Source organism: Myotis nattereri (assembly GCF_964212035.1).
Source record: "Myotis nattereri genome assembly, chromosome: 21".
NCBI lineage: Eukaryota > Metazoa > Chordata > Mammalia > Chiroptera > Vespertilionidae > Myotis > Myotis nattereri.
In genome coordinates, this window is record NC_138097.1 from 687,306 (window position 1) to 825,000 (window position 137,695).

General features: G+C 59.3%; 4 protein-coding genes across 7 annotated transcripts in view; 2 read left to right on the forward strand and 2 right to left on the reverse strand.

The window, feature by feature from the left end:
- The first annotated feature begins 1,035 nt into the window (after positions 1 to 1,035).
- On the forward strand, positions 1,036 to 30,173 carry TBC1D2B (TBC1 domain family member 2B). Of its 2 annotated transcripts, none has more exons than XM_081114658.1 (13): positions 1,036 to 1,294; positions 12,510 to 12,663; positions 15,994 to 16,159; positions 16,941 to 17,101; positions 18,964 to 19,211; positions 21,467 to 21,865; positions 22,568 to 22,678; positions 24,155 to 24,348; positions 25,282 to 25,776; positions 27,036 to 27,153; positions 28,033 to 28,218; positions 29,350 to 29,471; positions 29,873 to 30,173. In XM_081114658.1, exons 2-13 carry the CDS (start codon positions 12,528 to 12,530, stop codon positions 30,063 to 30,065), a joined length of 2,529 nt encoding a protein of 842 aa, XP_080970784.1. In that variant the 5' UTR covers positions 1,036 to 1,294; positions 12,510 to 12,527; the 3' UTR covers positions 30,066 to 30,173. The 2 variants fall into 2 exon arrangements, with proteins under 2 accessions (XP_080970784.1, XP_080970785.1); XM_081114659.1 differs by having other exon boundaries at positions 18,967 to 19,211.
- Positions 30,174 to 39,485: 9,312 nt separating this feature from the next.
- Positions 39,486 to 79,428, reverse strand: ADAMTS7 (ADAM metallopeptidase with thrombospondin type 1 motif 7; the record flags this gene model as incomplete). Its single annotated transcript, XM_081114784.1, has 24 exons — positions 39,486 to 39,842; positions 41,736 to 41,904; positions 43,055 to 43,201; positions 43,312 to 43,485; positions 44,467 to 44,619; positions 45,284 to 46,354; positions 47,182 to 47,479; positions 47,785 to 47,911; positions 48,614 to 48,749; positions 49,025 to 49,269; positions 50,473 to 50,593; positions 51,763 to 51,899; positions 52,147 to 52,316; positions 53,369 to 53,514; positions 55,205 to 55,297; positions 56,744 to 56,888; positions 63,834 to 63,977; positions 65,250 to 65,399; positions 67,694 to 67,818; positions 67,988 to 68,071; positions 68,884 to 69,065; positions 70,042 to 70,189; positions 71,656 to 71,996; positions 79,326 to 79,428. 24 exons carry the CDS (start codon positions 79,426 to 79,428, stop codon positions 39,733 to 39,735), a joined length of 4,719 nt encoding a protein of 1,572 aa, XP_080970910.1. The 3' UTR covers positions 39,486 to 39,732.
- A 15,656-nt stretch (positions 79,429 to 95,084) lies between these two features.
- On the forward strand, positions 95,085 to 117,915 carry MORF4L1 (mortality factor 4 like 1). Of its 2 annotated transcripts, XM_081114911.1 has the most exons (13): positions 95,085 to 95,350; positions 101,175 to 101,221; positions 103,821 to 103,888; positions 106,943 to 107,059; positions 108,632 to 108,718; positions 109,712 to 109,792; positions 110,172 to 110,197; positions 110,983 to 111,071; positions 113,126 to 113,227; positions 114,191 to 114,279; positions 114,693 to 114,865; positions 115,371 to 115,455; positions 117,227 to 117,915. In XM_081114911.1, exons 1-13 carry the CDS (start codon positions 95,311 to 95,313, stop codon positions 117,309 to 117,311), a joined length of 1,089 nt encoding a protein of 362 aa, XP_080971037.1. In that variant the 5' UTR covers positions 95,085 to 95,310; the 3' UTR covers positions 117,312 to 117,915. The 2 variants fall into 2 exon arrangements, with proteins under 2 accessions (XP_080971037.1, XP_080971038.1); XM_081114912.1 differs by lacking the exon at positions 106,943 to 107,059.
- A 6,343-nt stretch (positions 117,916 to 124,258) lies between these two features.
- CTSH (cathepsin H) overlaps positions 124,259 to 137,695 on the reverse strand; it is a 14,393-nt gene continuing 956 nt past the window's right edge. For both annotated transcript variants that reach the window (XM_081114913.1, XM_081114914.1), the window contains exons 2-12: positions 134,185 to 134,216; positions 133,239 to 133,344; positions 132,548 to 132,618; positions 131,808 to 131,912; positions 130,596 to 130,682; positions 130,081 to 130,136; positions 129,814 to 129,895; positions 128,826 to 128,894; positions 126,582 to 126,688; positions 125,402 to 125,527; positions 124,259 to 124,666 (exon numbers count right to left, since the gene is read on the reverse strand). In XM_081114913.1, coding sequence (XP_080971039.1) covers positions 124,591 to 124,666; positions 125,402 to 125,527; positions 126,582 to 126,688; positions 128,826 to 128,894; positions 129,814 to 129,895; positions 130,081 to 130,136; positions 130,596 to 130,682; positions 131,808 to 131,912; positions 132,548 to 132,618; positions 133,239 to 133,344; positions 134,185 to 134,216 — 917 coding nt within the window. In that variant the 3' untranslated portion in view covers positions 124,259 to 124,590. The remainder of the gene's footprint in view (positions 124,667 to 125,401; positions 125,528 to 126,581; positions 126,689 to 128,825; positions 128,895 to 129,813; positions 129,896 to 130,080; positions 130,137 to 130,595; positions 130,683 to 131,807; positions 131,913 to 132,547; positions 132,619 to 133,238; positions 133,345 to 134,184; positions 134,217 to 137,695) is intronic.

A 137,695-nucleotide genomic window follows, 5' to 3' on the forward strand; every position in this document is an offset into this window, starting at 1 on the left:
CCCTGACCGGTGTGGCTCAGTGGATAGCGCGTCGGCCTGCGGACTGGAGGGTCCCGGGTCCGATTCCGGCCAAGGGCATGTACCTGGGTTGCGGGCACATCCCCAATAGGGGGCGTGCAGGAGGCAGCTGATGGATGTTTCTCTCTCATTGATGTTTCTAACTCTCTATCCCTCTCCCTTCCTCTCTGAAAAAAATCAATAAAATAAATATAAAAAGATAAAATAAAAAGCAAACACCTTGAGCCCAGCTGAGGTGGCTCAGTGGTTGAGCATCGACCTAGGAACCAGGAGGTCACGGTTGGATTCGAGGTCAAGGGCACCTGCCCGGGTTGCGGGCTGGATCCCCAGTGTGGGGCGTGCAGGAGGCAGCCGATCCATGATGCTCTCTCATCATGGATGTTTCTATCTCTCTCCCTCTCCCTCCCTGAAGCCAATACAAAATAAGTAAATATACTTTTAACAGTTTTGTGCCCACGGCATCGAGGGGACACCCTGGTGGGTTTCGTGCCCTGCGCACCCCCATATACCCACGCTCCTAGGTAGAGGTGCAACAGTGCGCACGCGAGGGCGGCGAGCACGGAGTGGCCTACCGGGACCTCACCTGGTGCGCTTGACCCCCCCCACCCCCACCGCCTCCGGAGTCCACGTGGACGGACTACAAGTCCCGGGCGACTTTGCGCGCAGGCCGTAGGCGGGACTACAACCCCCAGGCTGCCTTGCGCGGGAGGGAGTGGGCGGCGGTGCGGGCCGGCAGTTGCGGGCGTGGTGGTTGCGGGACTACAAATCCCAGGCTGCCTTGCGCGGGAGGGCGTGGGCGGGCAAGCGTGAGGCCGGTGGGCGTGGGCGTGGCGGGGGCGGGACTACAACCCCCAGGCTGCCTTGCGCTAGGGCGGGGCGTCCCGGTGGGTGCGGCGGGCGGGCAGGCGCGGGGCCGGGGGCAGTGGGCGCGCGGCGGGCGATGCCGGGGCCCGGGCCCCGCGCGGACGAGGGCGGCGGGGGCGGCGGGGGCGAGGGCGCGGGGCCGGGGCGGGAGCCGGCGCGCCTGTGCGGCTACCTGCAGAAGCTGTCGGGCAAGGGCCCGCTGCGCGGCTACCGCAGCCGCTGGTTCGTGTTCGACGCGCGGCGCTGCTGCCTCTACTACTTCAAGAGCCCGCAGGACGCGCTGCCGCTCGGCCGCCTGGACATCGCCGGCGCCTGCTTCAGCTACCCGGGCCCCGACGAGGCGGCCGAGCCCGGCGCCGAGCCGCCCGCGCACTTCCAGGTGCACAGCGCGGACGCCGTCACGGTGCTCAAGGTGGGAGCCGCGTCGCTCTGCCCTGGGGGGCGCTCCTTCCGCCCGGGGCGGGGGGGGGGCGCCTGCCTCTCCCTGCCGCGCCCTCGCCCCCGCGCCCCAACCCGTGCCCCGTGCTGGGGCCCTCCCCGGACCCCTTTGCGCGCCCGCGTCCCGGGGTGTCCGTGCGCCCCTCCCCGGGCCCCCTCTGCCCTCCCGCATCCCGGGGTGTCCGTGCGCCTCTCCCCGGGCCCCCTCTGCCCTCCCGCATCCCGGGGGTGTCCCCTGTGTCCCTCCTCGGACCCCGCTCTGCCCGCCCGCATCCCGGGTGTCCCCTGCGCCCCTCCCGGGCCCCCCTCTGCCCTCCCTCATCCCGGGGGTGTCCGGGCCCCCCTCTGCCCTCCCGCGTCCCGGGGTGTCCCGTGCGCCCCTCCACGGGCCCCCTCTGCCCTCCCGCGTCTCGGGGTGTCCCGTGCGCCCCTCCCGGGCCCCCCTCTGCCCTCCCGCGTCCCGGGGTGTCCCGTGCGCCCCTCCCGGGCCCCCCTCTGCCCTCCCGCGTCCCGGGGTGTCCCGTGCGCCCCTCCCGGGCCCCCCTCCGTCCTCCCGCATCCCGGGGTGTCCCCTGCGCCCCTCCCCGGGCCCCCCTCCGTCCTCCCGCGTCCCGGGGTGTCCCGTGCGCCCCTCCCCGGGCCCCCTCTGCCCTCCCGCGTCCCGGGGTGTCCCGTGCGACCCCCTGGCGCTCAGGACGGCATGTTGACCTTGGCCGAGTGCGCTCACCTCCTGCGCCTCGGCTGCCCCGTCTGCGGAGCGTGTGTTGGGGGCCCCGGGGTGCAGGGCGCGGCTAGTGAATGCGGCCCCGTGGTCAGTGCTCGGGTCCAAGCGGCAGGGCCCCCCCCCCCCCCCCCCCCCGCTGAGGCCCCGCAGCCCGTGGGGGGCAGAGCCCGAGTCTCGCTCCTGGTTTTGGCTGGGAACATGTGACTGGGTTGCTCCCCGCACCAGCTCGGCCTGCGCGGGAGATGGAGCGCAGAAGCGGGGGGCTGGCGCTCGCGTCCCCGGGGCCAGAGGTCCCCTGGTTCTGGGGGGGCCGTCATCTCCGAGGGGCCCCCCTGCTCTGAGTGTGGGGTCCCGTGCTGGCTTCTGCCGCCCCTGCTGCCTGCCCGGTGCCCGGAGGTCCCCTCCCTCCCTCCCTTCTTCTTTTCTTTTCTTTTTTTCTTTTATTCTTTTTTTCCTTTTCTTTCTTTCTTCTCTCTCTCCTTCTCTCTCTCTCTCTCTCTCTCTCTCTCTCTCTCTCTCTCTCTTCCTCTCTCTTGCTCTTCTCTCTCTTTCTCTCTCTTCTCTCTCTCTCTCTCCCTCCCTCTCTCTTTCTCTCCCCCCCCCCCCCCCCATCCTCCATCCGGTGTTGTCAGCTGGGCTGTCTCCAGAGCAGCGGGCCGGCCTGGACGCTGGGCAGGGGGACATTGTGCGAAGCCAAGTGCAGCACAGAGGGGGGGTGTGCCTGCAGCTCCCCGGGCCCCCTGTGCACAGGACTGAGCCCCAGCCGGGGGGCTGCTCCCCCAGGTGTCCTTACAGCCCCCCAGCCCCCCAGCCCCCCACCCGTGTCCGAGGGGGCGCAGGCAGCCTGTGTCTGCAAAGGAAGCAGGCAGGGTCCCGGTCGGCCTGGCTCGCCCGTGTGCTTGGACAGAATGTGTGTGAACTTGGGCGTCTGACCCCGTGTGCGCGGGGACTTCTGCCAGGAAAGGCTCGTCCTGGCAGCCCTGGCCGTGTGTCCGCGGACGGTCCCGTCGAAGCATTTCCTGGGGAATTGTGTGTTAAAAAGGACAACCATATCCTGTTTCGGATTTTCTCCGATGGCTTTGGAGCCCTCTACCCGTTTGTCTCATTGAAAAACTTTCTGGCCTGGCCGGCGTGGCTCGGTGGTTGAGCGTCGACCTGGGAACCAGGAGGTCACGGGTTCGAGTCCCCGTCAAGGGCACGTGCCCGGGTTGCCGGCTCGATCCCCAGTGTGGGGCGTGCAGGAGGCGGCCAATCCGTGATGCTCTCTCCTCATGGATGTTTCTCTCTCTCTCCCTCCCTCTCCCTTCCTCTCTGAGATCAATACAAATATTTTTTTAAAAATAGAAAAGATGCCCTAGCTGGTTTGGCTCAATGGATAGCGCCTTGGCTCAAACATATCGGGGAGGAGGGAGTGGACATGAGCCATTTATCTTCCTTTTCCCCTTTCCGATCCAAGCGGGGCTTGGCCTAAGCGTAAGGCTTCCCGTCGGGGTTCCTCGGCCACGGGGGAATCCCGATCCCCGAGGGGTGTTGTAGGCGAGAGGGGACGAGGCCCTCTCATGCTTCGGCCGGCTGTGTATCATGGTTACAGATCCCCTTTCTCTTGGCACATGGGTCAGAAAGAGAAGGGAAGAAAACTCGGCAATGCGCTGAGGGCGTTAGCATGTGGTTCTGGTTTGTAAAGTGTGTGCCGCCCCCCCCGCCCCCCCCCCCCCCCCCCCCCGCCTTCCCCCGAGCAGCTGTGGTTTTGTGGGGCTGTTCGGGCTGGAGGCTGCATGTAAGCTGATCCCGGAATTTCTGGGTAAGAGCTCAGGGTCTGGCCCAGCGCCTTCTGTTACAGACGGAGAGGGGGCCCTGATTTCCCTGCGACCGCGAACCCAGACCCGGGCCCGCTGCGGATGGACAGAGTCTGGGGAGAGCGAGTGTCCGAAACGTAGAGGATGTGATTGTGTTATCTCTCCGGACACATCTGTTTTTTTAAAAAAAAAAAAAAAAAAAATATATATATATATATATATATATATATATATATATATATACACACATTTTGATTGATTTCAGAGAGGAAGGGAAAAGGAGAGAGAGAAACATCCGTGATGAGAGAGAATCACGAATCGGCTGCCTCCTGCACGCCCCCCACTGGGGATGGAGCCCGCCACCCGGGCCTGTGCCCTGACCGGGAATGGAACTGTGACCTCCTGGTTCCTAGGTCCACGCTCAACCCCTGAGCCCCGCCGGCCGGGCCTGAGCCCCCGCTTGAAGGCACCGGGTGCCCCAATGGACATGCGTGTTGGTTTCCGAGTCACACGTAACTGGAGTCATGCGTTCCCCTCCCTAAGCCTCGGCGGTGGGGGGGGCGGGGGGGGGGAGCGCATTCTCTGGTGTTGACACTGCTCTGGGCTTCATGACAAACATGCGTCAGCCTGGGCGGGCGATCCAGCATGTTCCGTCCGAGACAGATGGTGGGCCGGCCTCTTGCCTGGGCTGTCCTGCCGGGGACGTCCGCTCAGGGGTCTGGAAATACTGTCCTTTTTTTTTTTTTTTTTTTTTTTTTTTAACGTGGAAGTTTGCTTTTATTACTATTATTCCTAGAGGCCCGGTGCCCGAAATTTGTGCAAGGGGCTCGGCCCTCGCAGCCCGGCTTCATCTGGAAGGTCGTCCAGCTTTTCAGTCTAATTAGCATATTAGCTCTTTATTATGTAGGATTCTTTTTAGAAAGAATGGAAAGAAGAGCGAGAGTCAGAGAGAAACATCGATGTGAGAGAGAGACACATCGATGGGTTGCCTCCCACATGCGCTCCAGGGCCGGGGATCTAGCCTGCAATCCAGGAACGTGCCCTTGACCAGAATCGAACCCGTGACCCTTCAGTCCACAGGCCAATGCTCGATCCACTGAGCCAAACCGGCTAGGGCCTTTTTATTATTTTTAATTTTTTATTTTTTGGTTAATCCTCAACTGAGGATATTTTTCCATCGCCTTTTAGAGAGAGTGGAAGGGAGAGGGAGAGACAGAGAGAGAAACGTTGATGTGAGAGAGACACATCGACTGGTTGCCTCCTGCGTGCGCCCCGACCAGGGCTGGGAATCGAGCTGCAACTGGAATCGAACCCAGGACCCTCTCATCCTCAAGCTGCAAACACCAGGCCCGTGGACGCACGAGGCCCTCTGAGGGGCACGAGGCTGAGATGGCCTCTTCGGGGAGGTTTCAGGGTCACCCCGTACATAGCAGCTTAGCAAGTACCCTGGGAACCCAGAAGCTGCCAGGGGCTCAGCCCGGGGGGTTGCTCCCAGAACTGGGTCTGGTCGCGTCCTGGGGTCTGAGCATCCGACGCTGTGGCCCCCCTCGAGCACAGGCTCCCTGGGGGCAGAGATGTGTCGGGGTTCACCACGGCATCGCTGCTTCTCGGGGCAGCGCCTGGCACGTGGTAGACGAATGCTTCCGGCCCGGGGCCTGGTGGGAGGGCGTGCGTGCTGTGCGGGCTGGGGCGGGGGGGGGGGGGTGCTGTGTGGCCTGTGTTCATGCAGCTGCTATCTTGAGCATCTGCTATGGTATGAGAGTTATGCTTTTGCTGCAGGTCCAGCAGGGGGAACGTTCCCATCCATTTAAGAGACGACAGTTGCCCGGCCAGCGTGGCTCCGTGATTGGTCGGCAAACTCATTCGTCAGCAGAGCCAGAGGTCAACAGTACGACGACTGAAATTTCTTTCGAGAGCCAATTTTTTAAAAAAAATATATTTTATTGATTTTAGAGAAGAAGAGAGAGGGAAAGAAAGATAGACACATCAGTGATGAGAGAGAATCATTGATCGGCTGCCTCCTGCACGCCCCCTCCTGGGGATCAAGCCCACAACCCAGGCACGTGCCCTTGGCCGGAATCGAACCCGGGACCCTTCAGTCCGCAGGCCGACGCTCTATCCACTGAGCCACACCAGCTAGGGCCAAATTTTTTAAACTTAAACTCTATAGGTAGGTGCATTGTTATTCACTTACTGAGGGTGCTCCTAAGCTGGCCTTTGCTAAAAACGTCCTCAATCTGATGGAGGTACGTTCGCTGAGGTCGACCCCTTCCACCTCTCCCATCCACACTCGTCTTGTAGACCTGTTTCGTCTATCTTTTGTCACCCGCGCGCGAATTGCGGACGCGACTAGCACTAACCACTGCACAGGAGACTGCTGCCTGACTGGCTCACTCAACTCCTGCACGAATCGTGCGCACCTCCCCCGCGCTGCGTATCACGCGGCCCGACCGACCGACCGACCGACCGACCGACACCCCCACTGCTTCTAACGCCACTTCTCCAAAATAGACTCGCCCAGGCCAGAAACCGACTTCTGCACACGGGCCACGAAGTTTCAATCGCACTGTATGTGCGCGCCCGTGCGTGGTATTTTGTGGAAGAGCCACACTCAAGGGGCCGAAGAGCCGCATGTGGCTCGCGAGCCGAGGTTTGCCGACCACTGAACTAGGAGGTCAGGGTTCGATTCCCAGTCAAGGGCACATGGCCGGGTTGCGGGCTCGATCCCGTGTGGGGCGTGCAGGAGGCAGCTGGTCGATGATTCTTTCTCATTTTTTAAAACATATATTGCTATTGATTTCAGAGAGGAAGGGAGAGAGGGAGAGAGGGAGAAACATCAATGATGAGAGAGAATCATGGATCAGCTGCATTCTGCACGCCCCCTACACTGGGGATGGAGCCCGCAACCCAGGCATGTGCCCTGACCAGGAATCAAACGAACCGTGATCTCCTGGTTGATAGGTTGACGCTCAACCACTGAGCCACACCAGCTGGACTCTGATCATTGATGTTGCGCTCTCTCTCTCTCTCCCCCCTTTTATCTCTGAAATCAATAAATATATATATTTTTTTAAAACATTTTATTGATTTTTTACAGAGAGGAAGGGAGAGGGATAGAAAGTTAGAAACATCATTGAGAAAGAAACATCGATCAGCCGCTTCCTGCACACCCCCCACTGGGGATCTGCCCGCAACCCAGGTACACGCCCTTGCCCGGAATCGAACCCGGGACCCTCCAGTCCGTAGGCCGATGCTCTATCCACTGAGCCACACCGGTCAGGGCTAAAAGTATATTTCTTTAAAAGAAGAAACTACAGTGTTAAGACCTTTAAAAAGACGAGGTGATCACTTGATATGATCAAAGAATTGCAAGAGCTTTGGAAAAAGAAAAAAAACCATGGAGCGAAGCCAGCTTTGTCTGTCGTTCCGGCCGCGGGGTCCGTGGGTCCGTATCGCATGTCTGCCAGGCTGTGGCCCTGTGGGAGGCCTGGCCTCTCTCCATCGCAGATGAGGGGGAGGGGGGACCCTGACGGGGATGCGGCCCAGGGCCAGGGAGCTGAGCTTTCGGGTAAGAATTTCTGCGTCTGTGTGTGCCGAGCTTCCGGAGGGAGGGGCTCCCGGGAGAAGGCACTCCCGCACCCTGGTATCCCCCGTGGCCCAGGGGTGGGGAACGTCCGCCCGCCCGGGGCCGCAGAAGGCCCTGGGAATCGTTTGGTCTGGCCCTGCCACGGCAAGAGGGGTGAGTGAATGCAATGCTTGACCCAGTAGAGCAGGCTTGTTTTTTAAAAATATATTTTGTTATTGACTTCAGAGAGGAAGGGAGAGGGAGAGAGAGAGAAACATCGATGAGGAGAGAGAACCATAGATCGGCTGCCTCCTGCACGCCCCACACTGGGGATGGAGCCCGCCACCCAGGCATGTGCCCTTGACTGGAATTGAACCCAGGACCCTTCAGTCCACAGGCTGACGCCCTATCCACTGAACCACACCGGCCAGGGCAAGATGTTTGCTTTTTAAAGGAAAATGCTGACGTCCAGCCGGCGTGGCTCAGTGGTTGAGTGTCTGGTTGACCTATGAACCCAGGAGGTCACGGTTCGGTTCCCAGGGGGGACTCGATCCCCAGGGTGGGGCGTGCAGGAGGCAGCCGGTCCATGATTCTCTCTCGTCATGGATGCTTCTCTCTCTCTCTCCCTCTCCCGTCCTCTCTGACTCAGATTGTTCCGGGAGATGATGGTGGGGTGCAGTAGGGTCTTGCTTAGCCTTTCAAAGGATTTATTTTATTTTTAATCCATTTTTATTGATTTCAGAGAGGAAGGGAGAGAGAGAGAGAGAGAGAGAGAGAGAGAGAAACATCCATGATGAGAGAGAATCACGGATCGGCTGCCTCCTGCACGCCCCCCACTGGGGATCAAGCCCCCCCCCGTACCCCCCCGCGGGAATCGAACCCTGACCTCCTGGCTCATAGGTAGAAGTTCAGCCACTAAAGCGACGCTGGCCGGGCGGATTTCGACTGGAATTCATGTGATTGTTTTAACGAGGTCTGTTTGTGTGCTGATGTTCGGACTGCGGTTTGAAAAGACAGAACGGTCCCGTCCACTGGAGGGACGGAGGCATGTGCGGCCGCGTCCCAGGCGATCGACCCCGTGTTCTTCCCTCTTTCCCGTCTCGGCCTCGGGCTCTGGGCTGACACGGGATTTCAGAACTGTCCGGGGAAAGTCACTTTTTTCTTTTTTCCCCCGTTGGTTCTGGGCCGGATCCCTGGAGGGTGTCTCCAGGCTCCTGACGATGTGGAAACCCTCCAGAGAGAGTTCGGAGCCCAGGGCTGCTTGTCAGTGTGGGGTGGGTCTGCTTTTGTGTTTTGTTTCATCTGAGTCTCGTTCTGGATCATCCGGCGGCTGACGGGAGAATTGCCTTGGACCCGGCTCGGGCATCCGGGGAGCTTTCCCCAGACGCAAGACCCGGGCCTCCCGCCATCCGGGTGGGGGCCGCCTGCTTCCCCCGGGGTCAGGCTCCCCCCCCCCCCCCGTCGGGACGTGGACTCCTTCCTGGCCATCGGGCGTCGGGCTTGTAAACACGGGTGCCCTGACCGGTCCCCTGACCCCCCGGGGAGGAGCCGGAGTTCACACGCCAAGTGGTGGCTGAGCTGCTGTGTCAGCACCGGGAGGATTTGCGGGGATGACAGGCGGCTCCGTGAGGGACGCCCGGCGGCCTCTTGAACTCTCAGATGGGATTTTTTTTCTTTTTTTTAAATGAAGGTGATTTGTTTTATTTTTTAAATATATATTTTTTATTGATTGCAGAGATGGAAGGGAGAGAGAGAGAGAGAGAGAGGGAAGCATCCATGATGAGAGAGAATCTTTAATCGGCTGCCTTCTGCACACTCCCTACTGGGGATCAGGCCCACAATCCAGGCATGTGCCCTGGACTGGGAATTGAACCCGGGACCCTTCAGTCTGCAGGCTGATGCTCTATCCACTGAGCCACACCGGCCAGGGCTCAGATGGGATTTTTGAACTGGGTCTTGAGGATCGAATAGGAGTTTGCAATTGGGTGTTAGTGCTGTAGGAGCCGGGGTTAAGGGGCCGGTTCTGTGTGCCTGCTGTGTGAGGGCGAGGCTCTGGTCCCACGGGGTGTGGGGCAGGGTGGGCCAGAGCTCCACGCACGATGGCTTGGCCCCGTGAGCCATCTGAGGGTTCTAAGCACGGGACACATAGGACTTGGTGGCCAGGGGTAAGAAGAGGGTTTATTGCCCGGCTGGCGTGGCTCAGTGCTTGAGCATCATCCCAGGAACCAGGAGGTCAGGGTTCGATTCTCGGTCGGGGCACATGCCCAGGTTGTGGGCTCGATCCCCAGTGTGGGGCGTGCAGGAGGCAGCGGTCCATGATTCTCTCTCATCATGGATGTTTCTATTCCTGCCGACATGCTGAGCGGGTGGGTTTCGTCCCCGCTGGGAGCTTTGGATCTCCACTGCGCCCGGGAGGCTTGGCTGCCGTGAGCACGAGGAGGGCGGGTGGGCGGTGCTGCCAGCCTCACACAGAATAACTCAGTCTCGTCACAGCACCTTCCAGTAGGTTCCTGTATTATTCACTTTCTAAAAAAATAAGTTTTTATTGATTTTTAGAGAGAGAGGAAGTGGGAGAGAGAGAGAAACATCCATGATGAGAGAGAATCACGGATCGGCTGCCTCCTGCACGCCCCGCACTAGGGATCGAGCCCGCCACCTGGGCCTGTGCCCTGACCGGGAATTGAACCTAGACCTCCTAGGTCATAGGTTGGTGCTCCATCCACTGGGCCACACGGGCCGGGCTCAGAGGACTTGACGGTGGGACTTTTCCAAGGAGAGAGCTGGGCGCCGAGGGAAGGAAGTGCCTGCGGTCCACGGGCGGAGACAGGTGGCCGGGCCTGTCTGCCCGAGGGGGGCTCCTGGGTGTGGGACAAAGGCCTGTGGGAGCAGCTGCCCCCCCGCCCATGGGTCTCAGCAGCTGTCAGGGCAGATTCCGGCCGGGCCCCTCGTGGGGCGGCCCCTGTGCGCACAGATGTCTGATACCGCAGCCGTGCCCGCCCAGCCTCGTGGACCCTCCCCCCGGGACACGCATTTTCTTTAAAGGAAAATGTAAGCCCTTTAAATATGTATACATATATATAAAGGTATTTTATTTTAATTCTGTGTTGATCCTCACCCAAGAATATTTTTCCATTGATTTTGAGAGAGAGTGGAAGGGGGAGGGAGAGACAGAGAGAAACATCAATGTGAGAGAGACACATGGATGGGCTGCCTCCTGCACGCGCCCCCGACCGGGCCTGGGGATCAAGCCTGTAACCGAGGTACATGCCCTTGACCGGAATCGAACCCGGGACCCTTCAGTCCAAGGGCTGACGCTCTAGCCACTGAGCCGCACTGGCCAGGGCTAAAATATCTTTTTATTGATTTCAGAGAGGAAGGGAGAAGGAGAGAGAGAGAGAGAGAGAGAAACATCAATGATGAGAGAGAGCCCTAGCCAGTTTTGCTCAGTGGCTAGAGCGTCGGCCTGCGGACTGAAGGGTCCCGGGTTCCGTTCCGGTCAAGGGCACATGCCCGGGTTACAGGCTCCATCCCCAGTAGGGAGCGTGCAGGACGCAGCCAGTCCATGTTTCTCTCTCATCATTGATGTTTCTCTCTCTCCCTTTCCCTTCCTCTCAGGAATCAATAAAAAGATAATTTTTTAAAAAAATTAAAAATGCAGCGGAAAACTCAGGCCTCTGGGTTTCTGCGGGTTTTGCTGCCTGCTGCTCTCGGTCCTGCCCTCACTGCCACCCCCGCACCCCCTGCCGCCGGTCTGTGTTTGGGGTTCAGGTTCCTGATAACAGGGCTTCCCGCCTCCCCGTGGCCAGCACATGCCCCGGCCACATGCAGGCCGCCCGGCTGCCCCCAGCGGCTGGGGTGGGAGTCAGATGCTTGCGGCGGTTTCTAGATTGTTTTATAGGAAAGGAACTCTCTGGTCGCGGCCTCGAGGGGCGGGCTGGCGCCTGTGGGCCCGGTTTCTGTCTCGGGAACAATGGGTCGGACCTGGGAGGCCTGAGGTCCGAAAGGGGGTCTTGCCCCAGGCAGGGAGCGGGAGCTGACAGACGGACAGGGGGCTGGGCGTTCCCTGTTGAGACGGGCTGCGTGGAGAGGAGGAGGGAGGCGGTTTTCTTGTAAAAGCAGATTTTTTTCATGGGGGCCTGTGTCACAGGAGACAGCGGGCGAGGCCAGTGAGGGATGGGACCCCACGAGGGGGGGCGCCCGTTTTTCTGAGCACAGTGGGGGTGGGGGTGGGGAGGCAGGTGCCTGCAGTCGCTGGTGGTCTTCTCCCTGGGGCGGGGGTGGGAGCGGGCAAGGGAGCTGGTGGAGGACCAGACACACGCATGTGCACGCACGCGCTCACATGCAGGTGTGTGCACATGTAGCAACACACGCATGTGGAGACACATGCATGTGTGTGCATACATGCACACACGTGTGCATACATGCATCTACATGTGAACTTACAGTTACATGCCCGTGTGTGACCGCACGTGTGCACACAGACATGCACTGTGTGCACACACTCACATACATGTGTGCGTACACATCCATGCATGTACACACATGCACTCACATGCACACATCCCTTCCTCTGTGAAATCAATAAAAACATTTTTTAAAATATATATTTTTTAATGTCACATCCATGGAATCATACAATATGTAGCGTGTGGGATCCGGCTTATCTCACACATGCACTTAATATTCATCTGTGCTGGGTGGGTCATGGTGGGGTTTTGTTGTTTTAATATAAATATACTTTTTATGGATTTCAGAGAGGAAGGGAGAGAGAGAGAGAGAGAAACATCCATGGTGAGAGAGAATCATCGATTGGCTGCCTCCTGCACGCCCCCCACTGGGGATGGAGCCCACAACCCGGGCCTGTGCCCTGACCGGGAATCGAACCCTGACCTCCTGGTTCCTAGGTCGACGCCCAGCCCCTGAGCCCCGCCGGCCGGGCTGTTGTTTTAATTGCTAAAGCGTATTCCCCGGTGTCGGTCTTGAAATGGACATGTCTTTGAGCTGTTCTCAGCCCTGAAAGGGCCAGATGTGCGTCTGTCCCCACGAAGCACCGTGGCTCTGAGCTTCACCCCGGGCGGCCGTAACCCTGCCCCTCTCTCCCCAGGCCCCCAACCGCCAGCTCATGACCTACTGGCTGCAGGAGCTGCAGCAGAAGCGCTGGGAGTACTGCAACGGCCTGGACATGGTCAAGTGGGACAGCAGGACCTCCCCCACCCCCGGGGACTGCTCCCAGGGCCTGGTGGCCAGAGGCGCCCCAGGTGAGTCACTGCCTGGTGTGGCCGCCGTCTGGCCGCCCGCCAGCCTCGCGGGGAAAGTGGGCGCAGCGGTCCCGGGCCCCGAGGAGGCCTGGTGCACGGCGGCTCCCCACACTCCCCGGGCTGCCGCGCCCAGAGCCGTATGCAGGCCTGGAATGACCTTGGGGGTCGGGCAAGGTCAGGGCCTGGCCCTCCGCCCACCTGGAGGCACAGAGCCCACGCCATGTGGGTTGGACAGAGGGGCCGAGCTCACAGGGTGTGTATACATGGGGGGGGGGGGGGTTCCTCAAAGACCCGCCTGTGACCCGGCATGTTTCCTAAGAAGACTTGTGGTTTTTTTAAAATGTATTTCTTTATTGATGTCAGTGAGGAAGGGAGAGCGAGAGAGAGAGAGAAACATCCATAATGAGAGAGAATCAGGTATTGGCTGCCTCCTGCACGCCCCACCCTGGGGATCGAGCCCACATCCTCTGACCAGGAATCAAACTGTGACCTCCTGGTTCAGAGGTCGACACTCAGCCACGGAGCCACGCCGGCCGGGCCAGTCCCTCTTTTAAGCCGAAACGCTGTGGCCTGGGAGCCCCAGGAGACTTCTGAGCCCACGTGTGGTTCCCTTCGCTTGGCCTGGGGCCTGTCACGTGGGAGTTTAGAGTTTGTGCCACTGACCTTTGCTCGTCCGCTGAGCAGCGCAGGCCCCTGTGAGCGGCTTTCTCCCTCCCTCACAGCGTCTCCAGTGGGCGGAGTGAGGTGGTGTGAGGGCCCTGCGGGGTGCAGAGGCGGGGGGGGGGGGGTGAGCCCGTCCGCGGGTGGTCGGGGCCTCTCTGAGGGCAGCCACGCTGAGCCCTGAAGGGGGAGCAGGAGTCAGGCGGGTGCAGGGGAGGAGAGGCAGGGGTGGGAGCAGTGGGGTGAGCCGGGCTGTGGTTGGGGGAGAGCCTTGACCTCCGGGTTTGGGACTTTATCCTCAGAGCAGTGGCGTGTCTGACGGTGCATGTGTACAAATGACCAGACGTCCGCCACCGTTTAGATCAAGAACAAATAACGAAACTGCGCCTGGCCGGTGTGGCTCAGTGGCTGAGCGTCGACCTCTGAACCAGGAGGTCAGGGTTTGATGCCCCGGTCAGGGCACAGGCCCGGGTTGCAGGCTCCATCCCCAGTGGGGGGCTTGCAGGAGGCAGCCGATCCACGATTCTCTCTCATCATCGATGTTTCTCTCTCCCTCTCTCCCTCTCCCTTCCTCTCTGACATCAATACAAATATTTATGAAAAAAAAAAAAGGAACAGAGCAGGTGTAACAGCAAACTCCTCAGGCACAGCTCTGTGCGGGCGCTGGGAGATGGAGACTCGGGATTCTGGGACGTCTGCGAGCCCGTCCGTGTCCTGAGGCATTTAGTCCCGTGACTGCTGATGTCACACGGGGACCGGGGATGCCGGCAGCTCCGCTTTCACTCAAAGTCGGAAAACCAGCCCTGACCGTGTGGCTCAGTGGATAGAGCGCCGGCCTGCAGACGGAAAGGTCCCGGGTTCGATCCCGGTCAAGGGCATGTACCTGGGTTGCGGGCACATCCCCAGTAGGGGGTGTGCAGGAGGCAGCGGATCGATGTTTCCCTCTCATGGATGTTTCTAACTCTCTATCCCTCTCCTTTCCTCTCTGTGAAAAATCAATAAAATAGATTTTTTTTTTAAAAAGACGGAAAACCGGGCAACGATAACAACATTGCAAAAGCCGGGAAACAGCTTCTTTTCCACGTCAGATAACTGCATTGAGACCAGGCCTTGTGGCCACCGCCCTCCCCGCCTCGGCCCTGCTCTGCTCCCCGCCCCCACCCCCGCCCCCACCCCCAGCCCCACTTCCCCAGGAAGCCGTCCGCCGCGGGCGCCCTTGCTGCAAGGCTGGGGTTTCCTCGTAACCTTGGGGTTTTGTCTTCACACTCCAAGCCCATGGAGGGGCCGCCTCGCCTTGCGGCCAGCCCACACAGGAAGGGGGCTGCACGCGGCCCCCCAGGTCCTCGCGGCTGTTTCCTGGCTCCGCTGAGAGGGGTGTGCTCTGCCCCGGCCGGGAGCTCAGCTGGTGGGAGCATCGTCCTCACCACCAGGGTTCGGGGCTCCATCTAGTCCGGAGTCAGCCAATGGCCTGGGTGGTGTTGCCCAGTGGGTAGAGCACCGGCCTGTGGATGGAAGGGTCCTGGGTTCGATTCCCGGTCAAGGGCACATGCCCGGGTTGTGGGCTCGATCCCCAGTAGTGGGTGTGCAGGAGGCAGCTGATCCATGATTCTCTCTCAACATTGGTATTTCTCTCTCTCTCTTTCCCTCTCCCTTGCTCTCTGAGATCATTAAAAATATATTTTAAAAATAAGAAATAGGCCCTGGCCGGTTTGGCTCGGTGGATAGAGCGTCGGCCTGCGGACTCAAGGGTCCCAGGTTCGATTCCGGTCAAGGGCATGTACCTTGGTTGCGGGCGCTTCCCCAGTGGGGGGCGTGCAGGAGGCAGCTAGCTGGTCGATGTTTCTCTCTCATCGATGTTTCTAACTCTCTATCCCTCTTCCTTCCTCTCTGTAAAAATCAATAAAATATATTAAAAAAAAAAAAGAAATAGAAGAGGAAGCACTGTGGTGGATGAGGAGGGTGGCACCCTCCCTCCTCTCTCTTGGAGGGGGGTCCAGCTGCCAGGGACTTGATGTACACCCTGTGACTAGCTTGCCATTTTATTAAAAATATATTTTTTTTGATTTCAGAGAGGAAAGGAGAGGGAGAGAGAGAAACATCAATGAGGAGAGAGAATCACGGATCGGCTGCCTCCTGCATGCCCCCCACTGGGGATCGAGCCCGCAACCTGGGCCTGTGCCCCTACCTGGAGTGGAACCCTGACCTCCTGGTTCCTGGGTCAACGCTCAGCCGCTGAGCCGCACCCGGCTGGTCCCGAGGGTATATTTCCGTTGATTTTTATGGAGAGTTGAAGGGAGAGGGAGAGACAGAGAGAAACATCGATGTGAGAGAGACATGGATCAGTTGCTTCCTGCACGCGCCCCGACCGGGGCGGGGATCGACCCTGCAGCCGAGGTACATGGCCTTGACCGCAGTCGAACCCGGGACCCTTCAGTCCGCAGGTGGATGCTCTACCCATTGAGCCACACCAGCCAGGGCACTGTGATCTACTTCAGGCCAAAAGGGTTGCAGAACACCGAAGCCACCCACAGGTTTTTGCGCCATCTCTGTTAAAACCTCACCGCCCTGTGTATATGCAGGTGTTTGTGGAGAATATCAGTCTGTGCTTCGTGGGGGTCAGGGTCCCCGGGGCAGCTCTGAGTCGCCGACCTCTGCCTGCCTCTCTCCCAGAATTCCTGTACCCACACCCCAACGCTTCTGCCGAAAAAGCCCGAAACGTCCTTGCTATAGACGCCGCCCCCGGAGAGCTGGTGGGAGAACAGGCCGCCAGCCAGCCGGCCCCGGGGCCCCCCAACTCCATCAACTTCTCTCTGAAGCAGTGGGGCGCCGAGCTCAGGTGAGTCCCGGGCGGGGGGGCCGTTCGCCCAGGACCCCAGAAGCGGTGACGTGTGACGACACAGGTGACGATTGCCCGTAGGAACGTTGTCACCTGTCATTTCGGGGTCTGGTTGTAGCGACTGTTTTTTCTCCTCCTGATGGATAGGCTTTCCATTCCTCTTTGCACGCCGGGTCATTTTTCTCCTGGGGGACCAGTGTTGTGGGTTTTTACCTTTCTGGGTGCTGGGCTTTCTTTTGTCTTTTATAAATATTCTTCTTTTTTTTTTTTACTTAAAAAAGAGAGGAAGGGAGAGGGAGAGAGAGAAACATCAAGGAGGAGAGAGGATCATGGACCGGCTGCCTCCTGCACGCCCCACACTGGGGATCGAGCCTGCAACCCGGGCCTGTGCCCCGACCGGGAATGGAACCCTGACCTCCTGGTTCATAGGTCGACGCTCAACCACTGAGCCATACTGGCTGGGCCGGGTTATACCGTTTTTGCTAATGTGAATAGCGCCGAAATGATAGTTCTTGCTCGCGCTCCTTGTGCACATGTGGGAGGACGCGTCTGGGAAAGGCTGGGTCTTGGGTAGACACCTTCGTCTCACCTGCCTGTGGCTGGTGTCTCCATGGTGACAGCACGACTTGCGTCTCACAGCGTCTGATCATATCAGAGCCTCCAGCCCCGGGCGTGTGAGGTGACGTCTGATCATATCAGAGCCTCCAGCCCCAGGCGTGTGAGGTGACGTTGTGCGTGACGGTGTTTTTTCTCTAAATCACACGTTTCGTTTCCCCCATAGAAACTCGATGTCTTCCTTCCGCCCGGGGAGAGGCCACGACAACCGGAAGAGCGTGTTCTACACCCACGAGGAGTGGGAGCTCCTGGACCCCAGCCCCAAGGACCTGGAGGAGTCGGCCGCGCAGGAGGAGAGGCGGAGGCCGGCGCCGGAGGGAAGCAGAGGTACTGGCGGGCTCCGCGGTCCCGGCCCCTCGCTCTCCGCTGCCGCCTGCCGGCCACAGGGTGGGGAGCCTGCCGAGCAGGGAGCCTGCATTCTCTTTATTTCTGGTTTATTTTCCTAAAAATATTTGTATTGATTTTAGAGAGGAAGGGAGGGAGAGAGAGAGAGAAGCATCCATGATGAGAGAGAATCAGTGATCGGCTGCCTCCTGCACACCCCCCACTGGGGATCGAGCCCACAACCCGGGCATGTGCCCTTGACCAGAATCGAACCCAGGACCCTTCAGTCCACAGGCCAATGCTCTATCCATTGAGCAAACCAGCCAGGGCGTCTTTAATTTTAAAAAATATATATATATTTTTTTGATTTTTTTAACAGAGAGGACGGGAGAGGGTTAGAGAGTCAGAAACATCGATGAGAGAGAAACATCGATCAGCTGCCTCCTGTACACCCCCCACTGGGGATGTGCCCGCAACCAAGGTACATGCCCCTGACCGGAATCGAACCCGGGACCCTTCAGTCCGCAGGCCAATGCTCTATCCACTGAGCCAAACCAGTCAGGGCTAAAAAAATATTTTTATTGATTTCAGAGAGGAAGGGAGGGGGGAGAGAGAAACATCAGTGATGGGAGAATCACTGATCGGCCGCCTCCTGCACACCCCGCACTGGGGATGGAGCCTGCAACCCGGGCCTGTGCCCTGACCGGGAATCGAACCCTGACCTCCTGGTTCCTAGGTCGATGCCCAGCCCCTGAGCCACGCCGGCCGGGCTCCTAAAAAAAATGTTCATTACAGCTTCATTGTTATGCCTGAGGACAGTGAGGGTAACTCTTGAACTATCTCATTTCCCCAGTGTCCCTTCGATGGCTGCCTTCTTGGGCCTTTCAGACCAGGCGGCCACGGCCCCGCACACCGCACAGGCTCGTGTCGCCTGTCTCCTAACTTTATGTGAGTGAAACCTGTATAGCGCTGACCCCCTGTGTCTCCCTTTATATCGCAAATACATATGTGACTCCGTCTGCACTGAAATGTATCTGGGTCCCTCGGTATCCTTAAATACCAATCTCTGTGGACAGAGCGGCGGCCTGCGGACCGAAGGGTCCCGGGTTCGATTCCCGGTCAGGGCACATGCCCGGGTTACAGGCTCAGTCCTCAGTGGGGGGCGTGCAGGAGGCAGCCGATCCATGGTTCTCTCTCATCACGGATGTTTATCTCCCTCCCTCTCCCTTCCTCTCTGAAATCAATAAAAATATTTTTTAAAAAATAAAAAGATAAGACGTGTGTTTACAACATTTACATATACTTGGAGTTTTTTTTGTATCTTTGACTAAGGGCAAGTTAGTGAAGGGTCCCCAGGACGTCTGAGTCCTGCCCTGGGAACCTGCTATCTGGCTTCATGGGGTGCCCTGGGGGAGGGGACCCCGTGTCCCCAGGGTGCCGGGGGCCCTGGAGACACCCTGCCCCCCACTCCCATGCTCCCCGGGCCTGTGTCTCTGTTCTCGTTGGTCCTCAAAGGGCCCGAGATGGGAAACAGTTACATGAACACACAGGTGGGGCTCTGAGCTTCAGAAAAGAGATTTTGGAAACTCAACTGGGTTTTCCCAAGAGCCGCCTGGTCGCGCGTCCCCGTGGGGGCAGTTTCTTCATCGCCTCCAGGCAGAGGTTGAGCAATCCAGCCCGAGTGCAATCCCTTCGCGAGGCCACGGGGCGCGGCCTTGTCAGGAAGCGTCCGGCGGGCTCTGCGGGACTCGGACGGGCCGGACGGGCAGTGACAGCTGCAGGGGGGCGGGGGGGGGGGGGCCAGTGACAGCAGCGGCCGGGAAGCGGCCGGTTTCCCGGAGCCTCCACGCGCTCTGTCCCTGCAGGAGGCACCGGCTCCGGCTTCCTCTTCGATCTGGGCCGTGTTCCCTACAAAGGCAGGCGCCCCCTGAAGGACATGATCGGGTCGTACAAGAGCCGCCACAGCAGCGGGGACCCCGCCCCCGAGAGCACGCCGGGGGCCCCAGGGGGTGCCGGGGGCGCCAGCCGGACCTCGGACCCGGACGCGCAGCAGCAGGTGCAGAGCCAGCAGGAGGAGCTGGAGCGTCTGCGCAAGGAACTGTCGAGCCAGAAGGTAACTTACCCTCCTCCTCCCCCTCCCCCTCCCCCTCCCCCTCCCCCTCCCCCCTCCCCTCCCCCTCCCCCTCCTCCCTCTCCCCCTCCTCCCCCTACCCCCCTCCCCTCCCCCTCCCCCTCCTCCCTCTCCCCCTCCTCCCCCTACCCCCCCCTCCTCCTCCTCCCCCTATCCCCCTCCCCCTCCCCGGCCCCCTCCTCCTCCCCCTTCCCCTCCTCCCCCTCCTCCTCCTCCTCCTCCCGGCTCTCGGGCCTTCGTGGTTGGTGCTGCCTGGGCCCAGCCCGGTTCAGACACGCAAGAGTTTCCAGGGAGAGAGCAGACCCCGGGGGGCTCAGGGGAGGGGGTGTCTGCCCCTCAGGATCGAAGAGTCCTGAGCAGTTAAAAGACTTCAAAGTCCTGCCCGGCCGGCATGGCTCAGTGGTTAGCGTCGACCTAGGAACCAGAAGGTCAGGGTTCGATTCTGGTCAAGGGCACGTGCCCGGGTGGCGGGCTCCATCCCCAGTAGGGGGCGTGCAGGAGGCAGCCGATCCATGATTCTCATCACTGATGCTTCTCTCTCTCCCTCTCCCTTCCTCTCTGAAACCAATAAAAGTATATATACACACATATTTTTTTAAAGGACTCTCCGCATCCTATCCAACAGCACTTTCCTTCTTCTAATCAGGCCCATAATGACCCTAATTGCCCAGTGGCCAGCGTGACTCAGTGTCGGACTCGCGGCTCTCACACAGCCGTGCGTGCTTGCTGGAACCGCCGCTGGTCACAGCGTGTGCGCTGCGGCTTCCTGTTTCCTGTGATTGTCTTTATGGGGGCGGTTTTATCTCCTCTTTATTTTTGAGATCCTTCAAGAGGAAGTTCGGTATTAAAGTGTTTCCAGGGCCCTGGCCAGTGTGGCTCAGTGGATAGAGCGTCGGCCTGCGGACCGAAGAGTCCCGGGTTCGATTCCGTCAAGGGCACGGACCTCGGCTGCAGACTCCTCCCCGGCCCCGGCCCTGGTGACAACCCATCGATGTGTCTCTCTCACGTTGATGTTTCTCTCTGTCTCTCCCTCTCGCTTCCACCCTCTCTCAAAATCAGTGGAAGTGCTTATAGCTCTTTTTGAATTTGTCCGGCAGGTCTTCCGGCTTTTACTGGAAGGCCCTAAAGAAAAACTATATTAATAAAAGGGTAATATGCTAATTAGACCAGACATCTTCAGATGTCCTTTTGGACAAAGCCACGGTGGCACAGGCCAGGGCAGAGGCAGTTAGGGGAGGTCAGGCCATCAGGGGAGCAGTTAGGGGCGATCAGGCCGGCAGGGGAGCAGTTGGGGGGCGATCAGGCCGGCAGGGGGAGCAGTTAGGGGGCAGTCAGGCCGGCAGGGGAGCAGTTAGGGGCGATCAGGCCGGCAGGGGAGCAGTTAGGGGCGATCAGGCCGGCAGGGGGAGCAGTTGGGGGGCGATCAGGCTGGCAGGGAAGCAGTTAGGGGGCGACCAGGCTGGCAGGGGAGCAGTTAGGGGGCGATCAGGCCGGCAGGGGAGCAGTTAGGGGCGATCAGGCCGGCAGGGGGAGCAGTTAGGGGGCAGTCAGGCCGGCAGGGGAGCAGTTAGGGGGTGATCAGGCCAGCAGGGGGAGCAGTTAGGGGGTGATCAGGCCGGCAGGGGAGGACAGTTAGGGGGCGATCAGGCCAGCAGGGGAGGGCAGTTAGGGGGCAATCAGGCTGGCAGGGGAGCAGTTAGGGGCGATCAGGCCGGCAGGGGGAGCAGTTAGGGGGCAGTCAGGCCGGCAGGGGAGCAGTTAGGGGGTGATCAGGCCAGCAGGGGGAGCAGTTAGGGGGTGATCAGGCCAGCAGGGGAGGACAGTTAGGGGGCGATCAGGCCAGCAGGGGAGCAGTTAGGGGCGATCAGGCCAGCAGGCAGGCAGGTGAGCAATTAGGAACCAGCGGTCCCAGATTGCGAGAGGGATGTCTGACTGCCAGTTTATGGGGCCTAAACTGGCAGTCGGACATCCCCTAAGGGGTCCTGGGTTGGAGAGGGTGCAGGCTGGGCTGAGAGACACCCCCCCCCCCCCCGCATGAATTTCGTGCACCGGGCCTCCAGTAAAAAATAATAAAAAACAAAAATCAATGGACAAGTATCCTCAGGCGATCCTTTTTCTCCGGTGAGGATTAAAAAAAAAAAAAGTCCCGAGTCAGGTTTCCACATTTCCCCACCTTCCATGTGGCTCCGCGTGGACGTGTCACGTGTCTGCCCCCCCCCCCCCCCCCCCCGCGGCAGGAGCTGGTGCGGCTGCTGCAGCAGACGGTGCGCTCCTCCCAGTACGACAAGTACTTCGCCGGCAGCCGGCTGTGCGACGGGGCCCCCCAGGACACGCTGGCGCTGCTGCACCAGAAGGACGACCAGATCCTGGGCCTGACCCACCAGCTGGACCGGCTGGCGCTGGAGAAGGAGAGCCTGCAGCAGGAGGTGCGCACGCTGAAGGCCAAGGTGGGCGAGCTCAGCGAGCAGCTGGGCATGCTCATGGAGACCATCCAGGCCAAGGACGAGGTCATTATCAAGCTGTCGCGGCAGCTCAGCGAGAGCGAGGGCCGCGCCGCCTCCCCCACCCCGGCGCCCGGCTCCCCCGCCGCTGCCGGCCCCGCCAGCCGGGACCAGCAGGAGCTGGACAGGCTCAAGGTGAGGAGCCCCCAGCCCCTTCCGGTCTCTGCGGCGACCTCCCTCGAGGCGCCTGGCTCAGCGAGGCTGCCGTTGCTCCCGCCCTTTCGGCTCCCTCCCCTGCCGGCTTCCCGGCCGAGGGGCCTGGCTTATGCACCCTGAGGGCGTCACCCTCCCCGGGCTGCGCGGTGCCCCCTCTGCGGCCGGTTCAGGACAGTCACCACCGTGACATAAATTCCTTCCCCGTGTCTCCTTCCTCAGCGCACTGGGCCCTGCCTGCCTTCCCTGCCCCGGGGAGGGGGAGGGGGCGAGATTAACCCCAAAGTGCCTGGTCATCAGCTTTCAGTTCCTCAGGACTTGCTCTGACATGGCAGGGCTGTCGGGTGAGGCAGCAAAACAGTAACGGTCCAGCCTCGCCGGCGGGGCTCAGGGGCTGAGCGTTGACCTGCGAACCCGGAGGTCACGGTGCATTTCCCGGTCAGGGCACAGGCCCGGGGTGTGGGCTCGATCCCCAGTGGGGGGCGTGCGGGAGGCAGCTGATCCATGGCTCTCTCTCATCATGGATGTTTCTCTCCCTCTCCCTCTCCCTTCCTCTCTGACATCAATACAAATATACTTTGAAAAAATAACATTTGAAAAATACATTCATGGCACGGAACAATTAGTCCGCATTCAACCAACGTGAATGGATGTGTTGTTTTTTCGCTTTTCCTTTTCGAACAGGACAATCTGCAGGGGTACAAGACCCAGAACAAATTCCTCAATAAGGAAATCTTGGAGCTCTCGGCGCTGCGGAGAAATGCGGAGAGGAGGGAGAGGGACCTGATGGCCAAGGTGGGCTCAGGGCGGGGGTGCTCCCCTCACCTGGTGGGGGTGCAGCTTGGAAGCCATTTGGAAATGGACTCGTTTCGCCCTGGCTGGTGTGGCTCAGTGGGTAGAGCGTCGGCCTGCGGACTGAAGGGTCCCGGGTTTGATTCCGGCCAAGGGCACCTGCCCGGGTTGTGGGCTCGATCCCCCGTAGGGGGCGTGCAGGAGGCAGCCGATCCGTGATTCTCTCTCATCATTGATGTTTCTCTCCCTCTCCCTTCCTCTCTGAGATCAATGAACATATATTTAAAAAGAAAGAAAGAAATGGACTGGTTGGGAAACCAGTTCAGGGCGCAGGCTGGAGGGACGTGGTCGCTGGCACCAGAATGTAGTTAAAACCCACAGGGTGCGGACGCCGTGTGCTGCGTCGCTGTCCGGGGTGAGGCAGGCGGTAGAGATTGCAGGCCAGGTAACTGCAGTTCCGAGCCCCGAATTAAAGCTATTTGCTTGTTTTTCCTTTAAGTCCTCACCTGAGGATGTTTTCCCCTTTGCTTTCTTTTAGAGAGAGTGAGGGGAAGGGGCATTTTTTTTAGTGTCTCCGGCTCACTTCCTGGTAGTTCAGGGAGAGGGGAGGAGGGAGGGGGAGAGAGAGAGAGAGAGAGAGAGAGAGAGAGAGAGAGAGAGAGAGAGAGAGAGAAGCATCGATGTGAGAGAGACACATCGATGGGTTGCCTCCCACACAGGCCCTAGCCGGGGCCAGGGAAGGAACCTGCGACCAGGTACGTGCTCTCAGGAATCTGGTCCGCGTCCCCTCGCTGCTGGGGCTGCTGCTCTAACCAGTGAGCCACCGGCCTGGGCAGGGTCATTTGCATTTTTTTAAAATTCATTTTTATTGATGTCAGAGAAGAAGGTAGAGGGAGAGAGAGAAACATCGATGATGAGATAGAATCCTGGATCGGCTGCCTCCTGCACACCCCACTCTGGGGATGGAGCCCACAACCTGGGCCTGTGCCCTGACCGGGAATCAGGAATCGAACCAGTGCCCTCCTGGCTCACAGGCGGACACCCAGCCACTGGGCCACGCTGGCGGGGCCGGGGGTGTATTTGATTCCCCTGACAAGGTGGCCGTTGGGAGCCGGTCCTGGGTCGCTGTCCTCAGAATGTGTCGATGGCACATGGGGAGGCCGTGCATGGCCCGTGTGCCAACGGGCACCCGGCGGGGCCTCCACCACGGCATGTGGCCTGGTTACCCGCGCCGCTCGCGCCTGTCCGGCACCGACACTGTGTGGCATCCAGACGTCTCCCGTGCCAGCCCCGGGGGGCAGGGAGCCCGTGGCCGGCCAGGCGCCCAGGACAGGTGCCCGGGGCGTAAATCAGCGTCTCGCCGCGGATCCCGCGTCTCTGGCTCACTTCCCGGGGCCTGGCATTCCCGGTCGCTGCGGAGCCCGAGCCCGCTCTCCCGCCCCGTCCCTTCCGCGGGGTCACCGCCCTCTCCCCCCGCAGTACGCGAGCCTGGAGGCCAAGCTGTGCCAGGTGGAGAGCAAGTACCTGATCCTCCTGCAAGAGATGCAGGCGCCCGTGTGCGCCGAGGAGCAGGGGCCCGCCCGCGAGGTCATCGCCCAGCTGCTGGCCGACGCGCTGCAGGTCGAGGGCCCGGAGCAGCCCGAGCAGGCGCTGGTGAAGCCACGTCTCGTCAGGTCAGGGGACCCGCGGCTGGTGGAGGGGGGCTGGGGGGGGGCAGCGGCGGATTCACAGGTTCCCCGGGACCCTGCCTCTCATCGGCTGCGCGAGCCGAGCCCGTCCTGACCTCAGGGCGTCCGCAGCCTCATCGATCCTGGCCTCGGGGGAGGCGGGCCTGAGCTCTGCCCGCTCGCCTGTCCCAGGCGCTTGTGTGGGCTTACACGCTTGGCACAGAGCGTGAGGGCCTCCGTGGGTGCCCTGTAGCTGCCCTCGCACGCGGTCAGGCGCCTGCAGAGCCGGAGAAGTTGGCTCCTCGGTGGGAATGCCTGGTTTTGTCTCCGAGGGCCAGGCGCACCTGTGCTCACATCCAGCTTCCCTTTTCGGACCAGGGAAGGGAAGCCTTTTTTTAAAATCCTCTTCCGAGAATATTTTTCCATTGATTTTTATTTATTTATTTTCTAAAAATATATTTTATTGATTTTTTACAGAGAGGAAGGGAGAGGGATAGAGAGTTAGAAACACTGATGAGAGAGAAGCATCGACCAGTTGCCTCCTGCACACCCCCTACTGGGGATGTGCGTGCAACCAAGGTACATGCCCTTGACCAGAATTGAACCTAGGACCCCTCAGTCCACAGGCCGACGCGCTATCCACTGAGCTACACCGGTTAGGGTTCCATTGATTTTTAGAGAAAGTAAAAAAGAGGGAGAGGCAGAGAGAAACATCGATGTGAGAGAGACACATCGATGGGCTGCCTCCTGCACGCGCCCAGATGAGGGCCCGGTCAGGGAGGAGCCTGCAACATAGGTCCATACCCTTGATGGGAATCGAACCCGGGACCCTTTGGTCCGCAGGCCAATGCTCTATCCGCTGAGCCACACCAGCCGGGCCCTTCCTGGCCTCTTTGCCGAGACCACACCGCTCACTGTCGCCTCGTGCTCCCTCCGCAGCGAGTACGACATCTACGGGTTCAGGACGGTCCCCGAGGACGACGAGGAGGAGCGGCTGGTGGCCAAGGTCCGGGCGCTGGACCTGAGGAGCCTGTCCCTGGCCGAGAACCAGGAGGTGTCCACGGGGGTCAAGTGGGAGAACTACCTGGCGGGCACGATGACGCGGGAGATGGCGCGCTCGCCGGAGCTGAAGAGCCTGATCCGGGCGGGCATCCCGCACGAGCACCGGTCCAAGGTGTGGCGCTGGTGCGTGGACCTGCACACGCGCAAACTCCGCGAGGCCGCCGCGCCCGGCTACTTCGCGGCCCTGCTGCGGGCGGCGCTGGAGAAGCAGAACCCCGCCTCCCAGCAGATCGAGCTGGACCTGCTGCGCACGCTGCCCCACAACCGGCACTACGCCGGCCCCGCCTCCGAGGGCATCCAGCAGCTGCGCCACGTGCTGCTCGCCTTCTCCTGGCGCAACCCCGACATCGGCTACTGCCAGGGCCTGAACAGGTGGGTGCGCCCCGGTGCGTCCGCACGCAGGCCGTCCGCCGGCCTCAGGCCCTGCCCCCAGCGCCCTCCTGCTCGGCCAAAAAGAGCCAATTAAGATCTATAGTAATAACAGGGTAATATGGTAATTAGACTGGATGTCTTCCGGACATCCTTCCGGAAAAAGCCATGGTGGCCGGGGCCGAGGCAGAGGCGGTTAGGGGTAGATCAGGCCAGCAGGCGACCAGTTAGGGGTCGATCAGGCAGGCAGGCAGGTGAGTGGTTAGGAGCCAGCAGACCCGGATTGCGAGAGGGATGTCCGACTGCCGGTTTAGGCCCGATCCTGGTGATTGGGCCTAAACTGGCAGTTGGACATCCCCTGAGGCGTACTGGATTGGAGAGGGTGCAGGCCGGGCTGAGGGACCCCCCCCCCCCCATGCATGAATTTCATGCACTGGGCTAATATGTATCTGTGTATGTGTGTGTGTGTGTGTGTGTGTGTGTGTATCCCAACTGGTGTGGCTCAGTGGATAGAGCATCGGCCTGCAGGCTGAAGGGTTTCAGGTTTGATTCCCGGTCAGGGCACAGGCCCGGGTTGCAGGCTCCATCCCAGTGGGGGGCGTGCAGGAGGCAGCCGATCCATGGTTCTCTCTCATCATTGATGTTTCTCTCTCTCCCTCTTTTTTCCTCTATATTGGCTGGTTGAGCACCATCCTGTGCACCAATCGGTCGCTGGTTTGATTCCCGGTCAGGGCACGTACCCAGCTTGCAGGTACATATGGGAGGCAACCTACCAATGTTTCTCTCATTGATGTTTCTTTCTCTTTACTTTTCCCTTCCTCTCTCTCTCAAAAAAGTCAATAAAAATATTTTATTTTTTTAAAATATACTTTTATTGATTTTAGAGAGGAGAGAGGGAGAGAGAGACAGAAACATCCATGACGAGAGAGAATCATCGATCAGCCGCTTCCTGCACGCCCCCCACTGGGGATGGAGCCTGCAACCTGGCATGTGCCCTGGCCGGGAATTGAACCCTGACCTCCTGGTTCATAGGTCGACGCTTAACCCCTGAGCCAGGCCGGCCAGGCGATAAACAACATTTTTTAAAAAGAAATATATTGAAACACAGCGACAAACGAAGGAAGTGCAGCGTTTTGCCTCTGAAACTTTAGGAAACGCCTTGCTGTTGCTCAGAGAATGAGACTCGGCCGCGGGCGGCGGGGACAGCGGGGGTGGGGGGCCGGTCGGCGCTCACCTCTCACCTGTCCCCCGGGTGCCCGCAGGCTGGTGGCCGTGGCCCTGCTGTACCTGGAGCAGGAGGACGCCTTCTGGTGCCTGGTCGCCATCGTGGAGGTGTTCATGCCGCGAGATTACTACACCAAGACGCTCCTGGGCTCCCAGGTGCGCCCCACTCGCTGTGTCCCCGGCAGCGCGGGGGGGGGGGGGGGTCGCGGAGCAGCCATGGGCCCCACACATGGCCATATTGGGGGCCTCCCGGGTGAGGGGGGGGGAGGCCCTGGGATAGGGGCTGGGATCCCTCAGCGCCTGGCCCGGCAGGAGGCCTGCTGTTCGAGTCCCGGCTCAGCTCCCGGTGCCCTCGGCCAGGCCGCCTGGTGGGCCGAGCAGGGTCCTGGCCGCCCGGAGCCCGTGTGCCCGCTGGGCTTCTCCCGGAGGCCGGGACGGGACGGGGTGCATGTGCCGCAGGCTCCAAGGGGGCACCTGGGAGGGACCACGGGGAGGACCCCAGACCCAGGACAGGAAGGAGGCGGGGGTGGGAGGCCCCCGACTGCCATGCGGTTCTAAGGAAGTTGCGGCCAGGCCGGGGGGTGTGCTAGCCCGGGTCCCCCGTCGGAGGTGCGCGTCTCCGGGGACAGGCGGTGTGTGTCCCGCCGTGTGGGCAGCAGAGGCCACGATGGACTCCGGGCACTGCCGGGCCGTCGGCCCCGCCCACAGCGCAGGGATCTCGGGCGTGGACGTGCTGAGGCCTGCACGCTCCTTGGGGGGCCGGGTGTGTGGCCCCGAGAGCAGGGCCCCCAGATCCACACGAGGTTGGGCAGCCGACTGTCCTGCGTTCACGGGCCTGTTGGGCAGGGAGTGGCCTCAGGCCTGCGGAGAGGGTGCTGCGTGGCACCTGCCGTCTGCCCGGGCCCCGCCCCTGCGCTCCGGGGCAGGGTTGGCATGGTGGGCCCCCACCCCCACCCCCACCCCCGGCCTCTGCCCCCACCCCCACCCCCGGCCTCTGCCCCCACCCCCACCCCCACCCCCGGCCTCTGCCCCCAGGTGGACCAGCGGGTGTTCCGGGACCTGATGAGCGAGAAGCTGCCGCGGCTGCACGCGCACCTGGAGCAGCACAAGGTGGACTACACGCTCATCACCTTCAACTGGTTCCTGGTCGTGTTCGTGGACAGCGTGGTCAGCGACGTCCTCTTCAAGATCTGGGACTCCTTCCTGTACGAGGGGCCCAAGGTGGGGCTGCGGGCGTGGGCAGTGGGGCGGGGTGCCCGCGGGGCGTGTGGGCAGTGGGCGGGGTGTAAGTGGGGCGTGTGGGCAGTGGGCGGGGTGTAAGTGGGGCGTGTGGGCAGTGGGCGGGGTGCCCGCGGGGCGTGTGGGCAGTGGGCGGGGTGCCCGCGGGGCGTGTGGGCAGTGGGCGGGGTGCCCGCGGGGCGTGTGGGCAGTGGGCGGGGTGCCCGCGGGGCGGGTGGGCAGTGGGGCGGGTGCCCACCGGGCGTGTGGGCAGTGGCCGCAGCAGTGGCCGGCTCACCTGGGCCAGAGCCATCGGCGGCCGGCGTGCCCCTGGAGGCGGCCTGGGGTCGCAGGATAAGACAGTCATTTGCTCGTTCGTCAGGAACATGGACACTCAGACCTGCCGGGGCCTTGATGCTTCCGAGGCTGGGCCCGCCCTCTGTCCGGGCGGCGTTGCCCCCATTGTGTGGATGGGAAGGTAGAGCCCAGAGGTCGCTCCGCGGAGGGTCAGGGGCAGACGCGGGGTCAACTTCAGAGCCTCATGCCCACAGGCTGCCGCTGGGCTGTGGAGTGTGTGGAAAGTCGGGTTCTGGGTGAGCCCGCCATACAAACGCTCAGACGGTGCAGCCGAGCGGACGCGGAGGAGAGGCCGTGACCGAAGGAGTGCGGGCGGGAGGCGGGCGGAGGGTGAGGGTGTGTGGTGGGGAGGAGGGCTCTGCCCCAACGCCCAGCCTCTCTTTTTAAATGTTTTTTATTGACCTCAGAGAGGGAGAGAGAGACATCCATGATGAAAGAGAATCATGAATCGGCTGCCTCCTGCACGCCCCCCACTGGGGATGGAGCCCGCAACCCGGGCCTGTGCCCTTGACTGGAATCGAACCCGGGACCCTTCAGTCCACAGGCCGACGCTCTACCCACTGAGCCACACCGGCCAGGGCTCCAATGAGAAATTTTAAAAAGAAAAAAAAGGGCCCCCCCCCCCTTCCCGGTGGGAACACTCCCCAGTGGGTGGCTGCCCCAGGCCCAGGAGCCTGTGCACCCCCCCAAACCTGCCGCCCGCAGCCTGCACCCCCCAGAAGCCTGTCCCCCCCTGAGCCCCGCGCTGCTCTGCGTACAGACCCGCCCCTCCCGCAGGTCATCTTCCGTTTCGCCCTCGCGCTTTTCAAATACAAGGAGGAGGAGATCCTGAAACTGCAAGACTCCATGTCCATCTTCAAGTACCTCCGCTACTTCACCCGCACGATCCTCGACGCCCGGTGAGGCCCCGGGACCCTGCCCGCCTCCCCGTCCGGGGCGCAGGCCCCCCAGGAGCTGCGGGAAAGATGCTGTGTCCACCCCCCTCCGTCCCACACCCGCTCGGCCTCCACAGCGGGGGCGGGGTGACGGGCCTGGGCTGAGTGTGCAGGACGGGCGGGCATCAAGGGTGACAGAGGAGGAGCAGCCTGGTTTTTGCAGAACTTTGGGGGCGACGGGGGAGCTGGGCTGGGGAGGGGCAGCCCAGGAGCTGGAACAGAGCGTGCGGGGACGGTGTCCGTGCGCAGGGACAGGTCGGGCGCAAAGCGGGGCGTCACAGCCCTGCGGCCTCCGCCCAGGGGCCCCGCCTCCGGGCGGCCCAGCGCCAGGCCTCCCCGCCGACGCCCAGCCTGTGTCCCCCCAGGAAGCTCATCGGCATCGCCTTCGGGGACCTGAACCCGTTCCCCCTGCGCCAGATCCGCAACCGGCGGGCCTACCACCTGGAGAAGGTGCGGCTGGAGCTGACGGAGCTGGAGGCCATCCGCGAGGACTTCCTCCGCGAGCGGGACGCCAGCCCCGACAAGGGCGCGCTGGTCAGCGACGAGGAGGACACCTGAGCGCCTCCCCTGCCCGCGGCCCCGCGCCGGGCGCCCGTTTACAGCCTCTTCCGCCACGCGCTCGGCCCCACGCATCCCGGCCCGGGTCCCGACCGACCGACCGACCGGTGCACGGCCGGGCCTACCGGTCCGTCTGCTCCTCCCAGGGGCCTGTTTACAGTGCGGTCAGCGTGTGGGGTCTGCGCCCCAAGAACGCGGGGGGGGGGCACCTCCCGTGCGGGGCGCGTGGCTCACAGACCTCCGCCCCCGCTGGAGCGTGGCCGCCTCCGTGGCCTGAGGTTGAGAAGCGGCCTGTAGGGACCTCAGCCTGCGGTGGCTCCCGCGGCCTGGGGGGCCCCCTGCATCACCCCACGCACCCCGGCTCCTCCCCGGTGTCCGCAGGCGCCCCGAGTCCTGAGGACGCTCCGTGCGGGATTCCAGGGGGACTGGCCCCCGTCCTGCAGGGCAGGCCATCCCACAGCCTCGGTCAGGGGGCTGGGGCGCCCTTCGGGGGGCTGGGGCGCGGCCCCTGAGCGAGGCCTGGGCACCCCGAGCCCCGGGGAGGCGTTTGCACGGGGAAGGCGGCCAGGTCTCCGTGCTCCGCGCGCTGAGCAGACGGAGGGGAGCGCGGCCATGGCGACCCGTTTCCCGGCGGTTCGCGCCCCGGAGCCGCGCACTCGGACCAGGGCGGCTGGTGCGGTTTGAAGGCGCCTTCACTCTGGTTGGGGGTGCGTGTGGGAGGGTCCCCCCTCCCCAACCCCCTACCCCCACCCCCACCCCCCGCCGCCATCGGGGCCGGGCCCTCCCTGCGCGGAGGGAGCTGGTCTCCCTTCACCCAAGGCCATCGCCTCCCTTCGGGGTCCGACGTGCGTTTTCCATCATCCGCGCCGCTGGGAGCAGGGGTTCGAGGCCCGGCTTCCCCGGGAGCTGCCAGGCGGGGCCTGGGGGGGGGGGGGGCTCCCTGCTCCCTGAGTGCCCACCCCCCACCCCCGGGCTGGGCCTGGCTCCCTGGGAATCGGCTCCTTCGGTCCATTTGGGAAGGACCTGATCCGGACCCGGGCCGCGTGGGGCGGGACCTCCGCGCTCAGGGGCCGGGCAGGGGCGGGGGGGCGCCACACGGTGGGAAGGGCCGGAGCTCCCAGGAGGGTCTCCCGGGGGAGGGGGGGCGGCCCTGACCCCAGACCGGGGACCCCGCGGCGCGGACTCGTGCCCCCAGGATTCCGGGGTCCGGCCCGCTGTTTGAGCCAACGCTCCCCCCGCCGGGCCCCGGGCCGGGGGGCCCCCATCAGCCGCGGGGCTCCCGCTCCCCTGGCGGCCTCTGCGCTCCCGGGGGTGGAGCCTGTTCACACTTTTGTACGATTCACTACAGTCTCTATTTTTATAGCCTGTTTTTACCGAGGTTTCCAGATCGCGCACATCTATTTTGTATACAAACCGAGTTCACTTGTCCACGACGCCGCCCCGAGGGTGTGGGACCCCGAGCCGCGGGGCCGCCTCTGACCTCCAGCCCTGGCCCTCGCGACCTTCACCCCCAGGTGCTGCCCAGCGGCCGCCAAGACCGGGTCGCCGGGGCGGTTCTGGTTCCACCTGCCTGGTATCGACATAGGAAGTGCCCTGGGCACGTGGCCGTCCATGTTCTTTGTGACAATGTTTGTCTTGTTGCACAATTTCCCGCCCCGGGCGTGCGGGGCCCCTGGGTGTGGGGGGCGGGGGGGCTGGCCTTTGGTGTCCCCGCCGCCGCCATGGTCACCGTCACGTCCAACTTTGCATGGGTTGTCATATTAAAGGGAAAAATAAACTAATTTGTGTAACATTCTGACATGACATCCAGTGACGGTCCCTTGTGTGGGGCTGAGCCCCGGGGCGGGGAGGGGGGGCCTTGCAGGGGGTGTTTCGGGGTCCCTGCCTTGAGCTGCTCTTTGGAGGGGTCGTGGGGACAGGACGCCTTGGTGGGGGGAGGGGGGGCAGACCTTCGAGGCGCCGTGAGTCATCGCCGAGCTGCGGACGAAGGCGGGGGCCATGCGGGCGCCTGCGGGGCCCGGGCTTCAGCCGGGAGCCAGGAGCTGGGCGGCCCCCCAAATGGGTGGCAGGCACCCCACCCCCCATCGGTGCCAGGCTTGCCTGAGTCACGGGCTGTTTGCCTCCAGCCGGGAGGACAGCTCAGGCCCAGCTGACCCGGGGACGTCACCCCTTCCCCACCCCCACCCCACCCCCACCGTCGGAAAAAACACAAGAGTGATGAAGACCCTTTTTTTTTCATCGTTGGGGGGAGGGATAGCCGAAGGGGGTGCTGATGCCGCAGCCTGGGGGTTCCTGTGGTCCCCCAGCGCCCGCCGGGGCTGAGCTGGGGCAGGGACACCCCACCCCCCCTCCCGCCTCCTCTGTGGGCTGGGAGCCCCGAGCCCAGGCCCTGCTCCCTGGCCAGGTGCCTGGACAGCAGACGGTGTGGAAGCTGTCCTGGCTCAGGGGTTGAGCACCCACCTATGAACCAGGAGGTCAGGGTTCGATTCCCGGTCAGGACACAGGCCCGGGTTGCAGGCTCGACCCCCAGTGTGGGGCGTGCAGGAGGCAGCCGATCCATGATTCTCTCTCATCATGGATGTGTCTCTCTCTCCTCGCCTCCTCTCTGAAATCAATAAAAATATTATTTATTATATTTTTATAGCGAAGGTAGAAATGTATTGAGAAACAAGCACAGACTCCCACGTGGGGAGGGGAAGAGTCCCCAAACGTTTTTGTAAAGGCCTGCACACGCGCGTGCTGAGCTGAGAGGCAGAGCAGGGCACACGCGTGTGCTGAGCTGAGAGGCAGAGCAGGGCACACGCGTGTGCTGAGCTGAGAGGCAGAGCAGGGCACACGCGTGTGCTGAGCTGAGAGGCAGGGCAGGGCACACGCGTGTGCTGAGCTGAGAGGCAGGGCAGGGCACACGCGTGCTGAGCTGAGAGGCAGAGCGGGGCACACGCGTGCTGAGCTGAGAGGCAGAGCAGGGCACACGCGTGTGCTGAGCTGAGAGGCAGGGCAGGGCACACGCGTGTGCTGAGCTGAGAGGCAGAGCGGGGCACACGCGTGTGCTGAGCTGAGAGGCAGAGCGGGGCACACGCGTGTGCTGAGCTGAGAGGCAGAGCGGGGCACACGCGTGTGCTGAGCTGAGAGGCAGAGCGGGGCACACGCGTGTGCTGAGCTGAGAGGCAGAGCAGGGCACACGCGCGTGCTGAGCTGAGAGGCAGAGCAGGGCACGCATGTGCAGTTTCCATTTTCCCAGCTCGGGAGCATGTGGGTCTGTGTCTCTCCCGGAACCCAGAACCCACAGAGCAAACAGCTTGGTCCCGGAGCCAAAGTCCGGCCAATCAGTACTAACAGCCGCTCATGGGATTTGGGGGGGGAAACAGCAAGTGCCAACAGCTGAGCTGGAGGTGGGGGGGGGTGGTTACCAGAGCCTCCTGCCCCCCCAATAAGTTACCACGACCATCTGGATGCCAGGGATCTATCCAGGCTCCTAGCAAAGTCAACGACTCCATTGTCCATTTCCTGCTGACCGCTGTCTTTAAAAAGCAGGTCGATGGTCCACAGAACTTTCTCCTTTCCCTCCACGGGGCTAATGATGCCTTGTGGGTCCTTTCGCTCTTCGGTGGGTGTGGCAGTCTTTAAGTTATTAGGTCCCCCCCCCCTTTTTGGTCTTGTTTTTCTAAGTTATTAGTTTTTTTTAAAATATATTTTATTGATTTTTTACAGAGAGGAAGGGAGAGGGACAGAGAGTTAGAAATATCGATGAGAGAGAAACATTCAGCAGCTGCCTCCTGCACACCCTCTACTGGGGATGTGCCCGCAACCAAGGTACATGCCCTTGGCCTCAATTGAACCCAGGACCCTTCAGTCCTCAGGCCGGCGCTCTATCCACTGAGCCACACAGGTTAGGGCAACGTTATTAGTTTTTTTAAATCGGTACTTTTTCATGGAAACAACTTGACCAAAAATCTGTCTTAGAATTTGAGACCCATTAAAACAAATTTTCTTTATTTTAAAAAGCAGGTAAGTGCTGCCCCCCTGTGGACACTCAGAGGTGTTGCGAGCGGCACAACAGAAACCCATTGTCCATTTTCCCACGCTCGGCATTTTTTTAAAGCAGGTGAGTGCTGCCCCCGTGTGGGCATTCGGCGGTGTTGCAGGCAGCGGAACAGGAACAATAGGGACAGTTCTCTGTATCCGATTCGGAACCAGCTGTGTCCGGCGTCCCTCCCACACCCGCCTGAACCTACAAGTTCACGGAGGTCGGACTCAGCGGAGCTACAGCTGCTTCGCCAGGCCCTCCCGTAATGATCCGGTTTAGAGCCAGGATTTTAATCTATATTTTTTATTGATTTCAGGGAGGAAGAGAGAGGGAGAGAGAAACATCAATGATGAGAATCATGGATCAGTTGCCTCCCGCACGCTTCCCACTGGGGATCGTGCCCACATCCTGGGCATGTGCCTTTGAATGGAATCGAACCCGGGACCTTTGAGCCAAACCAGCTAGGGCTAGAGCCAGGATTTTAAAACCAATGCATAAGAGGGTTCTTAGAAATAAAACTTATTTTTATATGTTTTTATTGATTTTTTTTTTTATTAGAGAAAGAGGAAGGGAGAGGGACAGAGTGATAGAAACATCAATGAGAGAGGAATTTCTTCGATCGGCTGCCTCCGGCCCACCCCTCCCTGACCGGGATCCAGCCAGCAACAGGGCAGGTGACCTTAAGCTTTCTGAGTAGATGCTCAGACACTGAGTGATTCCGGCTGCGCTTAGCAGGAAACTATTTTATTTATTTATTTTTTAAATATATTTTATTGATTTTTTACAGAGAGGAAGGGAGAGAGATAGAGAGTTAGAAACATCGATGAGAGAGAAACCGATCAGCTGCCTCCTCCACATCTCCCCCTGGGGATGTGCCCGCAACCCAGGCACATGCCCCTGACCGGAATCGAACCCGGGACCCTTCAGTCCGCAGGCCGACGCTCTATCCACTGAGCCAAACCGGTTTCGGCAGGAAACTATTTTATACTGTCACTCAAAAATGACAAACTAGCCCTAACCAGTGTGGCTCAGTGGTTAGAGCGTCGGCCTGCGGGCTGAAGGGTCCCGGGTTCCATTCCCGGTCAACAGCACGCTCCTGGGTTGTGGGCTGGATCCTCTCCTGGCTGCTGGGTGTGGGGTACCCCCCTGCTGGGGGCGTCTCTAACTCCTGGGATGGGGGCTTCGCATGTGGTGCAGGCAGCTCTGCACACAGAGGGCGCGTGTTCTGTACGCCCGGCCCGCGCGGCGGGCGGTGCTCGCGCAGGAGCGCACAGGGACCAGAATTGGGTTCCCGGTTCGAGTCCTGCTGGTCCCGCTGGTCCCGAGTGAGGGTGCCCCGCCCAGGGTGGAGAAGGGGTGCCCGGGACCCGCGAGGCTGCAGAGTGTGGCCTGGCTCCTGCGGGGAAGGCCAGACCTCAGGCGCACAGCGCGCACAGATGGGAAGGCTGGGCTCCATGGCTCAGCTGCCAAGAGGAAGGTTTCCAGGGACTCCTTCCCTCCCTGCGCATTTATACCCCCCCCGGCTCCCAGGGGGCAATGCGAGGGGAGGCAGGCTGGGTGGTGCCAATTGGGGCGGAAGGTGGGACATAATGAGATTGAGAGGCTCGATCACCTTGGGTGGGGCTGGATGGGATCAAGGTTTCTTGCTTGAGAGCCTTAAAGTCGGTTTCTTTTTCTTTTTTATTTAATGAGTGATTTTTTTTCTTTTAAAATATATTTTATTGATTGTTTTTACAGAGAGGACGGATATTTGCTTTTAACAACATGTGATCAATAACTTCAAATTGCAATGGGCATTTAATTTAGAGGCGCGCCTTTAACATTCATGTAAAACGGTTTTTGTACTCGTCCCATAGAAACTTATCTGGCCGCTGGCTAAAACTAGCAGTAAAACGATGGGCCCACGACGTGTTTCACAAAGCGGACAATTCAATGGCCCATTTTCCCACGCGCGATGTTTTTTAATAGATGATAGATAGATAGATAGATAGATAGATAGATGATAGATAGATAGATAGATAGATAGATGATAGATAGATATAGATGATAGATTAGATAGATAGATAGATAGATGATAGATAGATGATAGATAGATAGATAGATAGATAGATGATAGATAGATGATAGATAGATAGATAGATAGATAGATAGATAGATAGATAGATGATAGATAGATAGATAAATGGTGCCACCTCGTGGCCACGGGTGGTGTTGCAGGCGGCGCAACAGAGAACAAGGGACAGTTGGTTTATTGATTCTGAGCAATGATCCTCTCATCATGGATGTTTCTCTCTCTCTCCGCCCCCGTTCCTCTCTGAAATCAAGAAAAAATATATTTAAAAATAAAAATCAATGGAAAAATACCCTCGGGGGACGATTTACAAAAACAAAAAAACACTCCGCAAGGAACTTGTCCATTGACCTTCATGAATGGGATTTTCCCCCCAAAGTCGGGAAATGCTGCCACCCTGTGGTCGCAACTGGCATTGCAGGAGGCAGAACAGGGGGGACCAGTGTCCCTGTCTGAGATTAGGGGGTGGCCTCCCTCGCAGATTGGCCGGAACCCACAGAACTCAGGAGGCGGGTCTCCCCCGACCAGCGGCACTGCCAGGGGCTCCGACGCTGCGGGGGTTCACAGGGGCCTGGGCGCGGCTCCCCAGCAGCTGGCTCAGGAGTCAGGGTGCCCGGCCCAGGGGACCCCAAGCGGGGGGCAGGGGGAGCGGCTGCAGGGGAACTCGGGGGTCAGAGGTCAGAGGTGGTTCATACTGCGGGTGCCCTGGCCCCGCCTCTGGGCCCCGTGTGCCACCGACCGAGATTCCGCAGCTGAGGGTTCGGGTCTACAAACCGGGGGGGCAGGACTCCTGGGGCCTCCCATGGGCCCCGCACCCCCTTCTTTCTTTATTTAAATTCTCATCCGAGAGAATCACGGATCGGCTGCCTCCTGCACGCCCCCCACACTGGGGATGAGCCTGCAATGCAGGCACGTGCCCTTGGGCGCAATCGAACCCGGGACCCTTCAGTCTGCAGGCTGATGCTCTATCCACTGAGCCACACCGGCCAGGGCTCCACTGATTTTTAGAGAGAGACAGAGAGAAGCATCGATGAGAGAGAAACGCATCCATGGGTGGCCTCCTGCACGCGCCCCCACCAGGGCCCGGGCCGGGGAGGAGCCTGCAACCGAGGTCCGTGCCCTGGATGGGAATCGAACCCGGGACCCTTTGGTCCGCAGGCCGATGCGCTATCCACTGGGCCACACCGGCCGGGGCCCGTCCTCTAACCCAGCAGGCACGGCGGCGCTTTCCCGTCTCTGCAGGGGACCCCGGGGGCCCAGGAGGAGGCGGTGACTTCCCGCTGCCCCTGAACCAGCAAGAGGGACTGAAGGCCTCGGTGAGAAACGTGAGTATAATCCAGTGTTTTCTGTCCCAAAGCCGGGCTGGGCGCTGGGCGAGGACCGGGGCGGGGCCGGGGGCCGGGAGCCGGGGGCCGGGAGCCGGCAGCCAGGGGCCAGGAGCCGGGGGCCAGGGGCCGGGGGCCGGGAGCCGGGAGCCAGGGGCCGGGCAGCCCCCGCCATGGGGGGCAGGCGGGCACCCGCCCCTCCCTCACCCCCCGCCCCCCCGCCGGCACCAGGCCTGCCTGAGTCACCGGTTGTTTGCCTCCAGCCGGGAGGACAGCTCAGGCCCAGCTGACACCGGGGACCCCCCCCACCCCCCCATCATCATGGCAAAAACACGTCAGAGTGATCAAGAGCCAATGTCCTTGCATGGGGTTCAGAGAGGCTCCCCCGGCCCTGTGAGCAGGAGAGAGCTCCCCCGACCCCCGGAGAGGATGCAGCGAGACTCGGGGTTCCTGAGGGCACCGCTGGGGCCCGGAGCCCCCCAGCCCAGGCCCTGCGCCCGCCTCCCGTGAGGGGCCGTGCACTGCGGACCGTGTGGAAGGCCTGACTCAGGCAGGTCCCCGGGGGCTCCTGGGGCGGCAAAGAGACAGGGAGCCGGCGGCCGGCCCTCGCGCCCTCCGTGGCCTGGCCGTCCTGGTCGCACCCAAGCCCCCGGCCGGCCCTGCCCTTTCGGGGTGACCTCTGTCCAAGGTCAGTCCCAAGGGGGTCAGCCTCCCGCCTGGCCCTGGGCGGCCTGAGCTCACACGGGGGTGGGTCGCTGCCCTCAGAGCCTTGGGCTTCTGGTATGAAATGGGGGGGGGGGACGGGAGAGCGTCTGGGCCCAGGGGCACCCCATTACTGGGGGGCGGGGGAGGGGGCTGGCAGCCACAGCTTTCAGCTTCAGGTCTCCATTCCAAGGAGTGGTTTTCTTTCCTTTCCTTTCCTTTTCTTTTATTTTCTTTTTTTAAACATATTTTGATTGATGTCAGGCAGGGAGAGGGAGAGAGAGAAACATCCATGATGAGAGAGAATCACGGACCGGCCGCCTCCTGCACGCCCCCCACTGGGGATGGACCCCCCAACCCGGGCCGGTGCCCTGAGCGGGAATCGAACCCTGACCTCCTGGTTCCTAGGTGGACGCTCAGCCACGGAGCCACGCCAGCCGGCCACATGGGGGGGGGGGACGCGTCCAGGCCTGTGTGCGCCCGGGGCCTGGCTCGGAGCGTGTGTGGCAGGAAGCAGCTGGGGGGCCGGTGCCAGGTGGTGGGGTCGCAGGTCAGGGTCACGGGGGCCCAGCCCCCGGGGTCGGCGGTGACGGGCCACCTGCCTGGAGTGGGACCAGGGCAGCCCAGCCCCCCCCCCGAGCATGGAGATGGAGGTGACACCAGGGGCCAGGAGGCTGGACCAGGGCAGCCCTCCTCCCTGCGGCCCCCCCCTCAGGGGCCAGGGTCCCCCCCCGCCCCGGGGCTGACAGAGCCCAGAGGACGCCCCAGAGGCAGCCCCCGCGGGGACCACATGGCCTTGCTGGAGGGGGGCACCCCGTCCCTGGGAAACATGGGTCTGAGGGCCTCAGAGGGCGGAGGGGCAGGGGCCAGAGCAGGGGTGGGGACGCCTCCTCCAGGCAGCAGCCTCGCCCGGCCTCCTGCTCCCCTCTCCCCGCTGCCCCCCCCCCCCCCCAGGCCATGACAACGTGGCATTTCAGCCCGGGCGGCGGCCGGCGTGGCTCAGGGGTCGAGCGTCGACCTAGGACCAGACACTCAGGGTTCGATTCCCGCTCAGGGCACAGGCCCGGGTTGTGGGCTCCATCCCCAGTGGGGGGCATGCAGGAGGCAGCCGATCCGTGATTCTCTCTCATCACGGATGTCTCTCTCTCTCTCCCTCTCCCTTCCTCTCTGAAATCAATAAAAAATATATATATATGTATATATATATATATTAAAAGGTGGGGGGGGGAGGGGGCAGAATTTCAGACCCGGAGGCCCCCTCCCGCCCCCCCGGAAGAAGCCAGGCAACACTTGGACACGGTAGATACTTGTTTATAGAATAATAATAATAATAATAACAATAACAAAATAATCACGTGTTACACAAACTGTTAGAATAAAAAAAGACACCTGTCTGAGGGGGTCCCCAGCCCGCGGGGGGGGGGGGGGTAGCACCATCGGGGCGCGAAGGGGGTTCGGGGGAGGTGGCACTGAGGTCCGTGCGGCTGTCAGTGGTCGGTCGGTCGGTCGGTCGGTCTGCCGGTCGCGGCGGCCGGGGGCGGCTCAGCCGTGGCAGGTGAGGCAGCACCGGGCGCGGATGCTGGGCAGCCGGCAGCGGCCGAGGAGGCGCAGCCTCTCGCAGGAGCCGAAGGGCAGCCGGTCCAGCTCGCAGCCTGGGGGGGGGGAGGGGGCAGGGGGTCAGGGGGGAATGAGGGGGCGAGGGGGCATGAGGGGGGCCGGGGGGGGGCCGGGGGTCAGGGCGCCCGCCTCTGCTCCCTGGAGCTAGTTTGGTTTTCTTTGTTTTGTCTTGAAGTATTGACTTTATTTTTATTTTATTTTATTTTATTTAATTTTTAATTTTTATTTTTACAGAGAGGAAGGGAGAGGGATAGAGAGAAACATCGATGAGAGAGAAACATCGATCAGCTGCCTCCTGCACACCCCCCCACTGGGGATGTGCCTGCAACCCAGGTCCATGCCCTTGACCGGAATCGAACCTGGGACCCTTCGGTCCGCAGGCCGACGCGCTACCCACTGAGCCACACCGGCCGGGGCCCTGGTGCTATTTGGGGAAGCAGGCCCCTGACCTCTGACCCCGCCCAGTGCCACTGACAGCCCTCGGCTGCCACCCCGGCCGGTGCGTCTGCAGACGGGCGTCCGGTTCCTGCCTCTTAACAGGGGGGCGGGGAGGGGGGTCCCCGCCTTTGTCGGTGGCCCCGCCTCCACGCCGGCAGCTGCCTCCGGGGGTGACCTCACGCCCTCATGTCGGGCCAGGCAGCCCCAGGAGTCACCCCCAATCCTGGGGACGGCGGTGCCAGCATCCGGGTCACCCGCTCCCCCATCCCCACCCCCACCCTCCCCCCCCCACCCCCGGTGGCTGCAGCCCGGAAACTCCCTTGTTGGGGCAGCTCCTGGCTCGGCCGCCTGACCTCCCTCCAAAGCCAGAACCGCCCTGGCCGGTGTGGCTCAGTGGATAGAGCCCCCACCCGCGGACCGAAGGATCCCGGGTTCGATCCCCGGTCAGGGCACAGGCCCGGGGTTGCGGGCTCATCCCCAGTGGGGGGCGTGCAGGAGGCAGCTGATCCATGATTCTCTCTCATCATGGATGTTTCTGTCTCTCTATCTCTCTCTCTTTCTCGCTAAAATAAATAAAATATATATAAAGTTAAAAAAAAAATCAATGGGAAAATATCCTCGGGTGAGGATGAACAAAACAAAACTGCCCTGACCGGTGTGGCTCAGTGGATAGAGCGTCGGCCTGCGGACTGGAGGGTCCCGGGTTCGATTCCGGTCAAGGGCATGGACCTGGGTTGCGGGCACATCCCCAGTGGGGGGTGTCCAGGAGGCAGCTGATCGATGTTTCTCTCTCATCGATGTTTCTAACTCTCTATCTCTCTCCCTTCTTCTCTGTAAAAAATCAATAAAATATATTTTAAAAAAAACAAAAACAAACAAAAAAACCCCACAAAGACAGAGCCTCATGGGTAGCTTGTCCTTCCTTCCAGCCCCAAGGCCTCCGTTCCCGCCCTCCCCCCTCGTGGCCCTGGGACCCGCGTGAGGGGCCGGGAGCAGCAGGGACCCAGGGTGCCCTGAAGGCAGGTGCCTGGCGTCAGGGTGAGGGCGGGGTGAGGGTGGGGTGTGTGGGGGCACATGGGCATGCGTGTGCACACACTCACATATGTGTGCGTGCGTGTGGGCACATGGGCGTGTGCGTGTGCATGTGTGTGAGCGCGTGTGCCTGGGTGAGTCCCAAACCTCCCCCGGCCCAGGCCCGTCCTCCCGGAGGACCCAGGGGGCCCGGAAGCTGGGAGTGTGGGGGCCCCTGGGCGGGAGGCGTGGGGCTGGGGGCTCAGCTGGGTCCGGCCTCTGGTCTCGGGGGCGTCCCGGTCTCACTCTGCGACCCGGGGGAGCAAGAGGTCGCCCACGGTCACAGCAGCATGGGGTGCGGCCGCTGCCCGACCCCCCCGTCCAGCCCGGCTTCCCCAGGGCCCCCTGTCAGCCTGCCCTGGGGGTGCCACAGGGCGATCCCCCCACCCGCCCCGTCCTCCCGAGGCCGGGACACTCACCCCGCTGCTGCTGCTCGGAGATCTCGCAGTCCCGGGTGCCGCAGGGGCGGGCGCTGTCGGGCCAGGGCTCGTGGCCGCACTGCTGGTTGTCCTCCTCGGGCAGCCCCAGGTGGGTGTTCACGCAGCGGATCACCCGGCGCTGCACCCCTCCCCCGCAGGGGGCCGAGCACTGGGGAGGGGTCAGGGGCCGACCGTCACCCCAGCCTCACCCCAGCCTCACCCCAGCCTCACCCCCAGCCTCACCCCAGCCTCACCCCCAGCCTCACCCCAGCCTCACCCCCAGCCTCACCCCAGCCTCACCCCCAGCCTCACCCCCAGCCTCACCCCAGCCTCACCCCCAGCCTCACCCCAGCCTCACCCCAGCCTCACCCCCAGCCTCACCCCAGCCTCCCCCCTAGCCTCGGGCGGGCCCACAGCCTCACCCCCAGCCTCACCCCAGCCTCCCCCCCAGCCTCACCCCCAGCCTCCCCCCAGCCTCCCCCCCAGCCTCGGGCGGCCCGCAGCCTCCCCCTGCTCCCCGCCCCGCCCCTCAGGTCGCCTGGGGAGGGGACCCGCCTGGCGGAGGCCGGGGCAGCCAAGGGCAGTGACGGGGGAGGCGCCTCCCTGGCCAGGCTCTGTCCTTCCCGGCTGGGGTCTGACGTTGTCATCAACTTTGTTTCTTAATGTTTTTTGTTTGTTTGTTTGTTTTTTAGTGTATTTTTATCGATTTCAGAGAGGAAAGGAGAGGGAGAGAGAGACACATCACTGATGCCTGGCTGGTGTGGCTCAGTGGCTGGGTATCATCCTAGGAACCAGAAGGTCACGGGTTCGATTCCTGGTCAGGGCACAGGCCCGGGTTGCGGGCTCCATCCCCAGTGGGGGGCGTGCAGGAGGCAGGCGATCCATGATTCTCTCTCATCATGGATGTTTCTCTCTCTCTCTCCCTCCCCCTTCCTCTCTGACATCAATAAAACATATATTACAACAGAAAAAAAAAGAAACATCAGTAATAATCCTCACGCAAGGATATCTTTCCATTGATTTTTAGGGCGAGTGGAAGGGAGAGGGAGAGGCAGAGAGACACCTCGATGGGTTGCCTCCCGCACGCGCCCCGACCAGGGCCGGGGAACCTGCAACCCAGGCAGCTGCCCTTGACTGGAATCGAACCCAGGACCCTTCCGTCTGCAAGCCCAGACCCTATCGACAGAGCCACACCGGCCAGCCTGCCCTGGACTCTGCACTGCTGCTCCCACCCCCACCCCACCCCTGGGCCCCCCTCTCCTCCCCGCCCCCCATGTCTGCAGGGCCCCCACGGGGAGCCAGCCTTCGGTCCCCCTCACCTCGCCCCAGGGCCCCACGGCCCACTTGGTGCAGGGGTGCGTGTTGCAGGGCCGCGTGGCGTTGGGCCTCAGCGCCTCGGGGCACAGGCCGGGCTCGGGGCAGGTCACCAGGCGATGCTGCTCGCCCCCTCCGCAGGCCTCCGAGCACTGGGGCGGGCGGGGGGCAGGCAGGGGGTCAGGGCAGGGGCAGGGGAGGCCGGGAGCCCCCCATCACCCCCTCCCCTCCCCACCCCGCTCCCCCCAGACCCCGCACTCACCTCCCTCCAGGAGGAGGTGTACCAGCTCAGGCAGCGCTGCATCCCACAGGCCTGGCGGGCGGGCGGCTGGGCGGGCCCCGGCCAGCAGTGGAAGGGCCGCAGCGGCCGGAGGTCCCGTGCATCCACGCACTGCACGTCCCGCACCGAGAACCCCCCGCCACAGCTGCGGGAGCACTGGGGGGGGGGGGAGGGCAGGCATGTGACGGGGCGCAGGTGCACCCACACCTCCCCTGCCAGGGCCTGTCTGTCCCCCAAGGCCCAGGGGGAGGCGGGCAGGACAGCCTGGTGGGGGGGTGGGGGGGCTGCCCCGGGAGGAGCCGGAGGGAGAACGCAGAGTGGGTGAGCCCTGGCCGGTGTGTGTCTTCTTGGTTAATATATTCCTACTAGAGGCCCGGTGCACGAAATTCGTGCATTCGCGGGGGGGGGGGGGTCCCTCAGCCTGGCCTGCGCCCCTCGCAGTCCGGGAGCCCTCGGAGGGGTGTCGGGCGGGGGGGGAGTGGGCCTAAGTCGGCAGCCAGACATCCTGAGGGTCCTGGGGAGGCCGGAGGCTCCCACCACCGCGGCTGCACTCGCCGGAGCCCGGCTTCTGGCGCACTGACTGCCAGGGGTCAGCTCCTGCGTCGAGCGTCTGCCCCCTGGTGGTCAGTGTGCGTCATAGCGACTGGTCGTTCTGCTGTTCAGTCGATTTGCATATTAGCCTTTTATTATATCGGATGCCCTGAGCGGGAATCGAACCCTGACCTCCTGGTTCCTAGGTCCACACTCAACCGCCGAGCCAGGTCAGCCAGGCGCCCTGGCCGGTGTGGCTCAGTGGATAGAGTGTCTGCCGGCAGACCGAATGATTCCGGGTTCGATTCCCGGTCAAGGGCACAGGCCCGGGTTGGGGGCTCCATCCCCAGTGGGGGGCGTGCAGGAGGCAGCCGACCCATGATGCTCTCTCCTCAAGGATGCTTCTCTCTCTCCCTCTCCCCCTCTCTTCCTCTGAAATCAAGATATTTAAAATAAAATTTTTAAAAAAGCAGACTTGGTGAGAGTGAGACCCCAAGGGGCGTGGGGAGCACGAGAAAAGGGCGCAGGCGGGGGGAGGGGATGGTCACTCCCCCCAAAAGCTGCAGGGAATAACCGAGTGACCCCCACCCCCGCCTCCCCACGCACCTTACTCCAGTTGCCCGCGTGCCAGGTGGCGCAGGGACGCAGGTGGCAGCGGCGGGCGGGCTGCGGGCGGCCCTCGGGCGCACAGTCCTCCTCGCGGCCGGAGCTGCAGCGCACGAGCCTCCAGGAGGCACCCAGGCCGCAGGTGGTGGAGCACTGGGCGGGGGGGGGGGCGGGGGGTCGGGGCGTGAGGGCGGGGGCCCCAGGAGCCCCACATCCGGCCGCCCATCGGGGAGCAGGGGTGAGTGTGTGTGTGTGTGTGTGTGTGTGTGTCTGCGCTCCCAGGGCGTCAGTTTTCCCATCTGCAAAATGGGCTCCTCCGCCCACCTCCCCAGGGGCTGGCGAGGATGAGACGTCCCTGCTCGGAGGGGACCCAGGGGAGGGGACCCCGCTGTCCAGACGGAACCAGCTGGGGAGGAGGTCTGGGTGCCTCGCTGGGCCTCCGTCGGTCCCGCCCCACCTCTACCCCCACCCCACCCCCACCCCCACATGAGGGACCTGAACAGAAGCTTCCTCCTCCTGCAGGGACAATCTGGGGTCTGGGGGGGAAGGCAGGGGGGGTTCCATGCCTCTTGGATCCCTACAGGCCCCGAGAGCAGATACAGCCGGAGAAGAGAGCCTGGGGGGCCCTGCTAATGGGAGGCTGCCCCACCCGCAGCTGCTGGGAGTGAGCTCCCCGTCCCCGGGGGCATTCAAGTCTGAGGGAGAAGAACACTCCGGCCGCCCCTCATCAGTGGCCTCCAGACCCCCTCGGCCTACCCCCCACCCACCGCTCAGCAGGGAAACTGAGGCACGGGGGTCGCGACCCCCCGACACTTGCCTGGCTCCAGTCTCCCACTTCCCAGCTGGCATTCCTGGTCGGCGGGGGGCCCACGGGGCCTCTGCTGCTGTCGGAGGGGCTGTCCCCCGCCGGGCTCAGGGGGGTGGCCCCAGGCTCTCGGTCCGCGGGCACCGCTGGGGTCTGCAGGTCCCGTGGGGCCGGGCCGGGCTGAGCGCCAGGCAGAGAGGCCGGGGGAGGAGCACCCCCCACGGGGGGCCACAGCTCCTCGGAGTCAGGCCGTGGCGAGGGGTGGGTGGAGGACAAAGGGGGTGACTCGGGGATCCCCGGCAGGGGCAGGCCTGGGGGCCCTAGGGCGCCGTCCTCGTCCTCTGGGACCTCGTTGGTGCTCTCCCACCGCGGCCGGGGCGGCCGGCTGGGGGCCGGGGACTCCTGGTGGCCCCCAGGGGTGGCAGGCGTGGCGCCCACAGAAGCGGGGGGCCAGGGTGAGCTGGGGAGCCCCGGGGCCGGGGTCCCCGTGGGGGCATCGCCCTCGGGTAAGAAGTTGAGCAGGGGGTCCCAGGGCGTCTGGCCTGAAAGCGAGGGCAGGTGGGGGCCGGCCGGGCTGGGCCCGGGGGCGGGGGGCGGCGGGGGGGGCTCGGCGGGGCCGCCCCGGGGTGGGGGGGAGGAAGTTCGGTCCCCCGGGCCCACGGGGTCCAGGCCCGGCTCCTCGTCCTCATCCTGGGACAGGTCCTCGTGGAACCGGATGAAGTTGTAGTCGTAGTAAAAGTCGTCGACCAGCGCGGGCCCCGGCGGGCCCAGCCCCGGCCCGTCCTCCCCGATGGCGTTGTCCTGGCCGGCGGGCCCCGCGGGCGGCGGCGGGGGCGCAGGCGGGCGGAGGGCCGGGGAGCGGGGCCCGGAGTCCACCTCGTTGTCCAGCTCCCGGCCGAGGAAGCCGCTGCCGCCGCCGCCGCCGGAGCCGTCGGGGTCCGGGACGTCCAGCGTCTGCAGGCAGGGCCGCAGGAGGCACGGCGCCTGGCTGGGCGGCCGCTGGGCCTCGTCGCAGGGGACGCCGGTGTCCCGGGTGCAGGCGACGGCCCGCTGCTGCGTGCCCGGCCCGCAGGTCGCGGAGCACTGCGGGGAGGACGGCCAGGGTGGGGATGCGGCCGGCTGGGCACTCACCGCCGGCCCCAGAGCCCCCTCCCGCCCCGTCCAGCCCCGTCCAGCCCCGTCCAGCCCCACACGCGCCTGGTGACAGAGGCGCCCGCCAGGGCAACCCAGTCCCCCCGGTTCGGGGACGAGCTGGACCTGGAATGCCCAGCCCCCCTCCCACCGGGGTGCCTGGCAGCCAGCGGTTCCCTGCAGCCCAAGCCCAAGAGGGGAGCCGCCCGGCCGGCGTGGCTCAGTGGTGAGCGTCAGCCTAGGAACCAGGAGGTCAGGGTTCAATTCCCGGTCAGGGCACAGGCCCGGGAGGCGGGCTCCATCCCCAGTGGGGGGCGTGCAGGAGGCAGCCGATCCGTGATGCCCTCTCATCAAGGATGTCTCTAAAGGGCGTCCCAAAATTCACGCAAGATTTGAGGTTTGTGTGAGCATTAACAACAACAACAAAAAATAAATAAAAGCCTGATTTGACTTGGTTGATTGAATCAGATTCTCATATCTGTTGCCCTTGGATGCCAATCCCTTCCATTGGATCAGCATCACCAAGTACCAATGATGGCCCAGGAGCAGGGACAAGGAAGACCCATGGAGACCGCGGCGTTGCGTCTGTGCCAGCAAAGCCGGGGAGGCCAGGGACCCGATGTGCTGTTCCGTACATAACCCTAGACTGTCTACTTTACGAATCAATAAAAAATTTACAATTTTAAATTATAAACCCGTGTTTTCCATCAAAATTACTTCTTGCGTGAATTTTGGGACACCCTTTACCCCCCCCCCCCCCCTCTCTCCCTTCCCCATTCCTCTCCGACATCAATAAAACATAGATTTAAAAAAAAAAAAAAAAAGGGCGGAGCTGGGGGCAGGCCCCTCCATCCGACGCTCACCTCCATCCACTGCCCGAAGGCCCACCTGGCCGGGCAGGGCACGTGGTCATTGCAGGGGTTTACGGCCGGAGGCCGGGGCCGGTGCCGGCAGTCCGAGGGCGTCAGGGCCATGAAGGAGCCCAGCCCCAGGCTGCGGAGGCAGTAGACGGTCCGCCGGGCGACGCCCCCGGGCCCGCAGGATCTGGAGCAAGGGTGCCACCGATCGGCCCACCACCTGGGGGGACACGGAGGCATCAGCACAGCTGTGGCCGGTTACCCCTCCTTTCCCCCCCCCCAGGCATGCGGGGTCTCGGAGGCCTCAACCCAGGGGTCGTGTCCCCCCCGAGCTCCAAGCCCAGGTCAGCCCGCGCCCCCCCCCAAGGCCCAGGGGCAGTGCAGGGACCCTTCACCAGGCCACCCTCACCCCCAGGGACCCAAACCACGTGAGCAGGAGTGGCCGGGGGCTGGGCTGCAGCTGGAGAGAGAGGCTCAGAGCCTCTTGGGGGGGGTCAGAAGTTTGGGGGGGTCAGGGGGGCTCACATGGCGGGGCAGGGCTCCTGGCTGCATATCCTCTGGCGGTCCTCGGGCGGGCCCAGGAATTCACAGTATCTGCTGTCCACAGTCCCGTGCAGCCGTTCGGTGCAGTGCACGGTCTGCTTCTGTATGCCTGGGGTGCAGGGGTGAGGGGTGAGGCCCGGGGCTCAGTGCCCCCCACCTCCAGATGTGGCCATGCCCACTCTGCTCAGAGCTCCCCAGAGCAAGGTCCCCCCGGACCCCAGCCGGGGAGGAGCAGAGAGTGGAGGTTCCGTGGGTTAGGGCCTCCTAGTTGGAGGCCACGGGCAGCTCATGGGGGCCACTCTGAACCTCAGAGTCTTCATCTGTCAATGAGAGGAACCAGAACAGCTCCCCAGCCCGGCCGGCGCGGCTCAGTGGATGAGCGTCAACCTAGGAACCAGGAGGTCACGGTTCGATTCCGGGTCAGGGCACACGCCCGGGTTGCAGACCCGATCCCCAATAGAGGGGCGTGCAGGAGGCAGCCAGTCCATGGTTCTCTTATTATTGATGTCTCTCTCTCTCTCTCTCTCTCCCTCTCCCTCTCCCTTCCTCTCTGAAATCAATAAAATTATATTAAATAACAGCTACCTCGAAGCTTGGGTCTGAGGATGACATGTGCACAAAGCCAGAGCCCCACGGGGGCTCCACGGGGTGGCCGGCCGCTGCTAGCGTGCAAGCTACCCAGGGACCGGTGAGCAGGGCCCATTTTACAGATGGGGAGAGTGAGGCTCAGAGCAGCAAAACCCCAGGCTCCATGAGCTGGCTGGAGGCCGAGGCCGGCATCCCCGCCCAGGGACCCGGCCCGCCCCCTCACCTCTGCCGCAGGTGACCGGGCACTCGGTCCAGGCCCCATAGGCCCAGGAGAACTCGGACGCCACGCCCGGAGGGCTCGCTTCCTGGTGGATGGTGTACTCGTAGTACAACCCGGGGTTGTTCTCATAGAACAGCATCTGGGAGGCGGGGGGGCGAGGGGGCGTGAGCTTGCAGCCTCCTCTCCCCCCAACCAGCTCCCCCTGGGACCCAGGGCCACTTTAGAGATGGGGAAACTGAGGCAGGGTGCCCCCCCCCGCCCCCCCCCCCACATACACACATAGGACAGCCAGGCCAGAGCCAGGCTCTGGGACTGCCCCCAGGCCTTCTCCTGCCCTAGGGCCAGGGTCCCTTGGATCGGCCTCTACCCGGCCCGGGGTAGGGGGGGAGGGGGCAGGGGGGGGGGGGCAGGCACCTGGATCCAGATGGACTCATTGGTGGGGCCCGGAGACGTGAGCTTCTCCAAGTTGCCGTCGCGCTCGTAGGTGAACGTGGTGCCTGCGATCTGGTAGTCGCCAACGTACTGAATCTTCAAGCCTCCGTTGAGGTAGTACTTCCCCGGGTCCCCGCCCCGAAGGGCCAGGAAGTTGGTGGACTCGGCCACCTCCTTGATGAGGATTTCACGGGCGCCGGCCGGGATCTGCCCCACGTCCACGTACCCTGGTGGTCAGGGTGGTGCCCGGGTCAGCAGCTGGCTGCCCCCGCCTCCTCCCTCCCCTCTCTTCCCGGCCGGCCCCGCCACTGGCTTAAGATTCTGAGCGGTATGCCCGGCCGGCGTGGCTCCGTGGCTGAGCGTCGACCGAGGCACCAGGAGGCCACAGTTCGATTCCCCGTCAGGGCCCGGGCCCGGGTGGCGGGCTCCATTGATCCCCAGCGTGGGGCGTGCAGGAGGCAGCCGGTACATGATTCTCCCTCATCATGGATGTTTCTCTCTCTCTCTCTCTCTCTCTCTCTCTCTTTCCCTCTTCCTTCCTCTCTGAAAGCAATAAAAATATATTTGAAAAGTAAACGGTGAAGATAAATAAATAAGCAAACACCACGGGGCCCCAGGGACACCCCCCTCCCTCCTCACGGGCTCTCCCTTCCCGGTGTCCATCCTGCTCCTGTGATTGCCCCGAGCACTACCCACGGGTCACAGCCCCGCGCCGTGGGCACCGCGGGGACCCCCGTGTCACAGGCGGGGATGCGAGGCACCGATCGGTGAAGCGTGGTGAAGGGTTCTCCTGGGCTGTGCACCGGGTCTGAGTGATGCCGGCCATGCTGGGCAGCTTTGCTGGGAGGCGACCTAACCCTGCCTCCCTCGCAGGCCCTGACCGGAGGCCGTCCTGCCTCCAAGCTGTGTGTGTGTGTGGCACAAGCTCTTTCCTTCCGGCGGTGATGCCTCTGCCACCTCCTACAGGCAGTCTTCCTGGATTTCCCCCAGGTCAGAGACCTCTTCCTCCCGTGCCCTCCCAGCCCTCTGGGCCTCCCTCCGCTGCATCTGTGAGGCTAAAAGGCCCTGTGACCCTATCAGGCTGTGAGCCCTTAACGGCCAGGTCCCCCGCGCTGGGAGGGGGGAAGTGGGGCTGCCGACACCCGGAGAGGAGGGAGACTCTGAAGCTTCCTGAGAAGGCAGTAACCCTCGGGAAGGCCTGAGAGCTCCCTGTAAGCCTGAGCCGCCCCGCCTGGGGTCCCTGGGGTCCCTGGGGTCCCTGGGGTCCCCAGGGAAGGAGGACGCCCTGGGGGACAGGTCACTGTGTCTGTGCCAAGTGTCCCATGGGCTTGGATCCTGGACCAAGCTCACAGCCAGGTGGAGACGGTGGGGGCCCAGGGGGGCCCAGGAAGGGCCCGGGGTCCCCCCACCACGGGGGGTGCCGCCCGTACCGTTGGGCCCATTTTCCTGGAACACCCAGCTCAGGGTGTGGCAGGTGGAGCCGTTGCCCCCGCACACGCCACAGCGGTCCTCCACGGCGCGGGAGTCGATCTGATAGTCGCAGCCCACGTTCTGCAAGACAGGGGGTGAGGGGGAGGCCCCGGGGCGGGGGCGTGGGCTGGGAGGACACCCCAGGCGACCCCCCCTGCCTCCCCAGATGTGAATAGACGGACCCCTGCTGTGAGGCTGGGTGGTGAGGCTGCAGGAGAGGAGCCATGGGGCAGGGAGTGGGGAAGGGAGGGGGGGCAGTGGGTGCTCAGGGCGGGCGGGAATCGGGGTCCCGGGCCCTGGGGTTCACACCCCCGGCGGCTCCGCCTCGGAGCCCAGGCCTCAGGCCTCAGTGGCTTCACCTCCCAGAAGCAGGAGAAAGACAGTGGCTGGGTCCCAATGGGGTGCGAACGTGGGTGGGGGGAGGAGCCTGGGGGGGCGAGGGGGCCGGGAAGCGGGGGGGGGGCCTTTGCAGAGAGGTGACGGGGTGGGAGGGTTGAGGGGGGAGGGGGCATCCAACGGTGTCACCGGCAGAACCGGGAAACCGAAAAGCCTGCAGCTTGGAGAGGAGCTCAGAGGCTGCTGTGGGCGGGGCAGGCGGCGGAGACCCGCCCAGGGGGGCGTGGCTGGTAAAGGAGGTCGGCTCAGGGGCGGGGCCTGTGGTGGAGACCCGCCCATGGGCGTGGCTGAAAGGAGGTCCGCTCAGGGGTGGGGTCTATGGTGGAGACCTGCCCAGGGGCGTGGCTGGCAAAGGAGGTCGGCTCAGGGACGGGGCCTATGGTGGAGACCCTCCTAGGGGCGGGGTTACCTCTCATGGGGCGGGGCCTACAGTAATGACCCTCCTAGGGCGGGGTTATGGTGGGGACCCTCTCATGGGGCGGGGCCTACAGTAATGACCCTCCCAGGGGGCCGGGTCTATAGTAATGACCCTCCCAGGAGGCGGGGTCTATAGTAATGACCCTCCCAGGGGGCGGGGCCTACAGTGGAGACCCTCATGGGGGTGGGGCCTATAGTCGGGGACCCTCCCATGGGGCGGGGTCTAAAGTAAAGACCCTCCTATCGTGCGGGACCTACAGCGGAGACCCTATCAGGGGGCGGGGCCTACAGTAATGACCCTCCCAGAGGCGGGGCCTACAGTAATGACCCTCCCAGGGGCGGGGCCTACAGTAATGACCCTCCCAGGGGCGGGGCCTACAGTAATGACTCTGGGGGGGGGGCGCGCAGCGAGGGATGGCGACCCCCCGGGGGCACACCTGGCAGATGCCGTTGATGCAGACGTCTCGGTTGCCCCGGCGGCCCTCGTAGCAGGGCGTGCCGTCCAGCACGGCGTCCCGGAGCCTGTCGCTGAAGGACTCGCCCTCGGGCTTGCAGTGCAGCTCGCAGGGGGTCACTGGGGGCGCAAGTGCAGGAGCCGTGAGGGACCCCGGGCCAGGGTCTTGGGGGTCCCCAGGACGCCCCCCTCCACGACGCGCACGGATGGACGGACGGACGGATGCAGCTGGGGGGGGGGGGCGGCCGAGCAGCACAGACAGGCCGCCATCCGCCGGGGCGAGGGGAGCGCCCCGCTGGCCAGAGGGGAGCAGCCCGGGGCGCAGGCTCGGGGGGCGGGGCGCAGGCTCGGGGGCCGCGGGACTCACGGTCGGTCGGCTGGGGCTCCCACTTGTACCGCCGGCCCTTGTAGGGCGTGGAGTCAAAGCGGCCGCACTGGACGGCGCGGAAGGAGGGGCTGCCGGGGGCGCAGTTCTGCACGTTGCAGAGGCGCACGCGCTTCCGCTCGCCCACGCAGTACCTGCCCCTGTTCTTGGGCCTGTGGGGGAGCCGAGAGGGGGCTCAGCGCAGGCCAGCGAGTGCCCACGGCACCCCCCAAATGCACCCCCTAAATGCACCCCCCCAAGGTACCTGCCGCCCCCCTCTGCTGTGTGACCCCGGGCAAGTGTCCTGCCCTCTCTGGGCCGGCTTCCTCATCTATAAGATGGGGTCGGGGCCCTGGCGGGTTTGGCTCAGTGGTTAAGCGTCGGCCTGCGGGCCAAAGGGTCCCGGGTTCGATTCCCAGTCGGGGCACATGCTGGGGTTATGGGCTCGATCCCCAGTGGGGGGCGTGCAGGAGGCAGCCGATCTATGATTCTCTCTCATCATGGACGTTTCTCTCTTGCTCTCTCTCCCTCTCCCTTCCTCTCTGAAATCAATAAAAATGTATATATATATTTTTTTTAAAAGTTTAAAATGGGCGTGGCTGTTGAGACGCTGGGCACTAACCCCGCTCAGACAGGGGGCCGGGGTGAGGCAGGGGTACGGGCCACAGTCCCGGCCACACACCGGGCCTTGGGTGGGGCTGGCTCTGAACTCCACACACACACGCCCGTACCCCGGGTCATAGCGCGTGCCCCCTCCCAGCCGATCACCTCAGACCCACTCTGATGCCACCGAGCAGCTCCCACTTATGTGCCCCTGACCCCCCATCCACCAGGGGGTGGGGGGCGGGCACTGCTGGGACCCCATCATGCGGCTTCTCTGGAAATGGAGGCCCAGGGGAGGGGGGAGCAGGCTCTCACACAGGGGTGTGTGTGTAGGGGGACTTGAGTCCTGACCCAACTAAGGCCAGGGCCTAAGGGCCTGACCGCTGTCCGCTCCTGCCTCCCTCCGGCCGGCTGATGCGTCCTTCCAGTCCCCGGGCGTCAGTGTGCCCCTCCGTGCAATGGGCCAGCAGTGGGGAGGAAATGTCCACCAGGGACCCGAGGAAATGGGCTGGAAATTCTGGGTTTGGCCCCTGTTTGTGGGGACACTTCTGACAGCCGGGGACTGGGACAGAGCCGGGTCCCCTCCATCCCCCCAGCCCCAGGCCTGGGACCCCGCACTCACTCAGGCTCCGTGCACTGCCTCTCCGAGCCCTGCACGCCCGCTCCGCAGCTCCGCGAGCAGGTGGACCAGGCGCTCCAGCCCGACCAGCCGCCGTCCACCACCTCGGGCTGCACGTCCAATGGCACGCACTCCCCGCCCAGGCACCACTGCGGGGAGACCCGAGGTGAGGCCACCGCCCCAAGCCTGTCCCTCACGCTCCCCCTCGTGGGAAACAGGTGGGGGTGGGGAGGCCCGGAAAGGGACGGAGGAGAAGTACCCATCCAGCCCATGTGGCTCAGTGGTTGAGCATGGACCTAGGAACCAGGAGGTCACGGGTTCGATTCCCGGTCAGGGCACAGGCCCGGGTTGCGGGCTCGATCCCCAGTGTGGGGCGTACAGGGGGCAGCCGGTCCATGATTCTCTCTCCTCGTGGATGCTTCTCTCTCTCCCTCTCCCTTCCTCTCTGAAGTCAATTTTTAAAAAAGAAAAAAAGAATTTTATACTGACGGTCTATTTTAAAGCACATTCCCAGATAGCCAGTATGGCCTCTTACAGTATTTAAGATATAGCAAGGACATGGCTGATTTTTTTCTTTTTATAAAAAAATTGCACTAAATAAGTGGGTTTATTGGTTTTTTCTAATTGTATAATTTTTTAAATATATTTTATTGATTTTTTACAGAGAGGAAGGGAGAGAGATAGAGAGTTAGAAACATCGATGGGAGAGAAACATCGATCAGCTGCCTCCTGCACATCTCCTACTGGGGAAGTGCCCGCAACCCAGGTACATGCCCTTGACCGGAATCGAACCTGGGACCCTTCAGTCCACAGGCCGACGCTCTATCCACTGAGCCAAACCGGTTCCGGTTATAATTTAATTTAGTACAAAGTTTGTAAAATATCAGAGGATAAATATATATTGTTTCTACGACATAGTATGCATTTATATCTTTTTACTACAGTGATCTGTGACAGCGGAAGCTTCATGTTTTTTGGTTTGTTTGTTTTTTACTGAAATTGTAAAATATCCATCTTAAAAACTTCAACTATCCTAAAACTGTGTACAGGATATTCCTTTAGTGGTGGAATTAAAATGTACGGATATTTGCTTTTTCAAAAAATGTATCTTCTGTTAAAGGTTTAAAGCTTTTTGCTATATATTATGGAAGAAAAATGTAATCATAAATATTAATTTCGTACCTATATTGTGCAATACTTGAAAAAATGGTATAAAAGTATTTTGAGTCGGTGTCTTACCTGTTACGAGGGACTGAAATAGTTTATATTAAGTTTGTATTAAAATTCTTTAAAATGAGCCCTGACCAGTTTGGCTCAGTGGATAGAGCATTGGCCTGCGGACTGAAGGGTCCCGGGTTCGATTCTGGTCAAGGGCGTGTGCCTTGGTTGTGGGCGCATCCCCAGTGGGGGGTGTGCAGGAGGCAGCTGATTGGTGTTTCTCTCTCATCGATGTTTCTAACTCTCTATCCCTCTCCCTTCCTCTCTGTAAAAATCAATAAAATATATTTTTAAAAAAGAATAATTTAAAATTTAAAATAAAGAAAAAAAAGGGGGGTTATCCAAGGAGTGCGGGAGTCCCTCCCAGGCCCCACAGGTGAGCCGAGAGCAGACAACGCAACAGACTCTGAGCTGAGGACGCCTGGGAGAGTCGCTGAACTGAGCCCCTATGTGTGTCCATTGTGCAGACTGGGGCTGGGCTGGGCGGGGCTGGGGGGGCTGGGGGGAGCCAGGGGTCTGCCAAGAGCAGGCACCATCTGGGGACCAGGCCGACACCCCCCCACCACCAGCACCGACCCAGCAGGCGGTCTGGCCTGCACAGCTGGGCCGGGGCGCCCCTACCTTCTGATCCCCGCATGTGGTGCCATCCACCACTGGGTCCTTCTTGGTCTGACAGGCACGGAGCACGGAGCACCAGAGCATCCCGCAGGGGTCCTGCCGGAGGGGGGCGAGAGCCACAAGCTGACCCCCTCCCCGGGCACCCCCCCCCCAGCCGGTGCCCCACGAGTCCCCAGGGCCCCTCCAGGGCCTGGCACCTGGCAGGGCTAAGCCAATGGGACCCTCAGGGGCCCTTCTCGCCTGCTCCAGGCCAGGTGGTGCTATGGGGACCCCGAGACCGGCTGGGCTGGCAGGAGCGGCCTGGCCCCCGCCCACGGCAGAAGCCACGGGGTCTGAGTGACATGCCGTGGCCGTGCCTCTGGGCGACCTGCCCCGGGACCCGGACGCTGAGATGCTGTTTAACCTCTCGGGTTCACGACCGATGTGTCTCTCTCACATCGATGTTTCTCTCTCCCTCTCTCCCTCTCTCTCTCTCTTCCGCTCTCTCTAAAAACCAATGGGAAAATATCCTGGGGGAGGGTTTATAAAAAAATAAATAGAATAACCTCTTAGATTCGGCCTGGCCGGAGGAGTGGCTCAGGGGCTGAGCTGAGCATCGACCCGTGAACCCAGAGGTCACGGCTGGATCCCAGCGTGGGGCCTGCAGGAGGCAGCTGATCAGTGATTCTCATCGTTGATGTTTCGCTCTCTCTCCCTCTCCCTTCCTCTCTGAAAGCAATAAATATATATATTAAAAAACAAACAAACACAAAATAACAAGCCCTGGCCAGTGTGGGTCAGTGGATAGAGCATCAGCCTGCGGACTGAAGGGTCCCGGGTTCAATTCCAGCCAAGGGCACATGCCCGGGGTTGCGGGCTTGATCCCCAGTGGGGGGCGTGCAGGAGGCAGCCAATCCATGATTCTCTCTCATCATGGATGTTTCTATCACTCCCTCCCTCTCCCTTCCTCTCTGAAATCAATACAAATATATTAAAAATGAATAAATACATTTTTTAAAAAAAGAAATCAATGGAAAAATATCCCCGGGTGAGGTTTAACAAACTAAAAATGAAAAAAAAAAAAATAGCCCTAACCAGTGTGGCTCAGTGGATGGAGCGTCGGCCTGCGGACGGAAGGGTCCCGGGTTCGATTCCGGTCAAGGGCGTGTACCTGGGTTGCGGGCACATCCCCAATGGGGGGCGTGCAGGAGGCAGCCGATTAATGCTTCTCTCTCATCGATGTTTCTGGCTCTCTATCCCTCTCCCTTCCTCTCTGTAAAAAATCAGTAAAATATATATTTTTAAAAATCAATAAAATATATTTTAAATATAAAAAAATATAATAACCTCTGAGGTTCAGCTCCAAGTGGGGGGTAGCAGGGGGGCGTTGCCCACAGTCGCACAGCTGGGGACAGTCCCCCCCAGAACTCAGCCCTGGGCCTGGGGCCACCCAACCTGAGCCGCACCTCTCCCAGCAGGAGTCCCGGGCGCCCGTGCCAGGGGGTGAGTCCTGCCCTCGGCTCCCCTCACCCCCGGACCCCCCTCCGCCCCCCCACCACTCACATCCAGGTCTGTGCAGTACACGGAGCCGGCCCCGTACTGCAGGCGGCACTGGTGGTTGGCGTCATACAGGACCCCGGGCAGCAGCGAGGGCTGAGGGATGACGTCCCTGGCAGGCGGGTCATCCAGGCACGTGCCGAAGCCACGGCTGCAGAGACGGGACGGCCGATGGGTGAGGGGGCCGGAGGGCAGGACGGACGAGGGCCGGACAGACGGGCATGCCGACGCCTGCAGGGACTCAATCCTCCCCTGCCCGGCCCAGCCCGCCCAGCCTGACCCACCGCATCCCCTGGCCCCGTGGTCGGCAAACGGCGGCTCGGGAGCCACAGGCGGCTCTCTGGCCCCTTGAGAGTGGCTCTTCCTAAGCCTTAGCAGGACCCTAATAAAGTGAATAACAATGCACCTGCCTATATAGTTTAAGTTTAAAAAATCTGGCTCTCCGAAGAAATTTCAATCGTTGCGCTGTTGGTATTGGGCTCCGTGGACAAATGAGTTTGCCGACCACCCTGGCCGCACGACTCACACCCACCCCCCAGCACCAGGCTTCTGCAAGGCCCCTCTCACTCCCCCCCCATCCAGCCCTCCCCGCCCCCCCAAACCTCTGCACAGCTCAGCCCCCCAGGTGGCCCTGCTCCAGCCCCTGAGGCCTCTGCCCCTCCGCCCGGGGCACAGAGGGACCCCTGAGCTCCCATCCCAGCTGAGGGCCCCCGAGGCCTCTTTGCAAGGATCCGGCCCCGGAGAGCCAGGGGCGGCCTGGGGCAGAGGGTGAGGGGCGGGCAGCCATGGTCAGGCTGCCGGTGCCCCCCTGTGTGTCGGCTCTCGGGGCTGCTGTCCCCATCTCACCGCCAACTGGGCCTCAAGTACTTCACCCCAAATAGACGTGCAGAGCCATGGCACTGAGGCCTGATGGGGGGGTGGGAGGAGCGGGGGGAGGACAGGGCTTTGGGGGCTCGCTGGGCCTGCACCCCGGGGCAGAATGTCAGCTCGGGTGCGGGTGGGTCAGCGTGGCCTGGGGGCTCCCCAATCTTCTGACTCAGCCTGGCCTGGGACAGGCCTCGGCCCCACACCAGGCTCCCAGCACCGACCTGTCGCTCACAACCTGGCAGGTCCGTCCTATATGAGCGTGAGAGGGAGGGCGCCCCAAGGAGGCCCCCCTGCAGGACCCACCACCAGAATCAGGGCCACACGCAGGCCCAGGTGCAGACCGGAGCGTCAGAAACCCCAGTTCCAGCCCTGGCCGGTGTGGCTCAGTGGATAGAGCGCTGGTGGGCCTGTTGACTGAAGGGTCCCGGGTTCGATTCCCGGTCAGGGCACGTGCCCGGGTTGCAGGCTCGATTCCCAGTTGGGGGGCGTGCAGGAGGCAGCCGATCCGTGATTCTCTCTCATCATGGATGTTTCTATCTCCCTCTCCCTTCCTCTCTGAAATCAATAAAAATATTCTTAAAAGGAAAAAAAGAAAAGCCCTGGCCAGTGTGGCTCAGTGGATAGAGTGTCGGCCTGCAGACCAAAGGGTCCCGGGTTCGATTCCGGTCAAGGGCACGGACCTCGGTTGCAGACTCCTCCCCGGCCCTGGTCAGGGCTCATGCAGCAGGCAGCCCATGGATGTGTCTCTCTCTCACATCGATGTTTCTCTCTGTCTCTCTCTCTTCTGCTCTCTCTTAAAATCAATGGAAAAATATCTTCGGGTGACAATTAAAACAAAAAATTAAAGACTCCCGGGGCGTCCGGCGGAAGGGGGTGCTCTGGGTGGAGGACGTGGCATGGTCTGGGGTGGGGTGGGGGGGTCAGGGAGGAGGCGCCTCCTCACTCAGACCCTCAGAGCCAGGGACCCTGCAGGGAGAGGCTGTCCCGTGTGTGTCCCCTCCTTCACCGCCCCCCCGCCCCCCTGACCGTCACCCCAGGACTGGTGCTGGCGGGGGGGGGTAGGGGGGGCGGGTGAGGTCTGTCAGGTGGCGGGCAGCTCTGTGCCCTCCTGGGGGTGGGAGCGGCTGCCTCCTGGAGCCAAGCCCTGTGTGACTGGTCCTCACGTGGGGCCGCCCGCCCAGCTATAATAGGAGCGAGGCGGGCCGGGGGGCAGGCCCGAGTGACAGTCCAGGGCCTGCGGGGTGTGGGCCGCGGGAGGAGCCGGCCGGGCGCGGAGCCGATCGCAGGAAGGAAGGGCCGGCTGCCGGTCCGGTGTGACTCCCCCCAAGTGGACGCTGCTATTTATACCTCTGTGGCGTGAGGTCACCCGGGCGGCCTCATCCTCTTGTGGATGAGCCCAGAGAGGGTGCAGGATGGCCTGAGGCCACGCAGCATCTGAGCTGGGCACAGGGTGGCACTTTCTTATTTAATTACTAGAGGCCCGGTGCACGACTTTTGTGCACTGGGTGGGTGGGGAGGGGGATTCCCTCAGCCCAGCCCGCACCCTCTCACAGTCCGGGACCCCTCGGGGGATGTCCGACTGCCGGCTTAGGCCACATCCCCCGAGGGGTCCTTAGCACTGCTGAGAAGGCGGGAGAGGCTCGCTAAGCTCATCAGCCGTGAGCCCAGCTTCTGGCTGAGCGGTGCTCCCCCCGTGGGAGCTCACTGACCACCAGGGGGCAGCTCCTGCATGGAGCGTCTGCCCCCTGGTGGTCAGTGCGCATCATAGCGACCGGTCGTCCTGCTGTTCGGTTGATTTGCATATTAGCCTTTTATTAAATAGGCTGCATGTATTTATTTATTTTTTTAATTCTCACCTGAGGGTATTTTTCCATTGATCTTTTTTAGAGAGAGAGGAAGGGAGAGGGAGAGACAGAAAGAAACATCGATGTGAGAGAGACACATCAATGGGCTGCCTGCTGCATGAGCCCCGACCAGGGCCGGGGAGGAGCCTGCAACCGAGGTCCGTGCCCTTGACCGGAATCGAACCCGGGACCCTTCAGTCCACAGGTCGATGCTCTATCCCTTGAGCCACACCAGCTAAGGCCTCAGGAGTCTTTTTTTTTTCAGGGAGGACGGGAGAGGGAGAGAGAGAAACATCCACGATGAGAGAATCACGGATCGGCCGCCTCCTGCACGCCCCCCACACTGGGGATGGAGCCCGCAACCCGGCCTGTGCCCTGACCGGGAGTCGAACCCTGGCCTCCTGGTTCATAGGTCGATGCTCAACCCCTGAGCCACGCTGGCCGGGGACCCAGGAGTCTTTAGAGGCGGCTTTCCAGGGTCCTCGGTGCCCCCCCGCCAGATTGCTACACACCCACGGGGCCATCTGCTACGGCACTAACCCCCCCAACTGTCACATGCTCGTCCCCCCAGGTGGGGAGGGCCCGAGGCCAGGCCCCCCCACATCTGTCCCCTGAGCACAGGGCTTGCAAGGGCTCTCGCCACAGCAGGAGGGCGACTCTGAGGTCACGTGGGGTCGCTCCCACCTGGGTCTGGGTGGCCGAGGGGCGTCCAGTGGGCACAGCCGGGAGGTCCCAGGACCTCGGAGCCTCCCCCAGACCCGCGAACACACGGCCCGAGGCACCTGCCGTGAATCTTGCTCACTCTGCCCCCACCCGGACTGGGGAGAGGCGGGTCCTCTGTCTCCCATACCCCCTCCCCCCCAGCAAAAAGACGGGGTGGGGGGGATGCCCGGCCAGTGTGGCTCAGTGGTTGGAGCACCAGCAGCCCTTGGACTGAAGGGTCCCGGGTTTGAACTTCGGGTTTGAACCTCACTTGCAGGCTCCATCGGGGGCCTGTGGGAGGCAACCAATTAGAGTGTCTCTCTCACATCGATGTTTCCCTCTCTCTCTCTCTCTGTCCCCACTCCCTTCCACTCTCTCTAAAAATCAGTAGGACCCTAGTTGGTGTGGCTCAGTGGATAGAGCGTCGGCCTGCGGACTGAAGGGTCCCGGGTTCGATTCCGGTCAAGGGCATGTGCCTTGGCTGCGGGCACATCCCCAGTGGGGGGATGTGCAGGAGGCAGCTGATCGATGTTTCTAACTCTCTGTCCCTCTCCCTTCCTCTCTGTAAAAATCAATAGAATTTATATTTAAAAAATAAAAATCAAAATCAGTAGGAAAATGTCCCTCGGGTGAGGAGGATGAACAACCACAAAAAAGACAGAGGGCCTGGCCGGTGTGGCTCAGTGGATAGGGCGTTGGCCTGAGGACGGAAGGGTCCTGGGTTCGATTCCCGGTCAGGGCACATGCCCGGGTTGAGGGCTCGATCTCCACTAGGGGGCGTGCAGGAGGCAGCCGATCCAGGATTCTCTCTCATCATTGATGTTTCTCTCCCTCTCTCTCTCTCTCTCTCTCTCTCTCTCTCTCCCTTCCTCTCTCTGACGTCAATACAAAGATATATAAAAAATAAAATAAAAGGGGACAGGCTGGTCCCACAGTCCCCATCCAAGTACCCCCTCTCCCTGGCCTTTGGGAAGCGCCCCCTGCGGGACCCTCCGAGGTGGCCTGGGCTGCCCGTGGGGGAGGTGAGCACCCCTCCCTGGCCCCCCTGGCCCCAGTGTCCCGCACCCTCGGCCGAGGCCCTGGGAGGCCTGGTGGCTCAGCGTCACCCTCTCCTCCCACCCCCGGCCCGGCCCTGGGCCAAGTCCGTTCCTAGTGCATTCCTATCGCCGAACGGGGACAGAGGCCCGTCTGTCCGTCCGTCTGTCCAGGAGCCAGGGTGCTGGGCAGGGCCCTGGGTGGGGGCAGCGGGGAGCTCGCCCCGGGGCAGGGAGGGAGAGGCTGGTGGTGGGAGTCTCCAGCCCATTCTGGGCCCCCATCTCGGGGTGGGGGGGAGACACACACACCCCGCCTTGGGGCTGGCGGGTCAGCTCTGCCCTCCACCCCGTCCCTTATCAGCTCTGACCTTTCGCTCGGACAGCACTGCCCCGGCCTTGAATGCTGAGCATGCGGCGGTCAGGCGTCCCAGCACGTCCAGCGGGCGGTGGCTGCGTCCCCATGGGAATCCCGGACCCGCACCCTCGTCCTCCGGGCGTCCAGGCTTCGGGGGGGGGGTGGCTTGGCCGACGGAGCGGGCAGGAGCCTGGGCCCGAGCCCTGAGTATATCTTATCTTTTTCCTCCCCCTTCCTCTCCCACGACCCATGACCCTGCCCTCCTCTTACCTTGTGTGTGTGTGTGTGAATTCTCACCCCAGGATATTTTTACATTTCTTTCTCTCTTTTTTTAATATATTTTATTGATTATTTTTACAGAGAGGAAGGGAGAGAGATAGAGAGTTAGAAGCATCGATGAGAGAGAAACATCGATCAGCTGCCTCCTGCAGGCCCCCTCCTGGGGATGTGCCCGCAACCCAGGTACATGCCCTTGACCGGAATCGAACCCGGGACCTTTCAGTCCGCAGGCCGATGCTCTATCCACTGAGCCACACCGGTTTCGGCTTTTCTTTTCTTTTTTAAGAAGCATTTAGTGCATGCTTCCTTTTATTTTATTTTATTATTTTTTTAATATATATTTTATTTATTTTTTTACAGAGAGGAAGGGAGAGGGAGAGAGCGTTAGAAACATCGATGAGAGAGAAACATCCATCAGCTGCCTCCTGCACACCCCCCACTGGGGATGTGCCCGCAACCAAGGTCCATGCCCTTGACCGGAATCGAACCCAGGGCCCTTCGGTCCGCAGACCGGCACTCTATCCACTGAGCCACACCGGCCAGGGCCAGAGTCGGGTTCTTAACCATCCGATTGGAGGAGTCTCCTCTGCGTCCACTCCCTCGCTCCCTCCAGGCCCCCCTCGCTGCTAGAGCCACAGTCCTCGCCCTCAAACCCCACAGGGAGTGGACGTCAAGAAAAACAGGGCAGCCCTGGCCGGCTTGGCTCAGTGGATAGAGCATCGGCCTGCGGACTGAAGGGTCCCGGGTTCGATTCCTGCTCAGGGCACACGCGTGGGTTGCGGCTCCATCCCCAGTGGGGGGCGTGCAGGAGGCGGCTGATCCATGATTCTCTCATTATTAATGTTTCTCTCTCCCTCTCCCTTCTTCTCTGAAATCAATAAAAATAAATGAAAGAAAACCTTCGACAGCAAAGAAATAGTTCCGATCGTAGCTACAAGGAAAGACAGACTTTGCAGGGAGCAGAAGAAAAACGAAAATCCGTGTAACAACCCCAGAAAGATGAGAGAGGGTGCCAGCCCCTCTGAGGTTAAAGGGCAAGAGAGAGGGGGGCAGAACTAGGATATCGGGGAGCAGCCATCATTGTAAGAAAGAGTGATCGCGCTCGGTCAACCGGGATGGTTCTGTTCTGATTAAAGAAGAACCTTTTAGGCTGATGGGACCTGGGAGCTCACCTGGAAGGGCAGCCCAACCTCCCCGCCCGGGAGCTGCCTGTTACCATGGAAACATGACAACCTGGTTGCAGAAACCAGGGCCCCCAGCTCTTTGCACACCCACAGGCCTTTGCAGACCCCCAGCCTTTGCACACCCCCAGCCCTTTGCAGACCCACAGGCCTTTGCAGACCCCGCCCCCCCACCGTTGCACACCCACAGGCCTTTGCAGACCCCCAGCCTTTGCACACCCACAGGCCTTTGCAGACCCCCAGCCTTTGCAGACCCCCAGGCCTTTGCAGACCCCGCCCCCCCACCGTTGCACACCCACAGGCCTTTGCAGACCCCCAGCCTTTGCACACCCACAGGCCTTTGCAGACCCCCAGCCTTTGCAGGCCCCCAGCCCTTTGCAGACCCCCAGGCCTTTGCAGACCCCAGCCTTTGCAGACCCACAGGCCTTTGCAAACCCTCAGCCCGCATTGCCTGTGAACCGCCCACCTGGCCCACCCTTTGCCTCCTTCCCATGCCATCTCTGTCCTTCTCCCCAGTGTAAGCAGCCGCCAGTGGTGGGGGCAGAGCAGATGTTTGTGGGTGACCTGCTGCTCCCCACGCTGCCGGCGGGATTGGCATCAGCGCTCACAGATGATGCCAGCCTGTCTCGGCCGCATCGGCTCAGGGAGGGACAGGCGGCCCCGGCCCACTTGGTTGCCTGGTGACACTAGGAGGGTACAGGCCTCTCCCTGTCCAAAGCCACCGCCCCTGCGGGTCCCTCTGCCCGGCACCTCGGCACCACTGTCCTCGTCTCCTGCCCAGACCCCGACCTCGGGGTCCCGGGCCCTGCCCTGGGCGGGGAGGGGGGTGCTTACTCGAGGAAGCGGGTGATGTACTCGCGGCTGCACTGGGACCAGTTGAGGGGCAGGGAGTGGTAGAACAGCTGCGGTGACATGATGAAGGGCTGTGTCCCCTGTGTGTCGCACTCGTTGCCGACCCCGTCGTGCACGATGCCCAGGCTGCAGAGAGCACAGCCCCGGGGGCGGGGTGAGTGGGTGGAAGGCGCTGGCCACCCCCTCCCGCCCTCCCCTCCGCCCCCAGGCCTGCAGGGGGCCAGATCCTGGTCCCAGGGCTGGCTCACCCCCCCCCCCCAAGGGCTGTGTGGCCTCAGGGAAGTCACTGCCCCTCTCTGAGCATCAACCCATGAACCAGGAGGTCACAGTTGGATTCCCGGTCAGGGCACATACCCAGATCTCGGGCTCGATCCCCAGTAGGGGGCGTGCAGGAGGCAGCCGATCCATGATTCTCTCTCATCGTTGACTAGAGGCCCGGTGCACGAATTCGTGCACATTGAAAGGAAATTAATTAGAAGAAATATGTTAGAGGCCGGGGAGGGACCGCAGGCGGTTGGCTCCAGGGTGTGCCCGGCCCGTCTTGCCCAGTCCTGATCAGCCGGACCCCAGCAGCAAGCTAACCTACCAGTCGGAGCGTCTGCCCCTGGTGGTCAGTGCACGTCATAGCGACTGTTCAAGCGGTTGTGATTGGACACTTAGCATATTAGGCATATATATATATATATATATATATTTCTAGCTCTCTCTCTCTCCCCTTCCTCTCTGAAATCAATAAAAATGTATCTGTAATAATAAAAGTGTAATATGCTAATTAGACCAGACGTCCTTCTGGATGTCCTTCCATGCGGACATCACGTGTCTCCATCCCCAGGGAGGGCGCAGTGGCTCCGAACAGGGTACCTGCCCAGGGCCGCGGAGCAATCAGCAGCAGGGGTTTACTTGCTGGAGATATTGAAGAGTCAAAAATGCAAGTCCTGCCCTGGCCGGTGTGGCTCAGTGGGTAGAGCGTCGGCCTGCGGACTGAAGGGTCCCGGGTTCAATTCCGGTCAAGGGCATGTACCTGGGTTGCAGGCACATCCCCAGTGGGGGGTGTGCAGGAGGCAGCTGATCGATGTTTCTCTCTCATGGATGTTTCTAACTCTCTATCCCTCTCCCTTCCTCTCTGTAAAAAAGCAATAAAATATATATTTTTAAAAAAATGCAAGTCCTGAGGCATTGCCCCCTGGGGACGCCTGGCCTGTCCCAACCCCTCAAACAAGCCCTGCTCAAGGCCAGGGGGCCGAGGTCCCCGAGGGCCTCTCTCCTGCTTCACAGGGAAGCGACCTGGCTGTGGACGTGGACGGGGACACGCGGGGACCTTCCCTGGGATGCAAGACCCGTGGACCGGGCTGCCCGGGGGCCCCCAGGTGGGAGGCGGCGGGAGGGGCTGCGGGGTACCTGTGCCCGAGCTCGTGGGCCACGGTGAAGGCCATGGGCAGGCCGGAGTCCTCGCTGATGCTGCAGCTCAGGTGGGGCTGGCATATGCCCCCCACGTGGGCCAGGCCCAGGGTCTCACAGGGCTGGTCCTTGTTGGTACACAGGTCCTTCCTGCACAGACAGAGGCGGGACGTGTCCTCCAGGCTGGCCTGGCCCCATGCGGTGCCCCCCCCCCCGCCACCCCCTGAGCCAGGCAGGGACCCCAGGGAAGGAGCTAGAAGTATGCCCACCCGGCCGGCGTGGCTCAGTGGTTGAGCGTCGGCCTAGGAACCAGGAGGTCACGGTTGGATTCCCGGTCAGGGCACAGGCCCGGGTTGCGGGCTCCATCCCCAGTGAGGGGCGTGCAGGAGGCAGCCGGTCCGTGATTCTCTCTCATCACGGATGTTTCTCTCTCCCTCTCCCTTCCTCTCTGGAATCAGTAAAAATATATTTTAAAAAGAAGAAGAAAAAGGATGCCCGCCCATCAATCCGGCCCCAGCAGCAGCCGCCGGGACGCAGGCGCCGGGGTGCCCGCAGACCCTGCCGGATGGGCCTGGGTCGGGGCAGCAGACCGTGCACAGGCCGCCGGAGCCCAGCTGCGGGAACGGAAGTCCGCGGGGAACAGAAAACACGGCCTCGGAACAGACCGGCCGGTGGACTCGTGCGATAAAACGGCACAGAACCGAACGCCACACACAGACAGACACACGCGCGCACACACACACACACACGCACACACACACGCACACGCACACAGGTGTGTGACAGTGCGACATCGGGCGATGGTGGCAGAAACAGCACGTTGGGGACGAACTAAATGCAATAAGAATATGAGTCACGTCCTGACCAGTTTGGCTCAGTGGATGGAGCGTCGGCCTGAGGACTCAAGGGGCCCGGGTTCGATTCCGGTCAAGGGCATGTACCTTGGTTGCGGGCACATCCCCGGTGGGGGGCGTGCAGGAGGCAGCTGATCGATGTTTCTCTCTCATCGATGTTTCTGACTCTCTATCCCTCTCTGTAAAAAATCAATAAAAATAAAAATAAAAGAATATGAGTCCCGCGCTGATAACCGCGATTGTGCTGCTCCTGTTAGAGGAGGCGTCTTCTGGCCGGGATGGGAGCTGCAGTGGGACCTGGGAGCTCACCTGGAAGGGCAGCCCATCCTCCCACCCGGGACCTGCCTGTTACCATGGAAACATGACAACCTGGTTGCAGAAACCAGGGCCCCCAGCCCTTTGAGGACCCCCAGCCCTTTGCACACCCACAGCCCTTTGCAGACCCACAGGCCTTTGCAGACCCCCAGCCCTTTGCAAACCCCCAGCCTTTGCACACCCACAGGCCTTTGCACACCCCCAGCCTTTGCATACCCACAGGCCTTTGAGGACCCCCAGCCTTTGCACACCCACAGGCCTTTGCACACCCACAGGCCTTTGCAGACCCCCAGCCCTTTGCAGACCCACAGGCCTTTGCAGACCCACAGGCCTTTGCATACCCACAGGCCTTTGCAGACCCCCAGCCCTTTGCAGACCCCCAGCCCTTTGCAGACCCCCAGCCTTTGCACACCCACAGGCCTTTGCAGACCCCCAGCCCGCATTGCCTGTGCACCACCCACCTGGCCCGCCCTCTGCCTCCTCCCCATGCCATCTCTGTCCTTCTCCCCAGTGTAAGCAGCCGCCGGTGGTGGGGGCAGAGCAGATGTTTGTGGGTGACCTGCTGCTCCCCACGCTGCCGGCAGGATTGGCATCAACGCTCACAGGCGATGCCAGCCTGTCTCGGCCGCATCGGCTCAGGGAGGGACAAGCCGCCTGGACCCTTGTCCAGTTACAAACCCACCATGATTTCAAAATGGAAAGATCGACCGAGTCCCAAGAGGGAGCCGGGCTGGGCTCCCTGAGGTCCCCCCCCCACCCCCGGCTCCCCGTCCCCCCGCCTCCCCGTCCCCCCAGCTCCCTGTCCCCCCGGCTCCCCGGCTCCCCGTCCCCCCAGCTCCCTGTCCCCCCGGCTCCCCGGCTCCCCGTCCCCCCAGCTCCCTGTCCCCCCGGCTCCCCGGCTCCCCGTCCCCCCAGCTCCCTGTCCCCCCGGCTCCCCGGCTCCCCGTCCCCCCAGCTCCCTGTCCCCCCGGCTCCCCGGGCCCCCCGTCCCCCCAGCTCCCTTTCCCCCTGGCTCCCCGGGCCCCCCGTTCCCCCAGCTCCCTGTCCCCCCGGCTCCCTGGCACCCCGTCCCCCCGGCTCCCCGTCCCCCCAGCTCCCTGTCCCCCCGGCACCCCGTCCCCCCGGCTCCCCGTCCCCCCAGCTCCCTGTCCCCCCGGCTCCCCGTCCCCCCAGCTCCCTGTCCCCCCGGCTCCCCGGCTCCCCGTCCCCCCGGCTCCCCGTCCCCCCAGCTCCCTGTCCCCCCGGCCCCCCGCCCCCCGGCCCCCGCGGCAGCACCTGGTGATCAGCACGGCCATGTCGTGGTGCAGCGGGTGGGAGTCGTCGTCCATGTTGAGCCGCCGCTGCCACTCGCAGAAGGAGCTCAGGGTGCTGTGCGCCTCGTGCGTGACCTTCAGGTCCTTCTGCGGACGGAGAGCGTGACGGCCCGGCCCCTCCCGCAGGCAGGGCACCCGGCCCAGAGGGGACAGACAGCAGGACGCCACGGCCCGACCACCCCTTCCTCCCGCAGGCACCCCCCCCCACCTTGCAGGGACTAGAGGGGCCTGGGAGGGGGGACCCCCGGCTTCTCACCACCTCGTCCTGCAGCACAATCAGGCGCACGACTGTGATGTGGATGGGGTTCCCGATGCTGGGGTTCTTGAAAATGCCGGCCACCTGCCCGAGGGAGGGGGTGAGGCGTCACCCCGGGCCTGGGACACGGGCAGCCGCCCGCCGCCCGCCGCCAACACCCATCCGCCCGCATTCCCCCGCAGGGCGGCTCCGCGGTGCGCCCCGGCAGCCCACGCGCCCCTGCCCCAGTCCCCACCAGGGGCTCCCCACTCGGCCCAGGAGAGGAGGCCACCCCCAAGGCCGTGAGGTGTGCAAAGTGCAGGGAGGGGGCGCGGAGAGCCGTCCGCTTGTTTAAAGCTCCCCGAGCCCAGCCGGTGTGGCTCAGTGGTTGAGTGTCGACCTTGAGCCAGGAGGTCACGGTTCCATCCCCAGTCAGGGCACAGGCCCGGGTTGCGGGCTCCATCCCCAGTGGGGCGCGTGCAGGAGGCGGCCAATCCATGCTTCTCTCTCATCATGGATGTTTCTCTCTCTCTCTTCCTTCCTCTCTGAAATCAACAATTTATTTTAAAACAAAAAAAAAAAGCTTGCCTGACCGGTGTCGCTCAGTGGATAGAGCGCAGCCTGCGGACTGAAGGGTCCCGGGTTCGATTCTGGTCAAGGGCACAGACCTGGGTTGCAGGCACATCCCCAGTGGGGGGCCTGCAGGAGGCAGCTGACCGATGTTTCTCTCTCATCGATGTTTCTAACTCTCTCTCCCTCTCCCTTCCTCTCTGTGAAAAACCAATAAAATATATTTTTTAAAAAAGCTTGCAGACTCTTCCTCCTGTTGGGGACCTGGGCTGGGGGCCCAGGCTGCCAGGCTTCCTGCCTCCTGCCCGCCTTTGCCCGGCGCCCGTGCCGCCCCCTGGGGCCCTCACCATGTTCATGATGGTCAGCGCGTAGCTCTCCACCTGGGGCTGCCCGTGGTGCCGCACCATGTCGGCGTCCGCCACCACCAGCGTCTCCACCCACTTCTCCCTGCTGTCCGAGCTCTGGTAGCGCCGCTGACGCTTCCGCTGGTCCCCGTCGGCCCGCTGCCAGAACTCCCGCTCCAGGGGCCCTGTGGGCCCGGGGCAGAGCGGGGGGAGCGGTCGGACGGGCCCGGCGCCCCTCCTCCGAGAGCTCTTGGGGTCGGCACTGGGGTGAGGAGGATGGAGGGACGGGTCCAGGCGCTCCCCTCACGTGGGGCCGGTGCATCTCAGCACATGCAGACCCGGCCTGACCCCCCACAGCCCCCCGGGACGCCCCCGGAACCAGCTCCTCTGCCCCGGGCTGGGGATCAGTGAGGAATCACATCTATGCAGCTGGGAAAACCGATGCCAGGAAGTGTTTAATGTGGCCCGGCCGGCGTGGCTCAGGGGTTGAGCAATGACCTATGAGCCAGGAGGTCAGGGTTCGATTCCTGGTCAGGGCACAGGCCCGGGTTGCGGGCTCCATCCCCAATAGGGGGTGTGCAGGAGGCAGCCGATCCATGATTGTCTTTCATCATCATTGATGCTTCTCTCTCTCTCTCTCTCTCTCTCTCTCTCTCTCTCTCCCTTTCCCTTCTTCTCTGAAATCAATAAAAATCCTATATAATATAAAAGCCTAATATGCTAAGTGCCCAGTCGTCCATTCAATCAATCAAAGCATAATATGCTAATGAGATGCTAAGGTTGCTCAACCGCTCGCTATGACGTGCACTGACCACCAGGGGGCAGATGCTCCAATCGGTAGGTTAGCTTGTTGCTGGGGTCCGGCCAATCGGGACTGAGTGAGACCGGCCGGACACGCCCACGAGCCCTCCCGCGGTCCCTCCCTGGCTGGCCAACCTCCTGTGTCCCTCCCGGGCCTTGATCATGCACTGGCGGGGTCCCTGGGCCTGGCCTGAGCCCTCTTGCAATCCAGGCTGAGGGGCACCCCCCCTCAGTGCATGAATGTCGTGCACCGGGCCTCTAGCATATTAATAAATAAATAAATAAATGGATACATAAAAAAGGATCTCGTTGCCCCGAGTGCGCAGCCCCCGCCCCGAAGGTGGGGGCGCAGGAGCATACCTTGCACCCCGCAGGTGCCTTGCTCCGCCTGCCCCTGGGAAGCTGGATGCTGGTACACCACGTGGGGCAGGGCGCTCCCGGGCTGGGCCTGGGCACCTTGCAGGGGCTCGATGAAGTAGTCCTGGTTGTTGAGCCGGAACACACCTTTCTGGAGAGGAACTCAAGGTCACACGGGGAAGCAGGCTGACCCGGCAGCGGGGCCCTGGCCTCCTCTGGCGATGCTCACGGCCAGCGGGACATCCTACCCCCTGAGGGACACTCACACCCAAAGGAAGAGGGGCCCTGGCCGGTGTTGCTCAGTGGATAGAGCATCGGCCTATGGACGGAAGGGTCCCAGGTTTGATTCCCGGTCAAGGGCACAGGCCCGGGTTGCGGGCTCGATCCCCAGTGGGGGGCGTGCAGGAGGCAGCCGAATCCATGATTCTGTCTCATCGTGGATGTTTCTGTGTCTCTCCCTCTCCCTTCCTCTCTGAAATCAATAAAAAAAACAAACACTTTTTAAAAATACAAACAAAAACAAGACCTAGCCGGTTTGGCTCAATGGACAGAGCGTCAGCCTACGGACCAAAGGGTCCGGCCTGGGCCCTGGTAGGGGTGGGTGCAGGAGGCAGTCAATCGATGTGTTTCTCTCACATCAACGTTTCTCTCCGTCTTTCCCTCTCTTCCACCCTCTCTGAAAATCAATGGGAAAATTTCCACAGGTGAGGACTAAAAAAGAAAAAAAAATCCTATATAATAAAAGCCTAATATGCTAAGTGTCCAACCATTTGTTCAACCCATTCAACCAGTCGCTATGACGTGCACTGACCACCAGGGGGCAGATGCTCTGATCAGTAGGTTAGCTTGCTGCTGGGGTCCAGACGATTGGGACTGGATGGGACAGGCCAGACACGCCCTGGATCCCTCCCAGAGTCTCTCCCTGGCCACCCCGATCGGCCCCCACAGGTCAGGCTGAGGGACCCCATCGGTGCGCGAATCCATGCACAGGGCCTCTAGTATATATCCTAATATATAAAAAGCCAGGGGCGGTCACGACCGAAACAACGGGGCGGACAATTGAACATCAGGCTGCGTGGGGCGACCAGGCCAACAAGGGGGGCAGTTGGGGGCGACCGGGCTGGCAGGGGGGCAGTCGGGGGTGACCAGGCCAGCGGGGGGGGGGGGGCGGGGGGGCAGTTAGGGGCGATCAGGTAGGCAGGCAGGCAGGTGAGCAGTTAGGAGCCAGCGGTTCCGGATTGTGAGAGGAATGTCCGACTTCCGGTTTAAGACTGATCCCGGGGCTTGGGCCTAAACCAGCAGTCGGACAACCCCCGAGGGGTCCCGGATGGATTGGAGAGGGTGCAGGCTGGGCTGAGGAGACCTCCTGTGCATGAATTTCATGCACCGAGCCTCTAATTATATATATATATATATATATATATATATATATATATATATATATATTTTTTTTTTTTTTTTTAATGCAAGTTTGAGAGCCCACCCGGACCTAACCTAAGGGACCCCCTATTTGAACAAGGCCTGCAGGCGATTCCAGCTCCAAGGCAAGTTTGAGAACCCAAATCCTGGGGACCCCCGGGAGGCCCCGCGTTTTCATTCCCCCGGGCCCTCACTCACCAGGCCGTCGCAGGCGCTGATGGCCGCCAGGCCGCCCTCCTGCTCCGGGCTCTGCACCTGGCCCTGCAGGTGGCAGGCGGGCGGCGCGGCCCCGCGGATGTGCGCGCTCCCCAGGCCGCCGGCCCGGCGCGTCTCGCTCACGAAGCCGGGCGCCAGCAGGTCCGGGGTGGCCCCCAGGTGCAGGCGCAGGTCGCGCCCGCGGAACTGCAGCTGGTAGAAGGCGTCGGCCGCGCCGTCGGCGGCCAGGGCGCGTTTGCGCAGCGCGCGCGGCCACAGCTCGTAGGACAGGAAGGCGCCGCCCGCGTCCACGCGCACCGGGTGCACGATGTCGCGCGCCGCCCCTGCGGGGAGAAAACCAGGCGATCAGGGACCAGAGGGCGGGACTCGCCTCCCCGCTGTGCCGCCCGCTACCAGCTCTGTGCCTCCGGCTGCAGGTATCTTGGTCACAGCGCTCCTGCTCCCACGACTGCCCATCTAGGGCCCCCGCCCCTCGCGCCCATCAAATCCTGGCCTTCCGCTGTTCAAAGCGCCCCTGTGCCCCAGCCCGGCCGGCGTGGCTCCGGTGAACCAGGAGGTCAGGGTTCGATTCCAGGTCAAGGGCACAGGCCCGGGTGGCAGGCTCGATCCCCAGGCGGGGCGTGCAGGAGGCAGCCGATCCATGAGTCTCTCCCATCTTTGCTGTCTCTCTCTCTCTCTCTCCCTTCCTTTCTGAAATCAGTAAGAAAAATATTAAAAAACAAAACAAAAAACCTTATGCTCTCATCTCACTCCAGCCCAGCCACCGGCCACACCTGGAACTGAGAGCCCTGGACACACCAGGGGAGTGCCTCCTGCTGAGAAGGCCCCGCCCCCTGCATTGCCCACCAGGGCCAGGCCTTCGGGTACATATATATATACACACACACACTAATGAATGGGTAATATGCTAATTAGACCATACGTCTTCTGGACGCCCTTCTGGACAAAGCCACAGTGGCGGGGGGCCAAGGCAGAGGCGGTTAGGGGCAATCAGGCAGGCAGGCAGAGGTGGTTAGGGGCGATCAGGCCGGCAGGGGAGCAGTTAGGGGGCGATCAGGCCGCAGGGGAGCAGTTAGGGGGCGGTCAGGCCGGCAGGGGAGCAGTTAGGGGGCGATCAGGCCAGCAGGCAGAGGTGCTTAGGGGCGATCAGGCAGGCAAGCAGGTGAGCGGTTAGGAGCCAGTGGTCCCGGATTGCGAGACAGATGTTCAACTGCCGGTTTAGGCCCGATACCGGTAGTCAGACATCCCCCCCGAGGGGCCCTGGATTGGAGAGTGTGCAGGCCAGGTTGAGGGCCCTCCCCCCCACCCCCCGCACGAATTTCATGCACCGGACCTCTAGTATATACTAATATATATATATATATATATATATATATTTCATTGATTTCAGAGAGGAAGGGAGAGGGAGAGATAGAAACATCAATGATGAGAATCACTGATCAGATGCCTGCTGGGGATCAAGCCTGCCACCTGGGCATGTGCCCTGACCGGGAACCGAACCTTGACCCCCTGGTTCACAGGTCGATGCTCAACCACTGAGCCTCGCCAGCCTGGCTGGTTCCTTGGGGTGTATTTTTTCAAGGAAATGCAGGAGCCGGGCTGCCTGGGGTGCCTTGCCTGGGTGCGGCTCTGGCCATATCTCCCCCATCTCTGATTTTCAGGAGGTCAGCGGGACCAGGGCTTTCCACACGCCTCCGGTAAGAACTTCTCCTTAAAAGCACATTCCCGTCCCTGGTCCCGGAGGCACTGAATCAGCACCTCCAGGAAACGGGACCAGGAAGCCCTGGGTTTGACCGGGAGCCTCAGGGGAGTAGGGGAATTCCGCATCCATCCATCCGGTGACCCTTCGGCAACACCTGGAGGGCTGTGCGCGGCTGCAGGGCGTTCAGCCGGGACCCAGAGGGCTGGCCCTGCACATCCGGGGCCCGGGGGTCTAAACCTTCAGGGAACTCTTTTTTTCTTTCTTTCTTTCTGAAGTGTTTTTTTGTTTGTTTGTTTTTTAATCATCACCCAAGGATATGCTCAGAGAGAGGAAGGGAGAGAGGCAGAGGGGTGAGCCCAAAACCTAGGCATGTGGCCTGGCTGGCGTGCGTGGCTCAGGAGGTCACGGTTTGATTCCCGGCCAAGGGCACAGGCCCGGGTTGCCGGCTCCATCCCCAGTAGGGGGCGTGCAGGAGGCAGCCGATCCGTGATTGTCTCTCATCCTGGATGTTTCTCTCTCTCTCTCCCTTCCTCTCTGAAATCAAAGACAATCTATTAATCCTATATAATAAAAGCCTAATATGCTAATCGACCGAACTGCAGAACAACCGGTCGCTATGATGCGCACTGACCACCAGGGGGCAGACGCTCAGCCCAGGAGCTGCCCCCAGACCGCAGGCCCCAGGCCGGCCAAGGCGGGTACCAGCGGGGCCCCCCAATCATCCCTGCCGGTCATCCCACAGGTCAGCCCTGATCACCGGCCAGGCTCAGGGACCCCACCTGTGCACGAATTTCATGCATCGGGCCTCTAGTTATAAATAAATAAACACCTAAGCATGTGGCCTGCCTGGGAATCAAACCCATAACCCAGTGTCTCTGAGAAAAATAGGAAGACCAGAGGTGAGCCAGGAGGCCCCATGTGTCAAGAAACCGGTCTCCATGCCCTAACCGGTGTGGCTCAGTGGATAGAGCGTCGGCCTGCGGACTCAAGGGTCCCGGGTTTGATTCCGATCAAGGGCATGTACCTTGGTTGCTGGCACATCCCCAGAAAGGGGTGTGCAGGAGGCAGCTGATCGATGTTTCTCTCTCATGGATGTTTCTAACTCTCTATCCCTCTCCCTTCCTCTCTGTAAAAAATCAATAAAATATATTAAAAAAAAAAAAAAGAAAGAAAGAAAAATGTCTCCTCGCCAGCCTTGTTTTTGTCCATTGAGGCTCCCAGCCTGGTCCCTGGCATGTGGGACAGTAGATGGCACAGGGCAAGCGTGAGCGACGCATGGTTGAAAATGAGCAAACTTCTACAGGAAACTTAGCTATTTCTTTAAACACCTGTTATTTCTTTGCCTAATGGCCTAATTAAAAAAAATATATAGATTTTTTAAAAATTGATTTCAGGGAAGAAGGGCGAGGGAGAGAGAGATAGAAGCATCCATGATGAGAGAGACTCATGGGCCAGCTGCCTTCTGCACGCCCCCTACTGGGGCTCGAGCTTGCAACCCGGGCCTGTGCCCCGACCGGGAATCGAACCCGCGACCTCTCGGTTCCTGGGTTGACCCCTTAACCGCTGAGCCACACCCGGCTGGGCTGGGTACGTGCTCAACCGTGAGGATGAGCAGGGTGTCTTGGGGGTAGACGCTCCCCTCTTCCCCCCAGGCACTGGTTCTGTGCAGGGAGAAGCAGGGACGTGATGACCGGGGTCAAAGGTGAGGGCTTCCCGCAGAAATAGCCCCAGATGGGTCCCAACTGGCCCCTAAAGGAGTGTGGCCTGGGGGTGAGGGCAGTCACAGTCACAGGAGGGGAAGGGGAGGCCACCTGCCCGAGGGCACAGCTATGGGACACACTCCAGGGACAGCGGTGTCCCTGAGGCATTGGGGGGGGGGGACAGGGAGGTCACCAGGAGGCTGGGGAAGCCAAACCACTGGGGTAAGTGGCCCCAGGGCTCAAACACGTGTCCCTGTCCACGTCCCTGGGGACACGAGTGAGTGCTGTTGAAATTGCCTCTGTAGCCCTTGGGCAGCACCGCAAGCCAGAAGCTCAAGGTGAGTCACACAGAGGCAGCCGAGGGCCCTGCGGTGTGTCTCAGAGGTTGAGGTCGACCTATGGACCAGGCGGTCACGCGTTCGATTCCCGGTCAGGACACAGGCCCGGGTGGCGGGCTCCATCCCCAGTGTGGGGCGTGCAGGAGGCAGCCGATCCGTGATTCTCTCTCATCATGGATGTTTCCCTCTCCCTCTCTGAAATCAATCAGAATATATTTTTTAAACAATAAAGAGATAAAGCCTCAAGACCAAGGACCCAGGGTGCCCTCCCTCTGGGGAGCAGCCCCCCCAATGGCTGGCCGTTGCCCTCTTCTTCCCCCACAAGCACCCATTCCCTAAACTCGAAGGGACCCCATGAGGCTTGCCACTAGGGGAGCAGCGGGCAGTGGCGGCTGGTCCCAGGCGAACCCTGACGCTGTCCCGAAGGCTCCTCTTCCCAGGAAGCTAAGGCAGCCCGGCTTCTTTCATATGAAGTCTCTTCTTATTGTTTTTTAAAATATATTTTTCTTGATGTCAGGGAGGAAGGGAGAGAGAGAAACATCCATGATGAGAGAGAATCATGGATCGGCGGCCTCCTGCACGCCCCGCACTGGGGATCGAGCCCACCACCCGGGCATGTGCCCTGACCGGGAATCGAACCCGTGTCCTCCTGGTTCATAGGTCGACCCTCAACCACCGAGCCAGGCCGGCCAGGCCTGAGCCCTTTCTTGTTTTACTGTCTTCAGCTTTAATACACGTTTCCTCGTAGTCACCTGGACTCGTGTGGTAAAATCTTTCCTGCAAAGTCAAGAACCCACACATGCCCTAACTGGTGTGGCTCCGTGGGTAGAGCGACGGCCTGCGGACCGAAGGGTCCCGGGTTCGATTCCGGTCAAGGGCACGTACCTGGGCTGCGGGCTCTATCCCCAGCCCTGGTCAGGGCATGTGCAGAAGGCAGCTCATTGAGGTGTGTCTCTCTCTTATTGATGTTTCTCTCTGTCTCTCCCCCTCCCTTCCACTCTCTAAAATTAATCAGTGGAGCCCTCGCTGGTTTGGCTCCGTGGATAGAGCGTCAGCCTGCGGATTCAAGGGTCCCGGGTTCGATTCCAGTCAAGGGCACATGCCCAGGTTGTGGGCTCAATTCCCAGTGTGGGGCGTGCAGGAGGCAGCGGATCCATAATCAATGATTCTCTCTCATCATGGATGTTTCTCTCTCTCTCTCCCTTCCTCTCTGAAATCAATAAAAATATATTTTAAAAAAGAAGGGTTTTACTTTTAAAATAATAATAATAATAAAAATAAAAATCAATGGAAAAATATCCTCGGGTGAGGATTATAAAACAAAAAAAACAGCCCTAACCGGTGTGGCTCAGTGGATAGCGCGTCGGCCTGCGGACTGAAGGGTCCCACGTTCGATTCAGGGCAAAGGCATGTACCTGGGTTGCGGGCACATCCCCAGTAGAAGGCAGCTGATCGATGCTTCTCTCCCATCGATGTTTCTAACTCTCTATCCCTCTCCCTTCCTCGCTGTAAAAAAAATCAATAAAATATATATATATTTTTTTAAAAATAAAAATCAATGGAAAAATATGCTCGGGTGAGGGTTTAACAACAACAACAAAACCTGAGCCCAAGATGTGTTCTCTGGCCCCAAAGCAGGCGGCATTCCGTGGGCAGCGCCCAGGTCTCCGGGGCTCCGCGCCTCCAGGGACCCTGAGTGTGAGCGGAATGGGGAGGGCCCCCTGCCACCTACCCCTGGGGGTCCCAGTTCCTGCCCCTCCCCTCTGGATGGGGGTGGAAGGGGGAGACAGATGAGAAGGGAGGGGGGGGGCCGGGTGCCTGTTGGGCCACCACCCTCCCAGGGCAGCTCCCAGGGGCAGGACTCACCAAGGACTCCCTAATCTCACTGGCTCAGCCTGGCCGGTTAATAAAAGCAACAGCCACTCCAGGGAGGTCACCCCCAGTCACGCTTCACCCTCCCGGGAGCCCTAGGCCAGTGGCCGGCAAACTCATTCGTCAACGGAGCCAAATACCAACAGCACGACTGAAATTTCTTTTGAGAGCCACATTTTTTAAACGTAAACTCTACAGGTAGGTGCATTGTTATTCACTTCATGAGGGTCCTCCTCAGCTGGCCTTTGCTAAAAACGTCCTCAATCTGCCCTGACCGGTGTTGCTCAGGGGATAGAGCGTCAGCCTGCGGACTCAAGGGTCCCGGGTTCGATTCCGGTCAAAGGCATGTACCTTGGTTGCAGGCGCATCCCCAGTAGGGGGTGTGCAGGAGGCAGCTGATCGATGTTTCTCTCTCATCAATGTTTCTAGCTCTCTATCCCTGTCCCTTCCTCTCTGTAAAAAATCAATAAAATATATTTAAAAACAAAAAAAAGTCCTCAATCTGATGGAGGTAGGTTCGCTGAGGCCGACCCCTTCCACCGCTCCCATCCACACTCGTCTTGTAGACCTGTCTCGTCCATCTCCTTTCCTTCATCCTCTCTCTATGTCCAAACCATCTCCACGCACCTTCCTCCATCCTCCACCCTCCATCTGCTCCCACTCCACAACCTTCCCTAGAATTAACTTCCTAAGCTTTAAAGTTTGAAGCCAACTTCGCGCTGTACGTGCGCGCCTGCAGGTGGTATTTTATGGAAAAGCCACAGTCACGGGGCCAAAGAGCCGCATGGGGCTCGGGAGCAGCGGTTTGCGGACCACTGCCCTAGGAGGTGGATGCCCTAGGAGGTGGATGCCCTAGGAGGTGGATGCCATGATGCCCCACTTGACAGGACGGTGGCCACACGCCTACATGGGGGGAGGGAGGGGTCTGGCCTGCAGCGGGGAGTCCGCAGGGCTCTGATCCCAGGGGACACCCCCCCCCACCTCCATTCTTCCTACAGCTGCCATGGGCCCAAGTCCAGGCTCAGGGGCAGACCCTCCCCCTGCCACCCCAAACCCCCCAGAAACCACATTCCTGCTGCTCGGGCATCCCCCACCCCCACCCTGTGGGCGGCCCAGGGGTGCCCTGGCAGGTGACTCCCCTGCAACCTGTCCCCTCATCCCCAACTGAGACTTTCCAACCACCTGCTTGGCGAACCAGATGGCGGGCACCTGGCCAGAGCCAGGGAGACGCTGGCGCCTTCTCCACCGCGCACAGAACTCCTCGGCGACCCCCCTCGCTGGGTCCCCAAAACCGCAACCTCTCCACCAGGAGCAGGCCTGATCCAGCCCCCGCCTGGCACACCTTTGCAGCGCCCCCCCCCCACGGCCCCCCAAGTTCAAGGTCTACTCCAGTCCCGCCATCCCAGGCCCCCTCTCCTTGCAACCCCCACCCCCCACCCCCTCTCCAGCGGCCTCCTGCACGGCTCTCCCTCCCCAACGTCCCACCGGCCCCCTCAGACCAGGAGCTCCCCGCGCGCGGAGGCAGGGCACCCCCACACCCCCGGCTCCTCCACCCCCACCCAGGCCGGCGGCTCCGGACACGCCAAGAGCTCCCGGGACTGAGTCTCCTCGGAGTCTCCGGCCTCGGGGAAGGGGGAGCGGCAGGAAGTGCCGGCGGCGCGCAACCGGACCCCGCGCCCTGGGCCCCCGCGCGGATCGGCGTCGGGGCGATCGGGGAGGGTCTGGGGGTGGTGGCCCGCAGCGCCCCGCAACCCGCGCTTTCCACGGAGGAGGTGGGTGAGCAACCAGCTCCTGCGCGCGCAGACCGCGCTCCATCCAACCCCTCGGACCGGGGACCGCGCGAGGGCGCGCGCGGCTGCGCCGGAGAAGTGGGGACCCGGGCGTCCAACGCGCAAGGGGGGACTCCTTCCCGGCCCCGGGCCAGGCCGATGGCGGCGGCGGCGGCGTCCGCAGGGCCCCCCGGACCCCCACACCCGGCGGAGGAGGGTGCGGGGTCTGCGGAGGCCGGAGGGGAGGCGGGGGAGCGGGGCGGCCACCCACCTGGTGCGGTTTGGGGGGCGCCGGGCGCCAGCGCGCACAGCAGCAGAAGGAGGGGGCGCAGCAGCGCGCGGCTGCCGGGGGCGCGGGGTCCGGGGCGGGACATGCCGGCCGCTCCGCGCGCTCCCCGGTCCGTGGGTTCGCGAGCTCCCGCCGGGTCCCGGCTCCGGATCCGACCCGCCCGGCCTCCCCGCGCGTGCGGCTCCCGGTCCGGCCGGGGCCTTGGTCCGCGCGCAACAAAGAGGCTGCAGAGCCCGCCCCCTGGCCGCCGCCGAGGCTCGGGGAGAAGCCCTGGGAGTGAAAGGGGGCGAAAGACTGAAGAAGGGAAAGAAGAGGAGGAAGAAAAAGGAAGAAAGGAGGTGGGAGGGAGGGAGGGAGGGAGGGGAGGGGAGGGGAGGAGGGGCGCGGCCGCCGGCCCCCGCCCCGCCCCGCCCCGCCCCGCGGAGCTGCCCCCGCCCCGGCCCCGGCTCCGGCCGCCGCGCCCCTCCCCGCCGCTCCGGGGGCTGCGCGCTCGGCCACTCGCCTCCCCCGCGCCCGCCGGACCGAGCGCGCCCTCTGGCGGTGGCGCGGAGCGGGCTGTCCGGGGTGGGGCGCTAGGAGACCCCCCAAAGGATCTGGAATTTCCGGAATTCCCGCCGGTCCCCACGCTGTGCGCCAGGAGGCGCCCTTGGGGTGCATGCGCCCAGGCTGGGGAGGCCTGCCCGTCCTGGGAAAGGGACACGGGGGCGGGAGGCGGGGGGCGGGGGGGGGGGAGGACACAGCTGGGGGTCCCAGGGTCCCAAGGTGATTCTGCTGCAGAGAGAGGCTGCCCCCCCCCGACTCTCCAGTGAGCACCCCTTTTTCCATGCGTGGGGAGGTCCCCCATTCCTCATCTGCAAGTGACTGTCTGCCTGGAGCGGAGCCTGCGCCCGCAGACTCTCAGCAGGGGGGTGCCCCCGGGGAGCCTGGAGTGCGGCCAACCCAGCCTCACAGCCCAGGCCAGCCTCTGCCTGGGACCCTCTGGGCTTCTGCTGGCCCAGCCCTGCCTCTGGCTTCCTGCTCCCCCCCCCCCCCCCCGGCTCCATGCACTGGGGGACACTCACCCTCCACCCCCTGCCCTACTGGGAGGACCGTCGGGGTCCCCTGTGGTCAGCTGGGCCGCCCCGACCTTTGCCCAGCCTCTGCCCTCCGCGGGCAGGAGGCGCGCACACTTCCTCATTGTCCGGTCTCCCATGCACTTCCCTTCGTTCCTGGAAGCCCCACCCCACGCCCTTCTGGTCCCCCGGGGACGGGAGCACATGGCCACTCCGTTCCTTGACCTCCTCTGGTGGCCTTTCACCCGCCTTGTCCATCAGGGCCACCGCCTGGGCTGTGCCAGACGCAACAGCCGCCCCCCTGGCATCTGGAGAGACTGGACCCCGCAGTCTCTCCCGCCCCCACCCCCCCAACTCCCTGAACTGTCTTCCTCCTCCAGTCCCCTGTCACCTTCCTCTCCTGCCCACCTACCAGCCCCTCCTGGCTTCACCGATGTCCATCCCTGGCCCCTACCCAGCTGCCTTCCACTTCCTCCTCCTCCTGGGGGGAGAGGGGGGCCCTAACAGCCTGCTGGTCTTGCTGCCCAGGGATGGGGACCCTTCAGACCTCCACGTCCGGTCACTGGCACCTCCGCTCCTGCTCCCAGCATCCATCCCTACCTGGCAGCCCCAGATGGTCCCTAACCCCTGGATGCAACGGAGCGGGCACCCGCCCTCCAGCCGTCAGACACAAATGCTTCCACCAGGGCTCCCCAAAGACCCTGCTCCAGGGGTCCCCCTCTGTCCTTGGTCTCCACTGGTTCCTGGCCCACATCCTGGTCTCCGTCTTATTGAAGATGCTGACAGGCAGGGCCGGTGTGGCTCAGTGGTTGATCGTCAACCCATGAACCAGGAGGGTCCGGTTCCAATTCCAGGTCAGGGCACATGCTGGGGGTTGTGGGCTCCATCCCCAGTGGGGGGCGTGCAGGAGGCAGCCGATCCAGGATGCTCTCTCATCATGGACGTTTGTTTCTCTCTCTCTCTCTCTCTCTCTCTCTCTCTCTCTCTCTCTCTCTCCCCACTCTCCCTTCCTCTCTAAAATCAATAAAGATATATTTAAAAAATAGCCCGGCTGGTTTGGCTCCGTGGATGGAGCGTTGGCCTGCGGACTGAAGGGTCCCGGGTTCGATTCCCGGTCAGGGCACATGCCTGGGTTGCGGGCTCCATCCCCAGTGTGGGGTGTGCGGGAGGCAGCCGATCCATGATTCTCTCTCCTCATAGATGTTTCTGTCTCCCCCTCTCCCTTCCTCTTTGAAATCAATAAAATATATTTAAAAATATATAAATAAAGACACTGACAATATCTCTCCACGGACGGGTGGCCCCGCTAATGCCCACCCCACCCCGACACACGCCACACCACCAGCCCCTAACATGCATACACGGCATGTTCCCATTTGTATGTCATTACACAACGAGTGGGTGCTGTTAGGAGTCAGGGTGGTGGTTACCCTGGGAGGAGAAGGGAGTGAAGAAGGGACAGGAACTTCTCAGGAGGCAGCTCATGGTCTGTTTTGTTTTTCTTTCTCTTTTTTTTTTCCCTTTTTAATATATTTTTATTGATTTCAGAGAGGAAGGGAGAGGGAGAGAGAGAAACATCCACGATGAGAGAGAATCATGGATCGGCCGCCTCCTGCACGCCCCACACTGGGGATCGAGCCCGCAATCCGGGCACGAGCCTGGACCGGGAATAGAACCGTGACCTTCCAGTTCATAGAATGGACGCTCAACCGCTGAACCATGCGGGCCGGGCACGGTCTGTTTTCGTGATATGGGCGCCGGTGACTTGGTCGTGCGTTTGCGTATGACGTGTGGGCGTGTGTATGTGGGTATTACATTTCAAAGTTCTTTTTTTTAAATCCTACGGTGAAGAGCAGGAGACGGGGGTGGCTTGCTGCTGTAGGTAGGGTGGTCAGGGAGGACTTCTCAGAGGAGGTGACATTTCCGCTGAGACCCTGTGGGGGAAGAGTCCGTCGAGGCACACACTGGGGGGAGGCACTCCAAGCTGAGGGCCTGGCACATGCAAAGTCCCACAAGGCTGAGCACCGTGGAGGGACAGCAGAGACCCATGTGGGTGGGCCGGCACAGAGTGGGGTGGGGGTGATAGAGCTACTAGATGAGGTCAGAGAGGGGAGCAGGCACCAGATCAGACAAGGCCTCCTGGTCAGGTAAGGAGTGAGGATTTTTTTAAAAATATATATTTTATTGATTTTTTTACAGAGAGGAAGGAAGAGGGATAGAGAGTGAGAAACATCCATGATGAGAGAGAAACATCGATCAGCCGCCTCCTGCACACCCCCTACTGGGGATGTGCCCGCAACCGAGGTACATGCCCTTGACCGGAATCGAACCCGGGACCCTTCAGTCCGCAGGCCGGGGCTCTATCCACTGAGCCACACCAGTTAGGGCAGGAGTGAGGATTTTTTTTTTTTTATTGCTTTCAGAGAGGAAGGGAGAGGGAGAGAGAGATAGAAACATCAATGATGGGAAAGAATCATTGACTGGCTGCCTCCTGCACACCCCCCACCGGGGATGGAGCCCACAACCCAGGCCTGTGCCCTTGACCAGAATCGAACCCGGGACCCTTCAGTCCGCAGGCCGACGCTCTATCCACTGAGCCAAACCGGTTAGGGCAGGAGTGAGGATTTTTAAAAATATATATATATATTTTTTTATTGATTTCAGAGAGGAAGGAAGAGGGAGAGAGAGAAACGTCAACGATGAGGCAGCACAATTTACAACAGCTAAGATTTGGAACCAGCCTAAGTGCCCATCAGCAGGCGAGTGGGTTAAAACAAACTGCGGTCCATCCACACAGGGGAATACTACGCTGCTGTGAAAAAGGAGGAACTCCGACCATTCGCAGCAGCATGGATGGAGCCGAGAGCATTGTGCTAAGCGAAATAAGCCAGTCGGAGGAAGAGAAATATCACATGATCTCACTCATGTGTGGATTATAAGGATCAACATACACTGATGAGCCAAAACAGGTCCAGAGACAGGGAAGCATCGGACAGACCATCCAGCCCCGGAGGGGAGGTGGGAGAGGGTGTGAGGGGGGGCGTATAAAGGACTTGTATGCATGCGAATGGGCATCACCCATGGATACAGACAGTAGGGGGGCGGGGACAGGTGCTGGGGGCGGGAGCGGCAGGGAGAGATCAATGAGGGGAAAAGGAGACTTAGGTAATACTTTCAACAATAAAGCATTTAAATTTTTTTTAAAAAAAGAAAGAAACATCCATGATGAGAGAGAACCACGGACCGGCCGCCTCCTGCACGCCCCACCCTGGGGATGGAGCCCCCAACCCGGGCCTGTGCCCTTGACCAGGAATCGAACCGTGACCTCCTGGTTCATAGGTTGATGCTCAACCACTGAGCCACGCTGGCCGGGCAGGAGTGAGGATTTTATGACTCACCTTCTGGCCGCTGAGGGGAGCAGAGACCCTGGGGTGGGGCGCCCACAAGTCACCGTGAATGAATGAAGACAGGACACACTGCGTGCGAGACCTACGGAGGCCTTTCCGAAAGCCGAGACCAGAGAGGGCAAGTCACTTGCCCGATATCACACAGCAAGTCAGTGGGCCAGACACAGAGAGTAGGACCCAGGCCCCCCATGACACTCAGTGACTCCCATCAGAGGAAGAACAACTCTCATGCCCCAGGGCCCACCGGACGTGTGGGCTAAGTTTGTACAATTTTGTATCAGGTTAGCAGTTCAATTTCCTCTTCTCTGACCACTGGCCGGAGAACCCCAATCCTTGCCGATTCTCTCTTGGGAGTGGGTCTGGCTGTGCTGACAGCTGGCGGGCAGCAGATGTCGGAAGCTCTGGGGGGACAGCGGTGCCCAGTGCCCGGGTTCCGGGCCAGCATGGCTCAGGGGTTGAGCGTCGACCTAGGAGCCAGGAGGTCACTGGGAATCACGCCCGCCACCTGGGCAAGTAGCCCCGACCGGGAATCGAACCCGCGACCTCTCGGTTCCTGGGTTGACCCCTTAACCGCTGAGCCACACCCGGCTGGGCTGGGTACGTGCTCAACCGTGAGGATGAGCAGGGTGTCTTGGGGGTAGACGCTCCCCTCTTCCCCCCAGGCACCGGTTCTGTGCAGGGAGAAGCAGGGGCGTGATGACCGGGGTCAAAGGTGAGGGCTTCCCGCAGAAATAGCCCCAGATGGGTCCCAACTGGCCCCTAAAGGAGTGTGGCCTGGGGGTGAGGGCAGTCACAGTCACAGGAGGGGAAGGGGAGGCCACCTGCCCGAGGGCACAGCTATGGGACACACTCCAGGGACAGCGGTGTCCCTGAGGCATTGGGGGTGGGGGGGGGGGACAGGGAGGTCACCAGGAGGCTGGGGAAGCCAAACCACTGGGGTAAGTGGCCCCAGGGCTCAAACACGTGTCCCTGTCCACGTCCCTGGGGACGCGAGTGAGTGCTGTTGAAATTCCCGCTGTAGCCCTTGGGCAGCACCGCAAGCCAGAAGCTCAAGGTGAGTCACACAGAGGCAGCCTAGGGCCCAGCCGGGGTGTCTCAGAGGTTTAGGTCGACCTATGGACCAGGAGGTTAGGGTTACATTCCAGGTCAGGGCACAGGCCTGGGTTGTGGGCTCCATCCCCAGCGGGGGGCCTGCAGGAGGCGGCCGATCTCTGATTCTCTCTCATCATGGAGATTCCTCTCTCTCTCTCTCTTCCTCTCTGAAATCCATACAAATATTAAAATAAGAAGAAGAAGCCCTGGCTGGTGTAGCTCAGTGGGTAGAGCCTCAGCCTGGGGACTGAAGGGTCCCGGGTTCGATTCTGCTCAGGTGCAAGGACCTTGGTTGCAGGCTCCTCCCCTGGTTGGGGCACGTGCAGGAGGCAACCCATTGGTGTGTTTCTCTCACATCAATGTTTCTCTCTGTCTCTCCCTCTCCCTTCCACTCTCTCTAAAAGTGAATGGAAAGATATCCTGGGGTGAAGGTTAAAATAATCTATACTAATAAAAGGATAATATGCTAATTAGAATGGACATCCTTCCGGACAAAGCTATGATGGCAGGGGTTGAGGCAGAGGCGGTTAGGGGAGATCAGGCTGGCAGGGGAAAGCAGTGAGGGGCGATCAGGCTGGCAGGGGAGAGGGGTGTGGGGCGATCAGGCTGGCAGGCAGTCCTGGATTGCAAGGGGGATGTCCAACTGTCGGTTTAGGCCCCATCCTGTGATTGGGCCTAAACCGGGAGTCAGACATCCCCCAAGGGGTCCTGGATTGGAGAGGGTGCAGGCCGGGCTGAGGGACTGCCGACCTCTGCATGAATTTCATGCACTGGGCCTCTAGTTATAATAATAATACTGAGGAGGAGGAGGAGGAGGAGGAGGGGGAGGAGAGGCAGGAAGGCTCCATAGCAGGTGGCGCTGAGAGCCTTCCCCCATCACCTGGGTGACTCTCCCAGGACCCTTTTGTCTCCGGTTACCGTGATCTTCCTTTACGGATGGGCACGGTGACTGGAGGAGCCCAGGACACACAGCTGGTAAGTGACATGAAGGTGACTATTCTGTCCTTCTCCCCTGGAACCCCCCCCCCCTCCAGCCTCCGGCCTGTCACTCACTGTGTCACTGTCTGTAAGCCTATCTTTTTAAAAATAGATATTTTTATTGATTTTAGAGAGGAAGGGAGTGCGAGAGCGAGACACAGAAACATCCATGATGAGAGAGAATCATGGATCGGCTGCGTCCTGCACGCCCCACACTGGGGATCGAGCCCGCAACCTGGACACGTGCCCCTGATGGGAATTGAACTGGGACCTTCTGGTCCGCAAGCCAACCCTCTATCGACTGAACCAAACTGACTAGGGCTGAGCCTAATCCTATATAATAAAGAGGTAATATGCAAATTGACCCTCACGTCCTCACAAGATGGCTGGCTACAACCAGGCCAGCAGGGGGGTTAGTGAGGGATGACCAAATGACTGAACAGCAGGCTGCGTGGGGCAACAGGCTGGGGGGGGGGCCGTGAGGGGCGACCAGGTTGGCAGGGGGCACAGTTGGGGGCTTCCAGGCCAGCAGGGGGGTAGTTGGGGGCGATTAGGCTGTCGGAGGGGCAGTGAGGGGCGACTAGGCTGGCGGGGGGTGGGGGTGTAGTTGGGGGCAACCAGGCCAGCAGGTGGGGGCAGTTAGAGGCAACCAGTCGTGCAGGCAGGTCAGCGATTAGGAGCCAGTGGTCCAGGATTGTGAGAGGGATGTCCGATCTTGGGCCTAAACCGGCAGCTGGACATTCCCCAAGGGGTCCCGGATTGGAGAGGGTGCAGGCGGGGCTGAGGGGACTCCCCCCTCCATGCATGAATTTCATGCACCGGGCTCTAGTTTTAAAATAACGTGGACATGTCTGTGGTCTCATTTTAAAGTCCTGCTCCTGTTCTACTTTAATTTTTTCTAGTTTGGCTTTGAAGAAAAAAAATAACCTTTTTTAAAGAAATGATAACACGTATATACACATGCATATTAGGAAGTTTGAAAATAAAGACAAGCAAAAGTGTTTTTTAATCTATTTTATTGATTTTTTTTTACAGAGAGGAAGGGAGAGGGATAGAGAGTTAGAAACATCAATGAGAGAGAAACATTGATCAGCTGCTTCCTGCACGCCCCCCCCACTGGGGATGTGCCCGCAACCAAGGTACATACCCTTGACCGGAATCGAACCCGGGACCTCCTGGTTCGTAGGTCGACGCTCAACCACTGAGCCACACGGGCCAGGCCCCAAAATCTTTTTTCATGGCTGGGTTACTCAGAGCAGTATCCGGTCCAGGATTGCCCGTTGGGTCTGGTTATTAAGGCCCGCTGTGTCCTTTACTCTAGCAAACGTCATTTCTAGCCCTGGCCGGTGTGGCTCAGTGGATAGAGTGTCTGCCTGCGGACTGAAGGGTCCCGGGTTCGATTCTGGCCAAGGGCACAGGCCTGGGTTGCGGGCTGGATCCCCACTGGGGGGCGTGCAGGAGGCAGCCGATCCATGATTCTCATCATGGATGTTTCTATCTCTCTCTCCCTTTCTCTCTAAAAATCAATAAAAATATATTTTTTTAAAAAAGTCATTTCTAAGAAGATAAAACTTGTAAGAAAACAAAGATAATACTTGTGTAGGCCTCTCGGCCAGCTGTCCTGCAAGATGGTTCACTTCCTGACCTGGTGTGATTGCTCCCTTGTGACATCATTTCTCCGTTCCCTCATCCCTCTTCATTTCCGGTGAAACTTGTTTTTGGAAAAAATAAATAATTACCATGGCCCTCCCGTCCCTCATAGGACACCCTGAAGACGTACTGTCTTGCCGACCATTACTAAACCACTAGCAAAACTCAGATTAAAATTTTTTTAAAATATATTTTTATTGATGTCAGAGAGGAAGGGAGAGAGAGAGAGAGAAACATCCATGATGAGAGAGAATCAGGGATCGGCTCCCTCCTGCACGCCCCACACTGGGGATTGAGCCTGCAGCCCAGGCCTGTGCCCCGACCGGGAATCGAACCTGGGACCCTTTAGTCTGCAGGCCAGTGATCTACCCACTGGGCAACACCAGCCAGGGCATCTTGCCCGGCCCCCTCTCCTCCACACCTAGGAAGTAACCTGTGTTAGTCCGACCCTGTGTGAGTATCCAGTTCCTCCCCAGCTATGGGTGGAACGGGTTAACCAGTGGATAATCCTCACTGATTAAGGGTATGACGCATTAAGCTTTATTTTATTTTATTATTTTATTTATTCTATATTTTATTTTATTATTTTATTTATTGTATTTTATTTATTTTATTTTATTGTTTTATTTTATTTATATTTTATTTTATTATTTTATTATTTATTTTATTTTATTTATATTTTATTTTATTATTTTATTTTTTGCCCTCAGTGGTGTGGCCCAGTCGGTTGGGCACGCACGGCTTGCTGGCTCCATTCGCAGAGGGGTGCAGGCCAGGGGACGAGCCCTGGCTCTTCCTCTCTCTAAAAATCAACAGCCAATCTTTAAAAAAAAAAAATAAATAAATTCCTTATTGCTTACTAGTGGTTCTCAACCTTCCGGCCCTTTCAGTACAGTTCCTCATGTTGTGACCCAACCATGAAATTATTTCCGTCGCTACGTCATCACTGTCATGTTGCTGCTGTGATGAATCGTCATGTAAATATCCGACCTGGTCGTTCGACCGCCAAAGGGGTCGCGACCCCCAGGTTGAGAACCGCTGGGCCTTAAAGTATGACTTCTGTCTCCTCCCCCTCCCCGCCCCGCCCCTCCCCCCCCCGCACCCCCTCCCCCCCCCCCCCGCCCCTACCCCCCAGCACATGCCCTCACCCCCTAGTGTCTGGGTCCATGGGTTATGCTCGTATGCACGAGGACAAGTCCTTTGGTTGATCTCTTACCCCCCACCCCCACCCCCCCACCCCTGCACCCCCCACCCCCACCTCTGCACCCCTCACCCCCCACCCTTGCACCCCTCACCCCTCACCCCTGCACCCCCACCCCTCACCCCTGCACTCCCCACCCCTCACCCCTGCACCCCCACCCCTCATCCCCACCCCTCACCCCTGCAACCCCACCCCTGCACCCCCCCCTCACCCCTGCACTCCCCCCCCCCCTTCCCTCTGAGGATGGACGGTCTGTTGGCTGCTTCTAAGTCTCTGGATCTGTTTTCGTTCATCAGTTTATGTTGCTCATTATATTCCACAAATGAGTGAGGTCTTTCTCCCCCTGGCTGATCTGGCTCAGCCTAAGGCTCTGCAGGTCCACCCACTGCTGGTGCCGATGGAAAGAGTTCTTTAAATCAACAACAGATCTTTAAAATAAAATAAAATTAAATAAAATAAATAAAATAAATAAAATAAATAAAATAAAATAAAATAAAATAAAATAAATAAATAAAATAAAATAAAATAAAATAAAATAATAAAATAAAATAAATAAAATAAAATAAATAAAATAAAATAAAATAAAATAATAAAATAAAATAAAATAAAATATAAAATAAAATAAAAAATAAAATAAAACAATAAAATAAAATAAAATAATAAAATAAATAAAATAAAATAATCTGTTTTTTCCTCCCCTAATCCTCCCTGCTTTTTTTGTTTTCATTCCCCACCCCCCCACCCCCACCCCCATTGCAAAGTAGAGCCTTCTCTCTGGGACTATTTGGGGGGGATGGGGCGCCAAAGATCTTATTGGAGAAAAGTCAGAATAAAGCTGGAATTTTTCGGGTCCATCCACGTCTTCCCTTTCCGTTTTGGGGGTGAGCAAACGCTCTGTGGTCTTTTCCCCTGGAGGTCAGGGCCTGCTTTTAACTTTTTATATTATTGTTCATTTTTACATATATTTCACAGAGAGGAAGGGAGAGAGACAGAGGGTCGGAAACATGGACGGGCTGCCTCCTGCACCGGTGCCCGCCACCGAGGCACGCGCCCGTGACCGGAACCGAACCCGGGACCCTTCAGTCCCGCAGGCCGGCGCTCTACCCACTGAGCCACACCGGCCAGGGCCTGCTTTTTTTTTTTTTTTTTTTTTTTAGCTTTTTAATCGTCGCCTGTTGTGGGAAGAACCGGGGATGGCGGAGCCGAACCGCCAGGAACCTCGGAACCGAACGGGCCGGTCCTGGAGGCCAGCGGGGCAGCCGGGCTCGGACCCGGGGGCTCTGCGGGCGGAGGACGGGCTTTCCTGCTCGTGCGTGGGGCTCGGTGGGTCGGGGACCCGGGATCCCCTGCCCTTTCCCCGCCCCCCAGCCCCCCGGATTGCGTCCTGGGGTCCCGGCCCACCCGCACCCGCCGCGCGCTTCTGACCGCAAGGGGGCCGTTTGGGGGTTCGAGGAAACAGTTTGTGCGCCCGACATGGGGCATAAGGCTGAGAAGGAAAAAAAGCAAAAAAAATTGATCCCCAAAATGAGAAAAAAACAGAAAACAAACCCCAAACTAAGACCAAAAACAATGCCAGGCTTGGAGGAAGTGAGTCGCGATCCTTTGAAAGGACCCAGAGGCGAGCAGAGCTGCCACCTGCCCGGCTAGCTCAGTCGGTAGAGCATGGGACTCTTAATCCCAGGGTCGTGGGTTCGAGCCCCACGTTGGGCGGTTCACCTTTTCTAAGAATTTTTATTTTTTATTCTTTTCCTTCCCCAGTTCGATCTCAGACCTCATCCGGGGTTTCCTCTTTTTCCAACAATTGAAGACATAAAAAACAACAACAGCGATTAAGACGGAAGGAACTGGTGAAGAGGGAACCCATGAAACCAGAGAGCAGCTCATCTTAGAAATACGCAAAGGTCAAAGGAAATAAATAAGCAAATAAGTAAGTAAATAAATAAATACGTAAAAAATAAATAGATGGAAAAATAAATAAAAAGAATGAAAGCAAGAAATACGCCAAGGTTAAAATACATAAATAAGCAAATAAGTAAGTAAATAAATAGATACATAAAAAATAAATAAATAGAAATACGCAAAGGTTAAAATAAATAAAAAGAATAAGAAATACGCAAAGGTTAAAATAAGTAAATAAGTAAGTAAATAAATACATAAAAATAAATAAGTAAGAAATACACAAATGTTAAAATAAACAAACAAATAAATAAATAAGCAAATAAATAGAAAGAAAGAAATAAGCAAAGGTTATCTGGTGTAGGAAAATATTGGTTACTTAAAAAAAAAAAAAAAAAACCAAACAGACAAACAAAAATATTGGTTGGGGAGTGGCCTATTGAAGCCAGAGGTCAGAAGACAGGAACATTTATGAAATTGTGGGGTGTGTAAACATTACTGAGATCATCCCTGTGCAAACGTGGGAAATGTGATGTTTACAGCTGAACGCCATGTGACGTGCAAGATTCCTTTGGAGATCAGCTGGGCCTCACGGGGTGTATGATACAGATTAAGATCATGTCTGTACATTCCTTAATTTTATTTTTTTTTACTTTGTGTATAAATTCCTTGCAATGCCTGCGCTTTCTGCCTGTGGGAAGGGCTAGTGATTATCCCAGGCTGTTTTGAAACCTCTGGACGACTGGTTTTAGTCATTCGCTTTTATTTTAATCAGGTGGCTCCTGTGAACAGACCCTTGGGAGTTTTTTTTTATTTTGTTTTCCCTAAATGAGTTATTCAAACGGAAAATTTCTCCTTCGGCCATTTTAGTCTCCAAACATACCTCCAAGCAAATAATGAGACTTTCCTCACATAACTCAATTTCTCAGGGCAAAAACGTTGCTTTTCTCTGCAAATTCTTTGTCTTAAATATTTTCTTTTTTTAACAAAATATATAACTTATTGATTTTTTATAGAAGGGAGAGAGAGGGATAGAGAGCTAGAAACATCGATGAGAGAGAAACATTGATCAGCTGCCTCCTGCACGCCCCTACTGGGGATGTGCCTGCAACCAAGGTACATGCCCTTGACCGGAATCGAACCCGGGACCCTTCAGTCCGCAGGCCTATGCTCTCTCCACTGAGCCAAACCGGTTAGGACAATATTTTCTTTTTTTTAAAAAAAAGCAATGTTTTATTGATTTTTAGAGAGAGAGGGAAGGAGAGGCATGGAAAAATAGAAACATTGATGAGAGAGAAATGTCATTGATCGGCCGACTCTGGCAGGCCCCTCAAGCCCGCAACCCAGGCCTGTGCCCTGACCAGGAATCAAACCGGTGGCAATCAAACCGGTTGGTCCCTGGGCTGACAATCGCTAAGCCACACTAGCTGGGCTTATATTTTTTCCCTCATTCCCAGCAATTCTCAGACATCCTCCACATGACCATATATTATTTTTTAAAAAAATATTGATTTTTTACAGAGAGGAAGGGAGAGGGATAGTTAGAAACATTGATGAGAGAGAAACATCGATCAGCTGCCTCCTGCACACCCCACACTGGGGATGTGCCCGCAACCAAGGTCCATGCCCTTGACTGGAATCGAACCTGGGACCCTTCAGTCCGCAGGCCGACGCTCTATCCGCTGAGCCAAAACCGGTTAGGGCAATGACCATATATTATTATTATCATCACTTCATGACACAATTTCAGACTTTGGAAGGAACACACAGAAAATTTCAGCATCAGAAATGAAGGTCCCTAAATACCCTTTTTATTACAGAGGGGTACTTAATCACTAGGTGATGGGAGGAGAGGTAGAAGCTTTAAATAGATATAGATATAGATATAGATGATATAGATATAGATATAGATATAGACATAGATATAGATATAGACATAGACATAGATATAGATAGATATAGATAGATAGATATAGATAGATATAGATATACATATTTTATTGATTTCATATATATATATTATTGATTTTAGAGAGGGAGGGAGAGGGAGAGAGAGATCGAAACATCCATGATGAGAGAGAATCACGGATCAGCTTCCCCCATACACGCCCCACCCTGGGGACGGAGCCTGCAACCCAGGCCTGCGGCCTGACCTGGGATGGAAGGTGACCTCCTGGTTCATAGGTCGAGGCTCAACCACTGAGTCACGCCGGTGGCCGGGCTGTGACCTTATTTGGAAGTAAGGTTGTTGCGGACGGAATTCCTTAGGACGCCTGGCCATACCAGAGTGGAATGGGCTCTGCATCCAGGGTGACCGCTGTCTCTACGAAAAGGGGAAATTTGGAAACAGACCACACAGGAGAAGGCCCTGAGAAGGTGAAGGCAGGGATGGGGTGGTGCTTTTCCAAGCCAAGAAGCGAAAGGGCGGAGATTGCCAGGAAACTTCTAGAAGCTGGGGGAAGAGGGGGGCATGGAACAGATTCTTCCTCACGGCCACCCAGATAACACATGTGCTGTGTCAGGCAGTTTACCGTATTCTGTCCTGATTATATCCCAGGGCACGGATAGCATCCGCGTTCTACTGCGAGGCGATTTTTCATTTTAATGTTTTTGCACCTCACACTAGGCAGTTGTCACCGTATCTTCATTTTGTTTCAAAAGCCTCAGGAAAAGCCATGGTTTGTGCTGCTATTTGGGGGGGAGTGGGCAGATAAGGGACGGAGGTGGGAAAGGGGCTTTTTCAGCCCTGGCTGGTTGACACGCAAACTCATTTTTCTTGGTTGATTTTTCTTTGTTAAAGGGCATTTAAATAAATATCAAACATATAAGTCTTTGTTTTACGATGGTGGCAAAGATCAAGAAATTTCTCTATGTGACCCGGCACCAGAGTTAAGCTAGGGTTCTTCAAAATGCTGGCAGAGAGAATTGCACAGAAAGGAGGAGACCCTAACGGGGAACGCGTGCCCAGCAAACTGACCAAACCTGACCCGCTCGGGGAAGGCCTGCCTGCATGGCGGCCCCGCAAACTCAGAGATGGGAAGAATCTCCGTAGGAGGGCCTGAAATTAAAACTTTCTAACCGAAAACGAGTCATGCGGCTAGTCCTGTCCCGGCTGGTGTCTTCCTCGACAAAGGCCAATCTTTACCTGCGCTGAGCCTATGAAATCCTTTGGCACAAAATCCTTCTGTCATGTGTAAAATCCGGTGCAGCCCTGGCTGGTGTGGCTCAGCGGATAGAGCGCAGGCCTGCGGACTCAAGGGTCGGTCCGGGGTTCGATTCCGGTCAAGGGCGCGTGCTTGGGTTGCGGGGCTCAATCCCCAGTGGGGGGGGGGGGGCGTGCAGGAGACATCAATGATTCTCTCTCAGCATTGATGTTTCTCTCCCTCGCCCTTCCTCTCTGAAATCAACAAAAATATATATTTTTAAAAAATCCTTCCCTAGCCCAAACCGATTTGGCTCAGTGGATAGAGCGTCCGCCTGCGGACTGAAGGGTCCCATGTTTGATCCCGGTCAAGGGCATGTGCCTGGGTTGCGGGCACATCCCCGGTTGGGGGTGTTGGGGGTGTGCAGGAGGCGGCTGATCGATGTTTCTCTCTCATCGATGTTTCTAGTTCTCTATCCCTCTCCTTTCTTCTCTGTAAAAAATCAATAAAATATATATATATATATTTTAAAAAAAATATATATATATATATATTTTAAAAATATATTTTATTGATTTTTTACAGAGAGGAAGGGAGAGAGATAGTTAGAAACATCGATGAGAGAGACACATCCATCAGCCGCCTCCTGCACATCTACCACTGGGGATGTGCCCGCAACCCAGGCACATGCCCTTGACCGGAATCGAACCCGGGACCCCTCAGTCCGCAGGCCGACGCTCTATCCACTGAGCCAAACCGGCTTCGGCTAAATGTATTTTTCATCATCATAGACTGTGTTTTTGTCGCTCGAGTGAATGTTATTATTTCTTCAAGGTTCTTCACATACGTACACTTGGGATATCAAGTAGGCATAACACGCTCTGAAAAAAAAATTAGGGTTGGCACGCAGCATTTCGAGCCAGAGATTTTGCTGGTTTTGGCACGCACTCACAAAAAGGTTGCCCACCCCTGCTCTAGGGGCTCCAAGGCCAAACTCGCGCCTGCGTCCCCGCGGGACCCGCTCAAACCCCTGGGGACCCGCAGGCCACGTGGGCTAGCAGTGAGCGGGATGATTGATGGTGGATTACCCCCAGGCCTCGGGGCCCTCACGCTGCCCACGCCCCTTCCCCTCGCCAGCCGCCTCGCAGCACGTCCCGGCGGCCCGCGGCCTGCACACACGATGCGTTTCCCGCTCTTGATCGCCCCCACGAACCTCCTCCCTCCCGCACCCCAAACACCGCCCAGAATCAGGGGGATGGGGGATGGGAGGCGGATGAGGAGGGGCCCCACGGAACTACAGTTCCCGGCATGCCTCGCGCGGCGCGACGCAGGGCGCGTGCGCGGCGTGCGCGGCGGCGGCGGGGACGGGCGGTTGGCAGTGCGGCTGCGCACTCGCGGCTCCGTGAGGTGTTCGGGCGCCGGCAAATCGCGCCCGGGATGTAGAGCTGGTGCCGCGCTCGGCGTGTGACGCGCAGCCGGGTGGGTGGCGAGCGGGGGGCGGCGGTCGGGGCGGTGGGCGCAGGAGGCGGCGGCGGCGAATCCCTATAAATGGCGCCGAAGCAGGACCCGAAGCCTAAGTTCCAGGAGGGTGAGTGCGGGCCCCGGCGCGGCGGGCGGGGCGGGTAACGGCGGCGGCGGGGCGGCGGCGCTTTGTGCGGAGGCGCATTGCGGCGCGGGGTTCGGGGCGCGGCCCGGGGAGGGCGCCGTGTTGGGGGCGGGGGAGGCCGAGGGCCCCGGGGGCGCGGGCGCGGCGGAGCCTGTCCCGGCGGCTGTTGTGTGCGCGGCGGCGGCGCGGCCGGGGGCGCAGGCGGCGGGAGGGCCGGGCGCCATGGCGGCGCGGAGGCGGGAGGCGGGCGGGCAACGGCCGGGGGCTCGGGCGGCGATGTGGGTGGGGGAGGAGGAGGGGGATGCGGGGCCCGGCGGGGCGGGCGGGAGAGCGGCGCCGCGAAATGGCCGCCGCAAGATGGCGGCCGGCGCCTCCCGCGCCCCCTCCCCCGCTCCGTCCCCTCCCCCCCTCCCCCCCTCCCCCTCCCCCCGGGGCGGGCGCCGCTTTGTGCTGCCCGCGGGGCCCCGCTCCCCCGCTCCCCGCCCGGGGCCGGTCCCGCTGCCTCCGCGCCGCCCGTTTTGGAAATAACGGGGCGGCCGGGCGTCTGGCGGCGGCGATGGGGGAGCCCCCGTGAGTGTATTTTGTTTTGTTTTTAGAAATCTGTTTTTGTTGGCTTTTTTAGAGGAGGGGGGGGGTGGAGAGACAGACAGACATGCGGCGGGGAGGCCTCCTGCCCGCCCCCTGCTGGGGGCCGGGCGTGTGCCCCGAGCGGGAGCCAATCGGGGACCCTCCCGTGGGTGCCCGGATGGAGGACCAACCACTGAGCCACACCGGCCGGGCCCTTAGAGTGTGTGTGTGTTCATTGGCTATTTAATTTAATTTATTTTTTTAAAAATACATTTTATTGATTTTTCACAGAGAGGAAGGGAGAGGGAGAGAGAGTTAGAAACATGGATGAGAGAGAAGCATCGATCAGCTGCCTCCTGCACGTCCCCCCACTGGGGATGTGCCCGCAACCAAGGTCCATGCCCTTGGCCGGAATCGAACCCGGGACCCTTCAGTCCGCAGGCCGAGGCTCTATCCACTGAGCCACACCGGTCAGGGGTGTTTTATTTCTTGATTGGTTTCCGAGAGGAAACGGGGTGGGGAGACAGACAGACAGACACACATCCTTGATGAGAGAGCATCATGGATCGGCCACCTCCTGCGCGCCCCACACTGGGGATCGAGTCCTGTAACTGGGTCTGTGGCCCCGGCGGGAATCGAACCCAAGCCCTTAAGTATCCACTGAGCCAAACCGGACTAGGGCAGGCTTTCATTTTTATTTTATTTTTTATTTATTTTTTTAATAGAGAGGAAGGGAGAGAGAGAAACATCTGTGATGAGAGAGAATGGTGGTTGGGCCGCCTCCTGCACGCCCCCCACTGGGGATCGAACCTGCAACCCGGGACCCTTCTCTCTGCGGGTTGGCACTCTTCCCATTGAGCAACACCGGCCAGGGCTATTCATTGGCTTTTGATGGACAGGGCTTTGGGCTGGAGCGTGGAACCTGGGGGCAACCCGCGCCCCCCCCCCCCCCGCCGCCCCCGTAAGACAGCGCTTTAATTTCACAGTTAAGGAGTGTTAGAGGGGAGGCCTCATCGTGGGCTGAAATAGTAAAACGCTTTAAAATTCCCTTCTTATCGCCCTGGCCTGTGTGGGTCAGTGGGTAGAGCGTCGGCCTGGGGACCGAAGGGTCGGGGCTCGATCCCCACTAGGGGGCGCGCAGGAGGCGGCCGATCCATGATCTCTCTCACCGTGGATGTTTTTATCTCCCTCTCTCCCTCTCTCTTCCTCTCTGCAATCGATAAAAGTATCTATAAAAAAAAATAAGATTCCCTTGGTTGCCCGCCTGGACCTGCTTGTGTGCTTGCTCCCGTCCGTCCGTGTCAGGAGGGCGGCGGGAATGTTCGTGGTCGGACTTTCAGACTTGGATGTGCTTTAGGATTGCGCACAGGGGCATGCATCCCAGACCCGAGTGTGTGGTGAAAGTGTAACATTTAAGAAGTTTTTAAGGGAAATTTAAAAATGCATGTTTTTGTTTATTATTGCTTTAGAGAGGGGGGAGGGAAAGGGAGAGAGGGAAACATGAAGAGAAACATCAGGGAGCGGCTGCCTCCTGCGCGCCCCCTGCTGGCGACCGCCCGCAACCCGGGCCTGTGCCCTGGCCTCCTGGGTGGATGCTCAGCCGCTGAGCCACACCCGCCCGGGCTTAGGCCATTGTGGATCCGGATGGACTCTTTTTGTTCTGTGATCGGCTGCCCCCTGGGGTTTGTTTTCCTTCCTGGGTGTTTGAGAGCAGGGATTCTCAGGCATCTCGAGTCGGTGGATAGAATTCAGAAGGTTCCCAGACTTGGGCCGGAAGATATGATCTGACTGAGATTCAGTCTAGTGTTTCAGTTAGGGATGTGCCCCCCTCCCGCCCCCCGAAAACAGCCCCCCGGTAGTATTAGGGAGCCGTGTTTCCATAGTCTGTATTAAAGGTGATGAAGATAGTGTCTTCCTGACTTCAGGATGTTTTGCTCTATCACCTGAGTTAATGTCAGAAATAACGTGCTGTTTTGCTAACTGTCAGTGTGGGTGGTTTCCTTGGTAACACCGTGTGTTAGGTGTTTATGGAACATTCTAGGGGAAGGCCGATGGGCGCCATCAGACCGTCAGGGCGGGTGACATGGATCCTCCCACAGGGGGCTGGGCCTTCAGGGGAAAGCGCTTACATTCTAAACTAGAGGGATGGAGGGTGAGGGGCCTGGGTGACAACACGGGGATCCCTGTGCTGCTAGAGTGGTGGTTATATTTTAAATCCTCCCCCAAAGAGAGGATATTTTTCCCATTGGTTTTTTGGGGGGAGGAGGGGAGAGAGGGAGGAAGGAGAGAGACAGACACATCAGTGTGAGAGAAACACTAGTTGCCTTCCAGGAGCACCCACCAGGGGCGGGGATGGAATCTGCAACCCAGATATTGCCCGTGACCTGAACTCGAACCCGAGACCCCCCCCCTTTGCAGGCCTGCACTCTAACCACTGAGCAACCCTGGCGTAGCTAAAGTGAGTTCGAGAGAAGTGGGAACCGGGTGCCTTTGAGAAGGCTTTGGAAGCTCCCGAGTCCCCCGTCCTTACCATCCCTTCCAGCTGTTTTCTACTCGCTGTCAAAGCCGAGTTGCAGAACGGTCACTAAGGAATGATAATTATTTATGTGACAAGTTCCAGAACACCTTGTGAGGAGAAAGGAGTGTTCTAGCCCTCATAATAAACACTGCGGAAGAATTGGCCGGAAGTAATGCTGCCAATACGAATGATCAGAAATGGTACATTTTATAATTCCTTTAAGCTTGGAAGTACTTTTCTCATTTCGTAACGGTACAGCGTATGTTACAAAGCAGCGTTTGAGCACAGAGAGTGTCTTGCACTTGAAGTCCTGTTCCAGCCTCGCGTGAAGAAGGCGGGCCGTTCCCAGGGGGAGGGCTCCGGGCCTGGCCAGGCTGACGCGGGCCTGGGTGTGTGTGTTCCTAGAGGGAGCATCGGGCAGAATGACTGTAGTTTGATATCAGAGGGGATTCGAGTGGAGAAAGGCTTGTAAGGAACATCTGATACAGGGGCTGCTCTTTCTCTGATTGGCAGGCTTTCCCTCCACTTCCGTGGAAATGAGGCGTTTGTTAGCCTGGGTCATGCTCCTCGGCCGGCTTCTGTTTATTTTTGACAAACTTTTAGGGCCGAGCAGCTAGAATAGAGGGCAGAGGGCTTGAGCTTCAGTGCAGCTGTCTTGGGCCGCAGGAGCCAAAGGATGGGGGGGCGGGGGGAGGCCATTTTAGGTCCCTTTAAACTTCAGTAAAGTTTCCCTGGGGGGAAATTGAGACACAGGCCAGGTCTTCGGTGCTGCTGAGCTCTGTGCCTCCCCGCACCCCGGGCTCCTGGCCCAGGTCTCTCCTCAGCCCCAGACGGGCACTCGGCTGCCGACTGGATGGCTCCGCTTTGGGTGTGCTGACCCTGACATCCTCCCAGATGGATCTGAACCCCCCCCCGTCCTGGTTCCTGCTCAGCAGCCTGGCCGTCCTGACCTCCCCCTGGGTCATTTCAGGCCCATTCGGCTTCCCCAGCTGTGACTCGCTCCCTGCTCCAGTCTCCGCTTCACCTCTGAGGGCCCGCAGCCCCGGCAGTGTCCTCAGGGGACCACTCACAGGAGCCGCATGGCCAGAGTTACAGCAGGCCGGGCAGGGGCCCACCCGTGCACGCACCATTCCTCTGGTCCAGCGGTTCTCAGCCTTCCTGACGCCGCGACCCTTTCATACGGCTCCTCATGCTGTGGGGACCCCCAACCATCACATTATCTTCGTGGCTCCTTCATCGCTGTCATGTTGCTGCTGTGATGAACCGTCATGTAAATACCTGACATGCAGGATGGATTTTCATGGTTACACATTGAACATCATGAAAGCACAGCGATGAATCACAGAAACAGTCTGTAATGATAGATGTGCTTTCCGATGGTCTGAGGCGACCCCTGTGAAAGGGTCGTTCGACCTCCAAAGGGGTGGCGACTGAGAACTCCCGCTCTAGTCTACATATTCCTCGTCTGTTCCATGGTTCCTGTTTCCATGTCTGTGCGCTGAGTGTCTGCCCCCTGGTGGTGGTCCGTGCACATCCTGGGTAACGGCCCAGTGGTGGGATGGTGGCTTAGGCCTCTCTGTAACAGAGCGGTGTGTCCTGTGCTCTGGTGATGGCACATGCTTACGTTAAACAGGAATGTCCCTCAGCATGTTTCCCTGCTTTTGACCAGCTGTTTCCCTCCACGGGACCTTTCCCTGTGGCCTTTCCAGCAGCTCCTCAGCCCCTCTCGTGTTTATGAAGATAGTTAATGTGAAATCAGGGCGTTGTGTGAACTGTCTGCTCACATATCAGTGCTCCCGTCAGTCTGACGTGCTCATCCAGGCAGGTGCAGGGCAGCGCTGGGTCCACCCGTGGGAAATGGATATTCAGGTTTGCTGGGTGATGTTTCAGGTCGAAGGTTTTTAAGGTGTAAGTTTTGAAAACTTACAAGCAGCAGTAACATGTTTCAATGGCGAAACTTCTATAGTCTCTTCGGAATGGAGCCGGTAGGCTCTTTTAATTTAATTTTAGACCTAAAGGAGCTGAGTGTGGGACTGCTTTTGTCACCTATGGGCCTGTTGACCACGTGGAGAAATGTTTCTGCTACAATAACATGTGATGTGCTGCCAGGAACGCCTGCCTGATGGGTCGGCCTGGCTGCAGGCTGGCTTCCAGGCCTGTATTCTGGGTTCATTGCAGCAGCCCAGTGTCCAGAACATGGATGAACACACGTCGTGAACATGAACCTCTTTAAAAACAAACCCCAGCCATTTCCGATGCACATGGCAATTTTCATGTGTAGATTATTTTACTGATTTTAATTAATAAAAAGTTTGGAAGCGGAGCCATAGATAGAGCATATGGTTCTAAACTTGGGATACATCTTAGACATTGAAAGACAAAACCAACCCTTCCAACAGGTAGGTAGAGGTTTTATTTATTAGCTCTAGACCTTACCTGTACCCTTTAGCCAGGAGCTAGCTTGGTTGCTGATTTAAGTAGATGGACATTCTAATACGTGGTTTTTGTTGTTTGTAGCAGATACTAAGGTGTTCTGTTGTAGGACTTTTACTGTATGAAGATAGTTAAAATGGGAAATGTTGACGTTTGATCTGAAGGGGTGATGCATGCATAGCCACTCCCACTTCCCTGGTTTTGTGAGGAAATCCCAAGCACAGGTGTGCGGCCTCTCGGGTGAGACAAGAGAAATGACCGCTAACCACTGCTCTCTTCCTCCCCCAGGTGAGCGCGTGCTGTGCTTTCACGGGCCTCTTCTTTATGAAGCAAAGGTAGGAAGCCCGTTTTCCTTTCAGAAGTTACCGGAAACTACTGGTTAGGTCTGACCGTGTGAGTTCCCTTTCCCGTCGGTGTGAGGAGTTCCCACCTTCTCTGACGGGGTGTTTCCGGCTTGCTTAGTGGATCAGATCAATCATTGCTGTCCTGCCCGTTCATCCAGGAGTTGGAAGGCGCATTTGAGAGAGAAGATGGTTATTGATGGGAGCGATAGCATTTGTAATCAATGACTGGCTTGTGAGAAAACACTACCAAGATCAATTTTATTTTTAAATCCTCCTCTGAGGATATTTTCCATTGATTTTTTAGGGAGAGTGGAAAGGAGGGGGAGAGAGGAAACATCGGTGTGAGAGAGACACATCGATTGGTTGCCTCCCAGGGCCAGGGATCCAGCCTGCAACCGAGGTCGGTGCCCTTGACCAGAGTGATCCCAGGACCCTTCAGTTCGCAGGCACGTGATCTATCCACTGAGCCAAACCATCTAGGGTTCAAGGTCAATTTTTATTTTTATTTTATTTTTCCCCCCAAGGTCAATTTTATATGCAATTGCAGAATGCTACGTATGCACTGAGCTAGTTAAAGTATGTTAAAGGTAAAAGCTAACATTAACCCTTTGCGGTCCAACGTTATTTTTGGAATTCAAACAGTCTGGTCCAAATTAATTGACGGGATTGAATGTTGAACTTTTTAATGTTCTTATAGCTCAACGTTGGACCTGCTCCTAGCGCCTGGTCTGTCGAGTCGGCCTCGAGGTTGGACCGAAAAGGGTTAAAAATGAGTCCATTTAACTTTTATTTGTTGTTTGAACCCTGAGGGGGCTCCCTTTCCTCCACCTGTGTGTGCTGAGATTATAAAAACTGATTTTACATTTAGCCAAAGGTGAATGGGATAATGCATTCCAAAATCAAAAGTATTTCTAGTGTTTTCTTCCTGTTAACTTCTTTAGGACAGATATTAGGATGTGACTATTTTTATTTTATTTATTTAATTTATTTTTTAATTATTTTTTAAAATATTTTATTGATTTTTTACAGAGAAGAAGGGAGAGGGATAGAGAGTCAGAAACACCAGTGAGAGAGAAACATCGATCAGCTGCCTCCCGCACACTCCCCACTGGGGATGTGCCCGCAACCAAGGCACATGCCCTTGACTGGAATCGAACCTGGGACCCTTCAGTCCGCAAGCCGATGCTCTATCCACTGAGCCAAACCGGTTTTGGCGGATGTGACTATTTTTAACAGTTGTTGTTTGTTGTTTTTTTTTTTTTTTTTAAGAAAATGCACCATGATATACAAAACAGCAAGCTGTATATGTTTAATACTTTCATTGATTATTTCTGAGAGAGAGGAAAGGAGAAGGGTAGAGAGAAACATCTATCAGCTGCTGCCTCCTGCACATCCCCTACTGGGGATGGAGCCCACAACCCAGGCCTGTGCTCCCGCCAACTGAGCCACACCGGCCATGGCAGGGAGCAGTTCACATGTTTGTGTTCCTCTTTGTCAAGAGTTTTAAGTTAAAAACCAGGCCCCCTGGAGGGACTCAGTGGTTGGTGTCAGTCTGTGAACCAGGAGGTCATGGTTTGATTCCCGGTCGGGGCACGTGCCTGCGTTTTGGGCTCCATCCCTGGTGAAGGGCGTGCAGGAGGCAGCCCATCCATGGTTCTCTCTCATCATGGATGTTTCTCTCCTCTCCCTTCCTCTCTGAAATCAATTAAAAAATGTAATCAATAAATCTAAACGCAGATATTTATCACTTGTCATAGTTGACAGCCTCCTGTGTCCATTCTGATTTGTTGGCTGCTTTTAAGAACAGCAAACATTTTTACTTTATCACTTTGCTAGTTGCTGTATTCTGCACCCAAACATTTTACCGCCTTTTCATAAGCTCGTCGAACTTTCACACGTCGTCAGTGTTTTTCTTTAGCTGAACTTGTTTTTGGAATTACAGTTTCTGGCTATTTAGGCTTCGAGGAAGTAAACAGTAACCGGCACTAGCCGCTGTTGGGGAGCTTGTCCGGCCCCTTGCGTTCAGGGTTGGGGCCCCTTATGCTCATGGCCCTTGGCTTTGTTAGACTGACTCCCGCAACTTGTGACCTTTCGGCAATTTCAGAATTCTTAATGCTTATAAACTTTAAACAGTGTTCTTTAGAGCAGCGGTTCTCAACCGTCCTAATGCCTTTTAATGCAGTTCCTCCTGTTGTGGGGACCCTCAGCCATAACATTATTTCCGTGGCTACTTCATCGCTGTCATGTTGCTGCTGTGATGAATCGTCATGTAAATATCTGATATGCAGGATGGATTTTCATGGTTACAAATGGAACATCCTGAAAGCATCGTGATTCATCACAAAAACAATCTGTAATGATATATGTGCTTTCTGAAGGTCTTAGGCGACCCCTGTGAAAGGGTCGTTCGACCCCCACAGGGGTCGCGACCCACAGGTTGAGAACCGCTGTTTCAGAGAGTCACATTTTGGGGGGCTTCATTTTGGCCACCTAAGAGTTTAAGTGTAGAAAGAATCTTTGAAAGATTGGCTACTTTAAAACCATCTCTTCTTTAGTATCTCTAAGTGACGTTTTTCCTTTTTTATTTCAGTGTGTAAAGGTTGCCATAAAGGACAAACAAGTGAAATACTTCATACATTACAGTGGTTGGAATAAAAAGTGAGTATTAGATCTTTAAAAGCAATCTTCTGTTTATAATTTTCAAAGTAACGTGTATCATAGACTGGCACAAACATGCTTCTTGAGTGTGTAGTTTTAACGTGACATATTGCAGCAAGGGTGAGCCATTTGAGTGTGAGGGAAATACAATAGAAATTAGGGTGCAGCCATTTTATTTTAAATTTTTTGGAGTAATTCTTGGTTCTAGTGTCATGTCTGATAATCATCGGTCAACCAGCCACCCTTTTTGGGTTTTGTCCACGTTATTTTATATTTATTTACTTTGTCCCCATTACCGTCCACCCACTCTGCCCTCTTCCACCTCTGACCCCCCCCAGTCACCACACTGTTGTCCATGAGTTTCTCTTTTTTTCTTTTTTTGCTCAATCCCTCCACCCTACAACCCTCCCCTCCCCCATAATCCCCCCCTCACATTTTGGAATATTTTAGGATAGTTTGATATATATATATATTTTGCCCTTAGCACAAACTCAGTCACTGTGTATGTTGTGTCCAGCAGTTATAGTCAGAGTGAGTTGGATTTTTCTACCTAGAAAAGGGAAAAGGATAAAGGTTGTCTGATCTCGAAGTAATGACCAACTTAGGTTGGCAGAATGTGATTTCATGTATTTTTACCACATGGTCTAATACAGACACAGGAATTTAGTTACAGGACTTCACTTTCCACCTTGAAAAGTTAGTATTTTTTTTTTTAAGATATTTTTATTGATTTCAGAGAGGAAGGGAGAGAGAGAGAAACCTCAATGATGAGAGAGAATTGTTGATCCGTTGCCTCCTGCACGCCCCCTCCTGGGGATTGAGCCAGCAGCCTGGACATGTGCCCTTGACTGGAATCGAACCCGCGACCCTTCAGTCCAGAGGCTGAATCTCTATCCACTGAGCCACCTGGGCCAGGGCGAGAGCATCTTGTTAAGCTGTGGTGCGTTGGTGTGTTCCTGGGAGCGGACGGTGCATAGATTGAACCCGTTCTAGAATATCCAGCGAGTGTCTCTCGGCCGCCTTTCACCTGGGGCCACAGACGCCACGTCTCAGGATTTACTCCTGGTGATGCTGGTGGCTTTTGCTGTGAGAGGTCGTCAGTTACTTTAGTTAGACAGGGCGTTCTATCCTCCAAGGTGGCGCTGCCAGGAAGTGCAGCTCTCCCGGAGTGGCTCTGTAGCAGCTACTCCTGCTTCGTGTGCCTGAGCCGCGTGTGGTACCCGGGTCTCCCCGTGGCACTGCCCCCGACTGGCTGGGGCTCTGGCTGGGGGGAGGCTCGCTCTGTGGTCTTGTTCCCACAGTTCCCTCCCCAGTGACCAGCCCAGAGTTAGATCAGTTAGAAACGTTTTCCACAAATGCTTTCATTTACTTATTTATTTATCTTTAAATATATCTTTATTGATTTTAGAGAGGAAGGGAGAGGGGGAGAGAGAAACATCAATGATGAAAGAGAATCATTGATTGGCTGCCTCTTGCACGCCCCCTCCTGGGGATCAAGCCCACAATCCAGGCACGTGCCCTTGACCGGAATCGAACCCGGGACCCTTCAGTCCGCAGGCCGATGCTCTATCCACAGAACCACACTGGCCAGGGCTCCACAAATGCTTTTAGCTAAAAAGAGAAAACACAGCAAAACAACAGACCCTTAACTCCTGTGAGTGTAATTGTAGAACGGCGGGAATCTAGAAGCACATTCTGACAACTTAGGAACCCCCCCAGTTAGTGATAATGGGAATAGTTCTAACAGTGATAGGCAGGTAATAGTAACCCAGGACCATGAGCGGTGGACATAGCTTTGAGCCTAACTCTTTCGTGTGTAAGAGATATTTTGCATAAAATTATGTGTAGATGTGTACAGCTTAAAGACGGGTTTTAAGTGGTGTTTATAGTTTAAGAAATTGTGAAAATACCAAATTCTTAGAGTTTCTCATTTCACTGCTTAAAAATATATTAAGAACACTTTTTCCTTTGTAATGTTATATCTAGTTTTCAGCTAATTTTATATCAAATATTAATTGGTTCCTTTGAAAGAGAAGAAAAGTGGCAATAAATATTAGAGGTCTTTATTAATACCTTTGTAGATATTCTGAGGAATGTTAACATATCAAGGTGTGTTCTGTGTTTGATTTGGTTTGTAGGTAAATAGATGTAAGTTTGAAAGTGACCATCCGTAGTGTTTGGGGAGCCTGGAGGAAGCCCATCTTAGGGCTGTTCCGGGCCCGGCGTTGGGTCGCTGGTGCTGCGTGCGCAGGGCCAGCCTCCCCGTGGCTGTGGGTTCCCCCGAGCTGCCTGCAGGAACCTCCTTCAGCCTCTTGACTTATCTGCACACACAGTTTCTGAGTATTTGCCCTTTAGCTACAGCCTTATCGATGCTCCTCAGAGCAAAACACGTCCTCGTTTCCCTGGGGCTCAGCGAGGGGGTCCAGCTCCTGGCAGACAAAGCAGCTCAGAGATGATTGTGTTCTTTAGATCAAAGTCCCTTTTTTTTTTTTAAATTAAAAAAATGGTTAACTTTTAGGGAGGGGAGAGAGAAAAAGAGAAACATTGATACGTGGTTCCCCTTATTGATGCGTTCACTGGTTGACTCTTGTATGTGCCCTGACCCGGGATCGAACCCGGACCGTGGGGTATCGGGGAGGCTCTAGGCAGCAGAGCTCCCTGGCCAGGCCCAAGGTGCTCATTTGACGTGTTTCTATGTCGGGGGGAGGGGTTTGCAAGGTTCTGAATGAACTTTGCGGTAAGTAAAAGTCAGCCAGTCCCTTTGGGAGAGAATTAGAATAGCTATAGTAGATACGTAAGTAAAATCCTCATTTCCAAAGTGGTTTGTAGGGTATCTTACAACTCAGGCTCAATCCCCAAATTGGAATTTGCTTAAACTTCCGCAAATTTATACGTGGTCTTTAAAGGCACAGTAGGTAAGATCTTCTGAATTGTCAAAAACCTTGTTAGAACGTGTTGACCCAGACGGTGGAGTGAGTTAGCAGTTGTAGCGGAATCGTGAGCGTCAGCTCGTTGTGCGCTGGTGACTGAGACTCTTCTGTGCTTCTGCATCAGAGGAGCCGGGAGGCCCAGGCGCTCTGACCACGCTTGGAGGACACGGGAGGATATTGTAGCCCCTTTTCCTGTTCCTGAAGGAGCTCCCTCAGTCCACCACCCCCTCCTGACCTCTAGGTAAATGCATGTTTTACCGTTTCTTCTAGGAATCATGTGGAGGGTTGTTTGATTTATTCTCCTTCCGGCCATCGTCCTCAGAGGTCAGGGGGGGAAGGCACTGACGGGAAGCCTGGCGGGCACGTCCCCGTGTCGCGAAGGCGCTCCCTCGGAGGAGGAAACAGGCCCTCGGCACGCGACGGCGCCCCCTAGGGAGGAGCCGGCCTCGTTTCCCCGCGGACAGAACTTGGCAGGCCCGGCCTGCGAGGCTCAGCGCGTGAGCCTCACTGTGACCTCCCTGTGCTATTCCCGGTCGGGTCAGAAATCATGGGGTTTTTTGTTGTTTTTTTTAACCATCTTAAACACCTAAGGATATGTTTTTCATTGATTCAAGAGAGAGAGGAAGGGTGGGGGGGGAAGACATCTGTTCGTTGCCTCACGCACACACCCAGACCAGGGATTGACCCGCGGCCCTTTGGTGCGTGGAAGAACGCTCTAACCACTGAGCCCACCGGCCAGGGCAGGAATCCTATTTTGAAGGAGCTTTTTTCTAACGGCCAGAAAACCTTAGCAGTCAGCTGTTTCCGCAGAGGGGGCGGTTCTACCTTTGGATGTTTAGAAAGACATCTTCTCAGCTGTGCCTTGGAAGTCAGTATTCCTTTGCGAGTGAAGGTGCAAGAGGGTGTCGTCTGATGAACCATTATCTGTGATGCTTTGATTTCCAGTGTGAGCCCAGCCGGTGGACGTGGTCCTGAGTCTGTGTGTTCCCGAAGCGCGAGTGTTTATTGTGTGAAGCTCCCCGGCGCTGGGCCTGCGCTGGCATGGGCACTGTTGTCCCCAGTGAAAGGCGACACAACTGAGGCACAGGGTTCTGTGACTCGCTGTGACAGCCGAGGGGCCGCTTAGCTTTAGCTCTTCAGAAAGCCCGCTGGTGGTCTCCTGGGCCCCTTTTTTGAAAGTGCAGTTTGTGAAGGTATCTCCATTCTGTAAAGACAGTTGTCAGGGACATGCCGCCTGGTGACTGGGATCCTCTGTGCCTGCTTCCGCAGCAGACGTGCTGTGAGGCCCGGGCGCGCTCCACGCTCTCACAGGCCAGACTCCGTCACCTGCCAGACTCGTATGCTGTTTTGAAAAAATGATTTGAATAATTTGGGTTTGAACTCTGGCAGTTTATTATTTTTTTAAAATATATTTTTATTGATTTCATAGAGGAAGGGAGAGGGAGAGAGAGAGGTAGAAACATCAATGATGAGAAAGAATCATTGATGGCTGCCTCCTGCACGCCCCCCACTGGGGATCGAGCCTGCAACCCGGGGAATGTGCCCTTGAGTGGAATCGAACCCGGGATCCTTCAGTCTGCAGGGCAGTGCTCTATCCACGGAGCCACACCAGCCAGGGCAAACTCTGGCAGTTCAGAGGTGGAACGTTGCTTTTGAGAATAGGAAGTTTACTTCTTTACAGAAGAGAAATTTTCGCTTTAGTCCTAGTACATCCAAAGTCTTGTCTTGTAAATTTCTAAAAAGTAATTGGAGGACAGAGTCTGAGTGAAGGTGAAAATGCTTTTGAATGACGTTTCCCTTCTCTCGTTTCCAGTTGGGATGAGTGGGTCCCAGAGAGCAGAGTGCTCAAATACGTGGACACCAACCTGCAGAAGCAGCGGGAGCTCCAGAAGGCCAATCAGTAAGTCTGGTCGCAGCACGAGTATGAGGAGAGGGGCCTTTGGGTTAATTTCTGGAAACGGAGTGAACAGTAGAAACCACGCTGGCGGCCTGGCTCCGAGACGGCTCCTGGCGCTGGTCAGGTGCTGTGTGACGGCTGTGACCACACGCAGCCGAGAAGCCTCTCCTGGGAGAACGGAGCACGGCTGTGAGTTCCCGCGTCCGTCCTTAGAGGCCGGTGGGAAACAGGATGTGACTGGGAATTCCTGTGGTTGGCCAGCTCACGGTCACCTGCGCTTGTGGGCTCAGGAAGGGGCACTTAGGGAGAGGGCGCCCCGCTCTCCTGCAGCCGTAGGAGCATCCTGGGGAAAGGAGCCCAGGAGACTGGGCGGTCTGCAGGGTCATTGTTTTCTCTTCATTTCAAAGCTGAAATGTGTGTCAAAATTGAAATAAAAGTGATGAAATAAAGCATTGGGATTAGTGAATTCCAAAACAAATGGAATTTTCAATTATGTGTTACAATCTATTGTAATCACCTCTACTACATTTTTACTTTAATTCTGGTAGGTACAGAGAGCAAGTTCTTAGGCCTTTTAGGCTTCTTGAGTGATTTCCTTTCTGTAAATATATCATCTGTCCAACTTGTGAGAAACTATCAGAACATGTCTGTGTAGACCAGGGACTGCCACCCCATCTAATAAAGCGGGAATATGCAAATTGACCGTCACTCTGACAAAGATGGCGGCGCCCATGGCCAATAAAGAGGGAATATGCAAATTAATGCAACAAAGATGGAGGTGAAGGCGGGAGGTGGCGGCCAGAGAGAAGGCCCGGGTCCCGGGTGCCGGAGGGAAACCGGTGCCGGCAGCCAGGGGAAGGAAGGCCTGTTCTTGCACGAATCTTTGTGCACCGGCCCTCTAGTTTGAATATAAATTTCAAGATGGAATCAAGCTGTCACTGTTTACTTTTCCACCTAAGGACTCCCGTTATGATGACTGTTGCACTTGTTTTGCAGGGAGCAGTATGCAGAGGGGAAGATGAGAGGGGCGGCCCCAGGAAAGAAGACGGCCGGCCTGCAGCAGAAGAGCGTGGAGGTGTAAGCAAGGCTCCCTGTGTCCCTGTGCGCACGGCTCTGCCGTGAGCGTCCTGTCGGCGCCGTTACCCGGCACTAGGGCTTGTGGGTCGTAGAAGCTGGAATATGGTGACTTTTTAAAATTCTCACCTGATAATATTCTTTTCCATGGACTTTTAGAGCAGAAGGGGGGGCGCGGGTGGAGAGTGAGAAACCGATATGGAGGGAGCGGTGGATTTAACCAGCCACCAATGAGAGTCCTGTGTCTGAGCAGGAACTATTCCTGCCTGATTTTATCATTTGAGGCCGTATTTCCCTAGGAATGTATTCCTGATAAAAAGGAGTTGGAACAGAGGCAGTCTTACTGGCAGCAATTATTTATCTTTCTCCCTTTTCTTTTCAGGAAAACAAAAAAGAACAAACAGAAAAGTAAGCATATTTTGTTAACATTATTTTACTTTACAACACTGAATTTTAAATTGATTTAAATTTAAGTTAGGAAGTTTTTTTAACATTTACTTTTATTTCCTTATTTATTATTTTAGTTTTTTATTGATTTCAGAAAAGGAGGGGGCGGGGGAGAGAGAAATATCAGTCCCGGTTCAAAGGTCGGTGCTCGGCCACACGACCGGCGAGAGCTTTTCCTAGAGTAGCTCAGGCCCACTGATGCCTCAGGTGTGAATACCGGCGTCGTAGGCACACACTAGCACCAGTGCACCTGACGCTCATTTTACCATGGAGCAGCCTGAGAGCAGTTATTTCTGTCATCTTCATTCTCAGTGACTGACCCTGAAGATACTCTGTAGAGGCAACATTGTAGATGTTCACAGAGGTCACATTTGTGGTAGGGATGTGATTAATTTTTTTTTAAATATATATTTTATTGATTTTTTATAGAGAGGAAGGGAGAGGGAGAGAGAGTTAGAAACATCCATGGGAGAGAAACATCGATCAGCTGCCTCCTGCACACCCCCACCTGGGGAGGTGCCCCCAGCCAAGGTACATGCCCTTGACCGGAACGGAACCTGGGACCCTTCAGTCCGCAGGCCGATGCTCTGTCCACTGAGCCACACTGGTCAGGGCGGGAATGGGATTCTTTAACAGATTCAGGTAACACTGTGTCAGGGGGAATGAAAAGGAGGGTGTGTTCGGAGAGACTTTCTTATGGTTGTGTCATTTAATCACTTACCCATCTCTCACCCCCGCGTTCCTAGCACCTGGGAATGGAGACGGCGGCAGCACCAGCGAGACCCCCCAGCCTCCTCGCAAGAAGAGAGCGCGAGTGGACCCGACCGTGGAAAACGTGAGTTTCCCTCCCTCTCAGCAGCAGCAGGTCAGCGTGGCTGGTCTCCGCTCCTGTGCCAGCGCAGTCAGGTGGCCAGGACCCAGTCTCGGAGCTGCTAACGGGTTCACTGCTGGAAGGAAAACGCTCCTCTTGTTGGGAGACGGGGTTTGTGTGTGTGTTTTTACTTGTAATTCTGGGTGTGTCTTTGTTAGATCCTCTCCCCCAGCTTATCCGACGTTGACGAGTTTGTGTTTCTGCACAAGATTGAAGTTTCTGTGGTGTCGACGGTGCATCACGTCTCCAATAACGTCACCTTGGTCAGCACTGCAGAGATGCTGTAGGAACTGAGCTCTTTTTATATATATTTGATGTCAGAGAGGAAGGGAGAGGGAGAGAAAGAGAAACATCCATGATGAGAGAGAATCATTGATTGGCTGCCTCCTGCGTGCCCCCTACTGGGGACCAAGCCCGAAACCTGGCATGTGCCCTTGACCGGAATTGAACCCAAACCCGGGACCCTTCAGTCTGCAGACCGACGCTCTATCTGCTGAGCCAAACCGGCTGGTACTTAACTGTTGTTTATATCCATTTGCTTGTGGTGCAGCTGGTTTTATTTTACGTTGTTTTGCTCAGAGTCGGAGAACTCATTAATGACATTGAGAACCTGCAGTATAGATTGATTAGGCCACACTAAATGGCTTAGTGTGTGACAAGATGACTCCATAAACCAAGAAAACTATTAAGTGTGTGTGTGTAATAGCTTTGAATTTTTTAAAATATATTTTTATTGATGTCAGAGAGGAAAGAAGGGAGAGAGAGTGAGAAACATCAGTGATGAGAGAGAATCATTGATCGGCTGCCACCTACACGCCCCCACACTGGGGATCGAGCCTGCAACCCAGGTGTATGCCCTTGACCGGAATTGAATCTGGGACCCTTCAGTCCACAGGCCAACACTCTGTCCACTGAGCCAAACCAGCTAAGGCTAGCTTTGAGTTGTTAAGTGATAAAAAGTCTTATTTCCAATTTATTGTATTTACTAGAGGCCCAGTGCACGACATTCATGCACTGGTGGTGGGGGGGGGGGGCGGGGCGGGGGGTGTCCCTCAGCCTGGCCTGCGCCCTCTTGAAGTCCGGGACCCCTGGGGGATGTCCACCTACCCTGAGCCCAGCTTCTGGCTGAGCAGCACTCCCCCGTGCGAGCGCACTGACCACCAGGGGCAGCTCCTGTGTTGATCATCTGCCCCCTGGTGGTCAGTGCGCATTATAGTGACTGGTCGTTCCACTGTTTGGGTGATTTGCATATTAGTCTTTTATTATATAGGATAACTTCCCAAATTTTGAATTATAACCCTGAAAGCAAGGTTAGTATTTTTTAATGTTTTGCAGAGAAGAAGGGGGGCGGGGGAGAAAGAGAGAGAAACAGAAACATGAATGATGAGAGAGTATCATCACTGGCTGCCTCTTGCTCGCCCCCCAGTGGGGATCGAGCCCGCAGCTGGGCATGTGCCCTGCCCGGGGACCTAACCACGACCTGGTTCAAGGGTCAGTTCCACTGTGGAGTCACATCGGACGGGCAGCGGGGATGGTACTTGTAACTGACACAGTTTGCGTGTCTGGCGCTGAGGTTACATGGCAGTGATGTGCTCACACAGGGTGTGCTCTGGAAATCAGGCACCTTGAGGAGACATTGAAGATGTCACTGGCCGTCAGGACACTTAACTTTATGTTGTAACTTCTCGTTCGTTGTGTTTGGGATGGTCATTGAATATCAACAAATACAGAAACACTAAAAGCTCAGCAAATGAGCCCTGGAAGGGTGATCGTACAGAAGAGGAGGGAACTGGCTGAGGAACTGTTGCCTTCACGTGAACTAGCACCGAGTCAGCTGCTTTTCTATCAGGAGAAGATTGCTGGCTCCCAGCAGCTGCTTGTGGTCTTTTCATTCTGACTTTGAAAAGACAGTGAGGTGGCCTCTGTGAGTCCTGGAAGATTTACACCCAGTGCCTCTCCAGGCGGAGGAGAAACGCCAGGGAGGACGTTTCAGAGTACCTTTTCCTTTTTCCTTTCAGGAGGAAACATTCATGAACAGAGTTGAAGTCAAAGTAAAGATTCCCGAAGAGCTGAAACCATGGCTGGTTGATGACTGGGACTTAATTACCCGCCAGAAGCAGGTAAGGTGACAGCGCCTCTGGTTATGATGGGCGTGTGTTGTTTCTAGTTTGGGAAACAAAACCGCTGTTAGAGGAGAAGCTTATGGACCAGCCCGTGGAAGGTGTCTCTGGTGGTGGCTGTCATTCAGAGAGAGTGAAGAATAGAGCAAGTACATAAAAGTGCGTTTAGAATGATACAGAAAGGTGGGGAGGATTCACTTTGGAAGCTGCTAGCGCAGGAATTGTTCTGAAAACTGGTAAAGACAAAGAAGCCCGTTTCCTGTCCTCACAGGAGCCCCCTAATGAGAAGCCATAGGAAGCGCACAGCGCCGCCTGCAGGTGTGCGTGGCCAGAACCAGACCAGTCCCCTTGCTGGGTCTGGGGACTAGTGGACAGGAAGTGGGGGCCGTGTGAGGAGGTGCCTGTAGGACCCACAGCGGCTCCAGAATGAGGCTCGGACAGTGAGCTGTGTCCTGTGACAGACGGCAGGGGCGGGGGGGGGGGCGGGAAGGGGGGCGACGGACGGACAGACGGACGCCTGAGTGCTGTGCCGCCGGAGCCGGGGCCATGAACAGCGTGGGCTGCATTCAGTTCTTGACGTGGGTCTGGCTACACCGCCAGGACCGAAGCTTGGCTCTGCCGTGGACCATCGCTGGCGGTGCTTTAGTTCCACCCGGAGTGGAAGGGCCCTGCCTCAGCGTGGGTGACGGAGGCTGAGCAAGAACGGCGCACGGTCCGCGGCCGGCCGGTGACGGGCAGCGTGCGGGTCCCTCCGCGGGCGGGTCCCCCGGGCGGTGGCTACGTGTGTCCGATGGCAGCCGCCGGCCGTGTTTGGCTGTTAATCGACGGGCCATGTTTTCAGGACGAACATGCTTTTTCCTGTTTTGTGATACTGTGGAGGGTTTTCTTTATCGTTAAAGCTCGGCCAGTGTGACTTCCCTTTGAAAGGCAGTGTGGTGTGTGAGTGTCTTTCTGTTCTCACAGCTCTTCTATCTTCCTGCCAAGAAGAACGTGGACTCCGTCCTGGAGGACTACGCGAACTACAAGAGATCCCGCGGGAACACGGACAATAAGTAGGAACGGGCTCCGGTTTGAACCGGGTCCAAGGACCGTTCTGTCTCCTTTCAGACAGTCTTATTTCCGAGTCAGTTACGTGAAATGTGTGCCCACTTTATAAAATCACTACCAAACACTAACAAAACAGGCACAAGCGTTTGGCTGCAAGCTTTTTCTTACAGAGCAGACAGTAAAATTTTAGGTAAAAAATCACTTTCAGCCTGAGGGGTTTATTTGTGGAATTGGTTTTCCGTGCTCTTGCTAGATCCCTTTTTAAAGAAATCTGTTGAGTAAAGATTTCGTCTCATTTTATTTGTAAATACATCTATTTTACCCTAACCCTCATCTCATTATGTAACCTTTACCCTCTTCCCCGGCACTCACAGCGGGTGGCTGTTTGGGAGGTAACCTGTCTTTGCCCGTTTGTCAGGGAGTACGCTGTGAACGAAGTTGTGGCCGGGATCAAGGAGTACTTCAATGTCATGCTGGGCACCCAGCTGCTCTACAAGTTCGAGCGGCCGCAGTACGCCGAGATCCTCGCGGACCACCCCGACGCGCCCATGTCCCAGGTGTACGGGGCGCCGCATCTGCTGAGGCTCTTCGGTAATGTGCCTTTTAGGAACGAAATGCCGCTTCTTCCCCTTGAGCCTTTTATTTAAAAAAAAAAAAAAAGTTCTTATTTATTTATTTATTTATTTTAGAGAGAGGGGGAGGGAGAGGGACAGAGAGAAACATCCGTCAGAAACATCATTGATCAGCTGCCTCCGCACAGCCCTCCTGGGGATCGAGCCCGCAACCCGGGCACGTGGCCTGACGGAATGGAACCGTGAGCTGGGTCCTGGGTTAGCACTCCACCACTGGGCCACGCCATCTGGGCCTTGAATATTCTTTTCTTTCCTCATCGATATCAAGGAGTAACACAAAATAACGTTCTAAAACATTGCGTTCCCATTTGAACTTTCGTCTAAAATTACCATCAGTGTAAAAGTCAAGTTTCTAAAATTACGTATTTTGAAGGAGTTGGCGATGGTTGCGTTTGCTGCCGTAATTAGGATAAGCGCGTGGCGCCCCCGTGGAGGTAACTGACGGAATTGCTCTGTCTGAACAGTGCGCATCGGAGCGATGCTGGCCTACACGCCGCTGGACGAGAAGAGCCTGGCTTTGTTACTGAATTACCTGCACGATTTCCTCAAGTAAGTCTGAGCGGCGCTTGAGGCGAAAACCAGAGTGAGCGCAGTCCCCTGAACCTGACTCGTGCTGGGCGGGCTCTCGGTGTTAAACCATAAAGCGGAAGTAAAGACGGTGGTGGCGGCGCCGGGGTAGAGATGGTGATGGAACAGATTCCTGCGGAGGTGGCGGTGACGGCAACGGCAACAGCCGCTGGGCTGGGAGGGGCCGGAGCGCAGATCCGCACGGTCAGGCCTGAAAACTGGGTGAATCAGAAACTTCAACCGTGAGGGTGGCGAAGGGGAACATAGAGCGCAGTATGTTTATGATTTCTGTAGTGAGAACGGCCTTTCCAAAAAACAATACAGGCAATGATTGATGAATTGGACGACAAATACTGAGAATTCCACGTGGTAGGACTCTGCTCGTGAAGGTGACGGGCGATGGGGTGCTCGTAGCGTAGAGGACCTGGTACCCTGAGCGAACAAAGAAGAGTGTGCAGTAGGGAACGACGAACAGCAGTGATGAGGGCTCGTTGGGGATTCTCAGACGTGGGCGCACAAAGAATGTCCAACACGATGACAGTCAACATAGCTCTTGGCAGGTTCGCTAAGAGTAGAGATTGAAGACCTGGGGGGCAGACGTCTCTTTCTACAGGTTTTGGGGGCACCTGGCAGTGCATGTTCAGTTTTTACACATGCTTCCTCTTGGACTGGGAAGCTGGGCTTTTGGGAACTTACCGATAGAAATACTTGGATGCACAAAGATTCCCAAGCAGGTTGTAATGGAGAGGGCGCTGTGACCCCTCATTGGTAGGGAAGCATCTTCAATATTTTTTTTTTTTTTTAACTATATTTGTATTGATTTCAGAGAGGAGGGGAGAGAGAGAAACATCAGTGATGAGAGAGAATCATGGATCAGCTGCCTCCCGCACACCTCCCACTGGGGATGTGCCCGCAACCAAGGTCCATGCCCTTGACCGGAATCGAACCCGGGACCCTTCAGTCCGCAGGCTGAGGCTCTATTCCACTGAGCCAAACCAGTCAGGGCTTTTTTTTTTTTTTTTTTTTTTTTTTTAATACTGTATTTGTATTGATTTCAGAGAGGGGAGAGGGAGAGAGAAATAGAAACAACAATGATGGGAGAGAATCCTGGACCAGCTGGCTCCGCACACTCCCTACTGGGGATCAAGCTTGCAGCCTGGGCCTGTGCCCTTGACTGGATCAAACCGGGACCTTCCAGTCCGCAGGCCGACGCTCTGTCCACTGAGCCACACCGAGGAGAGCAACATTTTCAATCTTTACAGACACCTGGGGAAGTCTGGTTCACCCTGACGGATTATTTCTTGGTGTGGTCCTGGGAAGAAAGGGCGACGTTTTCTATTGCTGCTTCACACATTTCTGTGTTTGAGTTTTCTTAACACCGTCTGTTTTATAATAAAAGAATTGAAGGCTGCCACGTGAGCCTGGGAATGGAAATAGCTTTAAATAGCCTCAAAGAGCTAAGAAAACGCCAAAATGTTATTCTTGGGAGGTAACACCAACGGTTTCTTACAAGAAACGGTGCAAACGCAAGTTGGTGTTCTGAGGGTAACTTCTCGCTTGGGAATGGGGGGATCATTCAGGACTTTATTCTTTCTTCCCGGGGTCTAACTATTTGCGCTGTAGTTCTGTGGCGTTCCTGTGCGGTGTGATGGTCCTGGTACATGTTCACAAGTGTTTGTGCGGCTTGTTCTGTAACAAGGGGGAAGCGATCTGGGCCAGGACCTTCCTTGTGACGAGTGACTTTTGTCCGCAGGTACCTGGCGAAGAACTCGGCGACGCTGTTCAGCGCCAGCGACTACGAGGTGGCGCCGCCCGAGTACCACCGCAAGGCCGTGTGAGGCCTCCCGGGGTGCCCCCCCCCGTCCCTCGTCCTGTACAAATGCTGACCTTGACCATGTCCGTGTGTAACTGAACCGGTGTTTGTTTTCTGTTGGATTTTAAACAGAGAAAATAAAAGGGGTCCCAGCTCCTTTTTCCTGTTCTTATTCCTTTTTCATTTGAAAGTCGCTGCCAGTGTATCGACAGGCCACGGAGAGGCGGACTGTAGTCTGTGCCCAGTTGGCGAAGCTGCTTTTAATGCTGGTGGTCCTCCTCCTTTGACACTACGCACTTTTATAACCCGTGTTTCTGCTCGATGGCAAACGCTGTCCCCAGTGCCAAAGGTTCGCCCGTGTACATAGCCCCAGTCCGTCCGTTTGTCCTCTTTGTTTTACTGGTGCTGACAGAGAGCGGCTCCTGCAGGGCGCGCCCGCGGTGCCCGGGGCCCGGCCTTTGCTCGGATGCTGAAGAGGTGGCTTGTTCCTGGTTTGTGTTTGTGTCTGATGCACGTTTGCCCACGATAGACGCCACGCATTGTGTAGCCGCGGTTTTCCGGAACGGCCAGCCTTTTGGGGCTTGTTCTTCAGATCTTCAATAAATTTTTCTTTCAATTTCAAAGAGCGACATGCTTGTGTGGCTGCGTTACACACCCTTCGTGTCCGTGTTCCCCTGTGTGGAGACTGGCTCAGGTGGTGGTGGTCCTGCCTGGCATCGGGGACGAGACGCGCGGCTCCGGCCCCTGCCCCTGCCCCTGCCCCGGCCCCTGCCCCTGCCCCGCAGCAGCTCTGGCGGTTCGCTGTCCCGTTCTGTCGAGTTCCGGCTCAGAAGTTAGAGGTTCCCGTGGCTGTGGCTGTGTTTTTCCTAAACCGTCACTAATTCTGAGCATTGAGGGATTTTCACCTGAGTGACAGCTTGCTGTCCATCAGTGTTTAGGGCCGTGGTCGGCAAACCGCCGCTCGCGAGCCACCTGCGGCTCTTTGGCCCCTTGAGTGTGGCTCTTCCACAAAATACCATGTGTGGGCGCGCACGTACAGTGCGATGGAAACGTCGTGGCCCGTGCGCAGAAGTCGGTTTTCGGCCGGGGCGAGTGTATTTTGGAGAAGTGGCGTTAGAAGAAGTGGGGGGTGTCGGTCGGTTGGGCCAGGAGATACGCAGCGCAGCGTGGGGGAGACACATTGTTTTGAGGTACGTTCGCTGAGGCCGACCCCTCCCAACTCTCCCCTCCACACTCGTCTCTCTGAAACCAGTCTACAAAACGAGTGTGGAGGGGAGAGGTGGAAGGGGTCGACCTCAGCGAACGTACCTCCATCAGACTGAGGACGTTTTTAGCAAAGGCCAGCTGAGGAGGACCCTCATGAAGTGAATAACAATGCACCTACCTATAGAGTTTAAGTTTAAAAAATTTGGCTCTCAAAAGAAATTTCAGTCGTCGTACTGTTGACATTTGGCTCTGTTGACAAATGAGTTTGCCGACCACTGGGCTAGGCGTTACCCACACTCACGGTGCCTGAAATCCTGGGTTCTTCATTGTTCACTAGCCCCCCACAACCCCTTAAATACAGTGTAAGAGCAGAGCACGGATAGGTTCCCCGCGGATGCTGAAGAAGGCAGTGTCTTCCTGGACATAAAATCTGTGAAGTGTTCTTTTAATTTAGTCATCCTTTTTTTTTTTAATTGATTTTTTTTTTTTAGAGGGAAAGAGGGAGAGAGAGATTGATGGATGTGAGCGCATCCACCAGCTGCCTTCTGCAGGCCCCCTACCAGGGATGGAGCTGGCAACCTTTGGGTGCACAGGACAGCGCCCAGCCAGCCGAGCCACCACCCAGGGCTGACGGTAATTCCGAATGTGACTCCAGAGTAACTCGTGCGACAATCAGAGCAACTGGAGTTAAATACAGGCCGCGCTGGTCCTAATGTGTCACCAGAAGTTGAAGTGAGATTCATACTAAGGCCATTTTGTGAGGTATTGACGTGCGAGTGTCAGGTGCCCAGCGTGATCTGATACTGAAAACAGACTGTGAAACGGTCAGGAACTCTTACATCCGACAACGTACGTACTTAAAGTTTTTTGAGCCATTTTGTTCTAATATATTTTTAAACCCAGGTCCTTACTTCTGTTTGCATTTCTTGTCTTCGTTAAACTCACCAGCACATGTGAGTCGCAGCCAAGTCGGAGACCTTCGCATCAGCTGCCTCACGGCCCGGGACCTAGATTTGTAGGGTTCAGCCTATTCCTTGAACCGGTGACTCCGTCAAACGGAAGGAACAGACCTGAAGGCCGGGGAGGTGCGTTGCTGACGTCGAGGCTGCGACAGTCTTGGCTTCTCGCCTCCGTCTCGTTACTGCTGCCCTTCGGTGAAAGGCCCGGGGCTGTTCACAGTGAGGTCTTAGCGTTTCCTTGCTACACAGGGTGGGGTGAACGGCTTACAGTGTTCGTACGGAAAACGGTACCATCTGTATCATAAAAGGCCAGTGGCCGGAACGACCAGACGACCGGTCGCCAGGAGGTGCATTGATGGGTCTGGCGGTGCGGCGAGTTTCTGGGTCCCCCTGGCACTGCGGGTCCGGGTCTCGCGATGTCGCGAGCTGGGCCTCTAGTAAATAAGAATAAACGCCCGCTGCTCACAGCTGTAAGCCTGCTTTTGCCCCACCCCGGACAGTGCACAGACATTGCCTTCGGGTCGGGCGTGCTTTCACATCTGTGCCGACGGGCAGTTCTTTTAAAAGTGAACTTTCCAGACCATCGGTGCTCAGGCGGCGCCCTGCGTGGTGACTAGCGCTGCAGCCCGTCTGAGTAGCACTCGCTGTTCACGCGTGTGCAGACGCCGTGTGTAAAGCTGTCAGCTCCACGTTTGCTAACAATCGGGCGAGATGTGCGCGTGGAATAGTTGGGGAGCGTCGACACCCGTGGCATTTGTATGAATCCCTGGGCTGGTCCCTGGCCAACGACACGGCCACCCCGCCTTCCCCTTCCCACTGAGGCCGGGGGGACAGAGATGAGCGGGGGCCCTGGCTGTCCCTCTGTGTCTGCTGGTGGGTCCCGGGTTCCGGGGCAGGTGGGCCCTGGGGCCCCGGGTTCCGGGGGAGGTGGGACCCTGGGGCCCGGGTTCCGGGGGAGGTGGGGCCCTGGGTTTCGGGTTCCGGGGGAGGTGGGACCCTGGGGCCCGGGTTCCGGGGGAGGTGGGGCCCGGGTTCCGGGGGAGCTGGGCCCTGGCCGTGCGGTCCAGCAGTGAAGCAGAGCCTGTGTTTGTTCCGTGGCTCCTGTGCCCAGCGCTCCAGGGGCAGCAGGCGTGTGCGCTTGGCTGGGGGAAAGTCTGGTCGCCCGTTCCCAAGCCGAGTCGAGCCCTGTTTGTGCGGGTGCAGGTCCCCCCGGGGCTGTTCCCTGGGGTCGGGGCTGGGCCGGGGGCAGCGAGCAGCCCTGTGGGGACCCCGCAGAGGGCGGTACCAGGTCCAGCCGTCCTGCTCCGGCGATGAGCCCGGCGGAGGGCGGGGCAGCCCAGGCGCCCGTGGGGAGAAGGGAAAGTAAGAGGAACATCTCAGGGCGTGTTGCTCCTGTTTCAACATCTAGGGCAGCGGTTCTCAGCCTGTGGGTCGCGGCCCCTTTGGGCAGCGGTTCTCAGCCTGTGGGTCGCGACCCCTTTGGCGGTCGAACGACCCTTTCACAGGGGTCGCCTGAGACCATCCTGCAGATGGGATATTTACATGACGATTCATCACAGGAGCCACATGACAGCGATGAAGCAGCCACGGAAATAATGTTATGGTTGGGTCACAACAGGAGGAACTGTATTTAAAGGGCCGGAAGGTGGAGAACCGCGGCTCCGGAAGATTGGGAACAATAATAGAAAAAGGAATTGAAAGTGAGGAAGGAGAACCAGAGCCCCAGTGGTTTCGGAAGAACAGACGGGCGAGGCTTCTGTCTGGACAGACGGACGGACAGGGTGGCTGAGCCGGGATGGGTTCCCGCTGCCGGGAGGGGTGGGGCCCACGGTGTGTGTCTGCGCGTGGACACCCGGGCACCCTGTGGGCACCCGGCTGAGCTGTGCGTGTGTGAGCGTCAGGAGAAGGGCGGTTTGGTTCGTCCCTGACCTGAGCTCGGGCACGTGCTCCGACCGCCCTGCGGGCCTCACATCGCGGACCCCAAAGCGGAGACCCCAGAGCCGGGTGGAGGGCGGGCCTGGGCTCAGGGCCCCGACATGATCCGTGTCACCCACTCGGGCCACGCGCCTTCCCTCCAGCTTCCCAGGTGACGGATAAGCAGGGAGTCTCGTTCCTCCCTCCCCCACCCCCGGTTGTCTGGGAATTTGGGGGCCACTCCCCCCTCCACAGCCACATGGCAGCCCGACAGGTGTGCACGCTGGGTGTCGTGGGGGCCACAGCTGTCCCTGTTGTGAGGGTCTCCCCACCCTGGGGGCCTGCACAGGGCGGCAGGGCCCCCCATGTGGCGCCCTAAACTGCTCAGGGTCACACGCTCATCAGAGCAGGACGTCCCCCGGGGCTGCAGCCACCTGCCCCCTGGGGGCCCCTGCCCCCTGGGCCTTCAGCTCCGGTCTCCTCCCCTGGGCAATCCCCTGCAGGCCTTTCCCGCCAACAGCCTGCGCCCCCAGGGCTGGCCCTGCCGACACCCTCTGGGGGCCTGGGCACCCGTCACCCCACACCATGTGTCTGGGAGAGGGGCGCTCTGCTGAGCCGCACGCAGCCGGGCCAGTGCCCCGTTCGCCCGGAGCAAGCTGCTGGGTTTCCATTCCCACGGCCACGGGGCTGGGCAAAGGGTGGCTCCCCCAGACCCACCTTCTCTCACTTGACATTAAAATATTTAAAAACAGCCCTGACCGGTGTGGCTCAGTGGCTGAGCGCCGACCTGTGAACCAGGAGGTCCCAGTTCGATTCCCGGTCAGGGCACAGGCCCGGGTTGTGGGCTCCATCCCCAGTGGGGGGCGTGCAGGAGGCGGCTGATCCGTGATTCTCTCTCATCATGGATGTTTCTCTCTTTCACTCTCTCCCTCTCCATCCCTCTTTTTTTAAAAAAAATATATTTCATTGATTTTTTACAGAGAGGAAGGGAGAGGGAGAGTTAGAAACATGGATGAGAGAGAAACATCGATCAGCTGCCTCCTGCACACCCCACACTGGGGATGTGCCCGCAACCCAGACACATGCCCCTGACCGGAATCGAACCCGGGACCCTTCAGTCCGCAGGCCAGCGCTCTATCTGTTATGCCCAGATTTCAAGATCCCCAAAAAACCACGTCAGGGAGCCAGTCCGATGCAAACGCAGAGGGTCTCTTACACAAGCTCGCTTGGTCCCCCCCTTGCCTCCGTTACTGGGTGCAAGAGAGAGCCCCGAATCCCCAGAGAACAAAGAATTTATAGGGCTTGGGGTCGGGGTTCGGGCAGGGTGCAGCTAGGGTCTGGTTACACAAAGACGGGGGGTGGCCAGCATACTTTTGGCCTTGGGCTAGGTTCCCCCGCTTTCCCATTGGCCGAGATAAGGGCAGGCTGAGTGACTGATACATCTGCGGCTTTTTCTTGGAAGAGGGGTTAAGGACACAGCCATCAGCTCTGCTCTGACCTTTCACTATCCACTGAGCCACACCGGTCAGGGCTCTCCCTTCCTCTCTTAATTAAAACAAAAATTAAAAAAGTACATACCCAGAATTATATAAGGCAAGTACCTAATCTTAACCTTGACTGGGGGTTGGGTTCCCGCTGGTGGGCTCGGCCCCCCTGGGCTTCTGGGGGCCCGTTCCCCGGGAGCCATGTGAGCTGCTTCAAATTATGTTCAAAGTCAGGGTTCTGGGCCTCATTGGAGGCAGCAGAGGGGAGGGGCTGCGAGCCAACTCGAGCGAACCCCGACTCTGTGCCGGTGCTGTGGGCGGGCATGTTGCTGGGCCACAGTCTGTGCCTCAGGTTCCTCCTCTGAAAACGGGGGGGGGGGAGGGGGGGGTCACACAGTGTCTGCTTCGTCGGGGAGCCGTGTGGGACAAGGTGGCGCCTGGCCGGTGACGGGATGACACTGGGGGGGACGGTCTGTGGGAGGCGCTGACGTGGGCGGCGTGACTGCCACAGACTCTGGGTCCCGAGCTCGCCCCCGGGGGCTGTAGCGGGAATTCCTGCCGCCTTACCACCTCCTCCCCTCCGTGCGGGCACAGCAGCCTGGGGCTTGGCAGCCAGCGCGTCCAGGAGGATCCCCCGTCTGCCCAGTCCCCACCCCCACGGTCCCCCCAAGCCAGTCCCTGTGACACAGCCGCCCACCCAGACCCGTGGGAAACCGAGGATCCTGAAACAGCCACTGAAAGCGTGACGTTCGTTAAGGGCTGAAAACACGTTCCCTGGACTCGCTGCCCGCGGGTGGACGTCGGCCGAACCCCATTCAGCTCAGCGTGTGGACCAGCCGGGCGTTGCCGTTAGAGGACCTGGGGTGGGGGTGGGGGCTAGAGGACGGGGGGGGGGGGGGGGGGGCTAGAGAACCTGGGGTGTGGTTATGTGAGGGGAGCCCGGAGTAAGGGAGGCGCTCAGGTTTAACAAGCGTCTGTGACTCAGAAACACGCCCGGGCCCCCGGTCGGGGCACCTGCACGCGGTGCACACGCAGGCTCGCTGTCCAACGGCTTTGGGTCCGTTGTCGGGTTTGTGGAATAAACTAAACAAACTGGAGGGTTTGCTGTGGGGGGCCGGGTCCCCGCTGGCGGGCTGGGCTTTCTCCCGTCACCCCAGGACCGAAGACAGTGTCTGCACAGGGAGGAGGTGGGAGGGGGGACGAGCGGCCCCGGGCACGTGTGTCATGAAATGCTCTCCCCTCTGGGCCCCACCTGGCAGACCCGACACGAGCACCCACTGCCCCACTGTCGCCCAGCCAGACCCCGGGCAGCCCCTCCCCCTCCCTCCCCTCCCCCGCGGAGGCCGGTGCCCCCAGGGCCGGCCGTCGGGTCCCCTTGGCCCGCGGCTGCAGCGCACACAGGCAGGCCTGGCCGGAGGTGCTCGCTGAGTGTTTATTCGGTAAAGGCCACAGGAGGGCCCAGCGCTGCCTGCGGGGCACACGCGGCCTCGGAAAGAAAGAACAGAATAGAGAAGAATATCCTTGGAGCCCTTACATCCAGGCCTAAGGCACGGCTGGTGGTCGGCTTTGGTTGGAGGTGGTGGGCTGGTGGCTGGAACTCCCTCTCCTCCTCCTCCCTGGGGGTGAGGACGCCGCAGAGCGAGGCCTGGGGGCTCCCCGCGTCCTCGGGCAGGACAGCCCCCAGCGGCCAGTGCCCGGCCCCCCGGCGTCCCCGTCTGGCCAGCGGTCCGGCTGCGGCCGGTCACACCTGCGGGATGGGGTAGGAGGCGCAGGCGGCCAGCCCGCACATGTTCTTCCCGCGCTCGATGAGGAAGTACCTGCGAGGGGAGGGCGGGTGAGGCCTGGCGGGGTGTCTGCTGCTCCCCGAGACCTGGCTCCACCATCAGCCCCGAGTTGAGGCTAAAACGGTGGCCTTGGGCTTGTTTACCTCCAGGAAATCACTGGCCTGACTTGTGAGCTCCCCCTTCTCTCACTTCCCCCAGAATTCCCTGTGGGCCCCTGGGGACCCCTCCCTGGCCCCCCCTCTTGTAGTTATTTCATTACCACAAGGTCCCCCCCAAAGTGAGGACACGGACAAGGGCCTGGCCGGCGTGGCTCAGTGGTTGAGCGTCGACCCATGAACCAGGAGGTCGGGGTTCGATCCCTGGTCGGGGCGCAGGCCTGGGTTGCGGGCTCGATCCCCAGTCGGGGGCGCGCAGGAGGCGGCCGGTCCATGATTCTCATCACTGATGTTTCTCTCTCTCCCTCTCCCCCTCTCCCCTCCCCTTCTCCCCTCCCCCTCGCTCTAATAGCAATAAAAACCTGGTTCTAGCCCTTTTCTCCCACAAGGAGGGGCTGCCAGCCCACCGTCAGGGACAGCCTGGCTGCCTGGACGGAACTGTTCAGATCTGGGCCCAGGACCGGGACCGGGACCGGGACGGGGGAGGGGCTGCTAGAGGGGCCTAGGCGTGGAGGTCTCCTCACCCCCAGCCCCTACCCGCCCCCCAGGGCTCCCCCACCTGAGCAGGCCCGCCCCTGCCCCCCTCCCCCAGCGCAGGGACCGGGCCGCCTACCCGTTCATCCCCCACTGGGGCCCCCAGGAGTTCTTGACGATCCAGTAGGGCGTCCCGTTCTCCTCTCCGTACCCCACGGCCAGCACCGCGTGGTTCACCTTGTCCGGGGTCTGGTGGCAGGAAGTGCTGGGGGGACACGGAAGCGGGAGGGACACGCTCCACGTCAGCGGCGCGCGGTGCTCCCAGAAGGGGGGGCCCTGGTGGCATCGGCTCCTCCACTCGCCGGGCCAGAGACCCCGCTCTCAGCTGTGCTCACGCAAAGGGCCGTCACCGCGCAAGGGAGCCGCAAGGTGCTGGCCCCGCCCCCACCCCGCCCGGCCCCGCCCACGCCCCGCCCTTACCCCGCCAGGCCCCGCCCTCACCCTGCCCGGCCCCGCCCTCACCCTGCCCGGCCCCGCCCTCACCCTGCCTGGCCCCGCCCTCACCCTGCCCGGCCCCGCCCTCACCCTGCCCGGCCCCGCCCTCACCCCACCTGGCACTACCCTGACCCCGCCTGGCCCCGCCCTCACCCCACCTGGCACTACCCTGACCCCGCCCGGCCCCCGCCCTCACCCCGCCCGGCCCCGCCCTCACCCTGCCCGGCCCCGCCCTCACCCTGCCTGGCCCCGCCCTCACCCCGCCTGGCCCCGCCCTCACCCTGCCTGGCCCCGCCCTCACCCCGTCTGGCACTGCAATGACCCTTCTGTGGGGAGAGGACAGAAGGGCTCGCTGTGCAAGGGCTTGGCCGCCCTGGTGCTTATTTTCAAGCCAACAACAGGCTTCCCATGACCACAGTGAACTAGTTTCCATCAAGAAAGGGCCGGTGTGGGTCAGTGGATAGAGCGTCAGCCTGCGGACCACAGGGTCCCGAGTTCGATTCCCGGTCAGGGCACAGGCCTGGGTGGCGGGCTCCATCCCCAGTGGGGGGCGTGCAGGAGGCAGCCGGTCCCTGATCCTCCCTCATCATGGCTGTTCCTCTCCCTCTCTCCCTCTCCCTTCCTCTCTGACATCAATTAAAAAAACAAGAGACATGGCAAGACGTTCCAGGACAGGCTGTGGGGCCCTGTGTTAGTTCAGCTGACGTGTAACTGTGTTCCTGGCACCGCTGGGCCTGGGCCAGACCCCCCCCCCACCCACCCCTGCGTCTGGACGGTGCAGGGGGCGGTGGGCTGAGGGCGGAGCCAGAGGAGGGCGGTCTCACCTGGAGTAGATGCCCTTCCGGTACTGCATGAAGTCGCTGGTCACCTCGAAGGCAAAGCTCACGGGGTTGTACAGGGCCACCGCCTCCACCATGGCCTCCTCGTCATTCTGGGGGCGGACGGACAGGTGGACAGGGGTCCCCTCCCCGCCCCACTCCAAGCTGCGGCTCCTCACCCCACGGTGGGTCGGTGGGGCAGGCCCGGGTCGTGCAGATGACCCCGAGGGGGGAGAGGTCGGGACATTTGCCGCATCCCTGGAGGGCCATTGAGAACTACCCGCCTGAACATGAGCCTGCTCCCCTGGGTCAAGCATTTCACGGACTCGCCCGCAGCCTGGGCGGGGCCAGACCGGGTGGTGGTGCGGGCCCCCTGCGGCCCGCGGGCCCGACGTTCCCCACCCTTGTTTCAGCCAAAACGCAGCCGCCAAGGGCCGCCAGCCGCCCCTCCCAGCAGATGTGGGGCGAGTGTGGGGCCCCCACTCTCTCAATGCCGGAAGGGCCAGGTCGCACTGGGTTTTCTGTCTGGCTCCCAGGTCCCTCCTCCCCAGCCCTGGCCCCCTGACCTCCCAGCCTTGCCTGGATGGGTCGGCCTGGCCCCCTCTCTCCCCCCTGCTTGGTTCCTGGGGAACCTGCACCCAGTCACTCCTGAAGGCTCGCTGGGCCCTCATGAGCCACGGATGGTGACCCCCCCCACCCCAACACGCTGTCCCTGCACCCCCCACCCCTGCAAAGCCAGGTTGGGAGCTTTCATGGGGGACCCCGGGTTAGGAGCCATGAGATGGTAGGACCTGGTGGGGGGAAGGGGGGGTGGACAAGGAGACCCAGCCAGGCCCAGTGCCCACAGGACGTGTCCCCTTCGGCCGGGGAGGCCGCGGGAGGAAGTGGGAGGCTTTGGGTCTGGGCTGTGGGCCAGCAGCCGCCAAAACCCCCGGGGGAGTTTGCCGAAAGTCCCCGGGCCCAGGCCTCAGCCCCGGCATGTCATCGGCGCCCCGGGGTGGGTCCCGGACGCTGGGAACCCGGACGCTGGGCCGAGCTAAGGAGCCGGCCCCTGGCTGGGCGCTCGGGGAGTGGACTTGAGGGTGGGGGTCAGCCGAGCTGGGGCCAGACCTGCCTCCCAGGGGCCGGGCTGAGATCCGGACAGGTCAGGGCAGATGGAGGCCGGGAAGGCAGGCCCAGCAGGAGCGAGTGTCCGCATTCCTGCCCGCATTCCCGCCGCCCTGCCAGCGAGGGCTGGACGCCAGCGCTGGCCGGCGCCTCGGGGCCCGCAGGCCACGGACAGGGCTCCCCTGGGAACCAGGCAGAGGGGTTCCACGGAGCCCCGATTCCCCTCCGAGCAGGATATAAACGCCCTGAGCCGCCCGGCTATGTTGGGGAGAGAAATTCACAGACATCCCTGCTACAGGGCGTGGGGCCTGGGATGGCGTGAGCTCGGCTCACAACGGCTGCCCCTGTGGCCGGGGACAGGTGACCCCGCCCGCTGAGCCAGCTCCTGCTCCGTGAGGTGCAGGTGACGGTGACCCTGTCTCCCAGGGCCGTGTCCTCGGAGGTGATGCGTGGTGAGTGCTGGGCACAGCGCCTGGACGGATCCTGCCCACCTGGTCGCGGCTGCTACTAGGAGCACCACACGTCTGTGGGCACGCGTGTGCTCAGCCCGGCGCTCCCGTGTGCACACGTCACGCCTACACACCCATGGAGACGTGCTCTCAGCCTTCACACGCATCCCCCCACCCCGGGGTCACCGGGGGCCGCTCACCCTGCCGGCAGCCCCCCACCCACGTGGGGTGAGGCCTGGCTGGGAGACTTCGGGGGTGTGATGGGTGCACCCCTGTGCCCGCCTCCTGGCCTGGCCCTGCCTGAGCTGGGGACGTGCCCACGAGAGGCTGAAACTCCGCGTTCAGCCGGGCGACGTCACTGCAGCGGAACCTGGCTGGTCCTAGGGACGCATTCCCGCTCAGTGAGGTCACGTTCGCGCTCTCAGGCCCCCCCTCCCCCGCCTGCCCGCCGACGTCACACACGCTCACACCCCGTCTGCAGGGTGGCGATGACTGAACCCATTTTACAGACAAGAAAATTGAGGACACTGGGGTGTGAAGACCCGGGCAGACCCAGGTCAGAGCGTCTGCCCGCCCGCGGTCCTGCCCGCTGCTCTCCTGGGACCAGTCACCGTTATCTAAGGGACGCGAGCCCGCCGTGCCCGCGGGCCCGATGGCGGCGGCCTCCATGTGGGACGGAGGGCGCGGGACTCACCAGGGTGATGTTGGCCACGTCCTTGACGAACGCGATGGCCTTCTCGGGCTGGAACTTGCATTTGCCGTCCTGTTGAGGGCAAAGGGCGGGGGGCACAGGTGAGGGCCTCCCCCACGCAGCCTGGCAACACGGACGGACGGAGCAGACGCTGCGTGGGCCGGGCCTGGGGTGGGCGCAGAAGCTCACAGTCCAGCGGCAGGAGACGGGCCTGCACTGGCCACGCCCAGGGGGCCCATGGGGGCGCTAGGTGGGAGGGGGTGGGGGGCATAACCCTGCCCCAGGACACAGGGAGATGGAGCTCAAGGCAGGGGGATGGAGGGGGGGATGCACCGGTCTCTGTCCCGGGAGGTCACGTGGAGGGAGAGGAGGTCAGGTGACGGGAGGCAGGACCTGGCCTGGCCAGCGTGGCTCGGTGGTTGAGCATTAACCTATGAACCAGGAGGTCAGGGTTCGATTCCCGGTCGGGGCACAGGCCTGGGTTGCAGGCTCCATCCCCAGTGTGGGGCGTGCAGGAGGCAGCCGGTCCAAGATTCTCTATCATCATGGATGTTTCTCTCTCTCCCTCTCCCTTTTCTCTGACATCAATCCTATACAATAAAAGCCTAATATGCAAATCGACCGAATGACCGGTCAGTGGGGGGCGGGGCTGGCGAGCAGGCAGCGCCAGGCCAGCCAAGGCGGGTGCCAGTGGGCAGAGGGAGGGGACGGCAATCAGGGGGCGGGCGGTGGCGACCAGTGGTGGCGGAGGGGCGATCGGGGATGGGGCCGGCCACTCGCCGTCCCCCAATCGGGCCCCTGGTCGCCTCACGCAGAGGGCGGCCACCGGAGGCGGCCATGGTGGTGATCGGCCCGCCAGTTGCCTTCCGCAGAGGAGCGGGCCTAAGCCGTCAGTCAGACATCCCCCAAGGGCTCCTGGACTGCGAGAGGGTGCAGGCTGGGCTGAGGAGGGGTGGGGAGGGGAGTCCGGGTGGGGGAGGCGTGGCGTTACCTTGCCCTTGTAGGGGTAGGCGTCCTCGCCCATGATGCCCTTGTTGTAGCGGATGTACTCGAAGGCCTGGCTGGGGAGGCCCCTGCGAGAGGCACACACAGAGGTGGCAGGCGGGCGGTCGCCCCGCGGGGACCCGCTGGTTCCGGGCACGGGGCGTGTCGGGGCTTACCCCGTGCCCGAGGGACCCTGGGCATGTCAGGCTACCCTCCCTCCCCACCCCGGGCACCGGCTGGGCCCACCCCAGGTCCCCTCGGAGCGGGGACGTACCCCTGGCAGCCGTGGTTGTTGAAGTTCTGGGCGCAGTCCACCAGCTGCTGCTCCGCCTGCGGGAGCGAACGCCGACAGTGAGCGCGGTGGGGCCCTGGCACAGGCGCTGAGCCGCCAGCTGAGCCACACCCCCCGCCTCCGGGTCTGAGACGGAGAACAAGTCCCCGAAGGCAGGGGCCGTCCCTGTGTCTGAAGAGCCGACAGGAGTGGGAGGGGCTGGGTGGCCGACTGGCGACAGGTGGGCGGGCCGTGCTGCGGGTGTGCACGTGGGTGTGTGTGGTCCCGGGTCCCGGGGTGGCACACGGACCGGGAGCGGCCTGCTCCCCTCCTCCCCTTGCCCTGGTACCCACACGGGAGGGGGGTTGGCACAGCCTTCAGGGGCGGGGCCCTCCTGCTGGGGGTCGGGGGATGCCCAGCTCTGCTCTGTGGACAGCCTGGCGGCCTGGGCGTCCTCAGCTGAAGCCCGGAGCCGTGCGGAGGCCCCGCCTGTGCCCACCCCCTGGCCAGCTGCTTACCAACGAGAGCATCTTGCCCGTCTTGATGGCGATGGCGGACTCCAGGGCCCCCGTGGTGGAGAAGGTCCAGCAGCTGCCACAGCCGCCCTGGAGGGGGGCGGGGTCTGTGCCTGGGCCCCCAAGTGAGGCAGCCCCTGGCACCCAGGCTCCCACCCACCTCAGCCCCTCTGACCCTCACCGCCTCCTCCCCCGTCACCGAGGAGGCGCCCGAGCACGCTCACTGCTGGCCGCTGTCCCGCCAGGGCCGGCCCCCTCCCTCCCCGTGGCCCCGGCTCTCCTCCCTCTTCCCAGCAGGACTCACCAAAGTCCTGTTTCTAGAACCTTCTCTCTCACCTTTCCACCTCCCATCGTGTTCCACCCACAGTCCCAGCTTTAACAACTCCCCATGCCTGGTCGGTGTGGCTCAGTGGATAGAGCATCGACCTATGAACCAGGAGGTCACGGTTCAATTCCCGGTCAGGGCACAGGCCCGGGTTGCGGGCTCGATCCCCAGTGGGGGGCGTGCAGGAGGCAGCTGATCCATGATTCTCTCTCATCATGGATGTTTCCATCTCTCTTTTTCTCTAAAATCAATCCTATATAATAAAACCCTAATATGCAAATCAACCGAAGAAACGACCGGTGGCTATGACGCGCACTGACCACCAGAGGGCAGATGTTCAGCCCAGGAGCTGCCCCCTGACGGTCAGTGTGCGCCCACAGGGGGAGTGCCGCTCAGCCAGAAGCCGGGCTCACGGCTGGTCCTGGACTGCGAGAGGGTGCAGGGACCCCCGCCCCCCCCCCCAGTGCACCAATGTCGTGCACCGGGCCTCTAGTATTTGAAAAACAAACAAACAAAAAACCCCTAACAACTCCCCAAACCCTACCACAGGCTGCCCAGGCCCAGCCGGCCTGTCTGTCTCCTAGACAACCCCCCCCCCACCCGGACACCTGACCCACCTGTCCTGCCCCGTCCTTCCATCCCAGCAGCCTCTGCTGTGCCCCTGCCGCTGCCCAGCCTCCTCGCTCACAGGCCCCACTCCCCGTGGCCGCCCTGCCCCCCAGCCTGTGCCCGGGCCGTTCTGGCCTCTGTTTCATCACTTGCTCAACGGAAGGACGGTGCTTGCCTCACGGGGCTGCGAGGGGCGATAAGGCCCTGCCTGCCTGTCCCCCGTCCCCCGCGGGGCTCAGCGATGGCGCTCGGGACGGGGTGGGGGCGGGGGGCGGGCGCACCTGGTTCTTCACGTGGGAGACGAAGTGGCCTTTCTTCCTCCAGTCCACGGACACCGGGTAGGGGCCGCGGCCCCGGAGGTAGTTGCTCTTGGTGGCCGAGCAGTTCTGGAACGACAAACACAACCGTTTTCTCGGAAATACGGGTCCTTAACGTGGAATCCCCGCCCGCCCGCCCGCCCGGCCAGGGTGGCTCAGTGGTTGAGCGTGGACCTATGAGCCAGGAGGTCAGGGTTCGATTCCCGGTCAGGGCACAGGCCCGGGTGGCGGCTCCATCCCCGGTGGGGGGCGTGCAGGAGGCGGCCGATCCAGGATTCTCTCTAATCATGGATGTTTTCTCTCTCTCCCTTCCTCTCTGACATCAATAAAAATATATGTTTTTTAAAGGACACAGTTCCTCCAGCTAAACCTGGATTTCAGGCAGAAGACCAGCTCTGCGGTGTGTGCCCCATGCAGGGCTCAGGATGCACGTGTGCTAAAATATTACCCTTTTTATTCTTTTAATCTGAAATCTGACTTTTAACCGGGTGCCTGCATGTTGCCCGGCAGCCCTAAGTTCAGGGCCCGCGGCGCTGAGGCGAGAGCGTGGGTCTGAGGGCGGGCTGCTGGGAGCTGGCCTCTCGGGGTCCCCGCGGACCTGGGCCCCCCACAGCGGCGGCCAGGTGGGGGGTGGGGGGGCCGTGCGGTTAGTCCCAAGGTCGGAGCGCAAGGACTCCGGGTCGGTCAGGACGCACGGCACCCACCTGAGGCTCTGACCACAGGTACTTGTGCTTGAATTCCGCGAAGGTCATGTCTGAGAACGGGTTTATTCCCACTGAACGAGAGAAGAAAAAAAAAACCACAAAGACCAAAGTGAACAGTTACAACCAAAGACCAAGACGTGCGTCACGAATAAGGACACAGACAATGAAAGAAACCCCATGCTCTCTCTACTCAGTGCCCCACGGTCAGTTCAGGGCCCCAAGGTCAACTCAGTGCGTAAGGTCAGTTCAGGGCCCCAAGGTCAAGCCTGGCTGGGCCTCAGAATCCCCCGGAGGGCACCGGCCAGTGCGGCTCAGTGGATAGAGCGTCGGCCTGCGGACCGAAGGGTCCCGGGTTCGATTCCGGTCAAGGGCACGGACCTCGGTGGCGGGCTCCTCCCCGGCCCGGGCCCTGGTCGGGGTGCGAGGAGGAGGCGACCCATCGATGTGTCTCTCTCACATGGATGCTTCTCTCCGTCTCTCCTTCTCTCTTCCACTCTCTCTAGAAATCAATGGGAACATACCCTCGGGGGAGGATTTTAAAAAAAAGAAAAAAAAATCTTATAAAAGATAATAAGTGGAAGGAGAGGCTGTCACTGATGGGTTTCCTCCCAGCACCCGATGTTTCCTCTCCCCAGAGGGAGCCAGACCTGCAGCCCAGCCCGTCCCCCCGCCCCCCCACCCCCGCAGGTACTTTTAAACGTGCGGTTCTTGGCGTTGTGGGCTTCGATCTTCCTCCGGTTGCTGGCGAAGGTCTGCAGCCTGTGCTGGTACTCGACCGTGCTGTACGCCTTCTGGTGCTAAAACAGAACACAGCAGCGCTCAGTCCCGGAACCGACGGATCAGTCCCGGAACCGACGGCTCAGTCCCGGAACCGACGGCTCAGTCCCGGAACCGGATGCGGCTCCCGGAGGAGCCGGCGCCCTTTCCTACGAGGACGGCGGATGGAGGTCATTTTTGCTGACAGCCGTTCTCAGGCCCGGCCCCGGGCAGCTGCCCACCGCCATCCTGGATCTCAGATGCCAACATCGGGGCGTTACAGAGTGACCCCCGGCCCCCAGGGACCTGCGGCCAGGATGGAGCCCAGGAGGCCACCCGATCGCCCCCCCACACACACCCCAGGGGCCCCGGAACAGGGACCTGCCCAGTGCCGTCAGCCGTGGGCACCACCTCTGGTGCTGGTCCAGTTTACGGCAACGGTGCCCACCGGCGGGGCTCCGTGGCTGAGCCTCGACCTATGAACCAGGGGGTCAGGGTTCGATTCCCGCTCGGGGCACAGGCCCGGGTTGCGGGCTCGATCCCCAATGTGGGGTGTGCAGGAGGCGGCCGATCCATGATTCTCTCTCATCATGGATGTTTCTCTCTCTCTCTCCCTCTCCCTTCCTCTCTGAAATCAATAAAAAATATATTAAAAAAAAACAACCCAAAATGGGGAATGAACCCCGAGGCTGGCTGCCGGCCCACATCCCTCCTGGGGACCCTGCAAGGAGGCCACTCAGCTGCCCCTTCCCCGGGGATGGGAAGACCGGAGGCCACGGCTGGAACTCCCCTCCCCCCCCCCCCCCCCCGGCAGGGCCCGGCCTGGGAACAGGAAGCCCCCGAGGCAGGCGAAACCCCAGAAAGAAGAAGTTGGCACCGACCTGCAGCATCCAGGACTTGAAGCGAACCATCTCTGCGGGGAGAAAAAGATGGATTAGGCGGTGGCGACCGTGACACCCAGTCACGGCCCAGGAGGCCCCTGAGAACCGATTTGCATTTCAGGAAACTGGGCTACAGTTAAAGCCCCCAAAATGGTGCCACCTAACGCCCAGCCCCACAGGGAAGGCGGTGTTGGCACCCACGTCGGCGTGGAAAAGCTCGCGCCCCGAGCCGGTGGCAGGCCACGGAAAGGCGTGTGTAATGATCTGTGTCCTTTTCTGTAGGAGACGCTCACTAAGAAGTTAATTTAAAAAATCTGTATGCTGCCTGCCGGCCGGCCGGCATGGCTCAGGGGCTGAGCGTCGGCCTAGGAACCAGGAGGTCAGGGTTCGATTCCCGGTCGGGGCACAGGCCCGGGTTGTGGGCTCCATCCCCAGTGGGGGGCGTGCAGGAGGCAGCCGGTCCAGGATTCTCTCTCATCATGGACGTTTCTCTCTCTCCTTCCCTCTCCCTTCCGCTCTGAAATCAATAAAAATATATTTAAAAACAAATCCATAGACTCCCAACGATGAGCAATTTTGCGTGAACAGGACGGAGAGGACACGTCTTAGCCTTTGCAGGATCCCGTGGTCTCCGTCACAGCCACTCAGAGCTGCCCTGGCCACACCGCGGGTGTGTTCCAGCGAAACCCTGTTTACAAACCCGGGCCTGCCCGTCGTCCGCGGGCCCCCCTGTCCCCCACCCGCACCCCGTTACGTTTAACTTCTCTAAAAATTCATTTCTTTTTAACCGAGGGTATTTTCCCATTATTTTTAGAGAGAGAGGAAGTGAGAGGGAGAGACAGAGAGAGACATCGACGGGTTGCCTCCTGCACGCGCCCCGACCAGGGCCCGGGCCGGGGAGGAGCCTGCCACCCAACGAGGTAGTACATGCCCTTGACCGGGATCGAACCCGGGACCCTTCAGTCCACAGGCAGGTTTTGTGGACGCTCTGTCCACTGAGCCACACCGGCCAGGGCTAAAAGTTCACTTTAAATGGAAAGACCTGCAAAGGATGTATTCCAGCTTCCTGCACACACCGGCACTGTGAAAGGAGACTGACTTCGCGTGACGGGCGGTGGGTGGTAAGGCCGGGTGATTTAACTAACACCCGGCACCCGGCACGCAGACAGGCCCTGCCCCCAGCGTCGGGCGTCTCACCCAGTTTCTCTTCCTCCTGAACCCCATCTGCACCCACACGCGCCTCAGAACTGGACCCCAAGGGACCATCTGTTTATACCGATCTCCGCCCTCACCTTGCTCCGTGCAACAAGGACAAAAAGAGACCATTTCCGCCCCGGCCGGTGTGGCTCAGTGGATAGAGCGTCGCCCTGCGGACCGAAGGGTCCCGGGTTCGATTCACGGTCAAGGGCACAGGCCCGGGTTGCGGGCTTGATCCCCAGTCGGAGGCGTGCAGGAGGCAGCTGATCCCTGATTCTCTCTCATCATGGATGCTTCCCTCTCTCCCTCCTCCTCCTCCTCTGAAATCAATAAAAATAAAATTTAAAACAACAATAAGCAATGAAAACATTAGTGTTTATTGCTCTTGGGACCAGGAAGGCCATTTAAAAAAATTATTCTTCATAGTTGAAAGTATTGCGTATGTCTTTTTCCCTCCCATCCCCGCCCCCGCCCCCAGGCCCTCCCCGCCCCACTGTCTGCCTCCAGGGCCGTACCTACGTGCATACACGGTCCCTGGTGGATTCCGTCCCACCCACCGCCTCCCGCCTCAGCAAAGCCCTTTTTAGAACGGCGTTGCTCAACGCCTGGCATTCCTCACCCCGCCCAAGTCACACGGCGCCCTAACCACTGAGCCCTGCTCCCGGGACCCCGTCAGCTGACACCCCGTGAGGTCCTCCCTCCTGAAAATCAGCTCCCTTCAAGAACTGACCCCGCCCTGGCCGGTGTGGCTCAGTGGGTAGCGTGTCGGCCTGTGGACTGAAGGGTCCCGGGTTCGATTCCGGTCAAGGGCACGTACCTGGGTGGCTGGCACATCCCCAGGAGGGGGTGTGCAGGAGGCAGCTGATCGATGTTTCTCTCTCATCCATGTTTCTAACTCTATATCCCCCTCCCTTCCTCTCTGTAAAAAAACAAAAAAATATATTTAAAAAAAACCCCAAAACTGACCCAGCCTAGATCTGTCACCGTGAGCCGTTGTGTTTGCTGCCCCCCGAGTTCAGATTTAGGACCAATGGAAGGAGAGGTCCCCCACCCCTGGGCGCTTTCCCGGAAGTCAAGGGCCTGGAAAGGGACCCCCAGTCTGTGCGGAATTCCCTGGAATTCCTGTGTGTCCCCCTGTAGATCACGCCCGCCCCCCCAGTTTGAAGATCTCTGCTGTACAGAATCTAGATCTCGCTCTGGGGGGGTCATAGACCTGTCCCGGAAACCTGGGGGGAAATGCACGCCCCCCCAACTCCTGCCCCGGGGCGGGCGTCAGAGGGAGGTCCGCAGACTGGGTCCCAGGGGATCTCAGGGGGGGCCCAGGACCGGCGTTGGGAACAGGTGGAATTGGGGGACCACGGGCTGGGCTGGCGGCTGGCGGCTGGCGTGTGTTGGCCGCTGTGCGGGGTTTAAAAGCAACACGTGGGTGTGAAAACCCGGACGATGGGAGGGAGGTCAGTGGGAGAAGCCAGGGAAAGCCCAGCCCCAGCCACATCCATAGCCACAGACTGTGATGGAGGGAAGGAGGGTTCTTGGGGGGGATGGGGGGAGACTGCCTGGGGACCGCCTAGAACAGGGGTCCCCCATCTGGCCTGCTGCCTGATTTTATCCATTTTTACAGGTGTTTTTATTTTTATTTTACTTTAAAAAAAATGTATCTTTATTGATTTCAGAGAGGAAGGAGAGGACGAGTTAGAAACATCGATGATGAGAGAGAAACCGATCAGCTGCCCTCTGCACGCCCCCCACTGGGGATGAGCCCGCAACCCAGGTACATGCCCTTGACCGGAATCGAACCTGGGACCATTCAGTCCACAGGCTGATGCGCTGTCCACTGAGCCACACCAGTCAGGGCACAGGTTTTTTATTTTATTTTTTAAATCCTCACCCGAGGATATTTTTCCATTGATTTCGAGAGAGAATGGAAGGGAGGGGAGAGAGAGAGAGAGAGAGAGAGAGAGAGAGAGAGAGAGAGAGAGAGAGAGATACCCACTGGTTGCCTCCCGCACGCCCCTCCGACCAGGGCTAGGGATGGAGCCTGCCACGGAGGGAATTGAACCCGGGACCCTTCAGTCCACGGGCTGACCGACGCGCTATCCACTGAGCACACCGGCCGGGGCCTGTTTCTATAGTTTTGACTGGCTTGCGGGGGGAATTAGCGTTTGTGGTCCCTGGAAATCGGTGTGGAATTCCGACTCCAGGGCCCGTAAGCGATGGTTTGTGGAGGCAGGACCTCACGTGTGTGCGCCCCGCCGGTGGCTGAGTTAAGTGGCTGCCACGGAGACCGAACACATGGCCCACAAACCCCCCAATA

What these genes read in the sequence shown, in the direction of transcription:
- TBC1D2B (XM_081114658.1), top strand. Translation starts at nt 12,528, where the DNA reads ATGACCTACTGGCTGCAGGAGCTGCAGCAGAAGCGCTGGGAGTACTGC. An exon ending in CAGTGGGGCGCCGAGCTCAG is followed by an intron (nt 16,160 to 16,940) that starts GTGAGTCCCGGG and finishes TTTCCCCCATAG; the next exon opens with AAACTCGATGTCTTCCTTCC. An exon ending in TACTGCCAGGGCCTGAACAG is followed by an intron (nt 25,777 to 27,035) that starts GTGGGTGCGCCC and finishes GGGTGCCCGCAG; the next exon opens with GCTGGTGGCCGTGGCCCTGC.
- MORF4L1 (XM_081114911.1), top strand. Translation starts at nt 95,311, where the DNA reads ATGGCGCCGAAGCAGGACCCGAAGCCTAAGTTCCAGGAGG. An exon ending in AAAAAAGAACAAACAGAAAA is followed by an intron (nt 110,198 to 110,982) that starts GTAAGCATATTT and finishes CCGCGTTCCTAG; the next exon opens with CACCTGGGAATGGAGACGGC. An exon ending in GCATCTGCTGAGGCTCTTCG is followed by an intron (nt 114,866 to 115,370) that starts GTAATGTGCCTT and finishes CTGTCTGAACAG; the next exon opens with TGCGCATCGGAGCGATGCTG.